General features: G+C 43.9%; 2 protein-coding genes across 3 annotated transcripts; both read left to right on the top strand.

The window, feature by feature from the left end:
- Positions 1–73,218: 73,218 nt before the first annotated feature.
- On the top strand, positions 73,219–117,353 carry LOC128833417 (protein LYRIC-like). Of its 2 annotated transcripts, XM_054021272.1 has the most exons (10): positions 73,219–73,723; positions 92,304–92,363; positions 98,719–98,812; positions 100,816–100,884; positions 102,883–103,122; positions 105,000–105,074; positions 106,971–107,069; positions 111,129–111,235; positions 114,551–114,680; positions 115,194–117,353. In XM_054021272.1, exons 1-10 carry the CDS (start codon positions 73,385–73,387, stop codon positions 115,247–115,249), a joined length of 1,269 nt encoding a protein of 422 aa, XP_053877247.1. In that variant the 5' UTR covers positions 73,219–73,384; the 3' UTR covers positions 115,250–117,353. The 2 variants fall into 2 exon arrangements, with proteins under 2 accessions (XP_053877247.1, XP_053877248.1); XM_054021273.1 differs by lacking the exon at positions 102,883–103,122.
- Positions 117,354–122,199: 4,846 nt separating this feature from the next.
- On the top strand, positions 122,200–143,837 carry LAPTM4A (lysosomal protein transmembrane 4 alpha). Its single transcript, XM_054024544.1, has 7 exons — positions 122,200–122,449; positions 134,178–134,298; positions 136,852–136,928; positions 137,020–137,142; positions 137,940–138,035; positions 140,927–141,025; positions 143,037–143,837. Exons 1-7 carry the CDS (start codon positions 122,345–122,347, stop codon positions 143,109–143,111), a joined length of 696 nt encoding a protein of 231 aa, XP_053880519.1. The 5' UTR covers positions 122,200–122,344; the 3' UTR covers positions 143,112–143,837.
- Positions 143,838–144,179: the final 342 nt, after the last annotated feature.

Genomic DNA, 144,179 nt, shown 5'->3' with positions numbered 1-144,179 from the left:
CCGCGGCTACTCACCATTTTGGGGGTCTTGTGGCTTATGTGTGCTTGCCTGGGGTCAGCCAGTTAGTGACAGGTGTGTGAGTACTGGCTGTGTTTTAAAGCACTGAAACAGTGTTGTCTGTGTTGCAAACAATACTGCTTCTGTAAAATGTTGCATTTAAACTTCACAGAGATGACGTTGGGAGGCCAGCCTCCCTTATTGGCGGCAGAATGGTTGCGCAGAATTAGAAAGCGTTCAAGAAGAACTAAGGAAGACTTTATGCCTGAGGTTATGATGCAGTCCGCCACCGAGAAAATGGAATTGAAGGAGTGGCGGGACAGCAAGAAAAGGGAATGAAAGGAGAACGGAGCACACCAGAAAGAAGCCACAGAGTGGCTCTTAACAGTTATGGAGCACCAAGTGGACATGCTCCAGGCGATACTAGCTCTTCAAACCAAGCAGCTCCGTGCCCGCCCTCCCCTGCAGCCACTGTCGCAAAACTCTTTCCCATGTGCTCACCCTACACCGCCAACACACTCTTATCAACCTCCTGGCTCCACTCTCTACCTACAGCATTCCACTCCTCCCCCCTCACAGTCTAGCAGTGTGGATTCCCAATACTCACTGCACTCAACACTCATCCCTCTGCAGTTTGGCCCTGCTGAAGTATAGCACCCACTGCATCATACTCCAAAGGAGAAGGTTGGGTATGATCCCTGGACATACACAAATCAGTAGCCATCCTGAGACTCCTCCTCTGCTTGAGACCTTCCATTCCCCCATCTCCCTCCCTGCTTATGATCTGGATCTTATGGTCCAGGAAGAAAGTCCCTGCTTACAGCTTCTTGAACTGACCAGTACTGCCAGCGGGGAGGGCTGGGGGGGAGTTCTCCTCTCTGTCCCCAGCTGGGGGAAGCCTATCTGCACCTGAAACTCCTCATCCCGGCCCCACCCCAGAGGCCACACCCCCAACCAGAGCCCTCACCCCCCCCAAACCTCAACCCTCTGCCCCAGCCCTGAGCCCCCTCCTGCACTGTGAACCCCTCATCCCCAGCCCCACCCCAACCCTCTGCCCGAGCCCCTCCCACACCCCAAACCCCTCATTCCCAGCCCCACCCCAGAGCCCTCACATTTTTACATTATTTAAAAAAATATATATCAGCTTACAAGACAGGTATCTGTGGGGGCGGGGGGGGAAGGAAGGGGGACTTGGACCTTTCTGGGCACCACTAAAAATTATACAAACCTGCCACCCCTGCTTTGGGTTTGTTTCCAAGTTTGCAATAGAGTGGTGACCACTTAAGAACAGTGGACAGAAGGAATGCAAAAATCCAGGGGGGCTGTGAGAACGTGCTCACATACTACAGTAATGAGGGCTGTAAAGATCAGAAATCCCTGATGTCTCCCCTTTTCTCATTGTGGTGACCATTCCTCCAGCAAACAGACTGAAAGCAGTTTCTTCGAGTGCCAGGGTTCCCAAATTCTGGTCCACGTACCACTGGTGCTGTGTGAGCTTCATGTTCCATCCATTCACTTCACAACAATTTTTAAGAAGGTGGTATATGAACCAATAAAGTCTGGGAACTGCTGCTCTAGATCTCATAAGAACAGCCAGACTGGGTCAGACCAAAGGTCTATCTAGCCCAGTATCCTGTCTTCCGACAATGGCCAATGCCAGGTGCCGCAGAGGGAATGAACAGAACAGGTAATCATCAAGAGATCCATTCCCTGTTGCTCATTCCCAGCTTCTGGCAAACAGAGGCTAGGGACACCATCCCTGCCGCTCCTGGCTAATAGCCATTGATGGACCTATCCTCCATGAATTTATCTAGTTCTTGTTTGAACCATGTTATAGCCTTGAATCCTGCTATAGTCCATCAATGCCAATTCTTGTATCAGCCATAAAGTGTCACTAGGGGCAGGAGGTCTTCCCAGTCCCATTTTCAGGATGGAATGTGATTGCTCCTAGAACACCATGAATGTCTCCTTCTCTTTAGTTCTGCACTCTCAAACGCAACCAGCAACTGCTGTTTTCACAGATGCATGAATGCTGATTGCCAGAATCACCTCAATTTCCACTTTTCCCCAAAGCAACAGAATCCAGTTCCAATCAGCCACTGATCTCTCACATTTTCAAACTCAGATGTTATCAGTGAAGTTTGGGATCCTTTATGAGGTGCCAGTAATCTCACAATGACTTTTTTCCTGCCCAGCCCTCATTACTGTATGTTCTGTATCATAAAGAAAACATCAGATCATTTGCATCAATCAATCCGTCCTCTCCCCTTTGAAAAAACATGAATTAACAGCCCGCCTGTGACTAAGCAGAGTGTGAGCTAGCAAGCAAATCAGCAGCAGTTTAAATCAGCCCCTGAATCAGAAGGAGCAGGGGAAAAGGGGATCTGAATAAGCCTTAATCACTTACGAGCCACAACATGAACAATTAGGTGTTTTACTGTTGTTCTGACTCACCAGTTAAATGCATGACACTGACTTTCATGGATGGCAGTAAGAGCTTCACACTTGGACTGTGGGAAGGAAGCGGGTGCAGTGGAACCATTTATGCAGCAAGTTAAGTGTTTCCTGTAGCATTCCTGTAGCCCAGGGGTTCTCAAACTGGGGGTTGGGACCCCTCAGGGGGTCACGAGGCTATTACATGGGGGGGTCATGAGCTGTCAACCTCCACCCCAAACCCCGCTTGCCTCCAGCATTTATAATGGTGTTAAATATATAAAAATGGGTGTTTAATTTATTAGGGGGGTCTCACTCAGAACTGGAAGCTTGCTGTGTGAAAGGGGTCACCAGTAAACAAGTTTGAGACCTACTGCTGCAGCCAATGTACCATGAACAGGGCCGGTGCAAGGAAGTTTCGCGCCCTAGGTGAAACTTCCACCTTGCGCCCCCTCCCCTGAGGTGCCCCCCCCGTGGCGGTGCCCCCCTGCCCTGAGGCGCCCCCCGCGACAGCTCCCCACCCCTGGGGAGCCGTGCGGCAGCTCCCCACCCCTGCTCACCTCTGCTCTGCCTCCTCCCCGAGCACGCTGCCCGCGCTCTAATTCTCTTCCCCGCCCAGGCTTGCGGCGCCAAACAGCTGATTGGCGCCACAAGCCTGGGAGGCAGGAGAAGTGGAGCAGCGACCGTACGTCGGGGAGGGGGCGTAGGAATGCTGTAAAAAAAAAATTGGGGGCACCACTTTTTGGCACCCCCAAATCTTGGCACCCTAGGAAACCGCCTAGTTTGCCTAAATAGTAGCACTGGCCCTGACTATGAAATCTGCCCAGAAGATACAAACCTATAAAGAGAAAGAGATCCCAAGAAGGCAGGTGGAAAAAAAAATACCCCAATCACAAACAAACCCACCTTTGCACTTTCTCAAGTGTTTTCCCTCAAAGATTAGGGTACTCCTTTGTGTATACTTGTTTCAGCTGTGTTATTATTACTGATATAATTCCTTCTGGTAAGAAGCTTAAACTATCTGGAGAAAATGTACTTTTTAGTAATCTATTAGTTGATGCGTATGTAAAAAAGCAAATAGCCTATCCTCAATACACACACAGACACCCCTGATATTCTTACTGATGCAAATGAAGGGAAGAGTAATACAGGAGACTAAGGGCTTGTTTACATGGGGGATAGCCAAAAAATTAATGCAAATTAACTAAAGGTGTGAATTTGAAATAGATAAATAGTTAAGACTGCATTCAACCCGGTGAACACCCTCAGTCAGAATTAAAGTGGCCTTAATTAGGTTTCATTTAATTCACTTCCAAAGCAAATTAAACTAAACCAAATTAGGGCCACTTTAATTCTGAATAAGAGTGTCCACAGAGGGATTTAATGCGGTTTAACTAATCCACCTCAAAGTCACAACTTTAGTTAATTCAGATTAATTTGCCTGGATGTCCCCACATAGACAAGCCCAAAATACATAGACAGAAATAGGCCAAATATTAAGTGTTCAGACTTCAGAATTATTATTATTTGCAATATGGTAGTGTGTAGAGACTGCCACTGAGATCTGAGTCCCATGGCTAGGCACTATACCTACACATAATAGGAGATGGTCCCTACCCCTACAGACTTTACAATCTAATATTATACAATCATCTATATACCATAAACCTGATCCTCTGAAGAAGAAGAAGCAGGTTAGATCTGGGATTTTCAAAGGTACCTAAGGAGTTGAAAATTCAATGGGAGTTAGGCACCTAAATCATTTAGGTCCCTTTGACAATCCCAGACTTGATACTCAGAAGACAGCAGAGCAATTAAGAAGAAAAGTGGTATTTTAAAATGTATTTGTGTAGTGCCCTAGTGAGGCCCGAACGCTGACTAGGGCCTCTGGGCACAATCAATAAATCAACATTATAATAATCATCATCAATAATAATAATTAAGAAGCAAAATAATGACAATTTATTGTATGCAGTGTTATTCACATACATAAAGCAAAGTACTTGGTACAGTTACCAAGATAAATGAAAAATTATAATAGCTAATACTATAATATTTTATTTATAAATAATAAATAATAATATGGTATGGATTTAAATGCACCATGCAGTGTTACACCCCAAAAACTGAAAGCAATTTTGAGAATGAAGAGGTTAAAATTTATGGGATCTGGCAATTGTCACAGACTAAATGGTGGAGGCAAACAGGCCAGACATTGTTGTTATAGAAAAGAAGACAAACAAGACCACGGTAATTGATATCCCCATACTAGCCGACAGAAATGTAAAAAAGAAACAAGAAAAGACAAGAACAAAGTCCGAAAAACTCTGCCATGAAGTGGAACCATTATGGAAAACTAGAACAAAGGTCATCCCAGTGGAGCACTTGGAGCCATCCCTTTGAGTAGGGAGCAGCTTAAGAACATGCTAGGAGTGCACAACATCACAATCACTGATCTCCAGGAGACAGTTCTCTTACGTACTGCAAAAATGTTAAGGAAAGTCAAATGAGAACAAGTGCATTTGGGCACCTAAAATGCAGGAATTCTGCGGAGGGGTTAACCAAACTCCTGCCTACCCAAACCTATGGCATCGGTTCCTGGCCAGGATCTATTGGTGCCTCATGGGGATACATTTTAGACAGTAGCTCTCCCCTTTTTATGCTTAAAGATCTTGTATCTTGTGAACCTATTTTTTTTTAGAAAATTCCCATTCATGCAATACTGAGGAATAATAATAATAATTAATAATTTGAATTGTAATGGCTCTTAGGAATCCTAATCACAGACCAGGACCCCACGGTGCTAGGCGCTGAACAAACAGAACAAAAAGACAGCCCTTCACCCAAAGAGTTTACAATCTAAGTGTAAGACAAGAGGTGCTTACAACAGATGGGGGAATACAAGGAAACAGTGAGACAATATTGGTCAGCATAATAAGCAGTGGTCTCAGCACACCCACTGCCTAACCATTGTTAATTGTTTTGTAGGCATCATGGCAAAGGAGAGTTTTAAGGAAGGAGTTGAAGGAGAGTAATGAGATACTACAGTAATGTCTAGAGCAGGGGTGGGGAAACTTTTTGGCCTGAGGGCCACATTGGAGTTCCAAAACTGTATGGAGGGCCGGGTAGGGAAGGCTGTGCCTCCCCAAACATCCGCCCCCTCCCACTTCCTGCCCTCTGACTGCCCCCCTCAGAACCCATGACCCATCCAATCCCCCCTGTTCCTTGTCTCCTGACCGCCCCTCCCGGGACCTCCACCCCCTAACCACCCCCCGGGACCCCACCCCCACCCAACCCCCTCTGCCCTGACCCCTATCCACACCCCCACCCCCTAACAGGCCCTCTGGGACTCCCACGCCTATCCATCCCCCCTGTTCCCTGTCCCCTGACTGCCCCCCGGGACTCCCTGCCCCTTATCCAATCCCCCCACTTACCATGCCACTCAGAGCTCCAGGACTGGCAGCCGTGCCGCCTGGCCAGAGCCAGCCACGCTGCTGCGCAGTCTAGAGCATCGGGGCAGGCCGATGGCTCTCGCAGCCGTGCTGCTTGGCAGGAGCTCGCAGCCCCACTGCCCAGAGCGCTGGCGGCATGGTGAGCTGAGGCTGCAGGGGAGAGGGGACAGCAGGGGAGGGGCAGGGGGCTAGCCTCCCCGGCCGGCAGCTCAAGGGCCAGGCAGGACGGTCCCACAGGCCAGATGTGGCCCGTGGGCCATAGTTTGCCCACCTCTGGTCTAGAGAGACTCCAGTCAAAACTGGGGACCAGTGTGCTAGGCTGTGTATGAACATAAAGCTGAAGGAGTTTATACTGAGGACCTGATGCTGCAAACACTTCCCCAGGGGATTAACTTTAGACATTGTGAGTTGTCCCATTGCATTCTTCAACGCAATTCACAGTGCAACAAAGTTAAGCAAGTATATACATATTTGCAGAACCAGGTCCTAAGGTACAAAGTGGGTAAAACCAAGAGCAAGAAGGAAAGGGGCTGTGAGGATGAGGGAGACAGCAATGAGAACGTGCGTTACCATAAGCCCGCAATGTGCACACCTAGATAGTTACCAATCTGTTTTTTTAGCTGTGAGATAGATGAGATAAATATCAGAATTCCAGCACTGCCAAAAGCTAACCTCCTCCCCCTTACATAGAATACCAGGGTTGGAAGGGACCTCAGGAGGTCATCTAGTCCAACCCCCTGCTCAAAGCAGGCCCAATCCCCAGACAGATTTTTGCCCCAGATCCCTAAATGGCCCCCTCAAGGATTAAACTCACAACCCTGGGTTTAGCAGGCCAAGGCTCAAACCACTGAGGTATCCCTCCCCCCACAAAAAAATATGGAGATATACCTATCTCATAGAACTGGAAGGTCATCAAGTCCAGCCCCCTGCTATCACTAGCAGGCCCAAGTACTGATTTTGCCCCAGATCCTTAAGTGGCCTTCTCAAGGAGTGAACTCACAACCCTGGGTTTAGCAGGCCAATGCTCAAACCACTGAGCTATCCCTCCCCATATACAACCTCTCTTTCTCATGTATGTGTAACCACAGGTTTCACTTTGGTGAATCATGTACTTGAATGCCCCTGAGTGGCAAGGCCCTGCGGGGTGTTTATTGTGTCACATATGAGCAAAAAAGAGGAGCCTGCATCTATTTTGTTGTCCTGTGAGTGGAAATTGCCAAGCGAAGGTCATGCTGCCTGCAACCCTCCTGCTCCCTGCTTGCTGACTACCTGGGATATTTTCCATTAGTTCAGCACATCTTGTGGTGTTTATCTGCTTGCTCTTTCCACAAACAATAGCCTCTTTCTTTTCCAGTGTCAAGAAAACTGGGATGGAAATAATGACACCAGCCAGATACATCACTAGTTCCTACAGTGCCTTTTGGCTGTAAGATACAGTGCGAAATCCCACTCACCTTACTTATGTGAGCAGCGCCGTTGTCTCCAGGGGACTACTTGTGAAGTGTAAGTGTTTGGCCCATATTGTACACCGAGTAATGCAGAGCACCTGTAGATACTGTGGATATGTGCTTAGTCCCTCCCATTAATGGTACTGTGATAATATGGCATGTCCCTGAGTCGGCACTACATCCATGCTTTTCCCTTAAGCAGCACATAACTTATACACATCTAATGTTAATGGCAGGCCTCGTGCTTTTTATTTTTATATCATGTGGATACTTGTTTTTACAGCTCCTTTCTTCCCAGTACACAGGTAAAATGTGCTGACTCTTTGACCTGCTCTGCTCTCAGAACTGGCCCTGGTCTTCCTTCTGTCACTTTGCAGCTGCAAGAACTTTCTCCTCGGCAGCGCCTATGATCTGAAATAACTATTTTCTACCATGCTTATGCCTCTTGTTTTCTCCTTTCCTCAGACAGTATTGAACTTTTTTAAACTGTGGATCAGATTGGGGCTGGTCCCCGCACAAAATGTGTGAAGGGAAAAGTGGGAGGGGCACAAGGAACTTCCTTACCTGTGACTCCCTCAGGAGTCAGCCACAGCTCAGGTCCTTGCTGTCCCCGGAAGCTAGTTGCACAAAAAAGATGGCATGAGGAGAAGGAAGGGCCATGACCTGCCTTCACCCTGCACTGGCTTGCTGATGTATGGGTGTGGTAGGGATACAGGATCAGGGGGTTACGCTGCAATGCTTCCCGGGATACTCTTTGGCTGAAGGAGGCTGCATCAAATCCAGTTGCATGATACTGAACCTCATAAGGCAGCCCATTTGAAAACTGATCTGAGCTCCGAGCTCCTGGTGCCACTGGAATTCTCTGCTACTCCAGCTTCCTGGGAACTTTTTTGAACTTTCTTTTTTTAAAAGAGCAATTAATCACCCAGCGGAGCTTGAAATCAGTCCAACTGCAATAAAAGTGCCTTAGCAGAGTCTGCTCAGCCTAGTGAGTGTTGCTTGCCGCAGCCTGACTTCAGGCATCAGGAAACTTTCAGATGCATTAACTTTGCAGCTCCCAGTTCCTGCAGGAATCTTAACTGTTAACATCTGTACCCAGGGAAAGGCTTAAGGAAAGCGACTCCCTCATTTCGTTTTATTTTTAGTTTACCTTCAGTCAGAGTTTCTACCACACTGGTAGCTGTTACATTTCTACTGGTCCCCTCAATTAATCCCTCCAAAGTAAGGGCCCAGTCCTGCAAGGTGTTGGCCTTCCCCACAACCAGCTCTCGCCAAGGAGAGATGAGGGCTCTCAGCCCTCGGAGGAGCCCCTGAAGATCCTTGCAAGATCAGCCCCCAAAGCCCCCTCCATCTGCTTCTGTTCTGCATGTGGTTTACACCATACTACAGGATGGCTTTTTCCCACCGTATGAAGTTTTCACTAGATGTGAAGCAAGTGCGGAAGTGCAGAGAGGAAGGACTAGTGTGGCACAATAATCCCTTGTCAGTTTGGTTATTAGGGTCTACCGGTGGCAGCAAGCGAAATTATAGTCTCCATAAAACCTGAGTCTGTTGCTCTGCTGAGGGCATGGGCAGTGGTATACACACCATCCTCCACAGGGTCCCATTAAAACGTTTCCTAGGGACATTCCTTATGGCCCTTTTTGGTCATCCATCGGTCCTCTTATTGACACATAAGAAATTTTTAGTTTTATTAATGACCTTGGCACACAAAGTAGAAGTGTCCTGATGAAATTTGCTGATGATACTATATTGAGAGGCATTGTCAATACAGAGGAGTATTGAAATGTTATATAGGAAGATCTGGATGACCCTGAAGATTAGAGTAACAGAAATGGGATGAAATTCAATAATATTAAGTATAAGTCAGGCACTTAGAGTCAAATAATAAGAATTTTTGCTACAAGCTGTGGGGGAGGGCGGGGGGCTCACAATTTGAAATGATGGAGGAAGAGAGAGATCTGGGTGTGTGGGTTAATCACAGGATGACTATGAGCCACCAATGTGAAATGGCCATGAAAAAGGCAAATGTAGTCCTAGGTTGAGACACTTCCCATGGAGAGAGAGAAATATTAATGCCATTGTGTAAGGCACTAATAAGACCTCATTTGGAATACAGTGCATATGTTCATGAAACAGGAACTGTCTGGAGCAGGTGCAGAGAAGAGCTACTAGGATGATCAGCGGAATGGAGGGCCTATCTTATGAGAGGAGACTGGAAGAGCTTGGCTTGTTTAGTCTCTCAAAAAGGAGTCAAAGGGGGGATATAGAACCATAGAAATTTAGGATTGGACAGGACCCTGATAGGTTATTTAATCAAGTCATCTACACTGAGGCAGGACTAAGTATTATCTAGACCATCTCTGACAGGTGTTTGTCTAACCTGCTCTTAAAAACCTCCAATGACGGATTAGTCCACAACCTCCCTAGGCAATTTATTCCAGTGCTTAATTACCCTGACAGTTAGGAAGTTTTTCCTAATGTCCAATCTAAGCCCCCTTTGAGGTAATTTAAGTTCATGGCTTCTTGTCCTGTCCTCAGAGGTTAAGGAGAACAATTTTTCACCATCCTCCTTGTAACAAACTTTTATGTACTTGAAAACTATTATCATGTCCCCGTTCAGTCTTCTCTTCTGCAGACTTAACTGTGCTTGTGGCATTGCTAAGTTGGAGAAGGGGTACTGTGACTCAGCAGTGCTTGAGGCAATGCCATAATTATTGTGTCAGTCATGCTTTCTATCCCCTGATTGTACATGCCTAAGGGCCATGTCTTCTGAGGGTAGGGCCATTCAGATAAACACTATTCTAAAGGAGAGGTAGGGTGTGGAGACAGCTGTCTTGCTTCCCCACCCTGGTATCCGGTGACTGATGTATCAGTGGGCAGACATGTGGACATAAATTGTATACTCAGGGCTGGTCTACACTGGGGGGGATGATGTAAGATACGCAACTTCAGCTATGGGAATAGCGTAGCTGAAGTCGACGTATCTTATTTTGACTTTCCTCGGGTCCTCATGGCGCGGGATCGACGGCCGCGGCTCCCCCCTCGCTCCGCTACCGCCGTTCGCCCTGGTGGAGTTCCGGAGTCGACGGGAGCATGTTCGGGGATCGATATATCGCATCTAGACGATAGATTGATTACTCTGGACGTACCCTCAAGGAAAAGGGACTTTAAACAGGCCCTTCATGATCAGCTGGGACCTCTGTCTTCTGACCCTAGTCAGAATCAAAGATTTTATGTTCAATTTCTGTTCCTTTTTTTATAGAAATTTGTCCAGAACATGAAACAGCAAGGCCAATGTCTCTCAGTTTGGTTTTCCTCACACTCCTGCAGCTATGCCAACCCTCACCATTTTATCATGGATAGAGCTGGTCAGGAAACTGAAGCAAAAACTGACAGTGTTGTCCAGTGATAGGACATTGAACTGGGACTCAGTTCCTGGATCTGCTGCTGACCCGCTGTGAGCCCTTAACAAGTGGCTTCACCTCTCTGTGACAGGACTGGCTGAATATTTTCTTTCACATATGTTTTCTGATGGAATATTTGGCTTTCAAGAAAATGAACATTTCTGTAGAAAGTGTCTGTTTCCCTTGGCATTTTTTAAATATTTCCTCAGAAACTGAAAACTTGAAAACTGAAAGTGTTTCAATTTGGGGCAGTTTTTGGCTGAAAATATTTGTTTTACAGCAGTTTTTAGACCAAAATTTTTGGTTTCCAGTTTGTTTGTTTTTTTAAATGAAAAGTCAACATTTTCTGAGGAAAAATAACAATTTCCCAACCAGCTCTCTTTCTGTTTTCCCTCCCACCTTTTGCTTGTTTTGTCCATTTAGACTGTAAGATCTTTAGGGTAAGGACCATCTCTCACTGTTTTTACAGTGCTTAGCTCAATGGAGCCATAATCTTATTTGAGGACATAGGTGCTACCAGAACAATAATGAAAGAGTTGGTCACATTTTTTTAACAAAATTTTTTTCTTTCCAAAAATGAACTTAAATAAAATCTCAATTTTGGGAATTTTTAAAAAGGAATCAGGGGAGGAATCAGGGTTTGTTTGTTTTTCTTTCTCCCTCACTTTTTCTCGCTTTACAAGTGACAAAAGTGGATAATGAAGAAAATGGAAAAATCAAGAACTGAAAATATGTAGAAAAAATGTCATAACATTTTTTGACAAATATAAATAGGTTCTTTTTAAAAAATTTGAAATGAAAATATTTCTGAAAATGTTCCATTTTTTTATCAACCTGTTCTAACAAATAATATAAAGTCAATATGTAATTTTTTTTTACTGAAATTCTGATCACCGTGTGTGGGGGGAGAACTACCATTTAATTTCAATTTGTTTCTGTAATTTGTGAGAGGAGTGCTTAGATCCTGGATAGTCATATGTGTTTAATATTGTCTAAATCCAAAGAAATAATAAATCAATTACATAAAATTAGCCACCCATTCTTAAAAAAAAATGCCAATAAACAAACATTAAACAGTCAAAGAAAATCATCCTCATTGATTAAATAGATTAAATAGATCTGGAGTTTCTAGATCAAGCTACATTTTAGATATAAAGTTCTAAGGAAAAAACAATGTTCACCCTCTGGTTTTCCAAATTGCCATACTTCATGAACAGCTTGGTCAATTATCCCCAATGCTTGATTTAAAAATTCTCCTGTGCCATAGGTGCACACATGAGAAATTTAAAATGGATTTTGTCCGTCTCCCGTTAATCTGATTGAGGACGGAATGAGATGTGAAATGAACTAAAATAGACAAACATTGTTGCTGATTGTTTTTACAACACCAAAACATGTAGTGGGCACTTTATAAAACAAACAGGTCACTGTGCAACCCCCCGAGGACCTTACAGGCCAAGGCCCTGATCCTACAAAGACAGTGATTATGTACTGTGAGCAATCCAATTGATCTGAATGGGACTACTCATGCTTCTCAAAGTTAAGCATGTGCTTAAGTCTTTGCAGAATTGGGACTTTACTTTTAGATGTGATGCAACAAGAACACCATATACAATAGAGTGTGGAAAACAAACATGAAAGAAGTGATGGGGTGATGTTACAGCAATATGAATTGTAACAATCATATCTCACTTTATCTTTGCCACATTAGTTCTCATTAAGAAATTTACTGGTACACTTAAATGAGTAGGTTGCATGTCCAATCTGTTAATAACTGGTTTTGTTCTCATAATTCAAATCTTAGCTATCACAATGGCATATTCAACAGTGGAAAGGACTGAGATTATAAGAAAATACTGCACTTTCTGTATGTCCCATCGCTGTGCTGTGTCCATCCTGATGCTTTTTATCCCCAGGCACTAGCCAGACCCCAGAAGAAATAGTCTTTTTTTCCAAAGCTCAGGCCATGTCTACCCTACGGGTGTTACAGTGGCATAATTACAGTACTGTAGCTATGTTACTGTAACCCTGTAGCGTAGACTCAGACTACTGTGACGGTTTTTCCATCATTGAAGGAGCTCCACCTCCCCAAGCAATGGTAGCTAGGCTGATGGAAGCATTCATCTGTCAACCAACCTGTGCCTACACTGTGGGTTAGATCAGCATAGCTACATCACTGACAGGGGTGGATTTTTCTGGCCCTTGAACCTGAAACATATGGCCCACCCCATAGCTGTAGCTATGTTGACCTAAGTTTTAACTGTAGATCAGGCTTGAGTCTCAGCTCTAGGAATTTTCTTGCAAGTCAGCATGCTGCAATGTTCATGTAGAGAGATCTAGAACTCCAGGCAAAGACTTGTCCCATCCTGAGAAGTCTTAAACATGAAAAACATTTGACCAGTTGCTTCAGGATTAGGGTATTCTGAAATAGTGATGAGGTGCGTTAGCAGGGCCTGTCTACATAGCCAAAAGAAATAACGTTGATAATGGTTATTGAATTGGGCCTAGAAGAGGAATTTTGCAAAAGTACTTAGGAGCTGAATGTCAGAGGGAGTCACTGGTGTCTCTCTCATGGAGATCTCACATATGTCTTTGTTTGTTGTTCTTCTTAATCCCAAAATAAAAATAATCTAGAACGAAACATACATATTTTGCTTTGTGAAAGGGGAAACATGATAACATATTTGGAAAATGTGAACATATGATGATGATGATAATAATTACGCTCAGTAGTTCCATATAGCACTTTTTCACCCACAAATGTTGAAGTGTATCACAAAGGTTGGCAAGCATTATTACATCCCTTTTACAGCTGGGAAAACTAAGGCACAGAGCAGTTGAGTGACTTGCTCACGTTCACACAGTGATTCAGTGGCAGTGCCAGAATTAGAATCCATGTCTCCGGGTTCCCAGGCCAGTGCCCTAGGCCTGGTACGCACCTTAATTTGTTTAGGAAATTATTATTATTGATAATAGAATATCTAGTTCTTATACTCATGCCAACAATTTTTGAAAATTCATGAAGAACTGTGGAGATACTGGGAGGCTGAGGAAAGCAAGTGTGGTGATTTTTAAAAAAGAATAAAGAGTATTCTGGCTATTACCAGTGGAAAGTCCAACTTCCATCCCTAGCAATAAAATGGAAGAATTATTAGGAGAATCAAAACCAGTAGGGGATGATAGAGGCATGCTGCATTGTATGAGCAGAGAGCATGCAAGAGTTTGGATCTGACAGAGCAGAGAACTCACAATCATAAAGAAATAAAAACAAACCCGGCCATCCTTAAGGTGCGGTTTTCAATCACGCTCAGCACTGGCCTCACTCTGTTCCTATTGCAGGACTTCCCTTGACTGCAATGGGAGCAGAGTTAGGCCAATGCTAAGCACTTTTTCAAATTCCCACGCTGAAGGGCCATAGGTTTCAGGTGGAGCCAAGGGACCTTTTCCAGGGGAAAGAAGTTGGCAGATACAGCGAGTTCCAAAGGGAGTGTTTCTAAGAGAGAGAAGTTTGCAGAAAGAGTTGGGGGAGGAGCAGAGACACCAGCAAGGACTCTTTTTCCAAAGGAGGGAGAGAAAAGCTTTGTGTCTGGAAGATCCGTGGGAAAATTGATATTGAATCTTTATCAAGACTCTACCACTGAGTTGTGCTTGGGATTTCCAACAAGCAACCTTTGCTTCAGCCATACATAGAAATTAGAAATTGAGAAGAACTGTTAGGTCATCTACTCCATTTTCCTGCCAGTGACAATTTATTCCCTATAATTTCCGAGTGCTCCTGACTACAGTGCTTGTTTAATCTCTTGGATCAGAACTTTCATTGGTGGGGTTTAAAATATGACTACGTAATGTAATAAGCAAGAAGCTCATAAAATATGCATAAGGAACATAGACATGCCTTTCAGTACCTGTAGATCCATTCGGGAGATTGCAAAAGATTTATCTTAGCAGCCTTCCTCATTCACCTAAGTAGTGTGTGTAATAAAGGGAATGAAATCCAGCATGATGTCCCCCCGTCCTCCCAGTTGTGGTGCCACCATCATCCCTTGGATGAAATTGGCAGGATCCTGTAAGGAGGGAGTCTGTGTGGGTGACAAGTTGGCTGGGGTTGCGGGGATGGGAATTGGAGAGGGAGTAGAAGAAGAACTGTTGACTTAGAAGAGGGGATTGGTAGTGGGGGGCTGGCAGGATTTGTGTGTGCCCGTCATGATATTTCTTCTGTTCCAGTTGCCTGGCATATAGCCCTTTTGTAACTATTAGTAGTTGATTGTCTGTGGCTCAAGAAGCCTGTTCGATGTTAGCACATTGACAGTTTTGTCCTTTTTCATAGAATCATAGAATCATAGAATATCAGGGTTGGAAGGGACCTCAGGAGGTCATCTAGTCCAACCCCCTGCTCAAAGCAGGACCAATCCCCAACTAAATCATCTCAGCAGGGCTTTGTCAAGCCTGACCTTAAAAACCTCTAAGGAAGGAGATTCCACCACCTCCCTAGGTAACCCATTCCAGTGCTTCACCACCCTCCGAGTGAAATAGTGTTTCCTAATATCCAACCTAACCTTCCCCACTGCAACTTCAGACCATTACTCCTTGTTCTGTCAGTCCTACAAGTCCAGTTGCTAACCCACAATGCTTTGCGGGTGCCTGTAACTGACCCTGTCTGTTTACCCATGTGTCCTCCATGGCTCTGGGGTCAAGTTGAGCAGATGTTCCCAGACAGATTTAAAACTGGCACAGGGCCAGAATGTGCCCATTTGCTCCTGGATTCAAATATACTGGCATTGCTGCAATATGGCTTCAGAAGCTTTGCAACATGCTTCAAGCAGCCACCAGAGCCAGGCTGAGATCCTGGATCTCCTTGCCATCTGGGGAGAAGCATCAGTGCAGCAAGCTCCAGCCACCACAATAAAGCTGTGTTTGCAGACAGTGCTAGTCAGATGTCTGCGAGGGGTCACAACCAGGACACCGACTAGTGTTGGGATAAAGAGCAGACAGTTTAGGAGTATCTACATTAAAACCAGGGAGCCAGGAAACAGTCTGGCTGTGGAAATGTAGCCTGTCCTTTTTTTTTTTTTTTTTTTGAGGAACTGGACAGGATTTTGAGCAACCATTACCGACCCCAAGGAGCTTTTGGAACCTGCTGTCCCCCAGCCTCTTCCCCAGGATGAGCCTCCAGGATCTTTGGAGGAGGAGGAACATGAGGTCAGTGAAGAGCTATCGCTGGAAAGCTAGGCTCTCTTTGGGACTCAGTACCCTGAGGGCAGCCATGTAAGAAGCAAGCCCAATTCCCAGCCAGAGACCCAGGCTAGGACTGAGGAGGCAGATCTTATGGAGGAACCTCGGCATGTAAGTATCTATCTTAACAATGTCTGGTTGTGCTATACTCTGCTAGCTTCTGCTCTGGGTGCCCCATGGCCACAGCCATTTTAGGCAGATGTGAGAAAGGAGCCTTTCTGAGTCTCCAGCCCCTGCCTTCCTCCCTTCCGCCCTTGGTCCACCCTCCCCCCCTTGTTTGTTCAGTACACCCTATACATTTTCAAAATGGCAGCTGAGCTGGTTGACCAGTTGGTTTCTGTCTCATGCTACAGCCCTATTGACTGTTTCCAAGCCCGCACCAAGGAAAGCAGATACCCATCTACCTATTTTTCTTTCTGCTCCCCACATCTGTGTTGCCCAGTGAATCTCTCCCTTCTCCCATCCCACCCCCAGCTCAGTTCATCTGCTCCAAATGATGGCCAGCAGCATGGCACAGCTGCAGCCTTTACTCAGTCTCCCTTCGCCACCCCTCCTGCAGCATATACAAATAATGAAAACATTCAGTTGTGCAAAATTCCACTTTACTGAGACAGTGGTTACAGGAAAAGTTCTCGGTTTACATGAGGTAGACATGGGCATTGCATGCCCATAAAGGTACTAAGACTGGTATAGGTACTAAAGACTGGTATAAATGCTTCGTAACACACATTCATACAGAAAAAAGTTTATCTTAGGGATAGCAAAGGCTACGGCTCTTGATGGCTTTTCAAAGGCATACATAGAGAAAGACGGGAAGCAGTTTAAGGCTTCAAACAATCAGTGCAGAACCCCATCTATTTTTCTCTGCACTTTCAGCAGGTCTGCAGGAGAGAGAAAGCAGAAACTAAGACTGAGAAATTGCCCTATTTGGTCCAAACATTATGCTGGATAGCTGCATGCTCATGGCCCTGAATGGAGCTTGAGTTCCCATCTACTCCTGCTGCACTTCTGGTGAATATCTTGGTGAATAACTTCACAGTGTATCTCACTGGTCTCCCCATTGCTTTTTGAATAAGGCCATTCTCTGCCTCCTAGCCATTTCCCTCAGTGCAATGCCATCAAGAGTCAGGGCAGTCCAAAGGGGATTCAGAGGGGATTATTATCCAGCTCGCCTCCAGATGCCCTCCACTAACCCCTCCAACATCATATGAGCACCTCTAAGGCACAGAAAGACTACCCAGCCAGACGGGGAACATAATTCCCAACACCCCTAAAGCTTCCAAGGCACAATTGGAAATCCAGACAGCATATACTGCATACCCCAAAATCCCAATGCAGCCCTCCTCCATGCACACACCACTTGGCGTCTCTGAGTTCCCGCCAAGACTGGGAAGAATCTCAGGGAGAGGAAATCAGAAATATATGTTAAAAAATGCTAGCTGGAATATGAACAACAACAGGCACATCAATTGTCCCATTACAGTTTGGAAACCTGATATATGCAAAACCATCAGTAGTCTCCTGAACATTACCAAGCTTTATACCCCAGTGCACCAGTACGTTATGCATGCTATTACACACCTGTATGACCATGGCCCCAAGTCGATCTCCCTATAACAAATTGGTCAGCTACGGAGAAATAACATTTGGGGGTGACCAACTTCCAGATTGCAATGGTGACCCCATTCTCAACAGGGCTGGGGCACTGCATGTCAGTACGCTGCCACTCCAGCTTCAGGGATATTTAGCACAGATCTAAAAAAGTGTTGCCTTCACCTTGCTGAAATTCCCTTGCCACTGCTGATCACCCCGGGTCTGCAGAATGACCCTTTTCATTCCTGAGTGCAGAAACGGTGCTGCACTGTGTGAAGCTGGTCCAGGAACAGCTCCTGTAGCAGCATCTGCTCAGTGTCAGCCTCTTCTCCCTCATACTCGTCTTTCTTCCTCTGCGATGGCTGCCGCTGATACTGATGCTGGAGGAGCTGCTGCTGCAGCCACATCATCTGCTCGGGGGGACGAGGGGCAGCAAGCAAAGTCCAAACCAAAGCTACCCGTCTTTGAGAGTTCAAATAAAGCCCAAGGAGCCTCTGAGTATTCATAGCTGAAAGCATAGTAGCACGGAGCATTGTTGGGTCCATGCTGGCCGATAATTCAAAAATGGTGCTAACCCACCAACAAAGATGGAAGCATGGGCAGAGAGAGTGAAATCATAGGATTTTTTTTAATTTGACCCCAACTCCCAGAATTCTGGCTTCCACTATGCATCCCACAATGCACAGTGAGAAAAATCCCCAAATGCAGCAAAGCAAAGGACCATGGGATACCCTCCCAAAATGCCACGTGCTCAGTACACAGCAAGCCCCCACCCAGCATACACGAGGCAAACTGAAAGCGGGCATAGCCATCCAGTGAGCACACTATTAATATGGCTTATATATAATACATCAAATAGAATGCATTAACTCAGTGCAAACTCAACCTCCAGTATAGACAAGGCCTGATATAAACCACATTAAATCATGTGGATTAACATCAGACTAAGAGATCATAGAATCATAGAATATCAGGGTTGGAAGGGACCTCAGGAGGTCATCTAGTCCAACCCCCTGCTCAAAGCAGGACCAATTCCCAACTAAATCATTCCAGCCAGGGCTTTGTCAAGTCTGACCTTAAAAACCTCTAAAGAAGGAGATTCCACCACCTCCCTAGGTAACCCATTCCAGTGCTTAACCACCCTCCAAGTGAAAAAGTTTTTCCTAATATCCAACCTAAACCTCCCCTACTGCAACTTGAGACCATTACTCCTTGTTCTGTCATCTGCTACCACTGAGAACAGTCTAGATCCATCCTCTTTGGAACCCCCCTTCAGGTAGTTGAAAGCAGCTATCAAATCCCCCCTCATTCTTCTCTTCTGCAGACTAAACAATCCCAGTTCCCTCAGCCTCTCCTCATAAGTCATATGCTTCAGCACCCTAATCATTTTCGTTGCCCTCCGCTGGACTCTTTCCATTTTTCCACATCCTTCTTGTAGTGTGGGGCCCAAAACTGGACACAGTACTCCAGATGAGGCTTCACCAATGCCGAATAGAGGGGAATCATCACATCCCTCGATCTGCTGACAATGTTCCTACTTATACAACCCAAAATGCCGTTAGCCTTCTTGGCAGCAAGGGCACACTGTTGACTCATATCCAGCTTCTCGTCCACTGTAACCCCTAGGTTCTTTTCCGCAGAACTGCTGCCTAGCCACTTGGTCCCTAGTCTGTAGCAGTGCATGGGATTCTTCTGTCCTAAGTGCAGGACTCTGCATTTGTCCTTTTTGAACCTCTTCAGATTTCTTTTGGCCCAATCCTCTAATTTGTCTAGGCCCCTCTGTATCCTATCCCTACCCTCCAGCATATCTACCACTCCTCCCAGTTTAGTGTCATCTGCAAACATGCATTGAGGGTGCAATCATTAATGAAGATATCGAACAAAACCAGCCTCAGGACCGACCCTTGGGGCACTCCGCTTGATACCGGCTGCCAACTAGACATGGAGCCATTGATCACTACCCATTGAGCCCGATGATCTAGCCAGTTTTCTATCCACCTTATAGTCCATTCATCCAGCCCATATTTCTTTAACTTGCTGGCAAGAATACTGTGGGAGACCAGGTCAAAAGCTTTGCTAAAGTCAAGGAATAACATGTCCACTGCTTTCCCCTCATCCACAGAGCCAGTTATCTCATCATAGAAGGCAATTAGGTTAGTCCGGCATGACTTGCTCTTGGTGAATCCATGCTGACTGTTCCTGATCACTTTCCTCTCCTCTCAGTGCTTCAAAATTGATTCCTTGAGGACCTGCTCCATGATATTTCCAGGGACTGAGGTGAGGCTGACTGGCCTGTAGTTCCCTGGATCCTCCTTCTTCCCTTTTTTAAAGATGGGCACTACATTAGCCTTTTTCCAGTCATCTGGGACCTCCCTCGATCACCATGAATTTTCAAAGATAATGGCCAATAGCTCTGCAATCACATCCGCCAACTCCTTTAGCACCCTCGGATGCAGCGCATCCGGCCCCACGGACTTGTGCTCGTCCAGCTTTTCTAAATAGTCCTGAACCACTTCTTTCTCCACAGAGGGCTGGTCACCTCCTCCCTATAATGTGCTGCCCAGTGCAGTAGTCTGGGAGCTGATCTTGTTCGTGAAAAGAGAGGCAAAAAAAGCATTGAGTACATTAGCTTTTTCCACATCCTCTGTCACTAGGTTGCCTCCTCCCTTCAGTAAGGGACCCACACTTTCCTTGACCTTCTTCGTGTTGCTAACATACCTGTAGAAACCCTTCTTGTTACTCTTAACATCCCTTGCTAGCTGCAACTCCAAGTGTAATTTGGCCTTCCTGATTTCACTCCTGCATGCCTGAGCAATATTTTTATACTCCTCCGTAGTCATTTGTCCAATCTTCCACTTCTTGTAAGCTTCTTTTTTGCATTTAAGATCAGCAAGGATTTCACTGTTTAGCCAAGCTGGTCGCCTGCCATATTTACTATTCTTTCTACACATCGGGATGGTTTGTTCCTGCAACCTCAATAAGGATTCTTTAAAATACAGCCAGCTCTCCTGGACTCCTTTCCCCCTCATGTTATTCTCCCAGAGATCACAGTGTTTTGAATGCCCTCTAGTGGTCGTTCTATTTATAATACTACTTAGTACAGGAAATGCCTGTGATTCAACACAGTAATAGAGTAATAGAGAGGTAATAGAGGTAATGAAGAGGTAGTGCAACAGCAGCAATGGTAGCTGAAGTGCACCATTTGCAAACTGAAACACTGCTAAAGAATCTACAGTAACCCATGGGGGAAAATATTCATTCTTATTCCCTCACACCGTGACATTCAAATGACAGAGTACCCACAGCCCCACCACCAGTGCCAGAAAACAGTTTTCATCACAGTATTTATTACAATTGTCCTATGGACTCTATACATTTCATTTATGACATTGAGTCTTCAGACCACTTATGCAAATTACTTTTGCCAAATTCAGCTTGCTTAGCAGGTGTGCAGATTGTTTCAGTTTCATTGGATGTGCAGGGCTTGATTCAATCTTTGTTCAGAAAAGTAAATACAAAAAAATCAGGCTTATTGCCGCACGCTAGAAGGGCAGCACAGCTTGCACTGTGCGCTGCTTTGTTTGTCTTGGCAGAGAGGTGTGTGTGAATCTGGCTATGGGTGTGGTTTCCAAATCCATGCTTCAGGCACATATGGTCTGAGTTTAACCCATACCTGTGCTTGTGCATGGTTCTCCAGTATATGCTGGACATGGGGCTGAACCCAAACTATTAATCCAAACACCTTGGAACTTTGGAGAACTTTCGCTCTAGACCCAAACTTCAGAGCTAGTACCTATTTCTGCAATAGGCCAAATACCAGATGTAAACAACTCCAGACTGTGGCATAATTTTGATCTGATTCTCTGTCTGGGGTCAAATATTATGCCATGGGGTTCTCTAGTAAAGAACTCGGAGGAATTGTTTCCACTACCTTTTGTTCTGGATCACCAATCTAGAATGGATTCTCTGGCTATTCATTAATGGGCACATTAGGGACAAGAAGAGTAACTGTGTTTAGTATTTTGTAAGAAATGAACAGTCTTCATTCTGAATTACAGGCACCATGCAGTTTAGCAAAAGCGTGTAACTGGGCATGGCATAATGAAATAAACAAAACTAGGAGTGAGAGGCTCTGGGTTTTGGCTCTAAAATTGACTCCCTCTGAATCACTGGAAAAGTTACTTAACCCAGCTGGTGCAGTTTCCCCATCTATATAATGGGGTTCACAATATTTACCTCACAGAGGTGTGGGGAAGATTAATTAGTTAATGTTGGTAAAGAATTTATAATCTTAAAATAGTAAATAATATTGTGGGTATGACTAGGAAGTTAGTTAATAGTCACACTTGTGCAGTGGACATACACTCGCAGATAGATGTATATCAGATACATCTAGCACCTTCCAGCCAAGATTTTCAGTGCTCTTTATAAATCTTAATGAATTAGCAACCTAGTGAAATAGGTAAGTATTAGCCCCATTATACAGCTGGGGAAACTAAGTCATAGAAAGGTTAAGTGATTTGCCTAAGGTGACAAGAAAGTCAGTGGCATGGCTAGGAATAAAACCCATGGACTAGATCTCTTGATTCCTAGAAGTGTGTCTTGACAACAAAACCAACTTTCTACATATATTTGGCCCAATTTCTCATGTCCTGTTTGGCACTGTTGCAAGGGCAGATCACATGCAGCCCTGTCAGATAGCTGGCCAATATATATTGCAGCACTTTACATTACAGGTTACAACATTTGATAACATGTCATGCCTTTTACAGCAATATGCCCCAGTTAAACATGCACATCTAAAAAGCTCTCTTGTTACTGAGAGAATGCCATAAACTGCTGCAATCTCTTCTCATGTTGGAGCACAGACCAGCAATTTCTGTTCAGTTGTTTTTTCTGAAATAGCTAAACCAAACCAAGGCTATGTCTGACTTTTGACTCTTACCCCTATTCTAGCTGTCAGGAATGAAATACTGCACAGATGGGCGAGAACAATTCCAGTACTGAATTATGGGACAAAATTCCCCAGGATGGCAAAACCACAGGACATCCCTACACTGGATTTTGCATGTGGTTCTCTGTCAGCTGACACACAATCCTTGTAAAATCACATGGACAGCAGGCAGGCAACTCTATATTGACTGAGCATTCAAGGAAGGTCACATGTGTTTGTTTCAGCAAGGACATGGAATATATTGGGTTCATAAAATAGCAGGAATGTGGACTGGAGGTAGGTTAAACCTAACATGTGGTGCCTCACCAGTCACTGTATGTAAAGAGTGGTAACCTGGGGATCATGCCAATGTATATGGAGTAGGAGAGGCCAAGGTAAAGGAACCTCTGGCCTATAAGAGCAGGATAATAGGCAGACTGTTACGGATGGTATTGGAACCTTAATTTCCTGAGACGGTAGCATTTATAGTTGTAAAACTATGACATTCTCCTACCACTGGCTAATGGAGCAGTCCATTCTTAACTAAGCCTGTATTTGAGTTCAGTTTTTTGTCTCAGTTTCCCTAGTTTATTTTTTGTGGGGGAGAAAAGGTTTGGCTGTTGTGCACACACTCCTCAAGAACAGCAATACAGGCCTGTTTCCCTGAGCCTGCAGTTCATCTGTAAGCTAGTGATCTGATGGTGCTCTGTTCTGCCATCTAGTGATAAACTGGGGAAAAAGAAGAACAGGAGTACTTGTGGCACCTTAGAGACTAACAAATTTATTAGAGCATAAGCTTTCGTGGACTACAGCCCACTTCTTCGGATGCATAGTCCACGAAAGCTTATGCTCTAATAAATTTGTTAGTCTCTAAGGTGCCACAAGTACTCCTGTTCTTCTTTTTGCGGATACAGACTAACACGGCTGTTACTCTGAAACTGGGGAAAAGACCTCAGGAGCAGACCATGTTTGCATAGATACACCTACTTTGCCAAGGTGATCAGTGGACATACATGCTTTGCCAAAGTAATCAATTTTGTCTGTTTGGGGTCAGAAGGCACTTAAGGCTTGGATGCAGGGGTAATGACATGTTTTATCTTTACTATATGACTAAAGGTCAGCAGAACTGTACTTAACCTAATTGAGGGGGTCACCCTAATATTTAACCTCGCTCACTGGCATTGTGTAGTGAAGTAAATGCTAGTGAAAATCAGGGTGGGGCGGCAGGTGTAGGTCAGATAGACAGACTCTGCTTAAAAGTTCTAGATGCTATTTGACCTTACCCCTCTGGTATTTAAAGACAGAGCTGATTAGATTCTTTGTTTCTGCTCAGCGATCACTGTAGCTGAAATCACTGACGAGCAGGTCTAGGGGGCAGGTGTGGGAACACAGTGTTCTGGTGGAAGACAATTCAGAGGATGCAGCAGCAGTGAGGTTCTGCACTACCTGGTGAAATTGCTAAAAACTGGGCTAGCTGGGAGATTCTCAAAACTAGGGCAGTTATTGTAAATGTAATTCTAATGACAATGGATCTGACTTTTGTAGCTTGAGAGCATCTTTGTTCTATACTCAGTGTTTAGGGTAAATTAATTAAAAGTCCCTCAGACAGATACTCTATATTTTCCCTGTTCACAAAATACTGGTTGAGTCACATGCTTTAGTGTCTGCTACAGACTTCTAGGAAAGCCAGTAGTGGTGAGCGAAGACCTGAAAAACAGCTGCATGTTTCAAACACAACTAAAACTTTGTTTCCAACCTGCTTTCCATGAAGAGCAGACTTGAACCAAATAAACATGCAGTTTAAATAAACAGAAGAATAACCAGGTGAGGGGGTGAAATGAGAAGAGGAAAAAACAACCAGCATGAAACAAACCACTACAAAATTGTTGTCAGGCTAGAATCTATGGGCCAATCCTCCACTGTGTTATACCAGTTTTACACGGCTCTGACTCCGTTAAAGCCCAGTGTATAAGGGCTGTAACATAGTGGAGAATCGAGGCCTGTAATGGAGTAACACAGACCAAACTACAGTTCTGTCCACTTTGTAGATATGACGTCTCAATCCAGCACTACACATCTTTGCAACCTAGTGTCACCACCCATCGTCCCAACCCAGACACAGAGTGAGGCTGTGTGCTCTGGGTCTTTTATTTATGTTATGCGGTCAGTGCTTTCTCTGCCCGGATTTTAGTGTTCAGAGTTATAAAACAGATTGGGCCAGATCTTTAGCTGGTGTGTAAACCAATGTCGATGGAGTGATGCTGACCTACATCCACTAACGATCTGGCCCATTATATGCAATAAATCAATACTGGAGAATGACCAAAAAGAAAATTTGCATATAAGTATTTTGGTCAGAGGAAAGCAGATTGCACTGCTGTGTATGAAGTTTTACTTTTTAAAAATATTTATACTCATGAAGAATGTTGGATTGGACAGGTGTGTAATGGCCAGACCTCTGTATATTCCCAAGGCTGGTACGGTGCAGTCAATGACAGTATCACCTTCCCCACGCTTGCTCTCTGATTTCCCCAGAATGCTTGCATCAGGTCCTGGAAGGACCACTGTGGAACGAGAGGATAGTTTAAAATAGTCCTCGTCCAGACTAGCAATCTCTTTTTACACCTGCCATACTAGCAATGGCAGGAGTACTACCATAGTCAGACTGCCAGCGCTTTAACCAACAGGACCTGCTCGGAGCAGAGTTAGGCTATGTCGCGGTTAACATGCTGCTGGCCCCTCTACACTACAGCTCCCACTGCTGCTACGGGTAGTGGAGCTGCACCCAGAGGTAATGCAACAGCAGGATATATAAAGAAAAAATGCTAGTTCTGGAAAGGCCTGTGGCCCATTCAGAGGTTGGCCTCTGTGCCGAGATTTCTGGCATTTACTGCCAATTTCGGTGGTAGCTTTATGAAGCTCTCTCTACTAGGAACCGGATTTCCACAAAACTAATTTAATCTACACTATCAAACCCATCTGGTGGTACGAACCTTCAGTCACTGCTGACCTGGGCTGACTCAAACTGACAATCTAGCTCTGTGTATAATTAGCTGTCCCCCAAACCATCCAGCCCCCCAAGACAGTATTTATGCCATTAAAACCTAGAGACAACATACCCAGATATTCCAGTAACTGCGGCCTAAGAGATGTTGATTAGCTAGATCAGTGGCTAGATTAGAGCACCACCATGGAGAAGCTGAAGGATTGTAAAGTGAGGAGCTAAAATAAGTCACGACATGAACCACAAATTATTTTTAGTTTTGTTTTAGTTGATTGTAATTTAGATTAAGATGATCCAAGTGAGGGAGTAGTAGTATAGATGCAAGGCAGGCAGAATGCAGACAGGACCTATGCAGGCTTCCCCCACAAATCTCTGCCCAGGGGATTCAAACAGGCTATTGGTATTATTGGATTTATCACCCACTGATATGAGGTGGCTCAATGCAAATGACAGTGAGAAACTCCAATGGGACGCCAATGAGTCTGTTGTGTAGGAGGAACAGACTGGGAGGAAGAGAGCCTGGAGGACTGGGAGTCAGTATCCGTGAAGATGTGCTAGGGAAGGAAGTTTAAAGGAGTCTGAGCCTAATGTATTCCTGCTGCATGCCCTGACCTGCCAAGAGTGCACCTCTGTCCTAACTTGCAAAAATCCAGGTATTCCAAACCTCTCTTGAACAGGGGTTGCCAGCTATCCTGATTTGTACCAAGTTGCAGGGTACTTTAAGGGTATGGAAACTGGGGTTGAAAAGTGCAGAAATGTCTTCTAGAGGACCATCCCCACTCTCCAGAATAAGACCACCAACTTCAGTGATCTCCTACAGTGAAAGGCAAGGTCATTGACACACTATGGGACAGACAAAAAAAAAAAATCATATTTAGTAAAACTGGCCCCGGGTCAACAAATCCATATCCTGAACTCCAGATCAGAAGACCCTGGAGCCTGGTTCCCAAGTGGGGCATTGGGATGCTACTTAAATAATAATTAATACAACCAAGGGAAGCCCCAATTAATACCTCCGGAGCATATAGTCTAAACCAGACGTGGGCAAACTACGGCACGCGGGCCACATCTGGCCCACAGGACTGTCCTGCCCCGCCCTGCCCCTGAGCTCCCAGCTGGGAAGTCTAGTCCCCTGCCCCTCCCCCGCTGTCCCCCCTCCTCCACAGCCACACTGCCGCGTGGGCAGCACTCTGGCCCACCGCTCCCGCTGGGCAGCGTGGGGAGCACAGCTGGCTCTGGCTGGGTATCACGGCTGCGAGCTCCTGCTGCTGGTAAGGGGGTGGGGAGCGGGGGGGTTGGGTAAGGGAGTGGGAGGTCCTGGGGAGCAGTCAGGGAGGAAGGGGCGGTTGGATGGGGCGGAGGTTCTGGGGGGGCGGTCAGGGGATGGGGGAACAGGGAGGGTTGGGAGTGGGTGTCCCAGGGGGCCTGTCAATGGGCGGGAATGTGGATGGGGTCGGGAGGGCAGTCAGGGGATAGGGAGAAGGGGGGCTTGGATAAGGGGGTGGGATCCCAGGGGGCAGTTAGGGGTGGGGGGTCCCAGGAGGAGGTTGTCGGGGGAAAATCTGAAAGGAGAGTGGGGAGCAAAGTGAGTGGGGAGCAAGATTCATTGGCAGAACGAAGGGGGGGTGAAGGTGGGAGTATCAGCAATTAAGAGCTCAGATGTATGCACAGTTGGAGCTGTGTAGAGTCTTGAAGTGGAAGAGGAAAAGTTTGAACTTGATATGAGAGAGGGGAGCCAATGGAGGACTGCAAAGGAAGGATTGTCATATAGACTGCAGCAGATGAGGAAGATGATAGTCTGGTCTCAGATGAGAATGATCACAGCTTCCATCAACCTACATGTGATAAACGTCTATGCATATACATATAAATCCATATCCATATATGTCCATGCTCCTTTGTGAAACTCCATTTATGAGCGGATTCGTGTATGCTAGATCTTATTTTTCTTCCAATTCAGGGAAACCCCTCAGGGTTGAAACATCAGCTGCTTTCTGGTACACTGCCATTTGTTATGTAAAATAACTCTGATGTTTCTTTTTTTCCTTGCCCTGGTAGTTTCCCTGTTTTTCTGCTGTGTTTATCTTTAGTTGGTTTTGGCTTCTTAGCCTTCTTTTAAGATGCACAATAGCCCTTTTAGTTACTGCATGAGCAATATTAAAAATAGGATAAAATTGGCCCATCTCTATATTTAAAAGGCACAAAAGAGATGTATGTCAGGCCCTTTAGAAGAGCCTACCACGTTACTAACTAATTGCTTGGTTAAGCCACACAATGTAGGTCTGGAGTCCAACCATCCAACAGCATAGGAGGTATTTACATTAGTGGGGTTTGCTTAGTCCACTAAGAAGATAGGGGCTATTTGTAAAATTCAGATCTGGATCCAGGTTCAGATTTTGAACACCCCGTGGTTACATGGTATTTGGATTGGGGTTTGGGCCCATCACTAATGTAAGATCTGACATCCAACTTACTGTACTCAGAACAAAATCTATGTATAGTATACTGTCATGCTACACTATACTTGCTAATATTTTTCAGGCCTTTTTAAAATCTTGTTAGGTTGACATATACTTTGAATTTATGTGCAATACACTGTGTAACAAACTGTATATCCATGTCATCATCACATTGTAATTCTTGTCCTAAACCGTCCTCTTCCCCCATCTTTGTTTATTCTGTTTACTTTTTTGTGTGCATCTAGGTTTCACCTGTAAAGCTTTTTAGGGTAAGGCCATCTCTCTACATAGCCCTATAAAGCACCTAGCACATTTATGGGTGCTCAAAAATAAATATCAGTTAATGCACATATCATTATGGGTATGGGAAACTTCATGTACTTCCGAGCATTGCAGTTTTACACAGAGATAGCTTTCTCCAGGTGCATGGGTAACGTACATAATTTCTGTTTTAAAGATCCCTCCCACACCCTCATTCAGAACAAAACTAGAGATTTTTAAAAAATGGGTTTTTTAATTCAATACAATATATCAAACAAGGATATAATCAAACACACGTTTCATGAGATGCTCATTGTAAATCAGCAAGGTTCCCAAGAGCAAGTAAGTGATATGTTTAAAGGTACTTTTGTGAGATTATTCAGAGCAGAGATGTGTAATTGCCAGTACTTCTGTCCTGCAGTGACTTGATAATGGACTTAATAGACTTGCCTGTTTTAGAAAAAATCACTGTGCAGGATCTCGTTGAGAATTAAGCAACAAATAATGACTTCGAACATCATACCCCAGGGGCTACTATAAGGGGAAAAAATTAAAATGACAGAATTTCTCTTTTATGATTCTTCTGTGAAGGGCTTGTATTCCACAGGTATCATACGTACAGAATGATGTAATGATGCAAAGGGGAGAGTAATATTTTCTTTAGGGCCATTTTCCATTTTCACTTATACCAGTGTAAAGCTGGAGTAATGCCAAAACAGCCTGGCCCCCGCCCCCTATCCGCCTCCTCCCACTTCCCGCCCCCTGACTGCCCCCCTCAGAACCCCCAACCCATCCAACCCCCCCGCTCCTTGTCCCCTGACTGCACCCTCCCGGGACCCTCACCCCCTATCCAACCCCCCTGCTCCCTGTCCCCTGACTGCCCTGACCCCTATCCACCCCCACCCCCTATCCAACCACCCTCTGCTCCTCATCCCCCGACAACCTCCTCCTGGGACCCCCCACCCCTAACTGCCCCCTGGGATCCCACCCCCTTATCCAAGCCCCCCTTCTCCCTATCCTCTGACTGCCCTCCCGACCCCATCCACATTCCCACCCATTGACAGGCCCCCCGGGACACCCACTCCCAACCCTCCCTGTTCCCCCATCCCCTGACCGCCCCCCCAGAACCTCCGCCCCATCCAACCGCCCCTTCCTCCCTGACTGCCCCCCAGGACCTCCCACTCCCTTACCCAACCCCCGCCCTGGGAAAAGTAAAAGTCTGCACCTATGAACTCAGGCCTCTCCTCTTACAGGCCCTAATACAGCAAAGCATTTAAGCATATATATAATTTTAAGCACAAGTAAGTTCCATTGATTTCAATGGGACTGTACAGGAGCTTAAATGCTTTGCTGAATAAAGGCTTTGTGATTATATTTTGTGCTCTTCCCCGCTCTGAGGCCATGCATTAAATCCTTTAATCAACAGCCCCCTCCCTCAATGTGGAGAGAGAGATGCATCAGCTTTCTGCCCCAAGTTATCATTTCTATACACTGGTTTTAGACAAAACAAAAAAAGTTTATTAACTACAAATGATAGATTTCAAGTGATTATAAGTGATAGCAAACAAATCAAAGCAGATTACCTTAGTAAATAAACAAAACCACAAACTGAGTTTAACACACTAGATAGGTAGGATATGAATTAGCAAATTCTCACCCTGAGTTATAAACAGGCTGGCAGATTCTTAAGCCTTAGCTTTCCCAGGTTTTCATACATAGGCTAAAAATCCCTGTAGCCTTGGATCATCACTTCCCACAGTTCAGTCCTTGCCCCTCAGGTGTTTCCGGGTGTGCTGTTGTAGGAAAAGTGTGGTGCCATCATGATATCATTGCCCCCTTTTATATCTTCTTCTCACTTGCTGGAAAGCTCTTTTGCTGTGACCTGGGTCAAACAGTTCCCAGTGTGTAGTGCTATCTCTGAGAGGTTTCTATTGTACACAGTTCCTGGGGTAAACCTTGTGCTTGTGTGCATTTCCTCAATCAGCCATTAACATTGTTCGACCTTTTTACTGTTGTACCTGAAAGGCTGCCTGTGGGTGTTTCCAACCTCACAACATGTTTCAGGAAAACATACATAGCCAAACTTCATAACTTCACATACAACAGTAGCACATACAATCCAACGAGATATTAATGTCTAGCAGATAACGACTTTTAGAATGATACCTCACAAGGCATAATTTGTACAAAACATATCCTAATTACATGACAGTGGTGAATATTGGGATGCCAGGGGGTCACAGTGACGTTATAGATTTTTGGCCCTTTAAAATTCCCCTCTCAAAGGTGTGTAGTATCCAGTGTAAAGAGGTAGTATCCCTAAAGCATCATAACCATTTATTATGGAGTCATAGTCATGGTTCCATGGTTAACACCATTACTAACATTTTATTGTAAGCCATATCCTTTACCCCGCTACAAATTATCAAAATACTCCGGTTAATATTAATATTCTCAGGGACCTTTCCAGACCGGTGGATTTCTTGTAGGCAATTTGCCAAGACATTGGTGTCAGTAGTGAGAATTTACTTGTATTTAAAAAGTTTGCTTCTCCACTTATAACTCAGCTGGTAGGTTTCATGATTTCAAAGTGTACCTGTATGTAGGGCCTGCTCAGTCTATAGGAATCTTCTCATTAGCATCAATGCTAGCTGGACAAAGCCTGTAGTCTCTTCTAAGAACTAGTGCATGGATTGTTTGGTCCAAAAGACAGGGAAGGGAGATGGGGTGGGGGAGATCCATGGTGGTAACTTTAAGTTAACAAAGGATTGTTTGTTATGTTTTATTTTGTTTAAGCATTGTTATGTGGGAGAATGAAAGCAGATAAGCTCTCATGAGCTATAAAGAGGAATTGTTGATACCTTTGGAATTGATTCTTCACTGACTTGCATCTTGTGTATCCGTTGCACTTGTTCAAAGAGGGTATAAAATGCAACTGTTCTGATTTGGGAGCATTTTACATGCACTGAGCACAGGTGTAAGTGAATCCACAAGGGCCAGGGCAGTGGAGAATCAGGGCCTTTACATTTAGGCGTAACAAAATACACCAAATACATTCATTTCTTCTGCGATTACATTGGCCAAGCCACTTCTCTGCACCTAGGGCCTTGCCTACACATAACAGTTGAACCTATTTAAATTGGTTTTTAACCTGATTTAGTTAAATCAGGACACCCCTGTTGTGTGCACCATTTTATTTTGGATAAAGAGTGATTTATAGTGCCTTAGCTTAAATTGATTCCTTAATTATATCTGGCATTCTTAAACTGAAATACCAGTGTCCACACGCAGGGCGGCAACCCTGTAACTAAATCAGTTGCTAAGCTCATTTAGTTAAATCAGCACTGCTGTCTCATGTTGACAAGGCCTTGGTTTCCCCAGTTCTGTTCCCACACCAAGCACAATGTTACCCATTTTAACAAATGGTTGGAAATCTTCAGTTGAAAAGCACTATTTAAGCCTCTGATTCAGAATCCATTGAGGTCAATGGGGTATTTCCTATTGCCATCAATGGGCTTTGGCTCTGCCCCTGAGTGCCGAGGATTATCATTATGTTGTGGTCATACAGCACTTTTAACACCAAAGTACCGCAGTAGAAAGTAAAAGCCTAACTAAGGCTTCGCACAGCTTGACGTCCTGACAGTGCAGTCCCGTACTTCGGGTACCGGGGTAAGAAGGCTGGTCGAGGTCTGGACGTGAGCTCTGCTCCTCTTGTTCCCTTGCAGAAATGCAAGAGGTGGCGTTGAGCCCCAAGGACCGCCAAGCACATTTTAAATGACAGAATTAGATTTTTCTGTCAGCAAGTTAAATTGCATGTTGCTCATACATAAGTGTAGGCATAGGGTACTGCAGTAAGCCTTGGAAAAATACTTAGTTCTGGGTTTAAAATGTTGGTTTAATTAAGCCATCAATGTAAACATTTATAAGGGTGATTTTCAAAACGTCAGCCAAATTCAGCATGTTTGTTTCTAGTCAGGCTCACTGCACCTTATATGTGCAAATGGATTGCCGACAGACCTCGGTCTGTCAGCAGGATTGAACCTGGGACCTCTGGTGCTTAGTGCATGAGCCTCTACCGCATTAACTAAAAGCCAACTGGCTGTTAGATAAGGCTGTAGAGCAAACTCATTTTACCTCTCTCTCTCTCTAAATTGTCTCAGTGCCACTAGATGGGACAAAACACCACACCCAGAAGATGTGCGGGTTACACAAACCTCTCTCCTAGAGAAGACTGGACTGGGATTCAGGAGAACGAGGCTCAATTCTTGCCTTGGCCACTGATCATAGGCAAGTCACTGTACCTCTCCCTCTGTTTCCTCTCGCCTTCTTTGCCTATCTAGTCTATTTAGATTATAAACTCCTCAGAGCAGACACTGTCTCTTACTCTGTGTTTGGACAATGGACTCTCAATCTTAGCTGGGGTAGCTAGGTACTCCTCTAATACAAATAAATAATAAATAATAATAATAAAAGTTTAGACAGGATAATATTAACTTAAAAGATATCTTCATTTCTGAGGGGCAAATTCCTGGCCCTCCCTCCTTTCCAAGAGTTGTGGAAGATCTCATTTATGGCAGAAACAGGGTGACAAAGTCAAATACCAGCAACATCATCTTCCAAGCCACGCTGGTTATAGTTCATACACTTCAGACCATTAGGAAAGTGCCACAATGCGGTTTATAAGAGGTAGCTTACACCGCTCAATAGACTTCACTGTTGGTATAACCATATGAGATAACTAGTACACAATACAAAATGTTAAGCAATTAGAAATCAGCAAATGCCATTCTTAGAATTTTTTGGCTCTGGTTTCCGTGTTCTCTGTATTGTTCAGCTCAAGGCAAGGCCAGGCAAGGCCCTGGCCTCCAAATACCCTCCTCCACCCCCTTCATTCCCTGCTCCTCCCCCACAAAAAAACCAAGTAGCAAATAGCAATTGTATACAGGTGCCATGTGGTTTTTGAAAATGATTGCAGGTGACTATTTCTACAAGGGCCTCACCTGTTCTAGAGGCTAAGATGGAGGAATCTACCCTGCTGTATGTCAGAAATGTTTTCACTTCTGTAGCTGGAGTTACAAGAGACTGATGCCTTTGGATCTAGTAACGCAATACTGATACATGCTGGCCAGAATTTTATAGGAAACAAATTTAAAATCCACAGTGACGCTGATGTGTTAGCAAATGATATTTCTTTATTTCCCTTAGTACAACCCTCAAATGCTGATCCATTTACAGGCACTGTAACTGACGTGATGGCTCAGTAGCCATGTCCTTTGAATACTGCCTTTCTGCGAGGAGGAACTGTTCTAACCTGGCTCAGGCACCCAGTGATCACATTGTACCTGTGGATCCTGACCTGACCAGAAAGTCAATATTGCCTGGTTTCTAACATAACCAGTTTGAAAGGGTAACAGAGTGTATCTCACTCATGGGTGACCTGTATGTGAGCTTTCCATCTCTCTGCAGCATACGCAGCTTACCTGTGTCTTCAGAGTCCAAAATCTACATACGCTGTACCATGTACAGTAAAAAAACAAACCTCAGAGTGGTCTGGTTTTAGCTACTGCACAAGTTGAAAGCCTCTAGAAAAGAAACCTGAGTTGTTTCATTTCTTTCTGTCTAATTTGTTCTGCTTCAGCAAGAAGAGCAACATGCAGCAGCAAGTCTAACTGAATGGTTTTAGGGAGGGTGAATGTGTGGGTGTAATTATGTCATACAGCGCATCCAAGGATCACAAAACAAGCCTGTAAGTAGGAAGCAGTACCCAAAAAAAAAAAAAAAAAATGAGAGAGAGAGAGAGAAACAATTCAGCCTCCTGTTAATAAATGATGATTCTCTCAGTCACCTGATTTGCAGCAATGAGTTATAGTCTGAGATTTAAAATGATGAATTTGCTCCAGAACTCAAGCACTGTACCCATTACAGCTGTGCACAGGAGCAGACATGCTGCAATATACACTAATGGGCCAGGTTGGGCCAGGTTCTCAGAGGGTGTAAATTAGCATAACTGCATTGCAGTCAACACAGCTCTGTGATTTGAACCAGCTGAAGATCTAGACCATCATGTTTAAAGATGGTTTCAAATAAAAATTATGGCTCTAAACATCCCCAGCTCCACATCTGAACTCTGTTGACTGGGCCCATCTACAATCTATTTACAAAAAATATTTATAGAACACCGATTACCATTGTACCTACACATGGCGAGGCTCATAGAAGTCATTTTATAGTCCAGGGGTCGGCAACCTTTCAGAAGTGGTGTGCCGAGTCTTCGTGTATTCACTCTAATTTAAGGTTTCACCTGCCAGTAATACATTTTAACGTTTTTAGAAGGTCTCTTTCTATAAGTCTATAATATATAACTAAACTATTGTTGTATGTAAAGTAAATAAGGTTTTTTAAATGTTTAAGAAATTTCATTTATAATTAAATTAAAATGCAGAGGCCCCCAGACCCAGGCAGTGTGAGTGCCACTGAAAATCAGCTCGCGTGCTGCCTTTGACACATGTGCCATAGGTTGCCTACCCCTGTTATAGTTGGTTGTTTTAGAGCGTTTGCCTTGGTGCAGGAATTACAAAAAGCAGAACAAACCATTGAATCACAATTGGGCCATTTTTCTAAATATTTTCTAAACTGTGCATAAATATCACATTTTGGCCTTTATTATCTAGCTGATTTAGACCACTCGATACATCACCAAATCATCCAACCAATAGACAGTCAGCATGGCCTAGTTTCACTCATAGGCCTGGGAACTATCCAAATCAGGTTTCCCACGAGTAAACACACCTTACTGCCTCCCAGTCACTGCGACAGCTATATCTATGTTGACAGAAAAATCCACACGTCACCCATGGAACGTTTTTGTTAGTTCACACGGCACAAATAATGACCAGAGGATTAATGTAGTTTTTCCTATTTATATTCTTGCTTGGGACTACTTAAATCAGACCCTATTTGTTTTAATTTTTTGAAAAGCACAGAGAGAACCAAGAGAATTTAGTGTTCATAAAAAAATGCTGGATTGACAATCAGAGACTCATGGGGTTGTCTCTTTATCTGAAAAGTAGCAGTAGCACCACAAGTGGCAGGTGCTAGTCATGTATGCGCTCAGATACCACAGTAATGTGTGTGGCATAAGAACCAAAATAGAATAGCACAAGTACACCGCAGTCAAGTACAGGTAACAGCTATACATGTTTGTGCCCTGAAAATATGCCTCAACCCTGACCAAGAGGGATTATTTCTACTGGGGAAGGTCTTAATCTGGCTAAAATCAGCAAGAATGGTGTCAGCTGTGCTGCTGGTTGGCTATGTGGACACCTCTGCACTGGAAACTGAACTACGTTCACCAGTTCATTTCACTTCAAGCTCTGAAAAGGTTAGATGTGGCACTGCTGGTTGTGGATGGGCTTCAGAAACAGCCCAGAGGAAAGACTCCATATCCCATTTTATTACTCCCCTGAATTATCCAGTTCCGTTTTTAGTGGATGAACATCAGCACTTATGCTTTAACACAAAGCATATTGCATGAAATTACTCACCAACTTCATATACAGATAAATATAGGAGCTTTCTCCTTTCAGTGCTTGACTTTAAGCTATAATCCCTGGCCAGACATAACCTACCATGGTCACCTAGACACAAGCGATCAGTTAAAGAAACCATAACGCAGATCTGTGTCAGTGCTGTGACACTGCTGTCCACTTAGAGTTTGCATGGAGAAAATAAACAGCACAAATAGTCAATTGGGGACCATAACCTGGAGTCCTTATTCAGGCAAAACTTCCATTGACATCAGTGGGACTAGAGCAATAGGACTGCTCACCGAAAGGTTTCAGGATTGGGCTTTCATCCCAGATGTTTGTGTGACAGTGGCAGGCCAAGGTCCCCATGTCTCAGCCAGATACTGACAGATACATAGCTGGAAACTGTCTGGCTCCCTTGCAGGTTAACATTGATAAAATAGATATTAAAATGATAAGAAAGTGGTTAGTCTATTGAATGTTTGTGAGTTGCTCCATGCACTAACCTTACTTGTCATATCTGCATTCCAGATATTTAACTGGTTAAAAGATAGGAAACAAAGAGTAGGAATAAATGGTCAGTTTTCAGAATGGAGAGAAGTAAATACTGTAGTGGTGTCTCCTAGGGGTCTATACTGGGACCAGTCCTATTCAACATATTCATAATTGATCTGGGAAAAGGGATAAACAGTGAGGTGGCAAAATTTGCAGATGATACAAAACTACTCAAGATAGTTAAGTCCCAAGCAGACTGTGAAGAGCTTCAAAAGGATCTGGGTGACTGGGCAACAAAATGGCAGATGAAATTCAATGTTGAGAAATGCAAAATAATGCACATTGGAAAACATAATCCCAACAGTACATGTAAAATGATGGGGTTTAAATCAGCCGTTACCACTCAAGTAAGAGATCTTGGAGTCAGTGTGGATAGTTCTCTGAAAAGATCCAGTCAATGTGTAGCAGCAGTCAAAAAAGCTAACAGAATGTTGGGAATCATTAAGAAAGGAATAGATAATAAGACAGAAAATATCACATTGCCTCTATATAAATCCAGGGTACACCCACATCTTGAATACTGTGTGCAGATGTGGTCGCCCAATCTCAAAAAAGATATATTGGAATTGGAAAAGGTTCAGAAAAGGGCAACAAAAATGATTAGGGGTATGGAACAGCTTCCGTATAAGGAGAGATTAATAAGACTGGGACTTTTCAGCTTGGAAAAGAAATGACTAAGGGGGGATATGATAGAAGTCTATAAAATCATGACTGGTGTGGAGAAAGTAAATAAGGATGTGTTATTTACTCCTTCTCATAACACAAGAACTAGGGGGTCACCAAATGAAATTAATAGGCACAGGGCCAGTTCCAGGGTTTTTGCCGCCCCAAGCGGTGGGGGAAAAAAAAAAAAAAAAGCCACGATCGCGATCGGCAGCAGCTCCACCGCGCCGCTTTCTTCTTCGGCGGCAGGTCCTTCCCTCGGAGAGGGACCGAGGGACCCGCCACCGAATTGCCACCAAAGAGCCCGACGTGCTGCCCCAAGCACCTGCTTGCTGGGCTGGTGCCTGGAGCCGGCCCTGAATAGGCAGCAGGTTTAAAACAAACAAAAAGAAGTATTTTTTTCATACAACGCACAGCCAACCTGGGGAATTCCTTGCCAGAGGATGTTGTAAAGGCTAAGACTATAACAGGGTTCAAAAAAAGAACTAGATAAGTTCATGGAGGACAGGTCCATCAATGGCTATTAGCCAGGATGAGTAGGGATGATATCCCTAGCCTCTGTTTGCCAGAAGCCGGGAATGGGCGACAGGGGATGGATCACTTGATGATTACCTGTTCTGTTCATTCCCTCTGGGGCACTTGGCATTGGCCACTATCAGACCACAGGATACTGAGCTAGATGGACTTTTGGTCTGACCCAGTATGGCCATTCTTATGTTCATACTGTCATGTAATATTTGAGCAGTTGTATTGTGAATCTCTGTGACTGTATGAGTCACCAAACAGGAAAGGGACATTAATTAGTATGAAGAGCTGCCCTTCTACAGAAATTGTTATGACCCTTCCAATGGAGACCCATTGATAGGCTATGGGGGGATCTTATAACTGGAAACTCCCTGCATCTGGACTGAGGAATCATGAACACAACCGACTAAGAGGGTATGTCTACAGTGCAGTTGGACACCCACAGCTCGCCCGTGCCAGCTGACTCGCGCTCGCATAGCTCTGGCTAAGGGCTGTTTAATTGCGGTGTAGATGTTGGGCTCAGGTTGCAGCCTGAGCTCTGGGACTCTCCCACCTCACAGGGTCCCAAAGCCTGGGCTCAAGTTGAGCCTGAACATTTACACCGCAATTAAACAGCCCCTTAGCCAGAGCCCCGTGAGCCCGAGTTACCTGGCATGGGCCAGCCATGGGTTTTCAATGACAGGGTAGACATACCCTTATTGTTGTTCTACTCTCCTCCCTGTGAAGATGAGTCATGAAAATGGACTCCTCCCATCAGCTGAGTTAGCAGCTCAGAGCACATGGCTAGAGGGAGATAAAAACCCCAAACCAAAGGAACTAAGATCACTTTGCTGCTTGGACTCTGGGGAAACAATCTGTTTCTAGGCATAAGCAAGAGATCTCTAGCTGTTTAGCCTGGGTTCGCCCTATAGGACAAATAGAGCTTGCTGATTATAGAAGCCTATATTACCTTTTAAACCTAGGACTGTAACTCATTTGTGTGTCTATGTTTGCTTGTTTTAACCTTGTAAATAACTCTCTACTTTCTTTTTTCTATTTAATAAATCGTCATACAATTTGCTATAGGATTGACTACAAACTTTGTCTGTGGGGTCAGACCTTAAGTGCAATTGACCGGGGGTAAGTGACTGGTCCTTTGGGATTAGGAGTAACCTGAATACTATTGTGATTCTTGGTGTAAGGGGCCATCTATCACAGAGATACACTCACCTGGGTGGCAAGACAGACCTGATTACCCACAGGGACTCTCTGTGACTCTGTGTTAAGGCTGTTAATGGACCTGAGGAGTTTGCACATTGTGCAATTGGTTGATGAAATCTAAATTTAGAATTTGCAACTAATTTGGGGCTTGTGCCCTGGTTCTTAACAGTCTGCCCTGAGGTTGGTACTCATGCTTTTGTGTCACCATTCAGTTTGTACTGAACAAAATCTGTAGAAACAGTGCAGGAGCAGTTTGGTCTGCAACTGTGTGTACCACTGTGAAACATACCCCTGTGATTGTGCAGCGACAGCTCCTAATACAGCACAGCTCTGATTAAAATCATCAGAATGCTGAGCTAAACATTCTGTAGATTACATTTGCCTTTGGGATGATAGAGGCATCCTATGTGTATTGGGCTGAAATCCATTCAGTGGCACCCAGATTTTAATGAGAACGAAATGTTTGTTGGAAAGACAGGTTAGACTTGCTTTGTTATTTACAAATTGAGAGAATATGGTCAGTCCCCATGGAGAGATGTTGACATGTGCTGACAGGTTACAACAAGGTTCCTCCCTGGTGAGGTACTGTGTGTGCAGAAAGGAATAGAGCAGTACACATTTCACCCCCCTGTACAACTGGAAAATTCACCCACAGGCTAATATTAATGAATAAATTAGAGGGCCTGGAGCTATTCCCATCAAAGGTAGTGGGAGTGTTGCCATTAGCTTTAATGGGAACAGGGTTTATTTTTTATTCCATGGTTCTCATCAACAATGTCTGAGCATTTCACAGACATAAATGGATTTATAATAGAACCCCAGAGTTACGAACACCTTGGGAATGGAGGCTGTTCCTAACGCTGAACAAAATGTTACGGTTGTGCTTTCAAAAGTTTACAACTGAACACTGACAACACAGCTTTGAGACTTTACTGTGCAGAAGAAAAATGCTACATTTAACCATCTTAATTTAAATGAAACAAGCACAGAAACAGTTTCCTTACCTCGTCAAATCTTTTTTTTTTTTTAACTTTCCCTTTATTTATTTTGTTTAGTAGTTTATGTTTAACACAGTACCGTCATGCATTTGCTTTTTTGTTTTTTGGCTCCGCTGCTGCCTGATTGTGCACTTCCAGTTCCAAAGGAGGTGTGTGGTTGACCTGTCAGTTCGTAACTCTGGTGTTCATAACTCTGAGGTTCTTCTGTAGCTTCTCAACACCCACGTAAGATGTATTGTACTATTGTATTATCATCTGCCTTTGCAGATGGGGAACTGAGACATAGGAATGTTATCCACATAAAGCCTGATTTTAAGAGGTGCTGAACTAATACAAGGCCATAGCTCTAGGAACAAGGAATGCCAGCCATACTGACAGAATGGGGGACTGTGTCCTGGGAAGCAGGGACTAAAGGATTTAGGGGCCACAGTGCAGAAGCAAACTCAACATGAACTCCCAGCGCGATGCTGTGGCAAAAAATGCTACTGTGATCTTTGGACGTACAAACAGGAGAATATCGAGTAGGAGTAGGGAGGGGATTGTACCACTGTATATGGCATTGGTGAGCTCAACATTGGAATATGATGGACAGTTTTGGTGTCCACATTTTAAAAAGGATGTTGAAAAATTAGAGAGCGTGCAGAGGGGAGCCATAAAAATGATCTGAGGGCTGGAGAAAATGCCTTACAGTGAGAGACTTAAAGAGTTGATCTGTTTAGCTTATCAAAGAGCAGACTGAGGCTATGTCCACACTGGCAATTGAACGCAAAACTTTTGTCTTTCAGAGGTGTTAAGCCCCCCCCCCTCCCAAAAGACAAAAGTTTTGCTGACAACGAACGCCGGTGTTAACAGCGCTTTGTTGGCAGGCGCGCTCTCCTGCTGACAAAGCTTACCCCGCTCGTTGGGGGTGGAAGTTTTTTGTCATCAGGAGAGCCAACAAACAGCAGCTACATGGTGTGATTTTTAGCGGCACGGCTGTAGCAACACAGCCATGTCGCTAAAAGCTGTGTAGTGTAGACATAGCCTGAGAGAGACTGGATTACACTGTGTAAATGCGTTCACAGGGAGAAAATACTGTGTGCTAAAGGGCTCTTTCATCAAGCGGAGAAAGCCATCACAAGAACCAATGACTGGACAAATTCAAATTGAAAAAAAAGGCAAAACAACAACAACAAACAACAGTGAGGGTGATTAACCATTGCAACAAATCACCAGGAGAAGTGATGGATTCTCCATCTATTGATGAATTCAGATCAAGACTAGATGCCTTTCTGGAAAGCATGCTATTGGGCTCAGTACAGGCATAACTGGGTGCAGAGCTGTCCTTAGGATTTATGGGGCCCTATGCAGTATTATTAAACTGGTTCCCTATGCCCGACAGCAGCCCAGGCTCATGTGTATTTTAGAGAAGGGTGGTCTTTTGAAGGATTTATTTAAAAAATTACATGTCTGAAGATCCAAACATTTAAGGCTAAAGATGAATACTCAGATTGTGCATCTAAAAATCTATGCAAGGATTTTTTAGAGATGTGATTTTATAATCTTCAGCAACACACTAATGAAATATTTTTAAAGCAAATTTTAAAATAAGGTCCTGTAGACTAACATGTTTGAGTAAATATTACAGTGATCCACAACTGGTTTTGTCAGTAAATTCAGAAACTGACAGTATATACCTGGGGGTTGGCAAATGCCTGTTAAATGGCTTCATTATCACTTGAAAAAAGAACAGGAGTACTTGTGGCACCTTAGAGACTAACAAATTTATAGAGCATAAGCTTTCGTGGACTACAGCCCACTTCTTCGGATGCATACAGAGTGGAATAAATATTGAGGAGATATATATACACACATACAGAGAGCATAAACAGGTGGGAGTTGTCTTACCAACTCTGAGAGGCCAATTAAGTAAAAGAAAAAAAACTTTTGAAGTGATAATCAAGATAGCCCAGTACAGACAGTTTGATAAGAAGTGTGAGAATTATCACTTGAATGGCTCTTTAACAGTTTAACAGGTTTCAGAGTAGCAGCCGTGTTAGTCTGTATCCGCAAAAAGAACAGGAGTACTTGTGGCACAAGTACTTTAGTCTCTAAGGTGCCACAAGTACTCCTGTTCTTTTAACAGTTTAACAGTTTCAGTGTTGTGCTAATAGGTCTGGCAGGCTGGAAGCCTTTTTCACTTTTAAGTACTAGATCCCATCCAGAGGAAGACTCACCAGGCTGCAGCAGCTAGCTGTGGTGGGAACCTGCAGGAAGGGTCAGATTAGAACAGGGATAGGAAGAGGTGGGAGTGTGGACACTGAGGGCAGGTCTACACTACAGCCTTGATCGATGCTCTGAGATTGATCCACCGGCAGTCGATTTAGCGGGTCTAGTAAAGACCCACCAAATCGACTGCAGATCGCTCTCCAGTTGACCCCTGTATTCTACCCCCGACAAAAAGAGTAAGGTAAATTGACGGGAGATTTTCTCCTGTTGACCCCCCGCAGTGTAGACCCTGCGGTAACTCAACCTAAGGTACACTGACTCCAGCTACATTATTCATGTAGCTGGAGTTGTGTAGCGTAGGTCGACTTACCACGGTAGTGTAGACATAGTCTTTGACCCAGGGGTGCCCCAAATTTTCAGGTGGCCTGCTGCATATGCCTAAGCATGGCCCTGACTGGCCTGTGATATATAGAAAAGCAGATTAGATGATCCAGTAGTCTCTTCTGACCTTAAACGCTACAACTAAACTCTAGCTAAAGTTAACGGGAGCTGCAATTGTCCAGCACCTGTGAAAACAAGGCCCTCTAATTCTGTGGGAGAGCTTTTGAATGCACATTTCCTGATTGCTAATCCAGTATCTTCCTCACAAGATCATTCGTCCTGTGCCCAATTAGAATGAACATGTATTTTACATTTTATCCAAAAGTTCCTGTTACATACATGAACTGCAGCTATATCTGTCATTTATTGCATCCATTAAAATCAGACTGAATTTTTAAAATCTTCTAACCACCTACCTGCTATATTTCAAGCCCCATCAGCATGTTTGAGTTCTGTTGCTCTGAACCGAATCCCAGACTGTTGAAAACGCACTGTTGTGCTGTGAAAAGGCCCACTGCCTAACATGAAAAACACACACACGTCAGATATTCCAAGCTGGTTTTGAGTAGATTTACACATTCATGGCTCTCACAAGCCCAAAAAGGAAAGAATGTTTTTGCTCGCTTTGAAATATTCCCAAAGGAGAATTGTTTCCTTCAATAATTGACATTGCAAAGGGACAGCGCATTCCCTTTGGTCTTGTCTGCACTAGGAAAATTACTATCCCGTGCACACCAACAGTGAAAGCTCTAGTGGCTAGACAGCATGAAGATTTAAAATATCAGGATAACTAACTACTTAACTAGCAGAATCAAGTTAATGGACTTCATCACTGTTGGTTGCAGGGGTACAGTGTAGCAGGTGCCTGCTTTCAAGGTTTGCTGTGATAGGGAAAAGGGGAATCCAAACCCATCACCACCATATTTAAAGTCTCCAATGCCAGAAGCCTCTGCTGCTTCCTGTCAAATAGAAACCAACTGTCTTGCCTTTTTGGGTACCGTAAGTTCCTAATATTCCCTATTCAGCTGTCTAAACCCCTAACATTCACTAAATGACAGTGCAATTGTGCATCTGCAATGCAAATATTTCAGCACAGTGAAAATTGAAAATTTGGGGGCAGATCAAATTAATAAACAAGAGATACATCACTGAACTAGTGCATGCTGCACTGGCCAGGAAGGGAATAAGAAACATGGGATTTGAGGGGTAATGGTACATAAATCTGGCATCCCCAAATCATAATTTGGTCTAACGTGCTGCACTGGAAACCCGACCTTCCCTATAGCAAATGTCTCTCCAAGGATCTCCTAATATTTTACAACCATTAGTGAATTAAGGACCACAAAATCTCTGTGAGGTGGATAAATAGCATTACTCCATTTTCCAGATAAGGAAATCAAGATGAGGAAAGCTTAAATGACTTTGCTTTCATCACACAGGAAGTCTGTGGTAGAGAGGGGAATCAAACACAGATGTGCTAACTTCCAGTCCTGGGCCTTAATCCCAAGACCACCCTCCCCAGTGTACGCTAATAAGTTAGCAGGCTCTGATTTATTCGTAATCATGAGGGCCCTCCGTCTCCTCACAAACAGGACTAGTGCTGCATTCAAGAAGCCACTTTTGCAGTCCTTTGCTGAAACAAGGTCACCTACCTCAAATTCAGGTTTATTATCCCAGTGAAACTGTTATAGTTAAGCACCTGGAGGCAATTTCCTAAGCATCTGCATTTTTTCAAAAAGAAGCCAGGGTGAGACAAAAGGGCAGATCCATTTACCACCTCAGAAAAGCTGGCACACTAGGACCTTGCATGTATTGCCCAGGCTGAGTAAAGCTGTCGTTTACTGGGTATCCAGAAAGATCTGCTAGGCAAAGTGAAGCGTACAAAACTACTTTCTGTTAATTTTTTCGATTTTCTCTTAATTAAAGAAAACACCGGTGGTTTTCCAAAAATTCCAGACTCATTTAATCTTCTTTAAAAAACTACACTGGCATAAAAAGTATATTTAACATAATTCATTAAAGAACCTGGAGGTTCCTACTTTGTCAGGGAGTGACGCAGAGTAGGATTAAAGGAAACTCTCACACTGCGCTTCAGTCAACAGGAAGAGAAAGAGACCTAGAAGGCTGCTTTCAGATAAATAGCCATGAGATGTTGTTATTGTTGTTTTTAAAGGGTTGAATTGTTCTAATGTCTTTGTTTCTTTTTTTGGCAGGTGCTGTCCAGGATTTTTAAACTAAGTCTTGTTTAGAAGCCCAAGCAAAGAGTGAGATTTAAAGGGCCCCGAGATGGGGCTGAAGACCCTAGTAAGGGCAGATAGCTTTGTTGAACTTTTGCTACCCCAGAAGAGGTTCATCCATTTTTGATTGTGTGACTTGGCCAGAGGCCTGAGCCACTGAAGACCTGCCTAGCAAGGCTGGCAACTTACAATGGGAGCCAGGGATAGAAACAAAGATTGCAGCACCACACCCTGCTGATAGGAGGTACTCAAGAGCATAGGCACCAACTCCGGGGGTGGTCCAGGACTGGAGCACCCATGGGGAAAAATTGGTGGGTGCTCTGCAAGCCAAGCTCCCTGCCCTGCCCCAGCTCACCTCACCTCCACCTCCTCCCCTGAGCGCACCACATCCCCACTTCTCCTCCCAGTGCTTGCCGCCGCAAAACAGCTGTTTAGCAGCGTAACAAGCTCTGGGAGGGAGGGGGGAGGAACGGGAATGTGGTGCGCTCAGGGGAGGAGGCGGGGCCGGGGCGGGGATTTGGGGAAGGGGTTGGAATGGGGGTGGGAGGGGGCGGGAAAGGGTGGAGTTGGGGCAGGGGGAGTCAAGCACCCACAGGCGCCAGCAGAAGTCAGCGCCTATGCTCAGGAGTTGAGTGCCCCCTCTCACAGTGCCCCTTTAACATTTCCTGCTTTTCTTATTCCTGGCCCAAGGTAGGAGTAAAGGAAACTTGCTGTGCACAAAGTGGCAGCTTCTATAAAGTTAGATCTATTGATCTCCATAGAAATACAGAAATTGCAGTAAGTAAGTAACAATAAGGTTACAAAGCCATTTTTGCTTGAAATTCTACAGAATAGCTGTAATTGGGATAAGTCTGCTGAAAAGTTTTTGTTGTTTCCAGAGGGATAAATGCCTTTTAAGAAGTATATGCAAATGTGCATTATCAATTTGAAAAGGCCACCAGAAAAAAAAAAAAAAAGACATCAGCAAAGCCCTACACATCCACAAAGGAGCCTTCAGTCTAGTTTTCCTGGCGGATGATATGTTGTTTTTAATTAAAATAAAATGATCATGAAGAAAAAACACACGTTCACTCATCCCATTTACAGCTGAGAGGTGAAGATATTGAGGGCTATTAGAGTTGATTTACATGCTTTACAAGCATTGTCCCAATTTTATCAGTGGTTCTAACCTGGGATACCCAATGTTTGTGTAGTCGAGATCCCACTGTGTTTTCAAAGAAGACTGTGTATGAATCTAATGCTAAAAGGTGCTGGCGTCACAACCTTGGCCGCTGCAGTCTAACTGATTTACAGTGAAGGTACAGCACAGGCAGCAGCAGTACAAGTTTCCTCAAAGTGCTCTATCAATGCGTCTGAATCCTGACCAGGATGGTCCACATTGGGTAACAGGACACCAATAGGCCAGAGTGTGGCTGAGCTTTATTGAGGGGATGGAATGCTCCTCTCTGATATAGGTGTTGATTTGTTCCTGGGTGATCTCTGCATGGAGTTGGCTGAACGCCAAGGTAGCCCAGGCAGGGTGGGTGGAGGCACCCAAGATGAGGCTGGTGCCTCCTTGTGGCACGTGCCCAATGCAGGAAATCACTGATTTAGGCTCCAGATTCAAAAAGGTAACATAGTGGGCATCCTGAGGGCATCTCCTTACGAGATGGGGGAAACATGTCTAAACCCGGGGGGCAAATGCGAACCAGTGGCCAGGACACTTCACCATGGGGGGGGGAGCGGGGATTGCCCCTGTCAATGTGCTTTACAGCAGTGCTGGTGGGGAATTGATGTCCCCTCTGACTTCAACCCCTGAAAAGGAGAGGGATGCTATTGGATGGTTGGAGGTGCCCAGAGAACATCCTAGTGTAGGGGGAGCACCCAAAGAACTGGTACATAGGGTAACCAGATATCCCTATTTTATAGGGACAGTCCTGATATTTGGGGCATTTTCTTCTATAGGCGCCTGTAAACCCCCACCCCATCCCGATTTTTCACACTTGCTGTCTGGTCACCCTAAGTATACAGCAGGGTCCAAGAAGAGTGATTTACCCTGCCCCTATGGCTACTCACCATTTTGGGGGTCTTGTGTCGCATGTGTGCTTGCCTGGGGTCAGCCAGTTAGTGACAGGTGTGTGTGTACTGGCTGTGTTTTAAAGCACTGAATCAGTGTTGTCTGTGTGATGCAAACAACACTGCTTCTGTAAAATGTTGCATTTAAACTTCACAGAGATGACCTTGGGAGCCCAGCCTCCCTCTTTGTTATCGCCGGCAGAACAGCTGCGCAGAATTAGAAAGCGGCCAAGAAGAACTAAAGAGGACTTTCTGCGTGATGTCATGATGGACTCCACCGCTGAGAAATAGGAATTGAAGGAGTGGCGGGACAGCGAGAAGAGGGACTGAAAAGGAGAACATGGCACGCCAGAATGAAGCCACGGAGCGGCTCTTAAAGGTTATGGAGCCCCAAGCAGACATGTTCCAGGCGATACTAGCTCTGCAAACCAAGCAGCTCCGCAACCGCCCTCCCCTGCAGCCTCTGTCACAAAACTTTCCCATGCGCCCTCCAGACACCGCCAACACACTGTTAGCAATCTCCTGGCTCCAGTCTGTAACCGCGGCATTCCATTCCTCCCCCCACACAGTCCAGCACTGCAGACTCCCACTACCCACTGCACTCAACACCCATCCCTCTGCAGTGTCTCCCTGTTGATGTACAGTACCCACTGCATTGTATTCCAAAGGAGAAGGTTGGATATGATCCCTGGACATACACAAATCTTTAGCTGACCTGGGACCCTACCTGGGACCTTCCCTTCCCCCATTCTCCTTACTGCTGTTTTTTTTCTTTTGTTTAACTCTCTCGCCTGGTTGTTATTTTTAATAAAATAATTTTGTTTGTTTGAAAGCAATCTTTATTCTATTAATTGAAAGCAAACAGAACCCTGCAAAACAACAGACAATTATGTTAAACCTTCATAGTGCATCATCTGCACCAATCACAATCATCTCCTAGCATTACAAGCACTGCACTTCCGAGCATAGCAACAAATATTAGTGGCTTTCAGCTTCAAATTGCTGCCTCAAGGCATCCCTGATCCTTGTGGCCCCGCGCTGCGCCCCTCTAATAGCCCTGGTCTCTGGCTGTTCAAACTCAGCCTCCAGGTGCTGAGCCTCTGCGGTCCAGCCCTGAGTGAAGCTTTCACTCTTCCCTTCACAAATAGTATAGACGTACAGCACGCGGCTATAAGCACAGGAATATTGTCATCGGCCAGGTCCAGCTTCCCATACAGGCATCCCCAACGGGCCTTTAAACAGCCAAAAGCACACTGAACAGTCATTCTGCACTTGCTCAGCCTGTTGTTGAGCCGTTCCTTGCTGCTGTCAAGTTGCCCCATGTATGGCTTCATAAGCCACATCATTAAGGGGTAGGCGGGGTCTCACAGGATCACAATGGGCATTTCAACTTCCCCTACGGTGATCTTCTGGTCCGGGAAGAAAGTCCCTGCTTGCACCTTCCTGAACAGGCCAGTGTTCCAAAAGATGCATGCGTCATGCATCTTTCCGGACCAGTCTGTGTTAATGTCTGTGAAACACCCATAGTGATCCACAAGCGCCTGGAGAACCATTGAGAAATACCTCTTCCGATTAATATACTCGGTAGCTAGATGGTCTGGTGCCAGAATTGGAATGTGTGCGCCATCTATCGCCCCTCCGCAGTTAGGGAAGCCCATTTGGGCAAAGCCACCCATAATGTTACGCACGTTGCCCAGAGTCACGGTCTTTCGGATCAGGATGTGATTAATGGCCCTGCAAACTTCCATCAACACGAGTCCAACAGTCAACTTTCCCATTCTGAACTGGTTATTGACCGATCGGTAGCAGTCTGGAGTAGCCAGCTTCCACAGTGCAATCACCACGCGCTTTTCCAGCTTTCATTCTCGTGTCCTTGCACTGCAGGGCTGGGGCGAGCTCATTACACAGTCCCATGAATGTGGCTTTCCTCATTTGAAAGTTCTGCAGCCACTGCTTGTCATCCCAGACTTGCATTACGATATGATCCCACCACTCAGTGCTTGTTTCCCGAGCCCAAAAGCAGCGTTCCACTGTGATCAGCACCTCCATGAATGCCACAAGCAATCTCGTATCGTAGCTAGTACGTGTGGCAAGATCAATGTCGCACTCCTCTTGCCTTTGTAGTTTAATGAATAACTCCACTGCCACTTGTGATGTGTTGGTCAGGGTGAGCAGCATACTGGTCAACAGTGTGGGATCCATTCCTGCAGCCCAAAGAGGCAGAGCGCGTAGTACACAAACCATTGAAAGATGGCGCCAAATGCTGATGGAAGCACAGGGATTGCTGGGATGCGAAGCAATGCCTCACGGGGCATTGGGACAGGACCCAGGATGCCCCGCGACCCTCTCCGTCTTCCTACAACTCTTAGCGGTAGAAGAGGAAATAATGCTCTGTGGGATGGTTCCCCAGCATGCAACGCTCCGAATACCGCTGCAAGTGCCGCAAGTGTGAACACGCTATTGCGCAGGCAGCTGACAGTGTGAACACACGACAGCGGTTTCCCTTCAGTGCTCTCTGAGTGGCACTGTAACTTTGCCAGTGTAGACATACCCTTAGCTTCTAAACTGGAGGGTGGCCAGTAAATCCACAGGCCAACTTCTTCTCAATCCTTTTTGGCAATTCACCAGACTACTGAAGGAGGAGGCGGTAATAGGGCAATTATTTAAAATATGTATCTTTTATTGACTGATTCTGCTAAAAGGGAAAAAACTAAAGCTTTATGAGGCTGTTATAGTTCTAGAGACTGTAGGGAAAAAAGTTTCATGGATAAAATATCAGGGAATGCACATATAAGTAACAAATGCCTTGAGCTGATACTGATTTCAATTATACTATTGTAAATCTAGAGTAACTCTTCTGAAATCAATTGAGTTAATTCAGATTATCCCAGTGTAACTACAAGCAGAATCAGTCCAGTGGGACATGCTGGCCTATGCTTCCCGCAGCTCCCATTGGCCAGGAATGGCAAACCGCGGCCACTAGGAGGGGGGGGGCATGCCTGCGGACGGTCAACATCAGCAAAATGTCTCGCAGCCCTCAATCAGATTACCCTGATGGGCCACAGGTTGCCCACCGCTGGTGTAGAGGATATATTAAGTTGACCAAATTAGTGGTGTCTGCCACTCAGCTATTTATGCAGACCAGTGATCTGATCTGGTATGGCAAGTCCTACATTCTGTGCTCTACTGGATGTTATAAGCTTAGTCCTGCTAGATAACCCCACAGTACTAGCCAACACCACCACTCTGACAATCACCAAATATAGACTACAGCAGCAAATATACAGTGTCAGCTAAACACGCCTTGATTTATGTTTCACAGGACCTTCTGCATCAGACATTTCTATTTCTAATTGCAGAGCAATGTAACTGATACACATGGCTCTGTTCAAGTTCCGTGCTCCAGCCCAGATTTCCTATGATACCTTGGGCAAGTCACTTAGCCTGTCTGTAGCCGCACTTCTCCATCTGGAAAATGGGAATAACAACAGTTCCCTATCTCACAGGGGTGTTGTGAGGATAAATACATAACAGATTGTGACTAGCTCAGATACTACAGTAATAGGGGCCATATATATGTACTAAAATAGATGAATGACCTTTTCCTATGGTAACTTGATGCTTTCCTGTTCAGTACTGAGTGGCACCCCCAGATTCATGGCATGTAAAAATTGGGGGACGGGAGGGAAAGGAAGCTCAGTTACACTTTCTTTGTCCTTAAAGATTTGGTTTGAGGGCTCATCAAAGGTTTCATCTGGCTCTTATTTTATCCAAGCCTTTTCTCCCATCCAATCTTTTCTATCTGATCTCAGTAACCAGACTAATCATTCTGGTGTGAATGTAATGCTGGTGAAAGGTGACAGACTGACATATCTGGAGATGGAAGTCTCCTGCTTCACCACAAAACAGGTGGACTCAGGCAGCAATAGAGTAGTGTGAGCTGCTCTACACTGCCATATCAATTTGCCTCACCCACCTCTGACCAGGAGGGACCACTTTCTGGTATGCAGAGGACAATTCAATATCCATGACACAGTCTGTTAGACCCAACGGTGAGGCCAAAAACTAACGTGCCACTTAATGCAGAGACGGAGGTGGTTTTTAGCAAAGTGGACACCTTTGGAAAGGCAAAGTGACTGAACCACAGCAGAGAATTGCATTAATACGTGTACAGAAATGCTAGATTGCTGCCAAACAAGAGATTACAATACTCGATTTTATACCAGTTCCATTATGGGGGTAACATCAGCATGATCCCAAACTTGGTTCTAAGAAAAAGAAAATAAAAAACTAGAACTGGCCATTTGGTACAAGGGAATACAGAGCCCTATTTAAAGCATCTGAATTCTGATGTCCTAAAGACACCTTACTCCTGATCATTATTTACTGCAGAAGACTGTCATGCTCTGCAATGTATCTTGGGAAAATAGCTACTGAGCTCTCACAGCTGTTGATTCTTCAAGGTGTGCAATGACACATAGTACATAAGAGAGGGCAGGACTGAGCCTTATATCATTATTTAACGCAGTATTTTATTCAAATAAGACTTACAAAGACATTATGCAATTTTGCTGTATATGGTGATCAGGTATATGTGGTGCATGTATAATTCACAAACTGTGATACAATTGGATGTGTATCATCTCATGACCATGGTCAGGAAAGCACGTAGTTGCCTGAGCACAAATGAGCATGGAGCTATATATGCCTGAGGTCTATGACTAAGAGTTGTTATCTTATATAAAGGAGATTGTTAGAGAATTGAGAAACCATGTGAATTATGCACGAAAAGCTTTTTAACTACATTTGTTGAGTGTTTGTTTATATTGCAAATAACTCCTCTAACTTTACCATATATTAATTTCTTTAAATACAGAAATATGTTCTACCTGGTAAATATTTTTTGCAAAAAATAAAGTAATATTGCTTGTATTTACATTGATTATCTTGCCACAGTGATACCTTTAATGCACATACCATGACATACATATCAGGTAAAACAACCACTTTTTATTCACTCGTTTATTTCTGAAAAAAATTGTCAAAAAGACGGACTAAACATATTTGGCAATAACTTACTAGAATGATTTACTTGTGCTGGCATGAATCTACCTTCTCATAAGTCACTATGACTATTTGTAGTATCACGTTTCAAGCCAGAAAGTTAGGACAAAAATTATGCAGCCCATGCTTCTACCATTCAGAAGATTGGCATTATTTCTTGCACTGATGCATAAAAGTTTGGTCCTGGATGAAACACAATTTATACTTTATTTTCCTATTGATAAAATACATCTAGTTATGAAAACCCAAGGCACATTACAAAATCTGAAAGAAAAAGTAGTTTTTCTACCACTATTTAAAAGAAAGAAAGAAAGAGGCCTCAGTGTAGCAAAACACTTAAGCTTGTGCTTAACTTTCAAGATATGTTTAAGTGCTTTGCTGAATAGTGGCCCACAGCATCTAGCATCCATTGCAGATTGATTAGTAGAAGGATGTATCTATCTGGCAGGCTTTGATGCTGTAAACTGGACAGAAGTAGTTGGATTTTTTTATTTTACTTTATTTTAATTTTTTGAGGGGGAGGAGAGAAGTCGTCCTAATAATCCACTGATCAGAGACTTTAAGGCCAGGAGGAATCAGTATGATTCATCTGGTCTTATGTATTGCATAACACAGGCGGTAGGATTTCTCCCAGAGAACACTTCCGTGAGATATTCTGTATGACACAGATATTTTTAGGAGGAGGAATCCAACATAGTTAAGTTGGCCTAGTCATCACTGGTTCTCCTCTTATAAGGTAACTCCCTTCTCTTCATGTGCCAGTATATTTATGACCGTATCTGTAATTTTCACTCCATGCATCTGAAGAAGTGGTTTTTTTTACCCACAAAAGCTAATGCCCAAATAAATCTGTTAGTGTTTAAGGTGCCAGCAGACTCCTCGTTGTTTTTGTGGATATAGACTAACATGGCTACCCCCTGATACTTAACATAGTTAAGTGTTAGTTAATTATATTCTACAGTTTTATCACCAGAACTCTTATTTCCTGGTCCTGAATCGTAAAGATTGTCTGTCCTTTTGGGTAGAGAATTGGGGAAAAAAAATTACTGAAAGTACTGTAAATAATGGAATGCTCACAGCCTCAGTGTAAACACCCATCAAACCTTTACTCCTTGGTAGCTCAGCAGTATCAGTATTTTTGTTGTTTGCTGAGCAATGGGGCAGGATGATATACAAGAATGGGATAGAGGAGCATTACAGTGGGTCTCAGGTTGACAACCAAAGACATCACTGTACTTCCGGAGCAGCTGGCTACTGGACAAGTGATGCTGGACAGAACAGCACCAACAGCATTTGCAAATGCTGGGGTAGGAACTGCAATGACAAAGGGGTAGTGGAAACAGTATTAACAGCAACTGCAGTAGTGAACGCATGACACAACAGCAGAAGTACTGTAACTTTAGCGCCCTCGTGGCCAAGATGGAGTCTGCTCTGCTCTGCAGGCAGCTCTGGCCAAGAGAAAGCGTGCGCAGGAATGCAGCAGGAGAAATCCCCTCCACCCCAGGGGCACCTGTTCCAAACCCCCCAGAGTGAACACACACCCCCACAGGAAAAGTACAGTGGATATAACAAGGGAAATATTTATTTACAGAGGGATGAGAGGAGAAAAACAACAAGGGGAAATATAGGGGGAGCAATAGAACAGGGCTGCATCCAAGCTAAGGCCCCACAGGACCAGTGGTAGCACAGGCTGGAAGGGCAGACACCGAGCAATGTGTCTGCACATAGAGTTCAGGAGTCCTGAGCAAAGTTCCAGTCCAGGGGTGAGTCTTGGGTGCTCCTGGTCGTCTTCGGCGCCAGTGAACTTTCCCCCAACAAACCCCTCTGGTGCCCTCTTCTGCCGCTCTCTGCAAAGCCACACAGAGCGACCACCTCCCCACTTAACTATGTAGCAACCTCCCTCCCTGTTCCCAATGCAGAGTCACAAGCCCCAGTACTCCCACGCAGCTCTGGGCAGCAGCGATACTGGGTCCAGCTCCGGCCTGTCCTTCTTGGGTGAGTCCTCCCTGGCACAGTGCTCCTCCTGGCTCCTGTCCTGGGGTGTCCCCGATCGGCCCTGTCCGTCCCAGGCCTTGGGTTGGTTCTCTGCTGCTTCACTTTTCCAGGGCCTGCAGGCTGCCTCTCCCCCTCCCTGGAGCTCCAGCCTGCCCCCTGGAGTTTCCCTCCTTTTTTCTTACTATCCTCCTTCCCCTTAGGAAAAAGATTTAAAGGGGCCATGCTCTCTAAACCCCAAAGGGGTTACAGTACATTTATAGTGCCTGAAGAGGCAGTGTGGTTGGATAGGCACAAGAGAGGAAATCAGGAGACATGGCTGTTCCTGTTCCTGGCTCTAACACTGTACTGCTTGGATAAAATACCATACTTTCTCTGCGTCTGTCTTGTCTATTGAGATCATAAGCTCTTCAGAGCAGGGAAAGTCTCTTAGGCCTTGGCTACACTGGTGCTGTACAGCCCTGCAACTTGCTGCGCTCAGAGGTGTGAAAACGCGCCCCCTGAGCGCAGCGAGTGCAGCGCTGTACAGCACCAGTGTAATCAGCGCCTGCAGCGCTGCACGCTTGCGCGCAGCACCGCAAGCTATTCCCCTCAGAGAGGTGGAGTACTTGCAGTGCTGCCAGAGAGCTCTCGCAGCGCTGGCGGCGCGACCACACTTGCACTTCACAGGGCTGCCGCGGCAGCGCTGTGAATCCCCAAGTGTAGCCAAGGCCTTAGTTACTATATGTTTACAGCACCTAGCACAATGGGGTCCCAGTTTCAGGTAGAGCCTCTAGGTAGTATTACAACTTAAATAATAATAGGGCTACAGACTCTACAGAGCTTGTCAAAGTAAAACCCATACAAGAGAGTGTAGCATATTATTTTTTATTATGACATTGTAAACTTTCAGCTTTTAAACCACTTTAAAGCTCTCATCTAGGGAGCAGCATGGGCGTGAATTCAGTAAGATTTTTAATTTAGTTAGGGCCAGACACTGTCTAGCCATTATGTGGGCACATGGTGGGGCTTCTAGGGAGGGAAGTGATTCAGTGGCAAAATGGGGAATGAGTCTTGACTCTTGGTTTCCTTCTCTAACCACTAGACAATGACCTCAGCCCATTGCTTAACATGTCAAATGGCTAGCGTCCTTTTACATGCACCATACCTCATATGGGCATCCCTGATTTTAAAACCAAATTAACTCTATCCCATAACTCCTGCTACCTCCGTTTTATTATTGTAAATACCCAGAGTGCTAAAATAAGAAAGTGCAATAAAAGAGCATGTTAACTGTGCCCAAGCAACTAGAATGGTAAGCTTCTAGCATTGTTAGTCTTCTCGAGCATATGGTTTCCTTCCGCATTCGAAAAATCACATTTTTATTCAGCAAAAGAGGAAGTGTGTTTCAGGCGAAATCCTACAAGATGCAGAATGCTAGCTATGCAATACTAGCAGGGATGGGCTCACACGGCAGCACAACTGCAATTAAACTTTGTTGTGCACTGAACTGATTCTGGATTTTCTTCCCCCTTCATTTCAATACAGTTCCACTGTGTCTAAGTTTACTATAAAGTATGTCTGCAATCTACTGTAATAGTTAAAACATTGTTTTCTGAAGCACAACGGCCAAACAACTTTTAATTACCTGCGGAATGTCCTCAATATTCAGTGCTCTAAAAACCCCACCTGCCGTGTTGCTTCTCTTAAATACACTGCTAAGTTTCTCATCTAAAGGTACATTTCAGCAAAGAGAAGACACATTATTTAACAAGCCATTTTTTTTTTGTATTGCCAAGTGACCACATGGACAGACAGACTCAGTGCGATGCTCTCAGGAGCCCTCCAGTAGAAATATGCTCACACATCTGATTTTAGTTTTCAGACTATGCCATCTGCTGTTGAAATTGGGAATGAGTCCACGTACTGTAACTGCTCAGCAAAACCAGATAAAACAGTCTGGCGGTGCAAGCACTGAAATCTGCTCCCCTATCTCAGATTGAAGTTTGGGGGTGAATGACTGATTTCCTGTGGGGCTCAAGCATCCCCAGAAGAGTTGAGTCTATAATTTTAAAGCATCCCACGTCAGAACAAACCTCCTAAGACCCAATCCTGTGCTTCTTGCTGAGGATCATTATGTCAAGCAGAATTTTACCCAAGAAAAATGTGGGATCACATCCTAAAAGGCAGGAGGTGAAAAAGCTGCAACCCCATGTTGGCGTTCCATTCTGCCCTCCACTTCCATGAGCACAAGCAATCCAAACCCAGCAGCACTAGTGAGATGCAGGTGCATGAGGGGTAGTGTCAGTCCCGTGACACATTCCCCTGCCCCTCATCCAGTTGTAGTCCTCTGCAGAAACCCTATAGCATCTGGGCTCCATATTAATTCAGAGGGAAGGAAGAAGCCACTCTTCATGGCATAGAATTTCCTACTCTAGACTGAGTGGGTCCAGGCTGAGGTTGCTACTTCACAACCACAGAGGAAGCAACAAATAGTAGCAAAACTCCTTCCCAGGGCAGCTGTGTGGAAGCACTGGGACTCCAAGAAAGCCCTAAAATCAACCGTGAATCTTGGGACACCCAGTGGATTAGGGAGCCAACCCCCTTACCCATCCCATGTAGAGGGCAACTTTGACCTTTGATGGAATGTGGAAGAAACTCATGGAATTAGCTGCCTCGTGAGATTTTTCCTTACATAAGGAACTTTGATGGCCTTTGGATCAGGCCCTAAATCAGTGACAGGGCTACAAATGAAACGAGAGAGCTGAAAACAGGAAATAAAATCAGCAATGACTTTTTGACCATGAGATCTTCATCAGGAATATGCTCTGATGGGAAATGAATTCTTTCTGGAGATGACCTTGAGATTAAACTGTCAATGCTGACTTCATTTCAACTGTTCTTCTAGTGTATTTAAGTTCATACTTACAGACACATGAGAACATATTAGAAGCTGAGCTACAAACATGGAAATTCATAGTGAGGAGGGAATTGTGCCATATTTTCTCTAATGCCCACTTTCCACCTCTAAGTACATTTAAGTCTTTTATTAACTGAGGATCTGAGAGAGTAAATGACTCACTTTGGGCTATGTAAGCCTTCTGCCAGGTGGAGACAGCAGTGAAAAGGGCCTGGTTCAATATCTAGGGATTCCTTTTTAGCAATACAACGCAGAACTGGCTTGAGTCCCCACCCAGTTATCTGGGGAAATTACACACCACCCCTGGCTGTCTCTAACTGGCAATACTTCCCCTCTCGCAAGCACGGAATCTGTGTGTAGAAAATAAATTGTTAATAAAAAGGGGAACGTAAACCAGCATTAATGTGGGAAAACACCGCAAGCATGATTCAGAAGCATCTGACCATGAGCTGAACACCCACCCCACAGTATGTTGGGCAGTGTCCTTTGCCTCAGGTTCTCATCTTGTGGTGAGAAAGTCCAACAAATGAAAGTTCCAGGGAATGTTGCTACCTATTTCAGTCTTGGGTTACTCAGTAAGCTACTTTTATTCCTCAGGCAGCACACCAAGTATATTAGAAATCTTTTATTTCTAATAAAAATTTCAGTGGAAACTTTCACTACAGAAAGTGGAATTTCGAACGATTTAGAGAATCTTTTAGTCAAATGGACACACAAGCTATGTATCTAGAACATGGGAGCGAGAGACAAATGGATCAGGTTTTTCCCACTGATGTTGTCATATTGACCAATGCTGCTAATGGTAATAGACTCCCTTAAGTATCGTAAGAAGATCCACTCAAGGTGGCTTGTTCTTGGAGTCACCAAGACACTCTGGGTCCTTTCCTAATAAGTTGAAAAGATTAGTCTAAGTAGACAGGACAGAGAGAAGGTGGGGAAAACGAGGTTCAGAGAAGAGTGACATTCCCAAGATCATGCAGCAAGTCCTGTGCAGTATTTTGTATAAGTGATTTACACTAATAAAGTTGCTAAAATATGTTAAGGCACATGAAACAAGTCAGCAGGCTTGGAAGCTGAAGAAAGTGGACAAACAACTCCATGAGCGCCCAGTGTGATGCTGTGGCAAACAGGGCTATTGTGATCCTTGAATGAATTAACAGGGAGGAGTGAGTTGGAGGCAGAAAGTGATTTTACATCTCTATATGGCCTTGGTGAGACTGATACTAGAATAGCGTTCAGCTATGGTGTCCACATTTTAAGAAGGATGTGGAAAAATTGGAGAGGGGCAGAAAAGATCCGCAAAGTAATTAGAGGGCTAAGAAAAGGCCTTACCGTGAGAGAGATAAAGAGCTGGTTGTTTAGCTTCTATAAAGAAGACTGAAAGTGACTCATTCACAGTGTTTGAGTAACTTCATGGGGGGGGGGGGGAATACCAGGTACTAAAGGGCTCTCTCATCTAGTGGAAAAAGTTATAATAAGGACCAACTGCTGGAAGCTGAAGCCAAATTCAAACCGGAAATGAGGCTGCTGCTGCTGCTGCTTTTTTTCTTTTTTTCCCCCCGCCCACAGTGAGGGTGATTAACTATTGGAAAAAACTACCCAGGGAAGTGGTGGATTCCCCAGCTCTTAACATTTTCAAATTAAGATGGGATGCTTTTTTGGAAGATATGCTTTAGCCAAGAACAAGCTATTGGGCCCAGTACAGGGAGAGATTAATGGCCTGTGACATGCAGGTCAGACTACCCTAGCAAAAGCAGCAGCAGTAACAGCTTGTCTACTGCTTGCTTCTTTCATTTGAAGCAGTTTGCTGTGACGGATCTTCCTAGTTAACATATAAGGGATGCGAATTAGTCACCCCCAGGAGCAACATAACTTATGCCGACTTAAGTGCTAATGCGGACAGCACTATGTTTGCAGGAGAGCTTCTCCCATCAACACAGCTACCGCCACTCGCAGGGCTGGCGTAATGAAGCCAAAGGGAGACTCGTTAAGCTGTTGGCTTAGAGCGGCTGCATTAGAGAGCTTACAGCAGCATAGCTGCATTGGTGCAGCTGTGCCACTGTAAGCTCTCTAGTGTAGCTGTAGTCTTAGGCCTTTGGGGAATCCCACCTGTGTGTTTAAGATGTTTATCAGCTGATCATCCTGTTGAAAGGACACAACTTACAAGAAAGAATCCAGTAATCAATCACTGAAAGGGGCACTGTTCCATGGTGTGTTACATAATGTATTTTCATATAATGCCTTTTGTCCTCAAGGATCCTAGAGTACTTCAAAAACTATTACCACAGTGACCCTCAGAGGTGAACGCTGTCAACCATGCAGTGCCACGCACACTAGTGGGAAAGGAGAAACTTTAGCCAAGGACTCTGAGGTAAATATTTACTCCTACAACAAGTGCCATGGAACCCCTTCCTGGAAAACCACAAAGAGCTATGAATAAGGCTTTGGAAAGGTCCATGGGTGCTGCACCAGGAGACATAGGCGATGGATGGACCCCCCTTCAGGGAGGCTAGCCCCCCTGGCCCCGCCCTTTCTGCTAAAGGCCCTTCCCCCCCGTGGCCAGAGGAGCCCCGGGCCTACCAGAGCTCTGAGCCCCTGACCACTCTCCCACAGCTGGAGAAGCCCAGCCGCTGAATGGAAAACATGCCGCGCCTCCCCTCCCAAGATCCCGAGCTGCCCAGAGGAAAAGCAAAATCTCTTCCTGAAGAACCTGAGCTTTTTATATACGCCGTGCAGGTTCTGGGGCAGCTGAGGAGTATCTGCTACTCAGTTTCCCGGGTTCAACATCTCTGGAGTCCAGGGAGATGACTGACAAACCCAGGAAGCTGAGTAGCCGTCGCAGATACCACCTCCTCAGCCAGCCCAGAACCTGCATGGCACATGATAATAAGCAAAAACTTCCTCTGGCAGCTTATATGGATATGGACCAAGGGCAGCTATCTGGGCTAGCTACTGTTGCATTTCCAACTTTCGGAATTACATTTATCTTTGGCCTGTCTTGTACAAAGCCAGGGCCCAGAAACAACTGATATGCACCCATATGCTGTACAGGCACTGCTCTGAAGCTATTATCTTCCTCTCCTTCTCAGATTTTTTCCCTCTCTGAAGTCTCTAGTTGTTATGGTTGTAAGGAAAAAACTAAACAGTGTGAACTATGTGTAACCAGTGCAGAGAGTCTGGAACAACAGGTCTGAGAGGTGCTAAAAGCAGAGACTTCATACTGTGTCGATGAGATAAAATGAAAAGCAAAAACATTAGTTTCTGCAGGAAAACTATGGAATCCTCAAATCAGCTAAAGCTGACAACAGTCTTTTTGATACTGCCTTTAACTTGATGGGACAGAATAAGGCAAGATCTCTGGGATACAGGCCCACTCTGTCAAATGAAGCCTGGACTGGGCTGGAATGAGCCTGCAGACAGGATAGAAGGAGCTGATAGTTGCTATCAGTTGGCTCCCTGACTTGGTAGGATAATCAAGGATACAGGTGTGGGGGGAGGGCAAAATTTCACCTGTGCATAGGATGCGATATGTAGAATGTATGTTTTAGGTGTTGGAACATGTGAAAAGATGCCTGCTTGTCTGGTCAGGGAGGGAGAACAGCCAGGTGAAAAGCTGAGCCAGCAACCTGATCAGGTAAACAGCTTGGTCAGCAGTCCAATCTAGTAAACTACTTATTAGCAAACTAACTTAGTGTTAGGCAGGAAAATGTTTATACAATTGTCAAGGCTGATTCCCCACTCTGGCACTTTGAGTGCAGAAGGTGGGGGCCCGCAAGGATTCTAAAAATTAATACTGCCCCTCCAGGCTTGTATTAAATTCCCAAGGTCATAGCTTCTCTCTGACCTTGGATGGGTAGATGCTGCCACCACTCAAGTGCAAAAAGCCCCTTGAGAACCCAGGAAGGCGCACTTGGGAATTCCTTCCTGTGGGGTACACTCAAGCTATTTCACCCCCCATCCGGGGAAGAGCTGAGAAAGAAAACAGAGGAAATCAGCTGTTGCCACCAGCTAATTAAACAACACATGCACAAACCTCTTAGGACACAAAAATCCAATCCTGTTCTTAAAACAGGTAAATGTTATTAAAAACAAAAAGAAACAAAATACATCTGGAAATTCAGGCTATTGCTAGCTTTAAGAAAAAAACACTTACAAGGATTAAGCAGCAAGACTAACATTCTTGAGGTCCAGCTTAAAGGTTACAAGCAAAACAAAAGCATTTGGGGTGAGCACAGAGGAGTCCACAGGCCATAAAGAAATGAAAAGAAAGGTTTAATAGGTTTAGCTCTACAGGATAAAAATGCTTATTTGGCATTTGGAAATCATCCAAAAAGTAAAGGGTGAGAACATGTTTTTCCATTCACCAATAATGCCATCGGGGACAGAACTATTAACTTGTGATGAGATGACATCCCTTATAGCGATATGCAACAAGTGAATGAGCCCAAAAGTATCCTGCTCTGTATACATGTGAAACGTCTCCTTCCTTCATGTGTATAATGTCTGAGTGTAATCATTTGAATAATACCTTTGCCTTAGCAGCAATAGCCAGATTTGCAACACAGCAGTGTGCAAGCTAAAAATGAACAGCCATAGATTCATCACAAAACTGAATGATTCAAGGGGAGCAAATGTAACCTTTTGGTGAGCTAGAGTTTACTTCGTTGCCCTTCTCCAGTGCCCCAAAAGCTTAGGTTGAGTTCACCTAAGTCTTAGGCTCTAGCTACACTACAGAGTTAAGTCAACTTAAGTTCTGTCAATGATCATAAATGGCTGTAATTACATTGCTTGTGCATGTTCACATAACACTCCTTGTGTCGGTGGAGTGTGTCCACAATTGGTGCGCTAACATCGACAGAGAGAGCCATGCACTGTGGGTAGCTATCCCATTGTGCAAATTACCACCTTCTGCCACTAGGAGTTCTGCGAATGGATCACAGTGCATCATGGGGGCAGGCTCACCATCCCATGATGCAGTTTTTTCCCCTCCCATCATTCCATCGGCTTCCGACTACGTTTCATGCCGTTTTTCAACTGCCACTGTAAATGATGCACCCATCTCTGTCTGAAAGCATGGATTCAGCACTGCTCTCCAGTCCCGTGATGAGCGTTATGAACACAATGTGGCTGATCCTGCACTATTTCATGCACTGCAAATCTGAAAATGAATCTGTGGTGCCTGCCCTCCTGAGTGCCATAGAAATAAATAATTCAAGATTCTTCTGGCATTTACGGAGCAGTTGCACATAGTGGACCATTGCTATTGTGCTCAGGAAACAAGTACTGAGTGGTGGGATTGCATTGTGATGCAGGTATGGGGTGACGAGCAGTGGCTGCAGAACTTTCAGATGCACAAAGCCACCTTCCTGGAAGGTGTGTGCGGAGCTCATCCCGGCACTGCGGTGCAAGGACACTAAAATGAGAGTTGCCCTATTGATGGAAAAGCGAGTGGTGATCGCTGTGTGGAAGCTGGCAACTCCAGACTGTTACCAGTCGGTCACGAAACAGTTTGCTGTGACTTTCTCTACATCATCACATTGGGATACGTGCTGCAGTGCATCTGTTTAACCCAGGAACATTTAGCGCTAGGGGCAGAATTGGTGGACAAAGTGACAGAGGCCGAGCGTTTCAGATGAAATCATCAAACCGACAGATAAATGTTTAATGCGAAATGTTGAACGTCTTCTTCGTTCAGCAAATTACAAAATCTTGCTAAGAAAAAACACTAAAAGTTAGAGCGTGCTCTGGGAACAAAATAGGGTGTGTTGTAAAATAAAATAATAGTTGAAAATAACTGTGTGAAGTGTGTTTTTATGTAGTTCAAGGGGTGTGGGGTTTGTCAAAAGGGCAGTAGATTGCCCCCATAGTATACGTACAGTTAGGTTACAGTTTGTCAACAACAAGAGGTATATGAGCGGCCTCTTCCTCTACCAAAGGCCCACCCACCCCACCCAGTCCTGGCGCTTGTGCATGAGATATATTGGCTGTCGGGGCATCTGGACCATCGCAAAGCAGCCCCAGAACCCCTCTTAAATCATACCGTCTTCCGCTTCAGCTGTAACTTTTTCATTTTCCACCCCAGGCCCTCTGCATTAGGACTTAATCATGACCCCTCTGATTTCAAAAATGTCTCAGGTCTAACATCTACTGTTTCATATTATTTAATGCTGTACGTCATCTATTGTTACAGTTTGCATAAAAGTGTTTTATAAAAACAAACCAAAAAAATATTCTCTAGAGGCTTAGACAAGATAAACAAAATTGTAATTGTTGCTTTGCAGGTTCTGCTACAAAGTATTTGTACGTATGTTTTTGTTAATATTTCTGATAGGCCATAGCATGGGGTAGATAATACCTCATAAAGTGGGAAAATGGTTCCGAATGACAAATACTTGCCCATGCTAAAGCATAACAATGAACACAGAATGGCTGCCTATAGAAAAACTGTTTCACTAAAAGAGTTATCAATATTCCCCCTAAAACTTAGGACAGTTTTCTTATCCTCATGGCCTGATCTCTGTGGCTGTGGCTTTTTTTAAAATTTGTTTGTCCTTGGTTTAGATTTTAAAGAACATTAGAAAAGAAGAAGGGGGGGGCGGGGAGGAAGGAAGGTATGTGTGTGTGTGTGGGGGGCAGAATCCTTATCTCTGGTAAAAAAAACTGCTAACTTTTTTTACATAAGCTAATTTTTTCTTGTGTTTTTTGTATACATCCAAACTTTAAAAAGCAATCTTTTTTATTTTTTGTTAATTTTTTTTTTTTTTTATTAAAACACATATGTAAACTCCTCTCAATTGCCAGTTTTCCTATTCTTACCCAGTTGGTGTTTTGGTACTTTAAAAACACTATTTTTAAAAGGATAGGCTAGTATCTTAAGTCTTTTTAGTTCACTAAACTTCTACAAAATATCTCTGAGAGCGGCCTTGTTTTGTTACAGCTCAGTCAATACTGCTTTTTCATGTTAAACTTTAAAAAAAACCAAACATAATGCTTCAAATAGGACTCACTGCATACAAAATATCCTTAAAAAAGGTCACGTTATGTTACATCTCAGTCAGTGCTCTATTTACATGTTAAATGTTAAAAAAACCTTTATATAATGAAACACTGCATGTTTAGCAAGTGTTAAAAGTACGAGGAAAAAGTCGAGGGGTGGGGTGTTCTTCAGCTCTGACCTTCATGCAGTCACAAAGCGATAGTGTTTGTCTTTTACAATCACTAAATGGAATAAAATACTTGTTATAACTTTCACAAAGTATCTTTCAATGCAATCTCACCATTTGTTAAAACTTGAACAGCATTTAAAAAGTTAGGAAAGAAGTCTGTGTAAAAAAATCAAGCAAACTGAAGGGGTGACCCCTACACCTAGAGCCAGTGGCATAGCCAGGTCCTAAGTGCAGGGGGAGCAAACCTAAAAAAGGCGCCCCCCCTTGGCTCCTCCTCTGGCCACGCCCCCTTGGCTCCTTCTCCGGCCGCTCAGCTCCCCCTCCACTGGCTCCTCCGGCCGTGCCGCGCCCCCACCTCGGAGGGGCTCGGTCCGGGGGGAGAGGGCCAGGGGTGGGCTGGCGGCAAGAGCTAGCTGGGGCTGCCAGCTCTCCCCGGCGGAGCAGCAGGCACAGCCTTCAGGGAGGCCGGAGAGCTCCTCATGGCAGAGGTGGGGGGAAAGCCACATGGCTCCACCCACATTCTGGGGGCCGGGAACAGGCCGACGCGCTCGGCCAGAGCCGCCAGGGCCGGGAGCGGGCAGGGGCCGCTGGGGCCGGCCGGAGCCGCTTGGCCGGCCTGCCCCTGCTTGTTTTCAGACTTCCTGCGAACATGTGATTCGTGGGAAGCAGGGGAGGGGGAGGAGCAGGGGGCGGAGCAGTCAGGGGAGGGGAGGAGGGGGAAGTGAGCTGGGGAGAGGTGGACAGCTGCGGGGCCCTTTTAGGCGCCGCTTTTGAAAAATGTGATGAGGGGAAGCGGCTGCTTCCCGTGCACCCCACTATTTACGCTAGTGCCTAGAGCATTGCTAAGGCAGACTATAGTGCATAGATCACTGGCTAGCCTAATTAGTCTTATATGTTTTTAAAATGTAGAGATAGCCACATCTCCAGCCTGTGATCTATTATTTTAATAAAATCTATGGACACAAAACAAACACAGGAGCTTGTACCTGTGTCTCAGAACACGGGTTGCAAACATTTAAAAACAAAGACATTCTGATAATGCAACAGAAAAATTCATATTTAAATCTAAAAGTCCTAAGAAAATGAAAGCTTAATATAACTTTCACTTGTATTTGTTAAAAAGTGGGGGAAGAAGTAGCCTTCTTATCTCTGATCCACTGACTCACAGATGCTGTTTTTGCTAACAGTGGCTTTGCTGCAGCTTCAAATTATTCTCACTAAAAATGACCAATGTTAGTCTAAAACATTGGGGGAGGGGAGACTTTTAAAAACTATTTGTTACTAAGGGCTTATGGTTTTAATCGTTATTAAAGCACCTATGTAAAAGTACCACATGGCGGGAAAAATGCTTGGGGTCTGTTTTTTTAGATAAGAATGGGGGGGGGGGTGTGGAATAGTGAGTGGAGGGGAGAGAGCATCTGATTGGTCGGATCCAAAGGTGGAGATAACTAGCATGAGAGGCTATGAGCCTTGGAAGCTCTCTCTTTCCCCAGGAACAGCCGCAAGAGTAAAATCTCTCTCTCTCTGACTCATCCATGTGCTGTCTATCTTTGCCCTTTGCAAAGGGGCTTTCTTTTCCCTTTTTTTGCCTTGTTCTCACTTTTAACCTATCTTTACATGTTTCTCTTTTATTTAACTCTTTTTAAATGCTCTTTTCTTAACCTACCCTTATATTTAATATTTTAAATGCTTCTTTATTAACCAACATTTATATTTTTAACATGTGCTTACTAAACAGTCTCTGCTTTATAAAATTCCCTTTTTTGCCATGCGTTCTTTTTTAACCTACTCTTATATTTAATACACCTTTTAAATTTATCTTTATTAATTTTTTTATTCTTTAATAACATGCCAAACTAGTCCTTTAAAACACCTCTCCTTACTAAACCTAACCAAAAATCTCTTTTCTTTAATAACTTGCCTCTATTCTTTCAAACTAACCCTTTAAAAACAAAAATCTTTATTTTTCTTTAAGTTCTCACTCTATTCTTTCAGCCTTTTTCTCTCAACAATCAACCAAATGTATCAAAGCACAAGCACACAACATTCCCCTTATTCAAACATAAAGATTAATAAAAGCATAATTTTCAAAATGTCCGACAGCACCAAACCTCCACACCAATGGAAACGGGAATGGAGGGTGGGACATAAGCCCTAGAGGCAGCGTGAAAACATGTCAAAAATACATGGTGATGAATACTATCGAGGTATATACTACTTCCAGGAAAGTTTCCTAGAGATCTCTATGGAGGATTCCCAGGAGATCCAAGTGTGCATTCACAAACTTTTCCACAGGGCCCCCACTGTGTAGTTCCCACTTTTACCATGTAACAAAATAAAGGACACCTCTACTTTATGTCACCATGCAGTATCAAATTTCCACTCTCCTGCTTCTGGTGCACTAGAGCCAGAGTACTGGGACTGGCTAAACTCCTCCAGAATCAAAAAGAGGTGCTGGCTCTCTATACCACTGGATGACACTGTCACCTGTGCCACATCCTCCTCCAGCTCCACTTTCTTGTCCACCATTTTGTCCTCGCAGTTGATTCCACGGCTGCTGCCTCCAGTTCCCTGAAGTATCCACAAGGCTTTTGGCCGTGGAGGTGGAGTTGCTGCCAAGAATGGTATGCAGCTTCTTGTAAAAGTGGCATGTCTTCAGTGCTGCACCAGGGCAATGGTTAGCCTCCCTTGCCTTCTGGTACACCTGCCTCCTTGATCTCAGCACAGCACTGCTGCATGTCTCTTTTGTCCCCCTTCTCCTCCATACCACAAGCAATCTGCTGGTAGGTATCAAAGTTCCTACAGGTGGATTGGAGCTGCAACTGCACAGCCTGCTCTCCCCACAGCCCCAGCAGATCCAACAGCTTCAGTGTACTCCAGGTGGGAGCACATTTGCTGCAGAAAGCTGGCATAGTCAGCTGGGAAGAGTCTATATGAACTCTCAATGCCAACAAACAGGAAGTGGAATTTCAAAATGGAATTTCAGAGCTTTAGAGGGGGAGGGACACATATCTGTGTACCTGGCTGTAGGGCAACAGAGTTGAAACTGCTGTCCAGACCAGTCATGATGGGCATTGTGGGACACCAACTGGAGGCCACTTAGGGCAACATAAGCAAGCACAGTGTCTACACTGATACTGCATTGCTCTAACTTCATAACAAAAAGCTCTCTGCCTCACGTCAAGGTGATTTTATTATGTTGGTGTCGCAGGAGAGTTATATTGGTGGGAGGAGCATTGCAGTGTGTATACCTCCACTTTAAAGCTGACTTTTGTCGACAAAACTGCGTAGTGGAGACAAGGCCTTTAGAGTCTTTGATCACCAAAACGATACAGTCTGCTGAGCCAAAAGCAACATCTTACCTCCGCTTGCTTGTAGAAATCTTCAGTTGGAATCCATGCAGACTCTTCCTCTTCCTCTGCTGAAATCACTGTTAGCCAGTCAGCTAACTGATTAACCAACCACCTAGTTAAGTATATCGATTTTTTTAAACCACAAAACAGAGAATAGTAAAATATATGACTTTTTCCCCATTATCACATTTAAAGAAAAGTTGGTGAATCATACTTCTTCTTAGCATATGCACAACAAGATTGGGGCTGTACTTGTTAGTTATTTAACAGTGGAGGTTTCAGTTTCAAGAACTGGTCTATTAAATACACACAAATTATCATTGATCTTATATGTGACATTTGAAACCTTTTGACAAATTTGGAGGAAATGACCTTTTGAATTATGGCATAAACCTTCCAACTCCTAAGAGTCTAGGAGGAGCTTATAGCTGGCCAGTAAAGTTTGTAGATGAAATTCAAGAATCCATAAGTAGTAGCTCAGGCTTCATGCAAATCTAATATCATTATCTTTCCAGTAAAATATGGGGCAACCTTCCATACCTAATAATCAAGAAGTGTTTGAACATGACTGCGTATATATTCAGAATTAGTTACTACAGCTTTCTGAATTTTTTTTGCTAAATTGTTTTTAATGCAACTTCAGTGAAATTGAAATGTTTCATACAACTGTTTGATTTTTGACAACATTTTTGGTTTTTTTTTAATACAAATATTCAAAATGAAATTTGAGTGCTGCTTGATTTTAGCCAAACTGTTTTAGTTAGATTGTCCCTGTCAGTACCCGGACTGGGCCGGGGAAGCTAATGATCCAACCAGTGAACTAAATTTGGTGATGAATCTGGGTCACGTGCATATGATGAATACTATCCAGCAATGCATGTAAACAGGTGCTTATCTTTGTCAATGAGATTATTCACATGCTTAAAATGTAACATGTGATTAAGTGCTGTGGTGGATTGGGGCCTAGTTTAGTAAAGTTATAAACTGATGAGAGCTTAATTCTTCAGAATCAGAGCACCAGGGCTCTCTATGGTGAACAGGCTCACAGGCTTCCTGTTGGGGAAAAAAAATCAGAGAATTCAGCAGAACAGCAACTTCTCAGACCAATAAGGACTCAGCAATAGTGGTCCCTAAAATGACCTTTTCAGCCTGTGTATTACTAGCAAAAGCAGCCAAGTCTGGAGAGGCTGAAACAAATTATATTTATAATTTAAGGCATTGACTGTATGTCACTCATGGGGAAGGAGAAAAGAAACATATCTCCATTTTACAACTAGAGAAATTAAAATGAACATAAGCGCCCAAAAGTTAGGCACCTAACTTTATCGATTTACTTCAATGGGAACACAACACCTCTGACAATCAGGTTGTTTTTATTTAGGTGCCTACTCATGGATTTAGGTGTCTAACTGACCTACGTTCCCTCAGGAAGTCACAGGTTGGTATAAAACCAGACACTGGCAGGAGTCAATGGATATTGATCCCGGCCAAGCACAGACTGGCGCCAGGAAATAAAGATCATTCTCCTACTGCACTCCTGTTTGTCCGACCTTTATTACAACCTTGTCTTTTCATACCACTCTTTATATAAATCATCTTATGTAATACTTATTTCGCAGTAGTGCGTCAGTTACTGTACAAACACATAGGGAGCCATGGTTGCTGCCACAAAGAGCTTACAATATTGTTCATTTCCTCCCTTGCTCGTTTCCAGAAAGATGCTGTGCCATTCAGAATAGTCCAGTTAAGGAAAGACATTTATTTTCTTTTTAGGCTGCCCTTCATCCATAGAGCAACTCCATTGGAATCAAAAAGAGTTTTGCCAGAGCCATTTGGGCCCTAAGTTTGCAAAGAGTGATGCACGTGCTTAACTTCACTCACTGTGAGTAGTACCACTGGAACCAATGGAAGAATTAGCACTATGTAAAGTTATGCAACGCGTAATTCTTGGCAGGACAGGATCCTTGGGTTGCATTGTGACGGGTTGTATCACAGAAACCCTCTTGGAAGCTGTCACCTGATGTGCCAAGACTACTTCTACCCCTGCTTTCCCTGCCAGCTCAGGACTCCAGCACCCTGTCTTGCTGAGCCAGACACACCCGTCTGCTCCAACAAAGACCCAGGGTCTGAATTACTTACCCCAAAGCTGCAGGTTTACCTGAAAGCAGCTAACAAAAGTGTTCCTGTTTTTAACACTCAGATGCCCAACTCCCAATGGGGTCTAAACCCAAATAAATCAGTTTTACCCTGTATAAAGTTTATACAGGGTAAACTCATAAATTGTTCGCCCTCTATAACACTGATAGAGAGGTATGCACAGTTGTTTGCTCCCCCAGGTATTAATACATACTCTGAGTTAACTAATAAGTAAAAAGTGATTTTATTAAATACAGAAAGTAGGATTTAAGTGATTCCAACTAGTAACAGATAGAACAAAGTAAGTCACCAAGCAAAATAAAATAAAATGTGCAAATCTATGTCTAATCAAACTGCATACAGATAAGATCCTCACCAGTTCCAGAATGCTCCCTTTTACAGACTAATCTCCTTTTAACCTGGGTCCAGCAATCACTCACACCCCTGGCAGTCACTGCCCTTTGTTCCAGTTTCTTCCAAGTCTCCTGGGGGGTGGAGATGCTCTCTCTTTTGAGTGATTGCTGGACCCAGGCTAAGACCAAATGGAGGGATCTCCCAGGGGTTTAAATAGATTTTCTTTTGTGGGTGAAGACCCCCTCCTCACTCCTATGCAAAGTCCAGCTCCAAGATGGAGTTCTGGAGTCACCTGGGCAAGTCACATGTCCATGCATGACTCACAGTCTTTACAGGCAGAAGCCATTGTCCACATGGTATCTTGTATATCTCCAGGAAGACTTCTTATGTGGATCGGAGCATTCCAAGATGCATTGTTCTCCAAGTGCTTTCTGATCGGGTACTTAACCTTGCGAATTCCTTCCTAAAGAAGCTGACCAAATGCCTCACAAAGCTTACTTAGAAATCAAGCAAGTATACAGCCAATATTCTTAACCTCAAGTACAAAATGATATGTGTGTACAAATAGGATGAACAGATATAGTAGACCATAACCTTTACAGAGATATGTTACATGGCACAGGCAGCACAAAACATATTCCAGTTATGGCATATTCCCATAAAGCATTATGGGGTACAGCGTCACATGCATTTCTCAAGTAGTTGGCTATATTAGGTTTCCTGGGAACCTTTGTGTTGATTCACATTAAAAATAACCCAGCATGGAGAGCTTCAGAGGATGGAGCTTTGTTTCTTACTAGTTGAAAGGCTGGATTGGCTTTTGGTAGAAGCAGGGCTTTTTGTTTTTCCCTTTATGTAAAAACCTTTTATTCAGCTTTGCATCAGCTATAATTTAGCCCCCCTAACACCTGTGAATAAAGACTTTAGGAAGGGGCACTACTGGTGCAAGTCTTTTCGTTGCTGTCTGACGAGGCTGGCTCTTACTGCTAACATACTGAGTTGTGTTGTAGGGATGTGTGACATACATTATTTCACCCTGTTTTGTGTGGCTAAGGCCTCTGATCCACGCTGCAGAAGCCTGCAAGCTGCCTGTGAGTGTTTCTCTGCATTTACTGCCCACTTGTTCCTGTCCTGGTGAGTACAGCACGTTTCTGCTTGGCTGTGGGACTTGTTACTTCCTTCTCTCCAGGCCATAACACAGCAGGGATGGTGTGGGAGAGGCCTGGGGAAGGTACTCTTCTGTGGCCATATTGGTATTTTTCTGTTAGCATATTATTCTATTATTCTATAAGAAGAATATTTGAAAATAGGTCTTTATTTCTGAGGTGAATATTAATTCCATCTCTAAGCTTTGTAAAGACTCCAAGAAGCTTGGTGTAAGCACTTTGTTAACTGAGAGAACACCTATGTTAGAAGCAACACAAAATAAGGGGGACAATGTGGAATGAAACACAGCAATATGAAGCAAGTGAGAAAATCTGTTTGCATTCTATAAACCAGTGTTTCTCAACCAGGGGTCCAGGACCCCAAGCAGGTTTCAGGGGTGCCTCCAAGTGGGACCAGAGTTAGACTTGTTGGGGCCCAGGGCAGAAAGCCAAAGCCCCACCGCATGGGGTTGACGCCCAAGGCCCTGAGCCCCCCCACCTGGGACTGAAGCCAAAGCCTGAGCAATTTAGCTTTGCTGGGGCCCTCGGGCCCCAGCAATTGCCCTGCTTGCTACCCCCTAACGCCAGCCCCGGCTTTTATCTGCAGAAAACCAGTTGTGGCACAGGTGGGCTGTGGAGTTTTTATATTATGTTGAGGGGGGCCTCTGAAAGAAAAAGGTTGAGAACCCCTGCTATAGACATCAGTGGAGTTAAACCTGGGATCATTGTGATTCAGTGTTTTGAGGTGGGAGGTGATTTAGTAAGAATCACACAAATAATTCCTTGGCGTGGCTATTGTATTCTGACATTATCAGGAAGGCTGCGGTGGGAGTAGCACAGAGCTTCTTCCTTGCTGCTAAGGCTAAGCTTTACCCCTGCAGCATTTTGTTGTAGACACTACAGGACCGAAGCGGGTCTCCCGTCGTAGTAAATCCACCTCCTCGAGAAGTGGCAGCTACGTCGAAGGAAGAATTCTTCCATCGAGTGAGGACTGTCTACATTGGGACTTAGGGCGATTTAACTATGACGCTCAGGGGTGTGGATTTTGCACACCCCTGAGTGATGTAGCTGACTTGATCTAATTTTCTAGTGTAGACCAGCTCTCAGACTAGAGTTTCTCAAGCTATGGGCAGTGGATCATGAAGAGGTAGCTGGTCCCATGATGCTAATCCACTTTATCTCCACCTGGGAAGGCACATGAAAAGCAGCTAAAAATACATAAGATACTTTCAGGACATTACTTCTCTTTGTAAACGTAACAACCCACCATGGGTTATCAACAGGGTTCAAACCTAAGACCTTCATCACCAGCGCAGAGACCTGCACTGCTTGAGCTAAAGGAGTAATGCCATTAGCTATTAGCAGTAATAGGCTGTTAACTTCTCTGCCCTGGAGAGGAACGCAACACACATTTTACATGGATATGCAATTGTTGTAACTGCCACAGAGATGTTATTCAGTTGTGAATTATAGCAAAAGTGGTCTCTATACAGCTGTGTTTGGGAGGGGAGATACGTGCAGGAGACATTCTATATTATGATGTGGTCTGCACTAACGAAAAATTTGAGAAGTACTGTTCTAGACAAAACTGTATAATTATTTTTAAAAAACATATCACAGTGCATTTAATTCTAGAATACACATTGTAGATTAAATTAATCCCTGCTGCATATAACTCCACTGATCTGAATTAAATTACATCAGGGACTGAGTTGATCACTTGATTCTTTCTGTGATTCCTATCCCTAGTCATAAAATATGCCCTGTACAGTGCAGAGCCTATAAATCTGACATTTTGACTTTCAGTGGGGTCATTTAATCAGTGCTCTTCCTCCACATGAATCCACATTTTGAAACACATTAGTCACAATTACCCCATTATATCTTGCTCTCTCACCATACGGGCTTCTACATACAGACCTGACACACAATACACAGGGTGTGCCCTGCAGAACATCCCTCTCCGCGTTGGACCCATTTGCAGCAACATAAACCAGCATGTCTAACCTAAACTGGCTGCACAAACATTTCTGGTCTGTCATGGCCACCGTAAAGCGTCTGCCATCAGATTCTTGTAATCAGATACGTAACCCCCCCAGATCAGTTCCCCCCCAGCCTGATCCCTTCCCCATCGCGATTGGCCCGCCTGAATCTGTTTATTGCCGCTCCTGGGGCTCTGCCACCAACTATCCACGCAGTGCGCTCTAGGGCAGGGGGAGACCGGGCAGCTGGGCGCCTGCGATCTCGGCTGCATTTGCAGCGCCACATGCCGCTCTAGAACCCCGCTGGCGCTCGCGGGGGGTTCTGGAACCCTGCCCAGTGCGTTCTAAGCGCGGGGGGACAGGGAGGGTTTCCACTGCTCCCGCTCCATGTGCACTGCTGGAAATCGGCCGACCCGGAGCCTAGTGGCGCCCCTCAGCCCAGCGCTGGGGGAGCATTGCTAGAACCCGGCGCAGTGCGATCTAGAAGGCAGACTCCACTCCCGTTTCTAGGACCCGGTACGTTCTAGAAGCCTACGTTTTAGAGCCTGGGCTATTCTGGAAGACGCGCCTCCGCGGCAGGTGGGGCAGCTCTGGAGCCCGAGGGGCCGCGTTGTAGCGATCGGCGCTGAGCCGCTTTAGAACCCGCCGGGACCCGATCTCTGCAGGGGAAGGGGGCGGCTATAGAACCCAGCCAGCGGGGTCCAGAGGGGCCCGCCCGGTGCAGCCATGCTGGAGTCGGCGGTGCGGCTGGCCCTGGGAGCCGGCGAGCTGGTGGCTCCGGGACCGCAGCTCTCGGAGCGGCTGGCCCTGCTGCAGGCGCAGGTGCTCGCTTCCCTCTGGCCCATGCTGCTGCTAGGAGGGGCCGTGGCGCTGCTTGTCCTGTTGGGGATGCTCCGGCGCTGGGACCGGGCGCGGCCGGGCCCCCAGCACAGCGCGGCGGGGGAGGAGGGTGGCGCTGGGTCTGCCAGCTACGAGGAAGGACGGCTGCCAGCGCCGGCCCCGCGGACGCAGAACGGGATAGCTGGGCAGCAGGAGCAAAGGGCGAGGCAGAGCCACGAGGCAAAGGTAAGGACCAGCCCGTCCCCTCCCTTCCCCCATCCCAATCCTCTGCACGGGGGTCTGCTCTCTTCCACACAACCCCTAACACAGGGTCCCTCCATCCCAATCCCCACTGCAGGTGGCCCAGCCTACTCTCAGCACAGGATTCCTCTCTCCCACTCCCCTCTGCAGGGGACCCCCTCCTATCCCACTCCTCTCCACAAGGGGATCCCAGTAGTGAATCTCCCATCCCCTCTACTGGGGGCTCATACAGTCATTTGATCTCTCAACCTGGTACCCTGCACAGGGGGCCCTATCCATCTCAAATACAAGGTTCTCTCTTAGCATAGTTCCCTGCATATGAGTGCAGGATCCTTCTCTGTCTTCCATTCCATTTCCAGTCCTGGGACCCATCCCATCCTTTCCCCACTTCCAATCCCATCTTCCAGCATAGGGTATCACCCTTACTGGCAGGCCAGCTGTCAGATCGCACCCCTCAAAGTGTGTGTTTAGAAAGAACTGTTCTACTCTCTTCTCAATAAAGATACATAGTCCAACATCAGAGCTAGACTCTGCACCCTAATTCATAGGGTAACCTCTATTTACAAACATAAGAGTTAGTGGAACTGCTCAATTAGGTATTATTAGCAGGACTGAGGCACAGTTCTCAAAGGTATATAGGTGCCTATCTCCGATGGAAATCAATAGGAGTTAAGCACCTACATACTTTAGAGGATCAGGGCCTGAGCTTTTATCTTGCACACTAACTATATTCTCCAAACAATTTAGGGGTTGCCACCTTTCCCATAGTTTCTGGGATTGTCCTCCTTTTCTTACTGTTCATATACCTATTATTTATTGCTAAATAAGGGCTAAGTCCTTTGCATTGAAGTATTTAGTAAAAGTTCTGTTGGCTTCAGTGGTAGTAGGATGGCTGACCTAAGCACTAAATGTTTCTATTCATGTTCCATCAAAACTTCATTCTGTAGCGTGTCCATGTGCTCTTGGTTGCAATGTGATGAGGTTTTGCAGCCATACTGATCATCATGGTCGGGTTTTGATACAACGGGATGGATTTTTGATGCAGCATTGCCACAGTTTGCTCCATTAGGCACTGTGTGCAGCAGAAACCCTCAGCATGACTTACAGAAAACAGCTGGGTAAAGACACTAGTATGTTAACAAAATGTAAACCATCACAACAGCACATTGTATATAAAATAAACGAATAGATGCAACATAGATTTGAACAGTCTGGTCTATTAGTATTATCTGTTAGCTGCTTCATTCTGGGAGATAGGAGGAAAAAAAGAGCATATGTGCTGAATTTTTCTTTTAGTATGGTACTTCTATGGTATCTTTTGCTCTTGTCGATATATATAAATGTGTCAATATTTTCATCATAATCCCTATTTCCAGGACTTTATTTACTTGGCCATAAAAGTTACTTTCAGGCTGAATCTTGGCTGTATTATATTTTAATTGGTTAGTTCATTTTTCAAGCGTTTTTTTTCTTTTGCAAATAAAAACAGCACGCTGGCCTGGTATAATGGACTAATAGATATGTGTGCATTTGTAGTGATCACATCACTGAAGTAATCTTAAAGTAATTGTCTTTGTAAACAGAACAAGAAGAAATTTCAGTAAATATGTTACTTCAACATTGGTAACTGTTTTTCAGATCAGCAGAGTGTAGCTCTAAACCGGTGGACTTTATGCTTCTATGAGTCATCCCAGCATGCACTCTGCTGGTGATGTTACTGTGAGCGTAGGCCTTTTTTATACAAAGTAGTATCATTGTTTTATTATCATCAGTGCTGAAGAATTTGATCTGGCTGTAAATAATATGAAAATACACTTTTGGCAGAAACACTGACAGTTGGGGCTGGAGGGGGCTGGTACTGGAAATATACATTATTCCTGGGGTAGGCATGTTATTTGAGCAGGCACTTCATAAGTCTGAATAACAAGGGGGAAAAGGTAAATTAAAATGTTACATTTGCTCACCTGCTGTTACTAAGCTAAGGTTTTCATCATTAAATCTTTTTTTTGGTGCAATTGGTTCTTGCTTTCACACTGGCTCCTTAAGGGTCAGATTCTACTAACCTTACTGATGTTGACTGGCACCTTACTCTGTGGGGAGCCCATCAAAATTGATCTGAGAGTACATGTGGCAAATTATGGACCTAAAGGGGATGGGGGTAGGGAAGAAAGGGAGAACAGGAAAAATAACCTAAGAAGAAAAAAAACCTCTCATGCTTGATTAAATGAAAAATAGTGCTCATACCAAAACTGTATGCTGCCCTTTCTGCTTGTCTCATTCCTTTTCTCTTGCCCCACTCCACACTGTCGTTTGTCATTTTTTATTGTCTTACCTGTATAATCTGGAATGTAATATCTTTGAAGCAGGGACCTTATCTTCTAATATGTATGTAAAGTGCAGTGTGCACCTAGAGAACCACATATTAACTAGGCTTGGCAGAATTTGATTTTTTGATTTTATAATTTTGATGTTTATTTTCAAGCATTTTTTTATTTTTATCAATTTAAATGTTCAAATGTGCAAAATTATGGGTTTGAAATATTTTTTTCTGATTTTTATTGATTTTAAATTTTCACAGTGGCAGGAAGTTATGGGGGGGGTCAGACAATGAGTGACGTGGTTAGACATTAATTACTTAAGTACAGTAGATGTTGAGATTCAAAAAGTTAAGTTAAAGCCTTATGACCATTAAAACACACATAGTCAACAGCATCTGTCAAAATATACAAAGTAAAGAGCCTTAAATAAAACTAATAAATTCTCAAGCAGCATCTTTCTTACTTTGTCTTTCTGTAAATTTAGATTATTATTGATGGAAATATTTTTTGTTGGTTTGTGTGTGTACGGTGAAATTGACATTTACCAATAAAAATCTAATCCTTCCAAGCCTATATATAACTGAATGATGGTAATCATTTAGAATTCAGTAGTTAATGCTGAAGTTGCAGAACACCTTTAATATACTGAAATTAGCATATCAAGAACTATATTAAAACAGTGCCAGAGATTATAAAAAGCAAAGAATTTCACAATTAATAATGAAACATCAAGATGTATGGAATAGCATAAGCCAGAGTGTGCAGATATTACATGATAGTATCCCATCTTTGGTGCATGCTGAGGTATGAGGCCAAAGACAAAATGCCTCCAGCACTCAGGTGTGTTGATATATCACAGCAGCCAAACATCTGCATATCCTGGAGTGTGTAATTCTGCTGATAAAGTTGAGATTTTTAATTAACCCCCCCGCAAGGTGGTTAATTATCTTTTCCAGTTTTGGAATGTGTGCATGCCAGTGTTTTCCAGGCCATGGTCTCCCGTCCAGGGAGTCTGCATTGTTACATTTGCCCAGTTAGCTGATGCCCTGCTAGCTAGACGTCTAGTTACCTGCTTCCATATTAATACACTGGTAACTCAGCTATTGCGTGCTTGCTGTGCATGACATGCGCCTCAGACTGCCACTGCACTCCACACAGAGCGTGCAACAATGCCCTCTGCTGACCTCTCTTGTTCCCTGCTGGCATGCTGCTCCCAGCCGCAACCCTGAGTGCCACCAGTTCACTGCCCACTCCTCCCCTAAAATCCTGCCCTGGCTGCTAAGGGTACGTCTACACTGTGATTTTAAAAAAACCTGCTGCACCAAGACTCAGAGCTTGGGTCAGCTGAGTTGCGGGGCTATAAAATTGCAGTGTAGACATTTGGGCTTGGGCTGGAGCCCTTGACTCTGAAACCCGCCGAGCCCGAACATCTTCACTGCAATTTTATAGCCACACAGCCTGAGTCAGCTGACCTGGGCCAGTCGCTTCCATGCCACTGGTCTTTTATTGCTGTGTAGACATACCCTGAAGACAGCTACATGGCCTCATCCATCCTAGCATCAGTGGCAGTGCTGTGATGCTCCTGTGGTTGTGCTCTGTAACCTAGGTGAACATGCTCAAGAGCAGTCACATTATGATCCTAAAAATGTCAGTGCCTCTAGTTATCTGGCCATCTGTCTGTCTTTCATACTGCAGAATAATATGGTGGCAAGAGCACCAGGTTCAAGAGAAATATTGTGCATCAAGAAAAGAACCAAATTAGAATTTCTCCTTCAGCACATCTGACGTGTGGACATGTAAGAGCGCAGGGCCATCTCTTCCTGTCAATCTCAAAGGAAGTCCATGCCCCCTCACTGTTTCATTCTGCAAAAGGCAGTCTGGAGCAAGGGGAAATTAGCGGTGTTTGGTGCTCAAGCCCTCTGAGCAGGGCTGGGCAGTAATCACGCTGGGGGACTCAAGCCTTCTGACAAGGGGGAGCCCCAAACGGTTTCAGGCTCTGGCCCTCAGACAGAGTAGAGCAGTCAATAGTCCGGGAGCCAAGCCCTCAGGCAGGGCAGAGCAATGAATAGTCTAGCATCCTAGTTCTGGTGGACGATAGGCTAACACAGGCCTCCTGCCCTAAGGAAAGGAGGCTGCCACCCCAGAGCTGGGGTGGAAACGGGATCTGGGCTCACCAGACTCCACCAGGTCCCATCCCAGGGCCCTAAGAGTGGCAGAGCGTTCCACCACTGGGTCAGCGGGGAATCCAGCTGCAACACGCTGACCTGTCTTCAGGCAGCAACACAGCCAGACTACAGTCAGCTGTCCCTGGGCTACTTCTTCCCCTCCCCTCAGGGCGTACATGCATCCATGGGTCATCCTCCATCTCCCTGGGATATACCGCCAATGGTAGTCCCAGCAGCTCCTTGGAGTCTGGAGTGGTGGGACGCTCTGGAAGCTCAGGCAAGTCCTGGGCAGCAGACTTCCTCTCAGCATCCTGCTCTGGCACCAGGGGAGAAGCATCTGTCTCCCTCAGCAGCTCTAGCACAACTGAGCTGCAGGGCCCACCTTTTATACTTCCTGTTCCTGTCTTGCCCTTCTGCTTCCAGTGGGGCGGGCATGGCCTTCTTGGTCCTGCCCACCAGGGGGCAGGCAGTGGTTCCTCCCTGTCAATCTCAGAGAGAGGCTACACCCCCTCACTACAGTACATTATACACATTTTGTACAAATGTAATTCCAGCCAGATTAGAAAATGCTGGATTCATGTTTCTTAAATCCATCAGCATAATTATATGAACAAAAATTAAGTGTGGTCACATTGTGAATACACGTCACAAGTTGCACTGTGACTTTGTTGTTGTCACAATTTATAACTTATCCATGAATGGTGATGGAGAGATCAATCTCTTTCCCCACGGCCTCTCCCTTTCCCTAATAAAGAGTCTTTTAGGAAATAGTAACAAGAAGTGCCAAGAGTCATCAGGGCGGAACTAGGTTGTGGTTGTTTTTTTTAATTTAAAATTCTCTGGATCAGTCTTCAAAACGGTCAGTTCAAAGAGGCGCTTTTGCTGAGAAGTCTAGTGTTATCCTCCCTTGGGGTATTTTTTTAAATATGTGCAATCTGGTGCATTCCATAAAGCAAATATTTGCTTTTCAGAAGTATCTTTATAAGCTAGTGGTTTAGCAGTACCAGAAGCGGGGATCATAGAATCATAGAATATCAGGGTTGGAAGGGACCTCAGGAGGTCATCTAGTCCAACCCCCTGCTCAAAGCAGGACCAATTCCCAACTAAATCATCCCAGCCAGGGCTTTGTCAAGCCGGACCTTAAAAACCTCCAAGGAAGGAGACTCCACCACCTCCTTAGGTAACGCATTCCAGTGCTTCACCACCCTCCTAGTGAAATAGTGTTTCCTAATATCTAACCTAAACCTCCCCCACTGCAACTTGAGACCATTGCTCCTTGTTCTGTCATCTGCCACCACTGAGAACAGCCGAGTTCCATCCTCTTTGGAACCCCGCTTCAGGTAGTTGAAGGCTGCTATCAAATCCCCCCTCATTCTTCTCTTCTGGAGACTAAACAATCCAAGTTCCCTCAGCCTCTTCTCATAAGTCATGTGCTCCAGACCCCTAATCATTTTTGTTGCCCTCCGCTGGACTTTTTCCAATTTTTCCACATCCTTCTTGTAGTGTGTGGCCCAAAACTGGACACAGTACTCCAGATGAGGCCTCACCAATGTCAAATAAAGGGGAACGATCACGTTCCTCGATCTACTGGCAATGCCCCTACTTATACAGCCCAAAATGCCGTTAGCCTTCTTGGCAACAAGAGCACACTGTTGACTCATATCCAGCTTCTCGTCCACTGTGACCCCTAGGTCCTTTTCTGCAGAACTGCTACCTAGCCATTCGGTCCCTAGTCTGTAGCAGTGCATGGGATTCTTCTGTCCTAAGTGCAGGACTCTACACTTGTCCTTGTTGAACCTCATCAGGTTTTTTTCTGCCCAATCCTCTAATTTGTCTAGGTCCCTCTGTATCCTATCCCTACCCTCTAGTGTATCTACCACGCCTCCTAGTTTAGTGGGGATGACCTGCTTCTACTCCAGAGGCATGGAAACAGGCCCGCCGACAGCAGTTCCAGGTCCCAGGACAGAACAGTCAATGGGCCCCCCCTGCTCACACTAGCCGCACCCGCACAGACACGGTCTACCTGACATTTGGGCGGTGCTATGTCTGTGCTGGCTACGCTGCTGGGCGCGCTCTTCTGGCATGGCCAGGGCTTTTACATGCCTGCCCAGTAGCGTTGCCAACTGTCTAATTGGGCAAACCCAAAGACCCTTGCCCTGCCCCCTGCCCTGCTCCATACCTGAGAACACACCCCTGTCCCGCCCCTTCTCTGAGGCCCTGCTCCATCCCCCCTCCCTCCATTGCTCGCTCTCCCCCACCCTCATTCACTTTCACCAGGCTGGGGCAGGGGGTTGGGTGTGGGAGGGGGTTAGGGGTGCAGACTCTGGGAGGGAGTTTGGGTGTGGGAGGGGGTGTGGGCTCTGGGAGTGAATTTGGGTGCGAGGTGCAAGCTCTAGGCTGGGGCAGGGGGTTGGGGTGCAGGAGGAGGCCAGGGGGTTGGTGCTTACCTCGGGCGGCTCCCGAAAGCGACTGGCACACCCCTCTGGCAGTGGCTCCTAGGCGGGGGCCCAAGGGGTCTCCATGCGCTGCTGCCTGCAGGCACTGCCCCTGCAGCTCCCATTGACTGCAGTTCTCAGCCAATGGGAGCTGCGGAATCAGTGCTCAGGGCTGGGGCAGCATGCGGAGACCCCCTCCCCAGGGGCTGCAAGGACGTGCCGGCCGTGTCCAGCAGTGATGCGGAGCGAGGGCGGGCAGGAAGCCTGCCTTAGCCCCGCTGCACTGCTGGTGGCCCCCAGGCCCTTTTAAATCGCCCGGGGCCCCTGGGCAATTGCTCCCTTTGCATATACACCCCCGGTCGGCAGACCTGCATGGAAATAGCCCCATTTCCCCACCCTTTCAGTTTAAACTCTGGTCTAGGTGCAGATTAAATTTGATTGCTAAGTGTTATTGTATCATCTACATTAGGTGGCAATTGCTTGAATCAGTGTCATGGGAAGTGGTCTAGTTTATCAGTTGCCCCTGTAAAATTACATCTTTATCCTTTGCTGAAATGTTTTTAATTCGTTACAGTAACACTTCCCAGTAAATAACAATACATTTCTTTATCCCTGGGGCTAGGGCTGGGGGGAGCACTTTTGCCTCTTTACCTGACATCAAATCAGACCATAATATCCAGAAGGGCCAAAGAGGAATCACCCCTCTTCCCTGAGTCAGTGGGTCCTGCTCTGCATGATTTTCGGGGAGATGGTCCAGTAGGAGAGGGCTAGAGCTGGGGGACACGTTCTGTATGGGTTATCATCTCCTGGCAAACCCATAGGATTTCCCTTGGGATTCCCTTCAACATTCAATGCAGACAATTGCAGCACTAATTCCCACTGCTTGTCTTGTGTCCTCACTCATTGCCTTATAAAACTCATGGCTCCTCCCTGGGAAGTGCAGGGGAACAGACTTTCCATGTGGATGCCCCCAGATCTGTGGAGTTTTCCTGTGGCTCTTGGGACATCCGAGTAATTGGAAGGCCAGGTCCCCTTCTTCCTCTGCTAGCCTTCCCAGGAGGAGGAGAAAGAATCTCCATGTCCGCTCTGCAGTTTCTGAAGTAATTTTCCCTTCCTACAGAGGGCGGATGATATAGCTCAAAATGATTTTGGGGGTGGGGGCAACATTGTAGTTTATGTATATAGTGATCATGCATAGGCCTTTACATTCCTCTGTCTTGGATGGGGAGTCCGTCTCCTTTCTTTGCTAGTTAACACAGCATCTCTCTGTTGCTTCCTATTTACACCTTAGTGGAAACTGCCATCGTATTATCTTTTCTCTGGGTACTAGGAGTAATTTCCCTTGAAGCCAATGCCCAGGCTGCCTCCCTCATTGACTCTCACTGCCAAGAAAACATCCCCTTTCCTTTCAAAATTTCAGACGTGTTGTTTCTCATTCACCTGGTTCCCATCAGTTCACGGAACCAATAGTCTCTCATGCTTGGGTCTGTCATTATGGCAGTACAATGTGATCACAGCCCAACTGGCCAGAATGTCAGCTTTCACCTATGAAAATTTGATTAGCAAAGAATTAAACTCACGCTGTTTTATTTCCCAAAAGACTGCTTGTCATGCAGATTGTTCAGTGTCTGTTGATGTAGCACTATGCAATTGTGCTGTGGCAGTGCTCTAGAATAGTTATACCATGATTAAGGCTGTATTTTTTTAAACAGGAGAGGAAAGTGGGCTATTTGTAATAGAGCAGAATGGTAGATTGCAGGAGGGCAATGTGAAAAATATCATAAGCTCAATTTTAATGGCTGATATCACCCTAATGAGGCTAGGAATCTTCAAGTGGATGCCTGAAGAAATTAAGAATTCCCACTCGCTTTCTAGCTTGTTGGATTTTTACTTTGGAAAAACTGAAAAATGAAAGGATTTCTTGTTCAGAAACAAAACAGATTTCAATAAAGTTGACTTAAATGTTCTAGAACTTCTACTGGTAGACTCTTGAGGTGAGAGACCTGTAACAGAGTGTGAATTTTAAAAAGGAATTTAGTCTGCGTGGGAGAGGGACTACAGGTGAAGTTCTCTCTATGCATCATATAAATCCCACTTAAACCCTTGTGCTGGCCTTCTGCACAGGAGTAAATTTTACCCTAATGGAATTAAAACTTATAGGAAATAATTAGTAGGAATAAATAGCTCATTACTAGAGTGGAAAGAGGATAATATTTGTGGTGCCCCAGGGATCAGGACTAAAAATCTGTGGTGTTCAGTATATGTATTAACCTGGAAGAAGAGGTGAAGTGGTAAAACTTGGTCACTGCAGAAACCTAGTTAACATTAAAGTGGACTGTGAAGAATTACTTTAAGTGAGTAATACAGTAGAAGCTTACATCCAGTATAGAAAAGTGTAGATTAAAGCACATTGGAACGAACAAATGGGTTTGGAATTAGTTGTAACTTTTTACTCAGAAGACCTAATCCTCTAAGAATTGCACAAATAATTTAAGATCAGAGGGGTAGCCGTATTAGTCTGGATCTGTAAAAAGCAACAAAGTCCTGTGGGTGAAAGCATAAGCTTTCGTGGGTGAATGCCCACTTCGTCAGACGCATGGGCATTCACCCACAAAAACTTATGCTCCAATACATCTGTTAGTCATTAAGGTGCCACAGGACTCTTTGTTATAATTTAAGATGTTTGCTTAATATGCATCATCAATTAAAAATTTAATCAGCTCATAGACCATAGTAAGAAGATGATAAAGAAAAATGATATTAAAATACTATAATATCATTACATATAAATTGATGGTATATTATCTAGAATACCTAGAATACCACATTATTGCTAGAAAAAGACCTAACAGAAATAGGAATGATCTAGAGCAGGGGTTCTCAACCTTTTTCTTTCTGAGACATGGGCGGTGGGTGAACCTCCGCTTTGGAGAGGCTAGCCCGCTGGCCCTGCCCCTTTTGCCCAAAGCCCCACCCCCCCGCACGCCAGAGCCCTGAAACACCCCTCTCCTGTAAAAGGAGGTGCTGGGTCAAGCCGCCGGCCCCCAGGCAGCAGCTGCTCCCGCCCCTGAGCCGCCAGCCCCAGCACCAGGCCGAGCCTCCTCACTCGGCCAGCCGCTATCTCTCAGTCTCCGCATCCCTCCTCACTCCCATGTCTCCAAGGAGGAGGGACACGGTGAGCAGCGAGGAACTCGGGGGGGGAAGGGGGGAGTGGAGGAGACATGATGGCAGGCAGGCACAGGAAGCACAGCAGCAGGCGGTGGGGGTCTTGGGGAAGGGGCAGGGCCACTGTGGCCCAGGAGTTTGGCGTCGGGTCGGCGCCAGCGCCAGAGAAGGCTAAGCCTTCCTTGGTCTATTATACACACCGCCCATGTTCTGAGGTCCCCCCAACACACTATAAAAAACTCCACAGTCCAGGGCTCCAGGGCTCCTGTTAGAAGGTAGCAAGTAGCGCAATTGCCTGGGGTCCCACACCACAGGAGGCCGTGGAAGCTAAGTTGCTCAGTCTTTGGCTTCAGCCCTGGGTGGCAGGGCTTGGAGCCCCAGCAAGTTTAATGCTGGCCCTGCTTGGTGGACCCCCTGAAAACTGCTTGCGGCCCTCCAGTGGGCCCCAGACCTGTGGGAACCACTGGTCTAGAGTGGACCGAAAATTATTGAGACAAAGAGACTGTGCAGAAGAGAGAAGTACACAGCTGCTCTGATGACGGCTTTCCTTCCTGTTCTGCTATGATTGAGCTATATAAAATAGTGAAAGATGGAAAGAGGAGGCCAGCAGGGGGAGAGGAGGTACTGAACATTTTAATGCAAAAAGAGAAAGACAACCAATTTAAAACAAATATAGGGACATTTTTAAAAAGCATGCAATTAACCTGTTGGACTCCCTGCCGAAAAATGTGAGAGCGACAAGTGTCTTAGATTTAAAACAGCATCTATCTGGGATTATTACTCCTGAATTCTCCGCCAAAAATTCTGTGCACAAAATTCTGCAAAATTCCGCATATTTTATTTGTCAAAATAACACAATATAATCATGCCAGTTTCAAATATTTTGGTAATTTATTTAAAAATACCTGTCAGCAAGTATGTCTCTAATAATACAGACAACAAAAATGATTCAGGAAATGTTTTTTTTTTTTTGACAAATAGATTCCTTACTGGACATATTAATACAGAACTTTGAGTAATAATTAATTTAAACTACAATACAGAAACATATTTCCTGCACCCCTCAGAAGCAGTGCAAAGGTTTGGGGGAGTCAGAGGTAACAAAGGAGCTGAGGGAGAGGGAAGTAATTGCTGGGAAGGAGCCTGAGTGTGAACTTGGAGGGTTGTTGGGTGTGGGGGTGGGAGAATTATGGAAAAGTTTTTTTGGGGAGGGAGAGGAATTGTTAGGGAGCCTCCCCTATGCAGACCCTGGCTGACCCCTGGCCTCTCTCATCTGCCTCTGTTCCTGTATGTACCTGTACTCCAGCATCACCATGTGTCCCTGCACCCCAACTCAGCCACCCCCGCCCCCACATCCCCAGGTGTCCCTGCACCCCCAGTCCCATTCAGTCTGTGCCCCAGTCTGTCCCCTACAGCTACCCCTTCTGAATCCCAGTTTGTGACACCCCCCAGCAGCCCTATGTGCTCCACGCTGTCTGACCCGCTATATCTGGTTCCTCCTATTTGGCCCCACAGGCAGGGTGCTGTGCAGAACGCAGCCTCTTCTCTTTCCTATACACAGCTGGAGCCCATCTCACCTCAGAGGAGCTGCTCTCTATTCTGATGCCACATCGACCTCTGGTGGGTGAAAGGTGTAACTGCAGCCGCTCAATGTATTTTCTGCTGAAAAAAAAAAATTCTGCACGGAACATGAATTCTGCATGTGCAAAGTGGCACAGAATTCATAACAACATAAACATAAGAACGGCCATACTGGGTCAGACCAAAGATCCATCTAGCCCAGTATCCTGTCTTCTGACAGTGGCCAATGCCAGGTGCTTCAGAGGGAATGAACAGAACAGGTAATCATCAAGTGATCCATTCCCTGTCACTCATTCCCAGCTTCTGGCAAACAAAGGCTCGGAACACCATCCCTGCCCATCCTGGCTAATAGCCATTGATGGACCTATCCTCCAGGAACCCTGTTATAGTCTTGGCCTTTACAATATCCTCTGGCAAAGAGTACCACAGGTTGCCTGTGCGTTGTGTGAAAAAAAATACTTCCTTTTGTTTGTTTTAAACCTGCTGTCTATTAATTTCATTTGGTAACCCCTAGTTCTTATGAGAAGGAGTAAACAACACTTCCTTATTTACTTTCTCCACACCAGTCATGGTTTTATAGACGTCAGTCATATCCCCCCTTAGTTGTCTCTCTGAACAGCCCTAATTTTTGAAATCTCTCTCACATGGAAGATGTTCCATATTCCTAATCATTTTTGTTGCACTTTTCTGAACCTTTTCCAATTCCGATATATCTTTTTTGAGATGGGGCGAACACGCCTGCATACAGTATTCAAGATGTGGGCATACCATGGGTTTATAAAGAGGCAATATGATATTTTCTGTCTTATGATCTATCCCTTTCTTAATGATTCCCAACATTCTGTTAGCTTTTTTGACTGCCGCTGCACAATGAGTGGATGTTTTCAGAGAACTATCCACACTGACTCAAAGATCTCTTTCCTGAGTGGTAACAGCTAATTTAGACCCCATCATTGTATATGTATAGTTGGAATTACGTTTTTCAATGTGCATTATTTTGCATTTATCAACATGGAATTTAATCTGCCATTTTGTTGCCCAGTTACCCAGTTTTGTGAGGTCCCTTTGTAACTCTTCGCAATCTGCTTTGGACTTAACTATCTTGAGTAGTTTTATATCATCTGCAAATTTTGCCACCTCGCTGTTTACCCCTTTTTCCAGATCATTTATGAATATGTTGAACAATACTAGTCCCAGTACAGACACAGGGGGACTATTTACCTCTCTCCACTCTGAAAACTGACCATTTATTCCTACCCTTTGTTTCCTATCTTTTAACCAGTTACTGATCCATGAGAGGACCTTCCCTCTTATCCCATGATAGCTTACTTTGCTAGAGCCTTTGGTGATGGACCTTGCCAAAGGCTTTCTGAAAATCTAAGTACATTATATCCACTGGATCCCTCTTGTCCACATGCTTGTTGACCCCCTCAAAGAATTCTAGTAGACTGGTGAGCATAGTTTCCCTATACAAAAAACATGTTGATTCTTCCCCAACAAATTGTGTTTATCTATGTGTCTGATAATTCTGTTCTTTACTACAGTTTCAACCAATTTGCCCTTTACTGAAGTTAGGCTTACCTGCCTGTAATTGCCAGGATTGCCTCTGGAGCCCCTTTTAAAAAATTGGCATCACATTAGCTATCCTCCAGTCATCTGGTACAGAAGCTGATTTAAATGATAGGCTACATACCACGGTTAGTAGTTCTGCAATTTCACATTCGAGTTCCTTCAGAACTCTTGGGAGAATACCATTTGGCCCTGTTTAATTTATCAGTTTGTTCCAAAACCTCCTCTAATGACACCTCAATCTGGGACAGTTCTTCAGATTTGTCACCTAAAAAGAATGGCTCAGGTTGGGGAGTCTCCATCACATCCTCAGCTGTAAAGACCAATGCAAATAATTCATTTAGTTTCTCTGCAATGGCCTTATCCTCTTTGAGTGCATCTCGAACGTCCAGTGGCCCCACTGGTTGTTCAGCATGCTTCCTGCTGCTGATATACTTACAATTTTTTTACCCCAGGAGTAGATAATAAAGATAAGGGCATTCCGTCCTTTTGTTTCAGAGCACAGGTTAGTCGCATGCTGGGGTTAGGCAATTATTTCCTCTGTGGATAACATAGCATACTTAGCTGTATTATATAGGGGAAGTGTGTTTTCCTTGAAAACACAGGCATTGGCCATCATTGAAGACATTAATAATTATTTGTTAAGCGCTGATAGTGTGCTCAGTATACAAGACCCAGAAGAAAATATGGGGCCAAATTTTTTACTTTGATCTGACCCCTGGTGGGCAAAGGGGGTGGAAAACTAGTGGCTCTCCCCACCATAGTGCAGTCCCCAACTGGCGGAAGAGCTGGCATAGCCAGCTCCTGTATCACCTCACCATGCAGATTCCAGCATAGTGTATCAAGGATGGGACAGGACATGACCAGAATACTGTGGTGGAGTCACAATGCTTGTCTGGGGTAACATCCCACTGTAGTTTACAGCAGGCCTAAACTACACTGGAGCTAGGCTTGGCATAGAACTGGTCCAGAAAGATGGAGCTGCAACCATCTCCTTACTCTTCCCTTTCCCCCCCTTAGTTGTGAGCAGTGGATACTGGGCACAGCTGGGAATCTGGGCCTATGGTTCATGCCCTGAGTAGCTAACATACTAAATTAACCTCGATGAGGATGCCAGACTAGGTGGCATATTGGATGGTTCCTGATTGGCAATCCTGTGGTTGTTGGAGACCAACTCTAAGCCATCACATGTCTGATATCTTAGGTTATAGCTGAAAAATCCAGTTTAGGTGTCTGGTCACAAATAGATACCAGCTACTGATGAAACAGACCTAGTTCTAGAGGTGCTCTTTTACTGTGCCCACCTACATTCATTGTATTTTCTATTTAAAAAGCCTCCCCTGTAGAAGATGGTATCTGCTGCATTATCTGGTATATTTTTAAACTATATTTGATATTCTTAAAGATGGAACAGACTGTTGGGGGAAGGAGGAGGGCCCAGAAAAGCAGCATCAATGTGTTTGTATTCCATGATTGTATTCTGGTCAGCAGCAACCTGGCACACATGCCCTCTCCCCACCATGCATAGAACTATAAGCTACATGAGTGTGCATGGGAGTGTGTTTAGAGGTCCTGGTCCTAGTGGAGGGGTGAACATTCAGAAACACGTTGTGTGGCATGTCTTGTAAAAATGTCCCCTGGGCCTCTCTCTGGGGCTACATAATAAAGTCGAATCAATAATTGCAAAAAAGCCACAAAGGATTAGTGATAGAGAGAGAAAGCATCACCTTTATATAAAGGAGAAAAGGCAGAGAAAAGGCAGCTCACCACCCTGTGCATCACAAACTCAATGGCCATAGAGTCAGAAAAGCCTTCTGATTGGCTCAGGAAAAGAAGAATGCAATTTAATATGCTACAGTGTATAATTCCATAAAAGGCCATGAGGATGCTTTTTTGCACGTGTTTGAATTTATTTAGAATTGTACTAGTTGATACCAGACACCTCTGTGTTCTTGAGGAACCAGGGGGCAGTATCCAGCCTGACTCATGAAAGACACTCCCCTCACCCCCCCAAGCCTCTGCTTAAACCAAAACCCATCAGAGGGAAAAAAAACTTGCAGAGAGCAGTGAAGGGCGTTGGGAGACACACCTAGACCCCTCCTGACAAGGGTGACAATATTAAGACATCTCCATTAGCATACAGAATGGAGAGCAGAGCCTCATCTGCATGAAAGATGGGACAGGAAGACATCTCAATTTACATACAGAATGGAGAACAGAGAACCACACTGAATTCTGGGACCAGAAAAAGCAGGGAAGCACTGCATCATAGGAATCTCTGCTCCAGATGCTAATGAACCTATGTCTGTTCACACCCAGCTCAGCAATTATCAGACCAATTCTAGTAATAAATCCTTAATTGATATCCAAATACTGAAGCAGCCTAGTTGCATTGTGAGCTCCCTGGAAGAAAACCGCACCCATAGCCAAGAGTGATCGGCTCTTACTGTCTAGTCTAAAGAAAACCCTTGTCATCAGCTTACCTATAAACAAATCTATTGTTCTCCCTTGAACAATTGTATTTTCTCTACAAAAATCCCTACTCACCCTCTAGTCAGGGTTCTGATGCTTAGATCCAAACTATGCATCAGTTCCACTGGAACTCCATCTTCTCCTGACTGATCCTGCTGGGGACTCTGACTGTCTCCAGCGCTCAGGACCCTCCGCTATCACCATCACCTGGGAACCCCGACCAGTTCAAGCCTCATGGAGTGGGTGAGATTCCCCCTCTTTCTCTCTCTCTTTTTTCCTTTCTACCTTAGGTGTTAACTTTTAATAATGTATGTTATTTTGGTTTAGCCCTCCTTGTGTAGTTATCACTATTATTATAAATAACTTTTATGGTTAAGTTGGTTACTTCTCTCTCTCTTGCTGAAGTTTACTCTTCTGTGTTTTTAGCTTCCCCCATTCACTCTACTGCAGCGCCCAAAATACTGTGGGGTTTGCTCATCAAGTAGATTACTGCCAGTACAATTGTGATGTGAGAGTGGGGATAGGGACGTGCTGAATCTGGGACGTATAAGGGTAACAGCTTGAAAGTGCTGCTTGACCCAGTCCATGGAGCCCAGAGGTATATAAGGAGAGGCAGCTTGAAAGTGCTTCATCCAGCCCAGTGAGTCCAGAGACATATAAGGAGTCAGCTTGACAGTGCTGATGGACCCGGTCCACTCAGACTTGCTCTCTTAATGTATGTGTGGATGTGGCTGTGTTCATCCGGTTTTGGGGCTGAAGAACCCCAGCCCTAGGGAACCTAGATCCTGCAGGGTAGCTCCATTGGGAGGGGACTTGCAGCAGGGAGAAGTAGAGCTCCATATGAACACACAAGTGACACAAACAGTACATTGAGAACAGAATCCCCTTTCCCAGAAGAGTAACCCGAATAAATGAGCATACCCCAAAGTAATGTGCAAATCTGGTAACATAGTGGATTTATACAATTATTTAATTCAGTTTATCTCTGACTGCATAAAAAACAATATTTTCCTCTAAGAATGAGGAAAGGCATCAATCTACATTTATTTGCAATGATTCCAGTAACGATAAATTACATCAAATAATTATATTTTTTCTCAAAACGACCAAACAGTGCCATAAATTAACATGTGGCCAAAAATGAAACCTAGGGGCCCTGACAAGGAAGGAAAGGGTTGGAGGGACTTCCAGAGCTGTAGGGCCAGCTCGCTGACCAAAATGGGGGCAGGATAAAATGAGAGACATAGACTATTACATGGGGGGTCTAACTGGCATAATATCATGGTGAGGGCAAGAAAACAGCCATACTGAGTCGACCAGCGGTTCATCTAGAGATCATTAGTGTGTGTGATGGAGTGTACAAACCCCACACTGGAGAGGAACGGGTCATGGAGCTGTTCTGGGCCCACACACCTGCAAAGTCTGCACAAACTGGAGAAGGAGCTTAAAAATGGGAGCAGAGTAGCTCAGTGGTGGGCAGGCAGTGGAGGTGAGCTGACGGGAAGGAGCACCACAGGAATGCTTGCTTCCTCAGGTCAAGTCTGCAAAGGAGGGACTGGTGACTCTTTGAAGGTCAGAAACTTTATTGTTGTGTTCAGTGCTTTGCTTTACCCTGTGGGAAGAGAGGGGTCTGGTAGGAAGTGGTCCAGGAGGCAGCAGCATAGTTTGATCTGCCTAATCACCATAGTATTGAGGGGCTGAGAATTAACTCTGGAAAATGTAGGAACAAATTATGGCACCAGTTCTGCATAATGAGCTATGTGGGGCAGAGCCCCCCTGATTTCAGTGGCGTTATATGCAGGGTGCTACCTAGACAATTCTCTTTGCAAGGTCAGGGCCCTAAGCTGTGCTAGTCCAGAGTTAGTAGTATAGGAATGACTATCAGAGCAATTGGCCCAGCAATGAATAAATGTCTCTGTTGATAAAACTATAAGGGAATCGCAATTTCTTTTTGGTGATAATGAATTATCACAACCTTCGGTGGAGATAATTTCTTATTCACCCGGTACATTTGGAGTCTAAAAAATCAGCACCAGTTCAGTTCTCAGAGGAAGGGGGAGAGCAGATGGTAGAATGTGGTAGCAACTTCCCCTTTACCAGAAGGATTGCAGGGAGCCAGCACATCCCTTAACCTGGGTAGCTCTGGGAAGTGGTATGGTCAGAGCAGCTAAGGGAGATGCCAATACAGTGCATTCTTTTGGCAGCCTCCATTGGTGGGGGTTCTGCCGTGTCCCAAGCAGAAACTACAGGTTCCCTTCTGTGATGGAACCCTAGGGAAGAGTAGTGTGCATTGTCCTTCCCAAAGAACTGTGAGCCTTGCTATTTCAAGTTATGTCCGGCTAAAGTTTGCAGTCTTCTTGTAACTCAGATTAATTGATTGCCAATGAGTTTGAGTTAGCCAATATATGCTCATCTAGACGTTCCACAAACACTTGTGGTTTACCCTAGTGGTATGTCTAGACACAACCTAGAGTCCATCTCAACCAGCTAATACACATTAAAATACACAATAAAATCACCCTGTCTGTTTTAAAATGTGTTGACTGACACTTTTTATCCTGGTCTAGATATACTCTAGGATAAACCACAAATGTTTCTGTCTTGGGACAAAAGTTTGTGGATTTTCTAGACCGTCTTTAATGAAGGTTTTTAGCTCATTCAAATCAATTGGCAATCAATTAACTTAAGTTGCAACAAGGCCACAAACTCCTAGCCTGGGGTTATTGTTAATTCTGTGTATTCTTTCAGACCGATCACATGTGACTGACTCCCATGGAGGTGTATTACAAGAATTGCAACATTGAGCTTATAGGAATGTATTTTCCCCATAGTATAACATTTTTGAATATCCATGTTCCAGGTTCCAGTGAATTGTCAGCTTCTAACCTCTGTTGGCATGAGAGAAAAAAAGCTACTGAAGGTACCACTATTAGTTCCAGAATTTACACGGTATTTCTAAAATGATATTTGTTTTAAGAATGTTCTTATTTTCTATTATGGCTTTTGTAAGGATAACACGTTCCTGTTATTTGAAAGGCTTAAAGAATTGCAGTTAGGAACACAGAAGTTGCCAGACTGGATCAGACCCAAGTTCTATCTAGGCTAGTATTCTGTGTCCAGGAATGGCCAGCAGCAGATGCTTCAGAGGAAGGTGTGTGACCTCCTCAGGCAGTGATGGGATAATCTGCCCGCCCCCCCCAAGTGTGTTATACTTAGAGATTGGTTTAAGATCAGAAGCACAAGTTTTAATATCCCTTACCAAACTGTTGTCATTAATTATGATAACTAAAGAGCCTAATCCAAATACAAGACTTTCCATTGATTTCACTGGGCTTTGGATCAGGCCTGAACTGAACAAATCTGTGGTACAGTCATATTGTTATAGACAGGACTGTAGGCACTGCCTATAGTTAAGGTTGCTTGACCCTTCCTGGTCACAGATAAAACTGTGTCTGGGAAGTGGAGCATGCTCAGTTCGGACCAAATATTTGTTGAACTTAGTTGCCTAACTCTAACAAATCTGTAAGCATGAACAAACTGAGATTTTCAGAGGTTTATAACTTGGCAAAATTTGGGCAGATTTTCATAGGAATAGCAAAAGGCAACTCCTTTTAACCAAATAGAATCCCCTGCCAAATTTCAAGTCCCTGCTCTAAAGCATGGAGGCACTACAGCTTCTCAATCATAGAATCATAGAATATCAGGGTTGGAAGGGACCTCAGGAGGTCGTCTAGTCCAACCCCCTGCTCAAAGCAGGACCAATCCCTAACTAAATCATCCCAGCCAGGGCTTTGTCAAGCCTGACCTTAAAAACCTCTAAGGAAGGAGATTCCATCACCTCCCTAGGTAACCCATTCCAGTGCTTCACCACCCTCCTAGTGAAAAAGTTTTTCCTAATATCCAACCTAAACCTCCCCCACTGCAACTTGAGACCATTACTCCTTGTTCTGTCATCTGCTACCACTGAGAACAGTCTAGATCCATCCTCTTTGGAACCCCCTTTCAGGTAGTTGAAAGTAGCTATCAAATCCCTCCTCATTCTTCTCTTCTGCAGACTAAACAATCCCAGTTCCTTCAGCCTCTCCTCATAAGTCATGTGCTCCAGCCCCCAAATCATTTTTGTTGCCCTCCGCTGGACTCTTTCCAATTTTTCCACATCCTTCTTGTAGTGTGGGGCTCAAAACTGGACACAGTGCTCCAGATGAGGCCTCACCAATGTCGAATAGAGGGGAATGATCACGTCCCTCAATCTGCTGGCAATACCCCTACTTATACAACCCAAGATTTTTTTTTTTAGGAATGGGAAAATTCTCTCCTGTGGGGACACCGCTGAGAGAGACACTGAACCAAAGGCCACATGTTCGGAAACCACTAACACATGAGAACTGGTTTGGGAGAGAACAAAGAACCAGCCACTGAAGTGCTTTATGAAAAAACGCTAGAGTAGAAATAAAGAAAACAGTCACTGAACTGGAGAAACCCACATTAGAAACACAAAACAGACAAACTGACAGAAAACACAGGTTAATGTTATCAACAAAACACCCACACAACACACGTTTGTTTTGTTTGAACGAGCATGTTCTCCCCAGGGGAAGACATACTATACCCAGCAGCTCTGCAATATGACATTCATACACACAGTGGGTGAAACAAGCTCCTATCCCATCACTCTGCTCCAAAAACCAATTTCATATAAAGTGGCCAAACAGACAAACCTACCATTACACTGCTCAGAAAAGACCCTGCACTTGGTTTTAACCATAAGACCAATGAAGTAGTTGTAAAAAAAAAAATTATAATTAGCAAAATAATGTCTGAAACATTTAAGATGAAACTGAAAAACACCAAAACTAAAAAACAAACCCAACCAAAAATCAACCGGAGGCAGATATCCAGCATGGGAAATTTCACCCTAAATGGTTAAAGTTTGGCAAAGTTACAAGCAACAGAAAACAAGGTCTTGTAATGGGAAGTGTCAAGCAACCTGAACTTTGGGGAGAGGGGCACTGGGACCAGCTGGGGCATAGGAGCAAAAGGGTCTATAACCGTTCCTCTACAAAACCTATGTAATCCTCCTGCCAGGTGGAGCCAGCAGCAACAAAGGCTGGGTTCAGTATCTAGGGGTTCCTTTTCAACAATATAACACAAAACCGGCTCGAGCCCCCACCTAGTGACCTGGGACAATTACACACCACCCCCTGGGCACCTCTAGGAGGCAATACTTCCCCTCTCTCAAGCACAGAGTCTGAGTGTAGCAAAAACTTTTAATAAAAGGAGGAAAGTAACTCAGCATTAATTTGGGAAAACACTGCAACTAGGGTTCATGAACCAAGAGCAAAGGACCCACCCCCAAGCAAGTTGGGCAGTGTCCTTTTCCCCTCAGGGTCTTAAGTCCAGCAACCCAAAAGTCCCTTTAACGTGCCCATCCCTTCTCTGTACCCCACTCACAGTTGCTATCCTTGGCCAGTGCAGAGTTCAGAGGTTCATCTGCATAGTTCACCTCCCACCCTGTGTGGAAGGCAGGGAGGTAAGGAGGTACCTTACACACTGCACTGCTCAGGCACTCGCTCATCGCCCCAATGGCCGATTGCCATGCCTCTGTGGGGCTCTGCTCTGGCCCTCTCCACCAGCTTCTCTATTGGCCGCTTGCCATGTCCCTCTGCCAGCCACCCTGCTGGTCACAACTCTCCACTAGCCACCCTGCTAGCTGCTTGCTATGCCTCTCCACCAGCTCACCAAGATGTCTTCAGGCCCCTCTACCCATTTACCACAGTTCTCAGTGATTTCAGCTGTTAGTGGGGGAGCCTTACTGCTGGTGCACACTGGGCAGTCTTTTGTAATAGAGACACTGTCCCAGAGTAGGTCTAAGACTTATACTTAGACCTAGGTATTAAGTGATTTCAGTTCTACAGCATGTAAGAAAACTCTCAATTAGCTCTTTTATTATACAATAGAGAGAAAAAGGGTCAAATGGTGTGTAGGACCCTTAAATAGGACCCACCCAGTCAGGTCTACCCCCTACCCCCACTTCTCTCAACTCATTGGACTTTGGAACCCATGTCCCCTGCCTAGTGAGTGCTGTTCAGTTGAGGGTGAGTCCCTCCATTGGGGTATGCCAGGTACAGTTTTGCTGCCCTCAGTTCACACAACAAGGATAACAGCCCTTTATTACTCCTGTCCCCATAACAAGGAGACTGGGGATCCAACATCAGCCACTAGTGATCATTTGGGCAAGCAATCCCATCATGCTGAGCACCTAGGTGGGGTGGTTGTGTCCATGCAAACGAGATCAGCTTCTGAAGTCTTTTTCCACAGCTCACCACTAGATGTCAGGGGAGAGCTCATCCAGACTCTGCTTACACCTAGAATTAAAACCAGGAGTCCAGATTCTCTCTATTCCTCTGCTGACAGCAAATAGCTGTGAAACCCACTGGCAGAGTGTGTGTTGCTTTCCCTCTCTAACAACTGGTCCATGTAGAGCAGAACAGCCTACTACAGCTACCAGTTACCCCATTAGTTCAAGTGGTAGAGGTCTGTGCTATGTATCTAAAGGTACGAATCCTGCTGACTAATCAAGGTGGGCGTCAGAATGGTTCCACATGTTAGAATTTCTGGGGAAGAGGTGTCATGATTTTTTTTTTTTAATTAGAAGATTCATTTTTAAAAAGCCTACATTACAAGAATGTTAAGGTTGCAAAGTCAAGCATTGAAAAGCTAGGAAATGCCAGAATTAATGTTGCCTGGACATCCTTAAATCGGCCATGTTGTGTCTGCATTAGGATGCGATCTTTAATTACGTGATCACATACAGGTTTTTTTCCATTCAGTGCACTCATTTAGTGCACAAGATGAGCTAAATTCTGTCAGTTAATGCGGGTTGTGTAGTGAATGAGGCTGTTATCTGTAGGACCCCTGCTTCATTTGTAGCAGAAGTTGCACCGTGTATAGTGAATGAGCCAGACATGGCAGGAAGAGAAAGGATGGTCTCATGGTCAAGGCTATTGAATGCTGCTTTGAAGAATCAGATTCTATCCCTTTCTCTACCTCAGCTCCTATGTGAATTGGGCAAGTCACTTAAACCAAAATGTTCACAGCTGGCCATTAATTGTGTGTTGCTCATATTCTGGATGCCTGACTTGAGACCCTGGTGTCTGATTTGCAGAAGTGCTGAGCACTCAGAGCTGCAATTATGGTCAATGGGAGCTGTTCTTTGACATTATAAAGTGCTATAAAATACTAAGTACTCTGAAAAATGGGTGTATGTGTTTCAAGTTGGTCACCCAAAATTAGTGGAAACTGCTGACAATTTTAGCCTCTGTGCCTCAGTTCCCAAGCTAATAATGGGGATAATAATGACTTAATCTCAGAAATTCATTAATGTTTGTGAAGAGCTCAGATGAGCACCATAGAAAAGCCCATGAGGAAATTAATAACTTTGTATTCAGCTCAGTATTTGGGTGACTTGAATGAGGCAGGAGTCCCATGGAATAAGTAGTATGTGAGCATGTAGATGAAGACTGTACCAGTGTGTACACACAAGGGGGCTTGAATTAAACCTTAATTCTGGCAATTTCTAACTTTAGAGTGTTTGATTTTGCCTTCTTTTATTGTAGTTTGTTTGGATAATAGCACATTTCCCATGTATGTTAAGCCAAAGAATGTTCCCAATCTTCAGGAATTGCTATGGAATGCTTATTTTTACATGAATTTTTCAGCAATACATTTAACTTGGAAAAACTTGTCATTAACCCTCCCAATATAGTAGTCCTGACTTCACTTCAAAACTGTCTTAAATAAAGTCACCTTGGACATCTTCCCAATCTTCTTTACAAGCAACAACACACAACAGGATAGGATGCACACGTGAGGTAACTGTAGTGAGAAAAGGCTTGGGTTGAAGCTGCTCTGAACAACTAAGGAGACAAACCCATAGTTCATAAAACACAAAATTGTTGTCCTTCCAGATTAGTAAGTATAAAAGCCAACTGGAAGCAGAATAGAAATTTCTTTATTTTCGTTTTTATTTTAAACTGCCAGTTTGTCTCCCCAGTTGTTGAAAGTGTCTTCACTCTGAGCTGTAACTGCTTGAAAAGCTTCTCACTGTAACAGATGGCAGAGTTCAATAAACACAAGCTCCTGTTTCTTTATTTATTTGCAGTTGATTCAAATGAATATTTCGAGCATGTTGTTCTTCTGCTCTTATTTTATCATGGGTGTATGGATTTGTGTGAGTTATGAGTTAGAGATTCCATCCTACTTGGTGGTTATCCCATTATTGCATGTGTAGGAATCTTATTTAGCTAATCAGATTGCTGCCTTTGTTTCACTAGTGTTACCACAGTGAATGCATTCTTTTACTCTGTTATAGTATAAGAAGGAGGACACAGTTCAGTGGTCTGAACACAGAACTGGGAGCTAGGAATACCTGGATTCAAATCCTAGCTCTGACACTGGAGACTTCTGGACAAATCACTTAGCCCGGGTTTCTCGTCCTTGGGGTTGTGAACAGATGTTGGGGGCCATGACAATCTGCCCTTCCCATATTTCTCAATGAGAGCAGGACCCTGGCTAGATAGGAAGCATGTTTGAGGAGATGGGTGTTCTAGCTTGGAAAAGTTGAGAGTTACTAAGGGAAACTGAAATGTTTAAACTTTGCGGCCTAAAGTTAGTGACACAAATTCATATTTAGGTTCCTACATGAAATTGGCCTGCTTTCCAGAGATTCTGAGCACCTACAACACCCATTATAGTCAGTGGAAACTATGGGTGCTTGATACCTTTGAAAATCAGACTACTTATTGTAGTGCCAAACTCTAAGCATCTGGTGGCCTGGTCTTCTCTGCTTTAGTTTTCCCGATGTAAATAGGGTAGATAGTGTGTATTTCTTACTTTATCCTTCTGAGGAATAATTACTGTTTATAAAGTGCTTTGAAGACAAAATGGGCAAAATATCAATATGCAGCAGGTGTCTGAATTTGAATGCGCAGTTTCTAACTTTGTAGATAAATGTCATTTTGTAGTACAGAGGGTATAATATTCAGCTCTCTGGAGTTCATAATAGGGTCATTTCTTCGATCCCACAATAAGCTGTACCTGGGCAAACCTCTGCACCCATGTGGAGTCTCATTGACTTCAGCAGAACTCTGTGAGCTCATTGCAGGACGAGGACCTTAGTACTCACTCAGTCTCATCCTCTCTTCTCTCTAATAAGCCTCTAGCTGAGAAAATTTTGTATATATATATGTGTGTGTGTGTATGTGTATTTTTTGTAGTCTAAGAAAAAGAAGAAGACCCAGTGCTCAGAAAAGGGAACATCAAAAGACCACGTCTCTGCTGAAAAAGACAAATTGCTAGAAGAAGAGGAAGGTAATAAATGTGTGGATCGCTCAGTTAGCAGATTTGTATTGCCAGAGAGAAGTAAGAATTATGGTGATTAAACACCTTCATAGCAGTGGACAGAACAGGCGCTGTTTGGTAGTTGGTATTTAAAATAATTACATTACAAAAGAATTGCAAGTTTGACAGATGTCTTTGGACTAACCCCTTCCTTCCCACCAGTGACCACAGAGAAGGGGATTGCAGCTCTGCTAACCACATCTCTTTCAGGCCGCAGCTTCCCTAAGGGTATGTGTACACTGCAAGTTGACACCCACGGCCTGTGTGTGCCAATTGACTCATGCGCGCGGGGCTCGGGCTGAGGGGCTGTTTCATTGCAGTGTAGACTTCTGGGCTTGGGCTGCAGCCCAAGTTCTGGGACCCTCCCAACTTACAGGGTCCTAAAGCCTGGGCTCCAGCCCAAGCTTGGAAGTCTACACTGCAGTGAAATAGCCCCACAGTCCAAGCCCAAATCAGCTGGCATGGGCCAGCCTGTGGGATTTTCATTGCAGTGTAAACATACCCTCAGTAGCTTGTTCTTGGAAGTGGGGCTGGCAGCACGGCAAAACAGCCAGGGAGGGGGTGTGCTTATTCTTGCCAGAGGCACAGTTCCAGGGGAATAACAGGATCCTGCCTTTGGATCTTGTCAGGTTCGCATTTCCCTCTGGCCTCTACAGCAGTAACACAATATGGCTTTTATCTCCCACATTGTCTCTTGCTGGGCTTGTGCTTGAGGCCCTCAGAGCAGCATCCCAGTATGGCCAGAGTGATACAAGCATAGTAGAAACCTGTGGGTACAGACCGATCTGCACAGAAGGCATACAGGAACTGTGGGAGCTCCCAGAGGATTCAGCAGAGGCCACCAAGGGTCTGTTAGCTACAACTTCACTGGAAAATACCTTGTATTCTTTTCCCCAGATCATTTTGAAAATTACAAAGCCTGAGCTTTTCTGGGTTTAAAAGATTATAATGTGATTACTGTGGTCGTCACTGGTTGGCGTCCTTTGCACGGCCATGTGTGTTAATATCAAACAGTGGTTCCTTGGAGTGTAGAAGAAAAATAGGAAATGTCAAGGACTTAATTCAAACAGACTTCTGTTGTTTTCGTCAGACTGAGCAGATAATGAGCTATTCCATCCACAGTACAGAGACGTCCTGGAAGAGGTGGGAGGCTCAGCAAAATCAAAGGGTCAGATTCTGCCTTGACTGACAGCTTGTGCCAGGCCCATTCACTTAACAGGGATTGCACAGGATATAAGTCAGGACAGAATTTGGCCCAATATGTACAAGGGTGATTGCATGTTTACAGACAACCCTGTGAGGGAGCCATATCCCCGAGTAGATCTAATGAGCTAGTCGGGGACTAGGTTAGAAAACTCAGTAAGAATTAGTGTTATATACAAATATTAAGTAAATAGTTTTTTTTTTTTCACAGAGCTTTTGAAAGATGGCTCCAAGCTATGAGTCAGATTAATTGACAACTGAGACAGCGATAGAACAGTGCCCTTTTTGTTAGTTAATGTTTTCATTGACATTGTCATCCAAAGCAATTATCAAGCATACAGGGCACTTGGCTCTCTGCTGTGACATCTTCCCTGAGGAAAGAGGTGTCATGTGGTTTGACTTACATAAAGGGCGGTAAATTATGTGGCGATACATCAGTCAGCCCATATAATAGACAGTATTGCATTGCAGAGTAGTTATATATTGTAGCGTGAGTTTCTGGGAGTCCAAAGTGCCACAGGGATGGGCACACTCTAATGCTTACAGTACCTAGGATTGTACAAGATACTAACCGCAGTGATTGTGTTTAGTATGTTTGGCCATTACCAAGATTGTTGCAACATCGATTTTATAATCATCACTGGATAGCATGTGCATGAGAGTATTTCCTTTTCTTTGCCTTGTAAACAAATATGGGTCATACAGGAAATTTCTTATTCACTCATAGTAACTAGTGGCATGGAGATGGCGAAATTTGTTCTGTGTTGCAGGTGTTTGGCAGACCAAGATCAGTAGCCGAGAAAAAAGACATTTAAGGAAAGAACGTCTGAAACAAAAAGGTAAACCTCCAATATATATTTACATGCATGTACAATATATGTTCTGGCTGGGTCTCTCAATTCTTTTTCTCGCCTAGAGCCTATTTACCCCTCAATTGCCTGCCAGTTTTCTTGATAATTTGCTATTCCACAGTAAACATTTCCCATCACAAACCATTTGCTAAGGAAAAGAGCTTCAGCTTTTACCCCACGCTTTCATGAAAGCCCACAAAGATATTCTCAGGACTTCGAAGACAAATGAGATTTACATATGAGGTGAATAAGAGATCTGCAGCAGTTAGGTCATCATGCAGACCTGTTGCATTTGTATAACTTTGTATATTGTAATTCAAAAAAATTGTATGTAACAGTTGATTTATAGAACCTACATAATTGCCTACTTCAAAAAGGTTTCTGAAATTAAGAGCTATTTATAGTAAGCTGTTGTTTCTTTTGCAGCTATAAAAAGGGAGACACAACATTACCAATGCTAATTAAATAATACTTCGCACTCACAGCACCTTTTCTCTGGTGTTCTCACAGTGCTTTTCATTGACTTATATAGGAAGGACCTATGTACTTATGCTAATTATGTTCTTATAACTCTGGTATGTGAAAGCAGGTCATGACATTTATGCTTTTAAAAAAAAACCTAGCAATTTAATTCTCTTCAGAAATTTATTAACACAACAAAGAAATCCTCAAAGATAAATACAGCAGAACATCTTAGAGGCTGGGATGTGAAGTTAGAATTGTGACCCCACGTGACACAAACATGGACATTTGTGGGGAAGGAGAGAATTGTTTACAAAGGGGCACCACCTTAAAGAGCACTTGGGTATTTCTCTAAAAGTGAAGATCAGGACAAAAATGACCTGTACAAATATTTAAATATTTTTGGGACCACCCTCTCCATCGCTTGGTCTTTAAATCAAGACTGGATGTCCTTATGAAAGGTATGCTCCAGAGGCTCCATCTTGGGAGGTGCTGAGCACTCTGGCTGCAGTCCAGCAAAGCATGTAGGCCACATGCTTAACTTTACTCACATGAGTAGCTCTGTTTACGTCACTGCGACTTGCATGCTTAAAGTTAAGCATGTGCTTAAGTGCTTTGCTGGGTTGGGGCCAGAGTGCTAAGCGGGGACCAGTCCTAATTGAATCACATGTTATTGGGCTATCGGAAATCACTGGGAGATATTCAGTAGCTTTAGTTATGCAGGAGATTAGATTAGATGATCATAATGGTCCCTTTTTGACATTACAATATATGAAGCTATGAAATAAGTCCTAATCCTGCTGAGTGCTGTTTGCTGTTCCATAGCAGGGAGGCAGCAGTAGCAGCATAAGCTGTGTGGAGATGGGGTTAGGATCATTTGTGGCCCCTTCTCCCCCACAAAAAACTAGGGAGATGCTGTGTTTACCCTTAGGTTAAGTCTGTGAATTGCTTTGGAAATCCTTTGGAGGAACGGCACTATGAAATCATCATCATCATTATTATCGTAATAAATGTCCTTCCAAGTGCTCATTTCTCTGGCAATCTTGAAAATGCCAACGTTCAACAAATTGTGTTTATTTTTCTTCTTCCATGAACAGTGCTCCGTATGCAGGAAGGAAACCTGAAGTTCCCTTTCTTTCTCTTCCTTTAACACTCTGTGCCCCCATCTGTACCTTTATGACCTTGAGTTATCCTTCCAGCCAAGGAAGAATGGACAAGACTCCTCTGATGTTGTTTCTTAATCCTCCGAAGGGGTCACTGACGAGCCGTGTGATGCCCTCCTTTCCCACATGGGCTGAATGTGCTACCTTCCAAGTGCTCTCAGCTTCTGCCAACCTCAGACCATGGGGCTCTGTCTTTTTGCTACTGTATGTGTAAATATATTCAATGGGCTTTGAATCTGGTCCTTAGTGAAGTCAAAGGGCGTCTTTCCATTGACTTTGGATCAGGCCTTACATTTTTGTTTATACTGTACAAGGTCCCAACCCTATTTAAAAAAATCCATTTTAAATGTTTGTTTTCAAGAAAACCATAGCAGAGAGTCACTCGGTACCATGGTGGTTGAAGCAGTCTTTGATGGGGATGGGAAAGGAACCGTTTGGCCACACACTGTGAGTGGGACAGAGGACAACAGCAGTAGTGGACAGGGAGCTCTCTGTGAGTCAGGGACAAAGAAAGACGGTGGTTCTGCTCTTAGGAACTCAGAAGCCACAGGAGAAGAATCTGAGCCCACATGGTCTGAAGAGGATGTTTTTTCCAATGTAGGTGAGTTTCCCCAGTAAACCAGCCCACTGCAGGAGTGCAGAGTTTGGGCAAGGAAACATTCAGCCAGTTCTATTAACCTGCCTTTATGGCATTTTCATCCAGCCTGTTCATTGAACAGTGTTCATACTAGACTTTTTCTCTAGCATTAAGACAAAGGACCAAAAACAGCTGGGAAGGAAAAAAACTCTGTAGTGGGAGTTTGTTTGCGTCAAAGCTTGGGGACAGATTTCTAGATGTTGCCTTCCATTTTAGTAGATGCAAATTGCAGATGCATTGGTGGTGCAGTTTTGTGCTCACAGTAGAACTCACTTAGAGTACAAAGTCCATAACTGCACCTGCAAATCAGAGTTAGACTCCTACCTGACCTATACCAAAGGTGCTAAACTGAGCCCATAAAAGTCAAGGCCCAGTCAAGAGGCAGCATGATTTAGTGAGTAGGGCACTGGACTGAAACTCAGGAGAGCTGTTTCAGAGGTGTAGCCATATATGTTAATCTGTATCAGTAAAAACAACGAGGAGACCTCCTCATTGTTTTTTCAAGAGAGCTGGTTTCTATTCCCTGCTCTTCCACTGACCTGCTGTGTGACGTTAGGCAAGTCACTTCTTCTCTCTGTACATCTGTTTTGGCTCTCAGTATTGGTCTGGCTTCAGGACAGGGACTGTCTCTCACCACGTTATATTGGTTGTGGCTTGCAGGCACTACTGTGATACAAATAATAGTAAGGCAAGGCTGAAAGTTTGGCCTTTAGTATCTTCCATTTCTCTTCCTAGTTTTGACAGTGTGTGATAAGAAAGTTGAAAAATAAAACAAAATAGATTTGTTGTAGGTAACACCTCTTTTTAATGGTTATTTTTTAAAAGTCAACTTAATTCAAATCAGTATCTGATTTTCATTAAGGTCCATCCTGTTGGATTGAATTATACACAAGTCAGTAAGGTGATCTGTCTGCAGTAACCCAACAGGCCAGAGATATAAGATGGTGTAACTTAAGACTCCTTTAAACTCAGAATCCATTAACCTTATAAGATGTACTGATATGAAAGGGATGTTGATGTAACCTACACATCCAGGAGCCACAAAGTGGTGATCCTACTTTAATTTTCACTTTCTTACAGTGTCAGTTGCTTTCCTTGCTACACTCCTTTCTTTGGCCCCATCAGGAGGGGTGTGTGTATTAACACCATTTCATACTCCCTTAGATTCAGTGGGCCAAATTCCCAGCTGATATGTAAGGAGGGTTGCATGCAAATTTATGTGTAAGTGGGTGAGAGTTCAAATCGGAGTAAGTCCATAATGAGTCTAAGTTGATGCACTTTGAGAGGGCAGAAGAAGATATAAACTTCCTCCAGACTAATGGTCCTGCTTTGAGCAGGGGGTTGGACTAGATGACCTCTTGAGGTCCCTTCCAACTCTGATATTCTATGATTAATGGTATTTCTACACTGCAATCTGAGATGTGACTGCAGCATAGGTAGACATACCCACACTAGCTTTACCCATGCTAGCATGGCTAAAAATAGCAGGGTAGATGTGGTGGCACTGGCTTCAGTGTGGGCGAGTCCATACATACCTAGAATCCCCAGAGTGCTTGCACAGCCCACGCTGAAGCCCACGCTGTCATGTCTACACTGCTATTTTTAGCTAGGCTGGCACAGATAAAGCTAGTATGGGTATGTCTACCTGTGCTGCAGTCACAGGTTAGGTTGCAGTGTAGACATATCCTAAGAGGCTAACTTTTTCAAACTTGATTGTCCTCCCAGCTGCAGGAGCATTGTCCACAGGTTGGGGAGGAGAGACTGAAACATTCTGAATGTGTCTGTTTGAAGCCACATGGACGAATTCTGAATGCTGTGCTTGGGTTTGTTTTTTAATCCAGGTACATGGGATATTGCAGAAGCAAAATCTTATCCTGTGACCTTTGGGACCTTACCAGAGCTGTCCATGGAGTTAAGTGAGTGGTCTTTCTGTGGACACTTTTGATTCACTTCCTTGTGAGTTTTCCATCACCCATATCCCCAGATATTCAGACCCTTAAAAATTCTCCCCACCATTAGCCATATTCAGTGTTTTCTCTGACACCTTGTTCATATTTGAAATCCGATGAGCCAACCTTTTAGTGACTGACTTCAGTGTATTTCCTTGAAACCAGTCCTAACTTTTGTGTCATCCTGGTATGACTTTAAAACTTGAGATGTGTCCTTACCAGTTATTTTAAAAACACAACTAAACATAGAGATTAGCAAATTCCACCATTTGAGCAGTAAGTCATTAATGCTTCCGATCAGATAACGAGAAAGCACCCTACCCTCCTCAAATATTGCCCCGCCAGCAAACTCTCTCCCCATAATCCCCCATAAAAAGTTGGGCTTTGCAGTGTGTTCTAAAGGCTAGCAAATTCAGGCTATTTCAGGCCAAGGGAGAAGGGCCAGGAGCCGAAGTCGAGGGGCCCTTGTGGAGAACACCTTGCCAGTGGCATGCTCCTTCTTTACATTTAGGGAATTCCAGTTCGAGAGCCTCTGCTGATTGCAACTGTGGGGAGAGAGGCAGTCTTTCTTGGTCTCTCCCATTCCACTTCAGTTTCATCTGTGCGTTCTCTAATCTCACCTAAAATTGTCTATGCTGCTTCTTTTGGCTATGTAGGCCCTGAGTGGTGCTGGGTTGAAGCAGTGTCACAGTAGACAGCATAACACTGACTTATCAATGCGTAATACCGATGAGCGAAAAGGTGGATGTGGGGTTTAGGTTCCTGAATTCTTATTAGAATATTTTGAAAAGACTTGCTCTTGCATTGGTTTGCACACCAGAAAGTCCCATTGACTTCAACAGGAGTTTTGACTGTACAAGGAATGCAGAATCTGGTCCTAAACATTTAGGATATGTTAAGTGAAAGCATACATACGTGCATCGTGTATGTTGAGCTGTGCAAGCCAAAATAATGTAATTCTACTCCATAGCAAGACATTGCAGATGATACAATGTATAACTTATTCGGTCATATATTTTCCAATCTTGCATTAAACAGTGGTCTGAGGTATCTCATAATAGACAACACAAGACAGACAAAAATCATTGCTTTCATCTGCATTAGTGAGTGCATCAAAAAGGTAAGCTGCTACAGGGCAGAACTGCACAAACAGAACAAATATTTAGGGGAAGAGTGAAAAAAAGGCCATAATAACCTACAAAATCATATTCTTGGACATGACGAAGAATAAACAAGAAAAAATATGAGAAGAGCTAATCCATAATACAAGTAGCTTAAAAGATTGATGTGCTGTAAGGAGTTATTCAGCACTTGTATGAGTGAACTCTGCTGTTTCAATTACTTGCAAATAATCATCAAGAAAAGCTTTGGCTTCCTTCTTTCTATGAGCTTTTTCTCTCTGCCCTACTTTTCATTACATGTAAAAAGGGATAACTATGGGCCTGATTCAGCTCTCTTTCAAGTCAGTAGGAGTCTTACCATTAACTTAAATAGGGAGTTGGATCTGGCTTTTTACCAGGTGTAGAATGGATGAGCTCTTTGTTCTGTAGGAACTAAAACTTCATTTTGATGTCTCTGAAAGTCATTTGCCAGCCAGCAGATTACGACTTTGGACAATACATGTTCAATCACTGTTCAGAGGGATATTCTGATAGTAATTTAATCATGTACTGTCCTTGTCCAGCCTTTTAAAATAAGTTCAGTGTTATGAGCAACATAAATTAATTTTTGCAGCTTAAATTCCATAATGCCACGGCTGTGCTGATCAGGAAAGGATTAATTGGCCTTAACAGGGTGAATATACCTAAGTGATTTGTTTTTGGTTTTGTTTTTTATTAAAAAGGTATACTTGTTTCTATTCAGGTAATCTGAAGAGTAAATCATCTCAGGACAACCCCTCCAAATATAATTGGAATGCCAACTTACCCTTCCTCACAGTGGATGATGCATGGCTCGGGCAGCGTATGTTCAATTTTCTGATTGATTGATTTATTTGTTTGTTTATTTGTTTGTCTGTGGAGAGATGAGTGCAGGTTGCTTTTTGCCTTTGTCATTTGAGCATAAAAAATAAGAGACTATCTACCACAGGGGTTCTCAGACTTTTGTACTGGTGACCGCTTTCACATAGCAAGCCTTTGAGTACGACCCCTCCTTATACATTAAAAACACTTTTTAATATATTTAACACCATTATAAATGGTGGCGGCAAAGTGGGGTTTGGGGTGAAGGCCGACAGCTCGCGACCCCCTATGTAATAACCTTGCGACCCCCTGAGGGGTCCCAACCCCCAGTTTGAGAACCCCTGATCTACCAAGTATCTATTGGCCAGTGGGACTGCTTGCTTCAGGAAGGTGAGCAGGATTCAGTGCACACTCAGGGTAAAATTCAGATGGGGCCTGATTTTCCGAAGTGCTGAGCACCCCCAACTCCAGCTGAAATCAATGAGAAGCACAAGTGCTTTACACGTCTAAAAATCTGGTTGATGGTTAATAATATGGTTAATTGTCATTTAAAACTCCTTCTTGTTTGTTTTATAAATAACACCTTAGTTTATTAAAACTGAATGAAGTTTACAAATCAGATTTTCTTTTTAGCATTTATCCTGGTTGTTTACTTTGTGCACTTCTATCACCTTGAACAAGACTATTGATTTTTACTTTAGTTACAATAAATTTCTAATCAGTTTCTTTTCCAGGTTCTTATGCTCTAGCATAGTGCTGCAGTATTTGGGTTGCAGACAATTCAGGGAATTGTTCATCTCTTTGTTTTTAAGTTTCTGTTGAATTTTTTTTTTTAATTCACAGAAACATTTTATTTCATAAAAACTTGGGTTTTGTGAAATCTAAATTTGGGAGTAAATTTGACTTGACAGTATCTCTTTAAAGATTTTTTTTAATAGAATTTCAACATGAATTTTGAGTTTTGTTTGTTTAAACCACAGGGTTAAAGGAACACTATGGGTATTATTTCTGTATTTTAAAAATGTGCTACTAGTCAGCATAGGTTATTAAAGTTAAAAACAAGTTAAAGTTAGATTTGCTTTTTACTATTTCATAGATTCCAAGGCCAGAAGGAATCATTGTGATCAATGTACTTCATGTATTTTGCAACAGAGGGTCCTGTGGCACCTTTGAGACTAACAGAAGTATTGGGAGCATAAGCTTTTGTGGGTAAGAACCTCACTTCTTCAGACCCACGAAAGCTTATGCTCCCAATACTTCTGTTAGTCTCAAAGGTGCCACAGGACCCTCTGTTGCTTTTTACAGATTCAGACTAACACGACTACCCCTCTGATAATGTATTTTGTTTACTTTTCTCACTTCGTTCAACTTAGATGGTGAAACTAAAGTGGACAGCTTTTAGTTGATTTCACATCTTGGTTCCCACACACTAGCACGATGCTGGAATGTTTGGGGGAAAATGGCTTCAATTATATTTTTACGAAAAACAATTAAAATATATATTTGTATTAACGTCTGTCAAGAAACTTATTTTAAAAACCAGAACCTAAATTTGGGATCCTGTTAGTATCCCTTAAAACGTAAGGGGAGAAATCCTGGACCTATTGAAGTCAGTAGGAAAACTCCCATTGATTTCATTAGAGCCAGGATTTCAGTGTTTGAATTTTAGAATCTGTGGGAAAGACCTATATAGATCTTGGAAGGTGATGCTGTCACAAGTGGTATGGGTATCTGGTAGCTTCTTCTCTGCACCTTTTGGCTAAGATCCAGTGAAGTATCTAATTATACTTCTGCTGGTGGGGTACTCTATCCTGCATGATCTCTTCCATCTATGGTCATCCTAACTAAAGAGGAATCTGGAATGATTGACTGAATAGAGGAAGCAGATATTAATCTGCTGGCATCTTTCCATTTCAGCCCAGCATTAATTAAGATTCTGGAACAGACGCAACAGCTTGCCTGTCACGGGATTTTATAAATAATATCTTTTATAAAAGAAAAACAAGTGTTCCCAGCCCATTGCACTCTGTTTATTTATCTTGATGGAGCTGTTTAGATGTTCCAGACTCTTGGCATTATAACTTCTGAACATAGTCCTGGCTACACATGAGTAAGGAGGATGGCAGCATAGGTGGCTCATCCATTGGTACTTCCTTGTATTTTATTTGGTATATGCTACTGTTTGAGCATTTTGTGTTTGATTCCCAGTTGGATAGGGAAACAGAGCTCTTCTGCTTCCATGGAATAGCATCATGTTTAACTGACAGCTTGAATATATAGCTGTGAACTCCGCAGCTGTTGCTATTCACTGTACATTTTAATTGAAAGAGGAAATGGAAGGTTTTCTGCACACAGCAGTTTTTTTGTAATTATTATTATTATTTTTTACTATTTTTGATTTGCATAGAGCAGCTTTGATTAGATAGCAGAATGAAGGGGAATGTTACTAACATGTATTCCTTCGATTTAGCTGAGATAATGCCTGGCATTAGGGTTTGTGCTGGTATGTGACTTAGTTCTTTAAACAAGGCCTGTTAACTGTTTCAGATACGGGGACTAAAAATGTCACTTATAACATGAAGACCACTGGATGTTACTCTGACACATCCAGATGAATACAGTCAATCAATTTCTTTTCATTTCCCTAGCAATTTTTTGGTAGGACTGCATAGTGGTTAGAGCAAGGCACTAGGCGTCATGAGCCTGGGGCTCTATTCTTAGCTCTGCCACTGGCTCATGGGCAAGTCACCCTCTCTGCTCCAGTTTATCCATGATAATAATAATGACTTATTTCACGGGGTGCGGGGAGGGTTGAGACTTGCGTCCAAATTGCAATCAGTGTAACAGTTCATCTGGCTGGATGACTTTGGAGAATGTAAAACATTCTACTAAGTAAATAGAACTAAGGGTATGTCTACACTTCCCACCGGATCGGCGATCGATCCAGCGGGGATCGATTTATCGCGTCTAGTCTAGACGCGATAAATCGACCCCCGAGCGCTCTCCCATTGACTCCTGTACTCCACTGCCATGAGAGGCGCAGGCAGAGTCGACAGGGGAGCGGCAGCAGTCGACTCACCATGGTGAAGACACCAAGGTAAGTCAATCTAAGTTATTCACGTAGCTGAAGCTGCATAATTTAGATCGATCCCCTCAGTGTAGACCAGGCCTTAGTTTCTCCCGTTGATCCAGCGCAGCGCAGACACCGCAGTAAGTCGACCTAAGGTACGTCGACTCCAGCTATGTTATTCACATAGCTGGAGTTGCGTAACTTAGGTCGGCTTAACTCCGTAGTGTAGACCTACCCTCCCACTCCAACTCTCATTCTTCTGCCTGCCAGCCTGAAGGGTAGCTAACTGCCCTCTTGCAGTGGTAAACTAACAGGAAAGTATGGAGCTTTTGATGCTCGAGTTTGGAACAGCTTCCTACTCACGAGAGTCAGTAACCTCTGCTTTCATTTGCATAGTGTGACAAAGTTCCTCCTCTACCTTGGTGGGTCCTGCGCTTATTGGCGGATTTTCTCGCCTCACAGATTCACCATGTGGGTCGGGAAACAGCCCAGAGACCTATTCTATGCCATTGTGAAGGGAAGAGGAGATAGTCCAGGAAACAATCTCTCTGTTAAGATGTGAACCACATCGCAGTGCCAGCCCCTGCACTAACATCATGCTGCAGTCTCTGCAAACAGTTCAGGGAATCCCCTAAAAATAAAATGTTCTCAATAAAATAAAATAAAAATAATAATTGAAAACATTTCTGTTAATATCAGATTTTGTAAAGCCTGTTTCCCAAAGGGGATGGTGAAAGAGACTTTTATAGACTGTCTGAGTGTTTTTGTGTTTTCCTTTAATTGTGTTTCTGGCCTGAATAATTTAATCCCTTGTTGTGCATCTAACGTTCAATTGATACACACATTTTTAATACGATACAAATACACAAATTCCCTTGTGCAGAAAGTGAGATATTAGATGTTTTAAGTAATGTTTGCTTTGCTAGTACAGGCCGAGGAAGTAATATTTATAGATTTGAATGTAATTCATTCATGTCCTTATATTAACAGATGATCCCTTAGCAATTGACCTCAATTCCGATTGGAATGCTCCCACAGAGGAATGGGGAAACTGGCTGGGAGTGGAGGAGACATGCACAGGACCAGAGAGAGAGAAGGTGAGGAAATGCCGGAAGTGAATGTGTGAGCATTACCATGTTCAATGAAAAGCAATCAAGGGCGATCCTGAGCTGGATGCTGTGTGAAGGAGCTGCACTGCAATAGAAGATCTTTCACCCTAGGAGAGGATTCACTGTGAGATCACCCCTCCAGGGCCGGCTTTAGGCCAATTCGCGCCTAAGAGCGCCCCGCGCACTCACCCCGACGGTGGTCATCTTCGGGAGTCCCGCTCCCCTGGCCAGAGCGCCGGCCAGAGTGCGGCAAGCCCCGCGGCCCCGCTCTCCTGGCTGGAGCTCCGGACGGAGCGCAGCAAGCCCCACGGCCCCGCAACCCTTGCCGGAGGTCAGCAAGCCCCGCGGCCCCGCTCTCCGGGCCAGAGCGCCGGCCGGAGCGCGGCAAGCCCCGCGGTCCCCCCACCTCCAGCCGGCAATCCGAAGTGCCACCCCAGGAATCGGGCCCTGCACTTGCTAAAGCCGGCCCTGCACCCCTCCCCGACTCTTTTGGGGCATCAGGTGCTGCAGTGTGCACAGGCACTGCATTCCCATGTCATGCAAGGACTGGCCCAAGGGCACAGTGGGAGGAAAAGGTTCCTTGTGCCAATTCCTCCTCCTTTCACTGCCATGTGCTTACTTTTTGGGGCTAGCTGCAATTCAGCCTCATAAATCTGAAGTCAGCTGATTTCTGCGAGTTTATCATCGGTGTGGCAGTGCTTTCACATGCAATCAGTGTTCAGTCTGTGCGTGGTACGTTTGCCATGCTGCAGACAAGCACTCCTTCTACTGAGGCTGACATTCCAGAATGTCTGAGCCCTAACTGATCAAAGTCCACAGCAAACACAAGTAACCTATTTTCTCACACCTTCCCATTTAGTTCACAGGTACATATTCAAATGAGAGAATTGAGTTAAACGGACATGTTCACAACTTGGGCAGACAACACAAGGCACAAGGCTTGTTGATTAAACTCCTTCTTCTACTAGAAACCCAGGCAAAAGCTGCCAAGTTTATTGACTAGTCCAGGCAGGATTCTGAGAGTGGATGGAGAAGAGCTTTCTGAGCTCTTTGCAGGCAGCTCTCTCAGACCAGTCTATGAGACCCCACTTGGGCTGCTTGTACATTAGTCAGAGGCTCTAAAGAGAGTTTCCATAGAAAAAGGACCTGCAGATCCATTACATCAGCATATGGTCCTAGGGAAAGCTGTCCCCAGCCTCCTCTAACAAAGGATACTGGGTCTTCAGTGCTGCTTAGGAATTGCCAAAAGGCAGAGAGGAAATTTGTTCCTGTCTCTCTGAGCGTGACAAGAAAGAAAGTAGAACCCCAGGAAAACTTGGGTGGAGCTGAAGTGACACCTTTGAGCTTTAATTGCTAAAAATGGATGCAGAAGGCCTTCTCTGCTGTGAGGATCTGAGCTCCCCCTCTCCCCCCCCAAAAAGTTGTACGTATAGTGTCAAGGGGACCCTGTCACAACATGGTATTCCCCTAACATGGTTATAAAATAGTTGGGAATTGCAGTGTAGATAGGAACAGGCTGTGTTAACCATGGAAAATCCAGTGCTGTGACATGTTTCTGGGACATGTTTAAAACGCACTTCAGCCCTGTCTGCACTGCAATCCTGAGCTGGGTTTTAACTGAATTGGGGGGCTGCAGTGTTGTAACCAGGTCACCTGACAGAATTTTCCATAGTATAGATGAGACCTTGGGCACCAGTTAAGGTTAAACAGGAACAGCTTTATACCATTTACAAGTTTACACAGAGAAAGTTCCCATAGAGAGCCCTGCAGGGTAAGGAAAATGTCATCTCAGCACAATTAGTGTGGTAGATGTTACAAGTCGCAACTATGAAGTGAGAGTACCGGTTGGCCCATCTGTCTGAAAAGTACTTGCTACTCTGCGGAAAGGGATGTGGAGAAAACCAACCAAAATATGTTGAGTTTTTAATTGACTTTAACAACAGACATCTGGACTTAGTAAATTAACTCTGAACATGTACAGCAGTACAATATTTTTGGCCTTCCACACACCCTATAAGAGTCTATCTGTGGGATCGTGTACTGAGAACCTAACCTTCGGGACTTTTTTGGTCCCTCAACTGCTTGGACTGCAATGTCTGGTATTGGCCCCAGCTTACGTTAGAGCGACCTTCAGAGTGCTCCAATTTATGTCATCTGGTATTGGCCCCCAAAGGGTTATTGTAACTGCCAGGAATCTCTGGAGTACAGCCATGCCCCTTTCCCCTCAACATGTCCCCTACATTGGCGGTTGCAAGGTGAGGAGGTGACTTAAGGTATGTTTACACTGGAGCTGGAAGGTGTAATTTCCAGCCCAAGTGGACATACCCATGCTAGCTGTGATTGAGCTAGACTGCTAAAAATACAAATGTAACTGCAGCAGGCTAGCTACCCAGAGCATTAACCTGTTTGAGACCCTACACACCCCTAGATCCAGTAATGATAACTCGACACCACTTGAGGCTTCCCTACGCAAGGGGAATCCTCAGCTGTCCACTTACACCAGCTTTAAGTCATCTCTGTGTTGCTGCAAAGATAGCTTTGGAAACATAAACCACTGTGACATGATTCCTAGACTTGGAAGGAACAAGCAGCTAGACTCCACTTTTGCAGCAGGAGGCTTTGAGGTTGGAGAACTAAAAGATCTCTCAGACACACAAACATTGGTGTCAATTTAGTCACTTAAGTTTGGCATGTATCTCCAAGAACTACCTTCACAAATCACTCCAGAATCCTTAGGCCTGCTCTGTGTATAGTGGTGTGATCATGGGGGACAGGAGTTGGTTACACTTGGGGGAGAAAGTGGCAAAAACTGTTTTTCAAGCTAACCCCAAATGTTGATGCTGGCTGCTGTGCAAGTTATTCATACAGAAATAGATATAAATAATGTAAACTTACAAGTCAGAGATCCAGATATAGCTACTCATCACAATCTCTGTGCCTCATCAGTGAGTTTTGTGGACTGTTGCCAGTTATCAACCTGCAGGATTGTGGACTAAAATTGGACTGCTCTACACCTCTCCCTGAAAGCATTTTGCTCCTCTTCCATGCCCTGGGAATAATAAGGGCAAAGGTAGTAAAGAGAAAAGGTTATAACATTTGACTCCTGTCTACAACAAACATGTAGTAGTTGGGTAGATGACAGGCTGTTAAGTCTAATCCTTTTAAAATTAGATTTGTCCTATGTTTCTTTTAAATACTCCAATTGCTTATTATATTTTCATTTTTTTCATATTTTATACTTGCATATACTTCATTTAACGTATATGCTTAGTTAAGCATATTATTTCATATTTATTCTTAAAGCCTCAGCAAGGTTTGGAAATGAGAACAGAGGAAGGTCAAAGGGAGTTGATATCTATGAAACACAGTAGTCATGCTACCTGTACCTCTTTCAAAATACCCCAGGACCCTGCTAACAATTTACCCCATAATGGTAAGTGATTAGTTTTGCACTTTAGAGAACTGTGATTTCAGAATTTTTGGTAATCCAAGGAATGTTCATCCATTTATTTATTCATTCGTTCGTTTATTATTTTAACTAAAATGTTAATGGCCTTTTTCTTTAGATGTATATGTTCACTTTTACAGAGAAGCACAATAACGTTGTTTAATCAGATGTTCTTTGACAAGGCCTGCATCTGCACCTATTGAAGTTAATGACAAAATTCCCATTGATTTCAATGGGAGTAGGATCAGGACCTATGCAGGATTTTTTTAACATGGAACAGGGTGACAGTGAGAGATATGTACCCGAAAAGCGCACTGACATTATTGAAAGTCCTTTCATTGGTTTTAGTGTGCATTGGATCGGGCCTGGTAAGCAGGTGTCCACTGAGAAATACATATGCACAACATGAAGGATCATGCTCTGGAAATTGTGTTTTGTCCAGCAACATGATTTTGGTGTGGAAGCTTTTTATAATTTGTGCTGCTGTTTGCATGGCAGATGTACCTGGTAAAAAGGAGAGGCGGAAGAGGAAGAAAATGAGGAAAGAGACTTGATGGGGCTGTGTAGCTGACAGTGTGAAAACCAAATAGCACGTGTGCTGATTAGCTGCAAGAGTTCTGCTTTCTGTGGTGATGCACTGAGCCCAAAGCAAAGAGAGGATCTAGAAGAATCCCAATAAATGGGAGAAGAGGAGAACAGGAACAGTGAGCTGGAGAGGAAGAGGGAGTGTGTGTGTGTGTGAGTGTGTGTGAGAGAGAGAGAGAGAATGAACCATGGTAATCTGTGCAAGAGTTGGTGTTGAAACAGAATTGCTGTTTAAAAACAACCCACTGCCCTTGATCACTTAAAGAAAACTATTGAGTAGATTTTAGCCCATTTACATTAAACCCTTCACTGTCCTGTTACTTATCAAGTTGTCATGTTGTATGACATTATAGAATTAGTCAAAATCCATAAATGACCACGATTGTATTTAGATTCTATAGAGGATCCACCCTTTATTCCAGCCTCCATTTGCAATTTAAAATGTGCTGTGTGCAGATGTGCTCATTGACAGGTTAATAATGTACAGAAGGTGGGTGGTACATGCTAAAGCGGCTATAAATCATAAGAAAGCAGTTGTTAGACCTACAAAGAACAGCACCACTCACCCGCAAATCTTTGAATCTTTTTAACCCTCTGCAGTTGTTGAAGTTGGATTTTTACCTAACACAGTGACATTTTAATGTATTTCAGCTCATACGCAGATCAGTTGGCTCCAAAGGTGAAAATTTCTAAAGGAGATTTTAATTTACTTAGAAAAGTTGTGTAACTTTTCCATTTTTGTGGTGGGCTACAGTTTAGTAGCCTGTATGTTAAAAGCATGATCCTTTTGCTATAACTGTATTTTAGCCTGAGAGATCTTGTTGAAGACATTTTTCCAATCTGCAGTTTGGCAGTTTTTACCATTTTATTACTTAATTTCTAATATTGTAAGCCAAGTATCTAGATTAAAGTTAAAAAAAAATCTGTTTTTTATGGTGAAGGGCATATACTTCTCATCTTCAAAGGGCTATTTAAAACAGAAAATATCCACTAATGAAAAGCAAATTGTTCTACCTTAAATGCCAAGAGTCTGTGAAAGATGTGAGATTGACACCACTAGTGGCTCTTTATCCACAGAACATCTAGAGCACAGCAGTAACTATAAATGCTTCCCTGTACTGCTCAGAAAATATGCCTCAACCCTGATCCATCTTGGCAAGGCCACCTCGATGGGTGAGATGATAGTTATTCAGCCTCTGTGCCTATTCAACTCTGTGCCTCTGATGAAACTGCTAAAAAGGGTTCCAGTTACTATTAGGTGTAAAATGGACGTTTGTTCCCAGTTGGTCTGACATCACAAAAGTCATTTCACATAGGCCACCGCCAGATGTTAACAGCTTGGAGTCATTACCAGCTACACTCACACGGGAACCACTGAGCTAGAGGTAAAAAGCTCCATACTTCAGTAACTTGAACCACACAGTCCCTGTTGCCAATGTATTTGTGTAAGTGTAATCTTATCTAAAACCCTGAGTGCTTACATGTTGGCTTTCACCCATGCTGTAGGATTTAAAGCATTAGTATCCCTTAAAGAAGCTACTGCACAGAAATACTGTATTTATCGATATATGTAAAAGCAATTATCCTATGGTCTAAGCACCTTTGACACAAATTAAAGATACAGTTAATCAAAGTAATACCAGCAGCTAACCTACTACCATAAAACATCCCCCTCCCCAGACAAGTGTCCCATCTAGCCCCTTCCTCACACAGAACCAGAGATAATAAATGAGCCTTGCAATATGCCCTGAAGATGAACAAAACAAAGTTAGTTCAGAGTCAGATACATAGTTGTGGGCTTTTTTCCCGTCACAGAGGATATTTTTAAGTGAGGCCATTCAATAATACACTTTAGAATTTGCATATCTTAATGCTTACATATCAGTTAAGAGAAAATATAGGCAATTTATGAATGAGGCTAATAAAGCAAACAATGTCTTCCCTGAAAAGCAGCTTGTTAATACCATATGCATAAAACTAACTAGAAAATACTTGACCTTATTGGGAAAACAAATCTAGTAAGGATTAGGACTTAGGGGATGGATTAATTAAATACACCTCTACCCCGATATAACACGAATTCGGATATATCATGGTAAAGCAGCGCACTCCAGTGGCTCAAAGCAAGTTCGATATAACGCGGTTTCACCTATAACGCGGTAAGATTTTTTGGCTCCCGAGGACAGCGTTATATCGAGGTAGAGGTGTATGTAAATAAGAGGTGAAATTCTAGCCCCATTGAAATCAATGGCAAAGCTCCCATTAATTCCACTGTGGCCAGGATTTTACCTGAAATCTTTATTTAGCAGCAGAAGATAATTTCCATTGCTGAATAAAAAGAGAAAATATCTTAATGAAAGATGTAAGAGAAGTTAAGGTTGGTAGACTCAGAATTTCACCTACCTTTTCTTATATATCTGTCTGCAAACTTTGCAATGTTCATGTAATGTTGTTTTATTTCCAAAATGAAATGTTTTATTTTTTTTCTAATAAAAAATATTAAAATCACTGGCAACAGCCGAGTAACTTCTGAGCAACCCTCCAGTAACAAGCGTGTGTTAGAGAGAAAGAGAGCTGGAGGAAAAAGCTTTTTGGCAAGGAAACATTTCATTTTCAGGCTTCCACAGGGATATTGTGAAACAGTTTTTCAAGAATGGGAAAATCTTTCAACAGTGTTTTTTTAAGGAAAACTTATTGAAGTTTTTATTTTGTTAGAATAAAAGAACACATGCAGTGGGCAAATGACATTCCCATGTACAGCTGAGAGTCTAACAGCAACAAGAAACAGATTATATATGGCCCAGTTCTGTCGTGTTTATTAATACAACTCCCACTGAAGTCAGCTGGACCGTGGCCACATTAGCAAACCTTGTAACCAGATTTCCCCACTAGTGCAGCTTCCCCAGTGGTAGTAAGTGGTCACTGTAATGTAGACAGGGCTCATTGTATCATCTAACCTTATGTCGTATTAATGTGGAAATGAATAGTTATACAAAATGCCATAGGAAGGAGAATATATCCCCAAGACTACAATATTAATCGAGCATGCCCTCCTACATGCATGCACAATTCCAAGGCTGCTTGTGCACTAGCATACTTTGGCTGTAATTCACCACCAAAGGTGTCAGTGTTGCTGGTATGAGCGGTGGAAGGGCTAGTCTAGGTAAAGGGTCAGGTACATAGTGGTAAAACTGCCTGAGCCCTGTCTTAATTACATCTTCCATTATTGCTACCATGTGTGGAGCTGCACAACCTGACCAAGATTTTCAAAACTGTGTGCGGAGTATGCCTGAGGTTAAGCTACTAAATAAATGGCCTGATTTTTTACTGTGTAGCTCCCATAAAGTTCTATGTGTATTCTTTTACTTTCTCAGTCTTTAAGGGCTGAACATCCATAACTCACTGAAATCAATAGGGTGTGCAGGTGGCCATCTCCTTTGTGAAATTGCCTCTTTCATCTCTGGAACCTCATGCCATTTTCTAGCTCATTCCTTATATGCTTTTAAAATGCCACATTTCTTTCTCAGCACCAATGCTTCTGAGGAAGGAGTAATAAGAACCCATGCAGCAGGCAGATATTGGACAATTCGCTTCCCCTCCCATCCCAGGAGGTCTGCTCCTGATCAATAATAGACTGGCTTAAGCCCTGAAGCATGTGGTTTAACATTCCTTCCAAAACTGTTGTTTTTATGATAACTCTAGATATTTTTGTTGTCTATCAAACTTGTTATTTCACAGTGCATGGTAGCTTCTGATATGCTGCATCCACTACCTAGATCAGTCTCTCTCTGTTTAACTTAAGATTTCAAATTTCATCTCAAAACCAATCTTTCTGATATATGACTCCCAGCTCTCTAATAAGATTACTGAATTGTTATTCTTCCTCATAGGAAGTCTTCTGGGAGCAGAAAGGAAAGGAGCCATGTAATTATGAATAGGGTAGGAGATGAATCCATGAGGCGATCCCTCTATTAACATGTGGTCCTCACTATGAAATTGATTGGGAAACTGACCTACATAGCTTATCTGTATTGATTATAGAGAGATTATGTATATGCAGGATTTGAAGCTTTGACTTACATCCTGCACTCTTAATTGGGCTCAGTGGGCCAAGTTGATTGAAGCTAATGGAGCAACACCATAGATGAATTTGGCCCAGTGCTTTGTACTTATCTGTTTATATAATCACAAGTATCCACCCAAATTATAAACAAGTATTACAGCTGACAAGCAAGTATGAGCTGAATGTTGGACAGTGTTTTTACTGCTCAACTAAAGCTACTTTATTTACTATATCTTCTGATCCTACTCCATAATAATGTAAGGAGAGGGTTTTTGTTAACTATGGTCTGAAAGGGTCAAGAATTCATCCTGTAATTCTTTCATGAATCCAAGTGGATCAGCCCCTGGGACCTTTTCAAGGCAAATTGAAGTTTTCAATATCTAAAAGCACAGATATTTTACCTAATAGCTATTCATATCTGCAAGGGAGTGCAGATATGCAAGATTCCTCATGCCCAGAACTGATCTTCACTGTGATAGATCAGGCAAAAGCTACCATGCTTAGGGCAGTAATGAAATTGAGTCTTTTGTCTAGTTCTGTCCATCCAAAGATTCCCAAAGACTTTGTAAACAATTTTTCTATCATACTTTGATGTATAATAAATGTCATTTATTTTTTCTCATAGTAACCACATTTATGGATAAAAAGAACAGGAGTACTTGTGGCACCTTAGAGACTAACAGATTTATTAGAGCATAAGCTTTCGTGGACTACAGCCCACTTCTTCAGATGCATAAATCTGTTAGTCTCTAAGGTGCCACAAGTACTCCTGTTCTTTTTGCGGATACAGACTAACACGGCTGCTACTCTGAAACCTGTCACATTTATGGATGTGATACTAGTGTAATAATTACAGAGCTATGTGTATTTATCATGCTCTTTTGACTGCATCACCTGTCCTCTGCCACTAATCCATCTCCACCATGATTATTTTCAATATTCCAAACCACAAGTCAGAGAAAATCAAAATTAAAAAAAATCAAATTGTCACAGAAATGATTTTTCCTACTACTCCTAAATGCAGAATTCTGACCCTCACAGCCAGCTATATTACCATGGTCTGACACCCAGGACAGACTAGAGTCAGCCTTGCACCAGTGCCTGTTTTCTATAAATAAAAATGTCATGACTGTAAAATCTGTTATCTCATGGCCCCACAGGCCTAGAAAAAGTAATCTTACCATTAAGAAGGAGTAATTCTCAGTTTCCAAGGGGAGTCAGTGCTCACTTCTAGCCATGCAGGAGATAAGATATCAGAGTTATATTTCTGACATTTTATTTTTTAATTTTTAGAGGATTTTATGGTTCCTCCTCAACCTTATATAGTTTGACACATGGTAACTAAAGCTTTATAGGCAAGGCATTATGAAAAATGGTCCAAATAACATTTTTAGAAATTATAAGACAATTGCAAGAGAATTTATCTGTGATATGTCACATCCAAAAATTCTGAAGATATGAATAAAACAGGTATCCAACCTCATGCTAATAAAAGCTTTACATGACACTCTGTCACATGTTCCCTATAACTCCCATATTTCACCTGCCTACTAACCCTCACCATCAGATCCAGCTGTTATAAGGAGTTTGGAGATGAGTTAAATTGCTTCTCACCAGTAAAAGGGACGGTACTATAATCTAACTACATAAAGTATATGGGATTGGAGTATCACATTAAAGGGCTCAAAAGTAGTGACAGTGTTAGATCAGTAAACAAAGAATAATAATAAAAACCCCCACAAAGTTCAAAGTGATTCATTTTATTTGGACAAACTTTTAAAAAAAGGCAAGTTTTCCAGAGTCAGTCTCTTTATTTGATGTAATTGATTTTTATGAGGGAATTTGAAGCAAGAGATACTTAGAACAACGTAATTTCCCCCCCTCTCTTTCCAAAAGAGTCTATCTCAGTGAAAAGGTTAGTTTCCTAATAAACTATAGGTAAAATCCTGGTCACATTAAATTTAGTGGGAGTTTTGCTATTGACTTCAAGGGAGCTAGGATTTTATCTTGCAAGTCACTTACAGAAACATTTTCCCTGTGGGTAATTTATTTAAAGGGTTTCCTTTCTGTGATATACAGTATTATCACTGTGCTTTTACTCTAATAGTTTGTGTCCATTTTAAGAAAAGTCCAGTCCACACTCAAACCCTGCTTTTTCCACTATCTTTCTGTAAGGTTAATTATTTAGACATTTCATCAAATTAATGTGATTGACTCTGATAAACGTTTAAATTAGCAGTTAATTGTTTATTTAATAAAATAAGGATCTTAGTTTTTGAAGGAACCACCTTCGGCCTCTTTGGGAGACGGGAATTGGTGCTGCCGAGGCTCAGGCTGGTATTCCTCTCACGGAGTGGATGCCTGTGTGCACAGAAGCGGGCACAGCTGTGTACATGCACCCCCTTTGCTGGATCCAGGTGCTGGAGTTAAAGTCACTCCCCCACGCCCCCGTTCTATGCACAGGCGGCTCCAGACGCCCTGCACCAGCCACCTGCATCCCAGCTGCACTCGCCCCGCCCCCTACTCAGCTGAGCCCCCTCCCCCGGCCACAGAGCCCCGCCCCCTGGCCGGATGAGCCCATTCCCCTGGCGCAGAGCCCCGCCCCCTGCCATCACCCCCTCCTATTCATGAGCCCCTCCCCTTGCCTAGGTGAGTTCACCGTATGCCGGGTTCCCCTTCCTGCCCGGTTGGGCCCCGCCCCCTGCTAGGCAAGGCCCGCCCACTCCCTCAACTTTTCCGGAGGCAGCTGATCCACATTATAGCGATGCTGTGCGACGATTGGCGGAGTCGACTGCCAATCGCGTGTTGCCGTGGTAACGCCCCCGCCCTTTTCGGCCTCGTGCCCGCGCCCTCGCCCCAGTTGTTCGCCGTTGATTGGCCAGAGCGGCGGTGATACGGCGGCGGGGCTGCGCTCCTCTCCTCCGCTGGAGAGGGGGAAGGGGCCTGTCGATTGAGACATCGAGCGAGCGGCCGGTGTGAGGAAAAGACTGTTGCTGCCGCTATGACGTTCAAGGGGAGCCGGGCCCGGGATCGTTTTTACAGCACTCGCTGCTGCGGCTGCTGCCATGTCCGTACCGGGACCATCATCCTGGGGACGTGGTACATGGTAAGAGGCTTCGCACCCCGCGAGGAAAGAAGGGGGCTCCCTCCGCCTTATTGCGCTTGTGTGGTGGCAAGGGGGCGCCCTCTCGCACTGCGCATGCGTATGGAATTCGGCCGTTGCTGGGCCGGCAGGCTACCCGAGGTATAGGCAGTACAGCGCATGCGTGTTTGGGGCAGAGACGTGGGTCGCCCATGTTGTGGCGCATGTGCGGTGCCTGTGTGCTACGGTTAGTCGTTCTGTGAAGCTGCGTGAAATCTTCCGGGGAGAGGGGGCCGCTCCCTCCCCGCCTGCCTTCTTCCGTAACGCCCCTCCCCCCCTTGGAAGGGGCCTGTGTCCTCGCCCCTGCCCTGGCCAATCGCCGCCCAGCCCTTCCTGCGCGTCTCCCCAGGCTCCGTGCTGGGCGGCGCTCTCTGCACGGCGGGACCGGAATCGCTGCGTGCCAGCGGCGCCCTGTTCGCGTTCAGCTCCCCCCTGGGGACTCGCTGCTGGTGCTCTCCACAGCCTGCGGGGACCCTCCGCCCCCACACCGCTTCTCCTCAATGGAGGAGAAACAAGTAGCACCGAACTTGTTCTCTCGCCTGGGCACCTCAGAGCCGCTTCTGCTGCTCTCTGACCTGTTTTTTAGGGCTTATCTACACTACCAAGTTTTGTTGACTAGTCGACAAAACAAAAATCGCCAAAGGGTGTTCACACTTGCTCCCTCTGTCGACCGAGGTGTTCACACTTGCTCCCTCTGTCGACCGATCATGTCCACATTGGGGACACCATCATCGGCGGGGTGAGCAATGCACAGTCGGTATGTATCCCACAGTGCAGTGTTGGGAGGAAGAGCTGAATCTTGGGATTCTCTCCAAGTTCTCCCACAGTCCCCTCAGCTGCCAAGAGCAGTATCATGAGTAGCTCTGTTAGCTCTCCATGTTGAGGAATGGCAAAGCAGCACAGCAGTCTGCCTGTTGCTGTTTCCTAGAGCAGAACAGGCGCATTCCAATGATTTGCTCTTTGTTCCCCAAAGGGAGCAGCACACAGATACTTCCTGGAGCTTTGAAAAGGGAGGAGTGCATACCTGCAGGGAAGCAGAGATCAAAACACTGAGCAGAGCAATCAGGGCAGGCATTGTGAGATACTGGCATAAGCCTGTTTTGTCGACAAAACAATTGGCAGTATCTACACTGGCTCTTCGTCGACAATAAAGGGAGGGGAAAAGACAAAAGTATCGCTTGGGGTGGAAGCTTTTTGTTGCCAAAATGGCGCTTTTTTTGGTGACACAACTTGCCAGTGTGTAGATGAGCTCTTAGAGTGTAGGTTTCCCAGGGCAGGGACCGTTCTCCTCTGTGTCCTGAACAATGCTTGAAATAGTTTCAGAGTAGCATCCGAAGAAGTGGGCTGTAGTCCACGAAAGCTTATGCTCTAATAAATTTGTTAGTCTCTAAGGTGCCACAAGTACTCCTGTTCTTCTTAATGCTTGAAATGTTGTCATACTGAATAACAGCCCCTCCCACCCCCCAGGTGGGGTCATGTCTTGCTGAGTAGGTAGAGGGTAGCAACAATAAGCTTGTGTGGTTGCTTGAATGAGGAGGATGTAACCTCTGAAAGCACAATAAGATTTTTAAAATAAATGTGTCGCATATAAACAACCTTGAAGAATTAGGGTTTGAGAACGGCCCTGGAGGAGGGAGTGGATGCTTGGTGGACAGGGTCTGAATGGGAGTTCCAAAAAAGCCAGCATGAAAGAATACACATAAGTGGGTGAAAGGAAAAGGACATGTAGGGGCACTCCATGAGCAAACTATGGTGAGTGAAGCAAGCATTGGAGACCAGGGAAGAAAACAAAAGGAAAAGAGCAAACACGTAAGAGACAGCTAAATTGTGAAGAGTTATGAAAGTTGTGCAAGAGGTTAAATTTATTCAGGAGGTGATGTGGAGCTAGCAGTAAGATGTATAGATTTTTTTTTAAGAGTGGCTAAAAGATCATAATACTGGACAAGTTAAATGCATTTTGTCATCTTTTGCTATCAAAATGTAAATTTCCCCTGCTCCACCTAGCTAATGATATCATCACCCTTTGCCCACTTATTAAATTTTCCAGAAAGCACCTTTGTGGTTACTCCCATATTGCACCTCATGCTTGGGAGGGGTTTCCAATAAAAAATGCAAAACTAATGCATTATTCTCCTTTGCTGTGATGCTTACAAAAACTTGACAATGGCTTGGCTGTTGGTGTGTTGATATCACTGACTCTCATACTGATCAATATTGCCTCCTTGTTTTCTTCTACTCCTGTCTCTATCTATTCTCAGTTTCTTTTATGTAGATTGTAAGGGACTTGGGGCACGAACTGTCTTTTTTTTTTTTTTTTTCTCCCCCTCCCTTCTCCCCCCCCCCCCATTTGTTTCAACAAAGCTTAACACAGTGGGGTAATGGTCCATGACTGGTGCTCCTTACTATTAGGGTAACACTGCTAAAGCTCTGAAAATGGGTGCAGATTTCAAGAGAAAATGAGACAAAAAAGGCCACAGACAGATTTCTGGGGAACACTGATGAAATCTAGGAGGGGAGGAGGAGTAGGAATAGATGCCAATATATTCAATCTGCCATTTGTTTGCCCTTCCAAACAGTCTCTGATGCTTTTGGTCAGACAGGTAGGACCTCTGCTCTGGATGTAGGTGGGGTGGGGAAGGTGAGGCAGTCTTCTGAATAAGACAGAGGTCTAAAAACACTACTAACAGTTAAGGCTAAGGCTTGAAAAACTAGTGTGAAGTGAGCTAAGTAGGGTTGTGAAGTAACTACAGCCTTGGCTACACTTGGGACTTCCCAGCGCTGCCATGAAGCGCAAGTGTAGTCGCGCCGCGAGAGAGCTCTCACAGCGCTATATGTACTCCACCTCTCCGAGGGGAATAGCTTGCAGTGCTGCAAGCAAGCGTGCAGTGCTGCAGGCTCTGATTACACTGGCGCTTTACAGCGCTGTACTTGCTGCGCTTGGGGAGGGGGGGGTGTTTTCACACCCTTGAGTGCAGCAAGTTGCAGCGCTGTACAGCACCAGTGTAGCCAAGTCCTCTGAGTCTCCTGCGAGGTGCAGCCTGAGTCATTCCCCCAGCTTCTGGGCTGGGGGAGGAAATGGAAAGCAGAGTAGCCCAGAACTGTTGCTCAGTCTTCTGTATCATTGAGGCAGGGATGCACTGGTCTCATTGCAGGTCAGGTGGGAAGAGCAGATAGTGGGTGGAAGTGAGAGTTTGGGGGGGTGGGATGACTATAAAGAGAAGTTTGGGGTACTATGAAAAATGTTGTGTGCAGAGAGAATGAGGAACTGAAAATGCAGGTGGGAGAACACAATATACAGACAGAAGGGCTCAAATCGCAGTTGCTGTCAAAATTGTTTCTTGATGTACCTGTTTATAGATTTCCTAATTTCTTAGAATTTCTGGGTTATTTTTTCAGGGTTTCTTTATCATTTTGGGGGGTGGGGCACGGGGGAAGGTGTCAGTTTGGTTCCACAACTTGGGTCATCAGTCTGGACCTTTAGGTCCACATCACCTCTGGCACCTTAGCTAATGGAATAATTGACTGCAATAGTAGATTGACATCCTCAGTGTGGACCAGCCACTAGTGTGGGGACAATCAGCATTTTGCTGGTGGGCTTAATAGCGGTTTGCTGACAGCAAAGGAATGTAGAGACCCAAGACTGCTTGGTTCCATTCCAGGTTGTGGAGAGAAGTGTATTGTAGTGCAGTGGTTCTCAAACTTATTTGATTACGTCCCCCTTCTTTGTGTCTATTGTAGTTTATGCTCTGGGCGCCCAGTCAGCAGCCATGTCTCTCTGGCCGCCCAGCTCTGAATGTGCCCAGTAAGTTGGTTTTTTTTTTTTTCCCCTAAAGCTTCTCACGCCCACTCCTCTGAATACTTTCTGTGCCCCCCCCCAGTGTGAGATCCCCTGCTCTAGTGGTTATAATGCCTTCTGTCTCAATTCCCTTAGGACAGGCCTGCACAACATGCAGCCCGGGGGCCGCATGCGGCCTGCGTGGGCCCACTCTGCGGCCTGTGGGGGGTGAGTAGGTGGGCTCACTGTATGGCCTGTGGGGAGGAGGGGGGGAGTAGGCAAGCGGCGGGTGAGAGAGGGGGGCTGAGGAGGTGAGTTGGCAGTGGAAGGGGGGTGAGTAGGTGAGCTGGGGGTGTGGGGGCTGAGGAGGCGGGCAGTGGCGGGGGGCAGGTGAGCCGGCAGCAGAGGGGTGGGGGGCTGAGAAGGCGGGCAGGCAGTGGTGGGGGTGCAGGTGATCCAGTGGTGGGGAGGCGGGGCTGAGGAGGCAAGCGGTGACTTGATGGCTGACCTGGTCTACTGATCTGGTCTGGCTCCCATCCCCTCTCCAAGGGTTGCAGCTGTCTGTAGGTGCTGCCTTCCATGCCTTCCTCATTCACACCTCATTCATTCAACAGGGCAATTGATTACAAAGTGTGGGGGGGGGAGATCTTATTCTACTTCTAGCAAAAAGACATTTTTCTTTTACCTTAATTATACTACCTTAGGAGCCCACTATAACATATTACAAAGGTTCAATACCGCTGTTTTTTAAATTAATGGAGATATCCTATCTCCTAGAACTGGAAGGGACCTTGAAAGGTCATTGAGTCCAGCCCCCTGCCTTCACTAGCAGGACCAAGGACTGATTTTTGCCCCAGATCCCTAAGTGGCCCCCTCAAGGATTGAACTCAACCCTGGGTTTAGCAGGCCAATGCTCAAACCACTGAGCTATCCCTCCCCCCTTCTGGGGAAGGAGGGTTTGTTTCTGCAGGGCGGGTGGCACTGGGGGAGGGGGGCGGGGAGTTCGGTGGGGCCAGGGGGGTTCGGCCCTCAGCTGTTTTCTTTGGAGTAATATGGCCCTTGTCGCTCTACGAGTTGTGCAGGCCTGCATCTGTGTGCACCCCTCCCCCACTCCTGGTCTTGCCTCTTCTCCCTCTACTCCCATCACACCTCAAATTTCCTTGAGGCTCGCAAAAAGTGCATCCATGCCAGTAATGCAACATCCCTGCTTCGAAGGTTCTCAGTGAAATGACGGTAAATTATTTTTAACATTAGGCAAAACATTAGGTTTTCCTTATTTTGTTCTCTGAAATTGCTGAACCATTTTATCTGAAACAACCCCAAAATTTCAGTTGAAGGCAGATACCTGGCATGGAAAACTGTAAGTCCAAGCAATTGGTTTGTCAAATTTAAAGGCAATTGAGGGTCTTGTAATGAAAAGTGTCAGGCAATCTTCATTATAGGTGATGCTGTCAGATTGAACTATAATAGTTGAGTTGAAATATAAACTGTTAGAAATTAACCTTCTTTGTTTTTTCAGCGTTAAACTTTTGTTTCAGATTTTATACTTCCTCAACGGCTGTAATGAGGAAACTCTCTATACTGGTAATCTGTCTAGATTACACACACAATCACTTTTTGAGTTTAAGGGCATCCCAGGATCTACCCTTCCCTGAGGCCCTGCCCCACTCACTCCATCTCCCCCACCCCTCCATTGCTTGCTCTCACTCACTTTCACTGGGCTGGGGCAGGGGGTTGGGGTCGGGAGGGAGTGTGGGCTCTGGGGTTGAGGGGTTTGCTGTGTGTGTGTGGGGGCTCTAAGCTGAGCCAGGGGGTGTGGGGTGCAGGCTCTGGGAGGGAGTTTAGGTTACTGGCTCTGGGAGGGGGTTCAGGACTTGGGGTGTGGGCTCCCACTGGTCAGTAGTAGGGCTAAGGCAGGCTGCCTGCCTGCCCCAGCCCCACGCTGCTCCTGGAAGGGGCCAACGTGCCCCTGCGGCCCCTGGCGGGGGGTGGGGGACAACGTGGCTCTGTGCACTGCTCCTCTCTGCAGGCACTGCCTCTGTAGATCCCCTTGGCCACAGTTCCCTGTTCCTGGCCAATGGGAGCTTGCAGGCAGGAGCAGTGTGCGGAGACCCCTCCCCCTCCTTCCCCAGGGCCGCAGGGGTGTGCTGGATGCTTCTGGGAGCAGCATGGGGCAGGCGGGCAGCCCTCCTTAGCCCTGCTGTGCTGCCAACTGGTGGGAGCCTGAACCCCTCCTGCACCCCAACATGCTACCTTCGCAGCAGCCCCACTGCACCACCGGACTTTTAGCAGCCGGAGACCATGATTGACTGGGAGAGTCTCTGCAATCAACCAGTCGATTGTGATCAACCGGTTGGTGACCACTGTTTTAGATAGTCTGGGACCTAACCAGTATGGATCTGTGTCAAACAAAGGTGATGCCTAAAAGCCGAATAAGTGAATGTTAAACAAATACTCAAAACATTTGCTCTCGGAAGTCAAGTTCTAAAATTTATTATTTTCTTCACTAGGAACTGGGGCCCAGATCCTCAAAGCTATTTAGGTTCCCAACTTCCATTGAAATCTGTGTAAATTAGAAGCCTAAATCCCTTTGGAAGATCTGGGCCTAAATTCTCCTACTCACCACCTAGATATTTAACCATGTCCAGGGACTTTCTTGGGAGATTTGTGATAATTTGAGTTTCAGGATCATTATAGTTCCTTTATAAATAGTTAACCGTTTTGACAGCTAGGAGGCTTTCCTTCCCTTCCCCCAAATGATCATAAGATGTAGCTTTAAAGCTCCTTCTTCCCACAGGCTTTCTCACTGTGCATGCAGCTTCCAGAGACAGGAAACATATGTATTGTGTTGGCGGGATCAAGTCTCAGAGTTCAATAAACAAACTAAAAATAATGGCAGCTCCCACTGAAACAATGCTATCTCCTTCTGGCAACAAGCTGTGGTGATTCAGTCACCCTCTAGTGAAGTCCAACATCCAATTGTTTAGTTGAACCTTCAGAAGTGGAGATGTTTAATTGCATTCAGTAATGAGCAAATCTTTACAAAAATATATATATTTTTAAATTATTTAAAACATGAGGTTTTTTGTCTGAGATGTAGGGAAATAATTACCTTTTTAAGAGGAAGAAAGTTTTTTTTTTTTTTTTAATTAAGGGGAAGCAGAGGGGGAGTGCAGCTATTTTTCCTCTCTCCTGTCCTTCTCCCCCCTCCCCCCCACCCCAGAAAATAAGAATCCTTGCTTTTCAACTTAATTACTTATGTTATCATGGGGTAAATCTGATGCTTGGCAGAACCTAAAATTTAGGACTTTTGCGCCATGAAAGTGAAGTACTTGTCTGCTTAGGCACTGGAAACACACCCAAGAGTGAGACAGTAGTATCCATTAATAAGTCAGCATTTGTCAAGGTACCACATCGTCCTTCCTCTTTTAAGTATAAGGAGAAACTGATACCTCAGATATCAGTTTGTGCTGCACTTTTAATAGCTTCTGTTATCCACTGGATTCAGAGTAAAAAAAAAAAAAAAAATATAGGTAATCTAATCTTTTTCTTGAGCTATGTATGTGTGCAGACTCAATACATGTAGAGTGGAATACCACTTTTTAAAAACAAAACGTCTTTGTTAAAGTATTAGGTATCATGAAATTAATTTGATTAAATCTTAACATAACATAGCTCTGAACACAAGTGAGCCTCTCTTTTACTCCTTAGCAAGAATAGGGTAGGGAGGCTGCTGTGCATGCCAAAGTGTTTCCCTCAGCACCCACAAACTGGAGCGAGGGGGGGGGGAGCAAGAATAGAATTGATGAGGTGGTTCTTCAGTTCTATAGATTCCATACGCATGCTGCCTGCAGTGGTCTTCTGGCTCCTTTCCCACCTAGATGTAAAAATGTTCAGTTTAATAACCAGGCCCGAAGTGTGTAGACTCCATGGTTAAACATGTTTGTAGTACAGAACATACAGTGACTCTAAAAACAATTTTGACCCTGCTATTCTCATAGCTATTACAACTTCATCTTAACAGAAGCTACCATCCTTTCAGATGAGGAGGGTAAGACTGGACTCTTCATTTGGAGTCATTAGTGTTTCTTAATTGAAAAGCTTCTGTTGAGCACTGTGTCATTCCCTTATCCTAGTAAATGTAGTTCACCCTCAGTCTGACATTTTAGGTAACAAGAAAATAGGGCTTGAAATCTAGCCTGGCTGTCTCAACTGGCAGTACAAATAGAATCACCAGGCCAGACTTTTTTATATTTTGTGAGATGGGTGGGTTATGACTTTTTATCAGAGTCCAAATTACAAATGTCAGTCTTGATCAGAGATAAAATCCCTAAGACTTCATATTCCCATCTTTCTCCCCCTTCGTGCATCATTTTGGGTGGACAAAATAAAATATAGCTACAGTACTTACAATGCAGTTAATGAAACCAAAGGCAATTTTCACTGAAATGTTAGGATTTATCTGACCACTTGTCCCAGTTGAGTGTTGTTCAGACACTGGAATCATGACTCTACAAACATATTTTGACCCTGCTTTTGTCATAGCTTTTGAATTCTAATGCACTAGAAATGAGCATCTTGCATGAGTGCAAATCTACTGAAGATTTACTTTAGGTGTTACAACATGAAGTGTTGATAAATCTTTGGCTTAAAATAGCAGATCATGGAAGCTGAGCTTTAATGCATTATAGTGAAGCTTTTTTGTATTGTTAACCTAAGTGGGGTGCGTTTTTTTTTTTAATTGAATCTTAAACATTGGCAATGATTACATGCAGCTGTATCATGTACTTGGCTAGAGTTACATGAACCTTTTTGTGTTTTGTGAAGGTGGGGTTAAGGAGTTTCCAGTATATAGATATTCAGAGTGCAGACACACTGATTATAAATCTTATAATCTCCTCTGTGACGGGTTGGATCACCAAACTCCCCTAGGGAACTGCCAATTAATATGCCAAGACTACATCTGCCTCTGCTTTCCCTGCCAGCCTGGGACTCCAGCACTGTCTTGTTGAGCCAGACACGCCAGTCTGCTCTAACACAGATCCAGGGTCTGAACCACATGCCCCAAAGCTGCAGACTTAACTGAAAGCAACTTACAGACATGTTCCTGTCTTTAACGTTCATATGCCCAACTCCCAATGGGGTCTAAACCCCAAATAAATCCATTATACCCTCTATAAGCATTATACATAAATTGTTCGCCCTATCTAACTCTGATAGAGATGCACAGCTGTTTGCCCCCCCACGTATTAATGCATACTCTAGGTTAATTAAGTAAAAAGTGATTTTATTAAGTACAGAAAGTAGGATTTAAGTGGTTCCAAGTAGTAGCAGACAGAACAAAGTGAATTACCGAGCAAAATAAAATAAAACATGCAAATCTAAGTCTAATACAGTAATAAAACTGAATACAGATAAAATCTCACCCTCAGATGTTTCAATAAGTTTTCAGACTGGACACCTTCCTAGTCTGGGCACAATCCTTTCCCCTGATACAGCCCTTGTTCCAGCTCAGGTGGTAACTAGGGGATTTCTCATGATGGCTCCCACTTTTGTTCTGTTCCACCCACTTACATATTTTTTGCATAAGGTGGGACTCCTTTGTCACTCTGGGTTCCCACCTCCCCTTTCTCAATGGAAAAGCAACAGGTTAAAGATGGATTCCAGTTCAGGTGACATGATCACATGTGACTGCAAGACTTCATTACCCTCTTGCCAGCACACAGTTATACAGGAAGACTTGCAAGTAAAACAGAGCCATCTACAAACAGTTCTCCTGGTTAATGGGAGACATCAAGATTCCAAACCACCATTAATGGCCCACACTTTGCATAATTATAATAGGCCCTGTTATATTTCCTATTTCTAGTTTCAGATACAAGAATGATATAATCATACAAATAAGATGACCACACTCAGATTATAAGCTTTGTAATGATACCTTACAAGAGACCTTTTGCATGAAGCATATTCCAGTTACATTATATTTACACTCATTAGCATATTTTCATAAAATCATCTCCATATGAAGGAGTTAGATTGAGTGAGATTGGCAGCAGTGAGGAGATAAATTAGTGCAGAGATGCTTATGATGGGAGAGTAGAAAAGTGGGAAAACATGAGACAGAGCAGTGAGAACACAGATGAGCAAAGGTACAGAAAGATGTAAAATAGCAGACTCATAAGAGGCAAATGGGCAAACTATCCAGCACGTGTATTGCATGCTAAGACTGAGGTGTCTTGGTAAGGTGCTTTTAGGTGGGGAACATGCTTGTATCAAGCCTTGTGCCACAATTGTGATTGATAAGCACCAAGTTAATCTCCTCTCCCTGCCCGCCCCCCCATAAAAGACCAACCAGTAGAATCAGAAAAAAGTGGATCTGAGAATATACTTGAATAAAAATATTTGGCACTTGTAGTAAATGGTCTGTTTGTGGTAGCTTGCTGTGTATGTGAAATCAAGGTTTCAATTGACCACCTCCTCCCCTCCCCCTCCCCCCCCCCCCCCCGAAAACTTAAGCAAATGCATTTTTAACTTTCAAAATGTGAGAAACGGAAGACTAACATTTAACAATCACCTTCAGTTTCATAATGAGCTGTTCTGGTTACAAAAGACTTCAGTAATTGTGTATTAATCTGCTGCCACTGCATCAGACTCCTGGAGCTTGACCAGCAAACAAGGGAAAATTTGGTTTAAGTATTTAGTATATAGAAACTGCAAACCCACACTTTCCTGGATCTCCCTTCTAAAATACATTCCAGTGGAGACAAGTCTTTCTGAATAAGAAATGGGAAATATCTTCACCCTGCAGACACTGTTGTAAATTTGTCATCCAAGAACTAGATTTCAGACTAACTTTTTCTAGTTTACATTAGAGATGAATATCAGAAACTATAATAACTAATTACTAGCATCTAATGCTGTTGGGTGCTCTTGCAAAATATCTTACTCTAGGCTAATCACAGTTAACATGGCTAATTTTTTTTTTCTTGTAGTTAAACAGTCTTTTGAAACACTGAGACCTAGTAATTCTAAACCACAATAATGACTTTAAATGAGATACTCAGCAGGTTGCAGTAATAATATAACGAAAGCAAATGTTATCAAGCATTCAGGCATACAACCATAAGGGTTTAACTCTGAAGTATATCTAAACAAATCCTACTGAATCTTGTGGGGCAAGACTTCAGGTTTTGTTAGATTTTTGCTATTTATCCCCCCTTGACCTCCTTTATATAGGGTCTGATCTGGTTCCCATGGAAATGACTTTCTGTTGAGTCACATGGGAAGTGGGTTGGGCCAATAGTATCTAATTTCCCCTCCCCAAAGCCTCCCTTCACTAAGGCTACTGGCTAGGGTGGAAAAATACTTGTGCTGCTATACCACCTGCAATTTAAATGAATAGTAGGATGGTTGTAAACTACTCTTGTGCTATATCTAATTGTAACATTGTCTGTTAGGTGCATTAAGTAGAAACACCTTTTAAAAAGGTATCTTATGGTGTCATGTTTATACCTTCTTTCCTTTCCTGATTTTACTCTTTCCGATCAGATCATGAGATGGATTTCTTCTTCCTTGCATTGTTTCCAAGTTTGATTCTCCCTCCCCCTCCCTCCTTATTTCATTTGAAGTGGGAGGGTGTAGGGAGTCAAAGGCCTCTTCTAAACAAAGTTGCATTGGCTGAAGTTAAGGGGTGACTCTTAAACCAAGACAAGAGTGTCTAACACAGCTTTTTGTACCAATTTAAACTGGCTTAAAATTACACCTTCAGTTAACTGTGTGCAGCTTTCCTGTATAGACTAGGCCAAAGTTTGCTGTATTCTCATCTGGAAAATGATTTCTGAAGCACATGTTAAATCTTTATCTTCCATATTGTAACTATAAATAACTTTTAAGTAACTGCAATCTCTTTCTCAGGTGGTGAACTTGTTGATGGGCATCTTGCTGACTGTGGAAGTGACCCACCCTAATTCAGTGCCAAATGTTGACATACAGTATGAAGTCATTGGTAATTACTATGGTTCTGAGAGAATGGCTGGTAGGTGTCTAACTTCAATGTGCCCAGATTACTACTTTGCACACTTGCACTAGTTTCTGCTTTCTCCTAGTACAAAAATGAGGAGTCCTTGTGGCACCTTAGAGACTAACACATTTATTTGGGCATAAGCTTTCATGGGCTAGAACCCACTTCATCAGATGCCTGAAGTGAGAAATACAGGAGCAGGTATAAATACATGAAAGGATGGGGGTTGGCTTATGCCCAAATAAATGTTAGTCTCTAAGGTGCCACAAGGACTCCTCATTGTTTTTGCTGATACAGACTACCACTCTGAAACCGGTCTCGTAGTACAGTGGTTCTCAAACTTTTGTAGTGGTGACCCCTTTCACACAGCAGGCCTCTGTGTGACCCCCCCCATATTTAAAAAAAAGTGTTTAATTTATATTTAACACTACTGTAAATGCTGGGGGTGAAACAGGGTTTGGGATGGAGGCTGCCTGTTCGTGACACCCCCCATGTAATAACCTCATGACCCCCTGAGGTGTCCTGACCCCCAGTTTGAGAACCCCTGTAACCTAGTACAACTTGTATTGCTGCTGTGTAATTTATTTACATCTCATCTGCCAAATGTGTGCTCATGTTTATCGTAAGTCAGTGGTTACACTCTCTGCTGTGGCTTTTTAAAAAAATCAGTATTATGAAAGCCTCTTAAGTAAAACTTTCATACTGTTTCAACTTCATATCTCTCTAAATATACATCTCTACCCCAATATAACGTGACCCGATATAACATGAATTCTGATATAACGCAGTAAAGCAGTGCTCCGGGGGGGGCAAGGCTGCGCACTTCGGCGGATCAAAGCAAGTTTGATATGACGTGGTTTCACCTATAACGCAGTAAGATTATTATTTTTTTTTTTTTTGCTCCCGAGGACAGCCTTGTATGGAGGTAGAGGTGTGTTAAACACTTGAAAGCAAATCTGTAGGTTAGATACTACCGTTTTTTCTACCACTTTGTAGGTTGGCAGATACCCGTAGTCTCTCGAATTAAACATTTGCTATCCTTGTCTTGATTATTTTTACCTATTAGTAACTTTAATTTGATTAAATTACATTGGAAACCAAATTAGCTGTCTCTTGCTGAACTTTGATTTACCTTATTCCAGAAAGATCTGGATTGTCAAGGACTTTGTTGCTCTTTTTCAGAAGCCAGCTATAGCAATTGTGCAGGAGTCTGAATAACTTTATATAAGAACAAAATGTACTGAAAATAGAAAATTTGAGTAGCTTAAAATGCTAGGAACACTTAGTGAGTCTGTACTGCATCTTCTTTAAAGTCATCTTGACACAGTCAAAGAAGTAGTAAGAATGGAATGGTACACAGGGGAAACTATTAAAAGAAAATTCATAGAAATAGTTCGATACTATTTTTTTAAATTTTTGAACATCAGACAAGGAAATCTATTCTAAAAATGCAGTCATTGAGCCAATATCAAGGCTTATGGCTCAATGATTGCACCTTTGTAGGTATTTATGACTTTGTAATTTGCTTAACTGTAATATTATATAATCCAGTATTGGGTATATAGAGAGTTGTGAGGTGGTTTTTAATGTACCAGGTGTCTTAAGCAAATCAGTCCTTGTCCCAAAGAGTTTACAGTCTGAATTCAAGATGATATAAAAAGTGGAGGCTCAAAAACAGATGGAAGGGATTGTGGGATGGAAGAATAAAGATAAGGGTGACTATAAGACCACATGGTTACTCAGTAACACAGCCTGATGGTTCTATAACTTGTATTCTTCCTTGCACACCCCCCCCCCCCTAAAAATTTTGCTGTAAAGATGGCAATGTTCTTTGAATTGGAACAAGGTGAGGATGAGGTAGTGGATGAGGTAGTATCAGAAGTATAAACCTGGGATACTTCAGAAAAATAAGGCTAATCTTTCTGTTGCAGTCTCCTTAAAATGGGTCAAATCAGTTTCTATCTCTGATCAAAATAAGAGATTATTTGTGACCAATAAAAGGATGAACATAACGTAGTTTGCAGATGGCAATTATATTTGTCATCAATCTACATGACACAAAAGGAGAATCTTCATTATTCAGACCTCCATTAATATCCTGAATACTACTGCCATATGGCTTTCATTTGAATTTTAAGTCTCTTCTGCTACTTACTCTGTAGAAAGTACTGCAGTTTATAGCATTATGCTCTGTTAAAGAGCAATTTGCTTTCTATGGCCCCCGATTGAATTGTGGGATCAAGCAACTTCAAAAGCTATAGATATGGTGGAAGTTATACTATTTTCATATGAACTATTTTGCTGTTGTGGATTGGCTTAATAAAACAATCAAATTAACTGTTTGGGTGAATGGTATGGAAGGTACTATAATACAGACTGCTGTTGCTTATTTGTAATGCGTAGTTATGGGTACAAAAACAAAATGAAAACAGTTGGATAAACTGATTATCCACAGTAGACAGGTAGATCTTGTGTGCTCAAATTGGAAATACTGAAATAAGCCTGATAGAAGCTACCAAAACTGTAAGGTGGTATTAATATAACTTTTGTTTCCCATTTTTAATTCAGAAAACGCTTGTGTTCTCTTTGCCATCTCGCTCCTCCTGTTCACAATAAGTGCAATGATGGTGTATGGAGCAATTGCTGTAAGTATAGAACTGAATGCCATGAATAAACTTAGCTAATGTGACTTTCAGATTAACAAACTCCATTCTTATTACTATTTTTTTTTTCCAGCATCGAGTGGGCTGGCTCATTCCATTCTTCTGTTACCAGCTCTTTAACTTTGTCCTCAGTTGCCTGGTTGCCATCAGTTCTCTTACTTACATGCCAAGAATCAAAGAGTATCTGGATGAGTTAGTAAGTGTCTGGTAAATTAGGTTAATATTTTTACAGATGACCGCCTCAGTTTTGATAACTGGGATTGTAACTAAGCTTTTTATACACTAGAGGGTTTACAACTTTCCAGTCCAAGAGAAGATCAGTCCCTTTCAGGCATTAAATAAAGCACTAAGCTAATGATAAGCTAGATTTGGTAGGTAGCATAGACTCAAATGACTTAAATCAGTATTCACTCAGGTCAGTTTTTAGATCTATACAAGTGTATACTTAACTTAATATAATGAGTTCCACTCAGATACAGGTCTGGCCTGGGGACTGGAGTTCTGGATCCAAAGAATTTGGCTTCTGTTATTTGTAGGAGATTGGGGGATACGCTTTCCACCCTCAACTTGCAGGCCAGCCTGGCACAAGCTCATTCTGGCCTAGTCGGCATAAATTTGCATAAGTTCTCCTTCCATACTGCAAAAGATGTACTCTTCCTGAGTGGGATTGTGGGGTCAGCAGCTGCTTTTGAAGGTGGTCCATGGTGAATTGTGTTGCCATGGGATTGAGGGAAGGATTTGGTGGCAATTTGAAAGCACAAGACCTCTCTGCGGCTGATCCATTCTCTGGTGGTTCCCCTGCAGTCTGTCACCTCAGGGTTGCGGTGGGACAAATATCCTCCCTGGAGGAAGAGAGTGAGAACTTGACATTTCCTAGCTCTTTCATGTAAATACTCCATAAAGGGGAGATTTGGGCCCCTCTGTTTGAGCTAATCACCAGTGTGAATGTAGATTTTGACTGTGATATCTGTGGATTTTTTTTTTTTAAACTAGCCGGATTTCCCTTACAAAGATGACCTCCTTGCACTTGACTCAAGCTGTATTTTGTTTGTTGTCCTGGTGTTTTTTGCCTTATTTATCATCTTAAAGGTAAGCTATATACTTCGTATTTTAGTTGCTTAAATTACAAATGTTAAGTTTCAGAAGTTTGTGTATTGCAATATCACTAATACGTGGTTGAAAACATATTCATAATTTGGATTAAGCACCTTGAACAATATTTTGAGGGTTTTTAAATTGGAGGGTGACTTCAGTTTCATATTTGGCATAGTGAAATGATACCAAACTTCTTTAATTGCTGTGCTTATTGGGAATAGTGCTGTAGAAAGAACGGGTTTTTGTGTAGTGTGGGGTAGAAATAAACCTTCAAGCATGGCCTTGAAATTTTGCATCTTTCTGCAGTAAAGCTCACAAGGAAGTGGCATAATTAAACAAAGCACTTTGTCCACTAGCTTTGTTTTTAAACTTTACACAAATGGGAAAAAATTGCTAGTTAATATTGTAGATCACGTTCTGGAAAAAATAATTTATTTTTGTAGTGTTAAACAAAAGGTTTCTGAATTCGATGAATTGGACCTTTTCTGTTCCCTCCCAACCCCAGTGCCCATATATAAAGGTGTGATTATGTAAGTGGGGGAGATGCAGGTAGTTTAAAAAAAAAAAAAAAATGTTGAAATGACCCAGTGTGTTTAAGAAACTGAATTAAGACTTCATGCTATAAAGGAACACTACTGTGGCTGGTACGCCTAAAATTAGAGATGCCAGTTCATAGTCCTATGCTCTTCATGCCTGCTTTTTGTGAGTAGACAATGTCGATCTCTAAACTTACATATTTATGGCAATGTACGCTCTATGACCCTGCCTATCTATAAGAACTGTCTAGAGTAAAAGAACAGCAGGCCATGCATGTGCTCACACCAGCTGATCAAACCCAGTCACCAGCTGTGTGGAGAGTCTGCAAGCTATGACTTTCTTGCTTTGGAACAAGGGTGCAACCACGTTTTAAAATCATTGAGTGGCGTGGGAAGGGGTGGAACCAGAATGAACAAAATTAGTCTCTTGATGTCTTCTGGAAAAAAGTTGAAATAGCAAATGCAATTTTTTCTTAATTTTGTTAATGCCTTCTGTGAAATCCTATACAGGAGAACTTCAGTTACTAACACCTTGGAAATGGAGGTTGTTCATAACTCTGAACAAAATGTTATGGTTCTTTCAAAAGCTTACAACTGAACAATTGCTTAATACTGCTTTGAAACTTTACTATGCAGAAGGAAAAACACTGCTTTTAACCATCTTAATTTAACTGAAACAAGAACAGAAACAGTTTCCTTACCTTGTCAAATCTTTTTTAGGCTTTCCCCTATATTTTTTAGTAGTTTACAGTTAAAAAATACAGTACAGTACTATGTTTTTTTTTCGCTGCTGCTGCCTGATTGCATATTTCCAAAGGTATGGTGGCTGACCAGTCAATTTGTAACTCTGGTGTTTGTAACTGAGGTTCTGCTATATTAGAATAACTTGCAAGTGAAGCTTTTTTGAACAGAACAAAACAGATGTACATACCAACAGCAGGGCCCCAAACACTTGTCATGTGTACATGCATGTAAATCTCAGTAAGCTTCAACATGGTATGTGTTGGTACACTATTGGGCCATAATTCGCTGAACTATTTGTCATTTTGCCTTCAGTTACCTGAACAGTGCACAAATAGCTACATAATGCAAACTTGGAGTAGGTTCTTTCTATTAGAATATAACTCATTAATTTCAAATGTTACTATTTCTACTATGGTAGCACTTTGGAGCCCCAAGCATAGATCACTTTATCAGGCACTGTACTAACACCAAACAAAATGACAGTCCCTGCTCTGAGATGCTTACAATCCAAGTTTGAATAAAATCAAGTTAAGCTTTTATTTATATTAAAGTGGTGATTGAGCCCAACACTTAGTACTAAAAGGGCATCAGGCTTCCTGGAGGTAAGAGAAGACTGGCTATTGAAGCTGCTGTGTGTAGTGTGTGCTCTTTTTTGTTTTCCCCTCTCCCCCTCTTCGGGGGGGGGGCGGGGGAGGGGGGGATGGGGATGAGAACAATAATAAACCCACCAAAACTATTAAATGTTAATATTCAGGCTTTGGATATTCTCCCAGAGGGGTCAGGAACGAGTGTTCCCTCTAATTTTTCCCACCCATGTGCAGAATGAATTTTGTGATGTGCATCAACATGGGTGGGGCCAAGGGATTTGGAGAGGGGGGGGCTCAGGGCTGGGACAGAGGGTTGGGGTTCAGCGGGTGAGGGCTCTGGCTGGGAATGCAAGCTCTGGGGTAGGGCTGGGGAGTGAGGAGTTTGGTGTGCAGTGGGCTCCCCAGGGCTGCAGTGGGGAGAGGACTAGCCACCAGCTCTCTCCCTGCAGCAGCACTTGGGCTGCGGGGGGGGAGGTGCCTCTCCTCCAGCTGCGACAGGGTCAGGGCCAAGGGAGGGGTGCCTGTCAACTGGCCGCAGCAGATCCGGGTCTTGGAGTGGCATCTCTCACTGACGCAGCCCTGAGCGCCTGCATGGAGCTTAATAGGCAGCTGCCACACTGCTTAGAGGGAGCTTAGTCAGGGACCCAATGAAGGAATTATCTGTGAAGTACTTTTTACTACTGTGTGTTGCTCTTCCATGCAGTTCAGTCCCCTGAGTTGGTGTGCTAGCAACCAGGTGAAGGGGATTAAAATTGTTCTCTGATGTGCTGGAGATGTTTGTTCTCTAGATGTACATGTAGGTGTATACTGAAATAGTAACTTTTTGGTAGTTTTATTGATTAAGACCATGATTTGGGTGGGGACATTTAATATACAAGGCCAACTGGTTAAATACCTTGGGCCATATTCACTGCTGAGGGTAAAAAATTCCAATGATCTCAATAGCCTTGCACTGCTTCTGTCTGCTTTTTTTTAAGCAAATTGATTTATTTATTAAAATGTAACTCTCATCTCTCAGGCCTATCTAATTAACTGTGTATGGAACTGCTATAAATACATCAGCAACAGAAACTTGCCTGAGATAGCCGTGTACCCTGCATTTGAAGCTCCTCCACAGGTAAAGTATCTTCCTTAGACAAAGGAACAGAAATTGCCAGTTATTTTAAAAATTGACTTAATGTCTGTGTGTACTTCTAAACTTAAACACTGTTACCCCTCAAGAGAACCAGTCTGAGTTAGTTGCTTTGGCTTCTATCTCCGCCCCCAGGGACTGTACATGAAAGAAATGAGTCAAATAAAGGGGAATGGAGTAAAAGGTGATTAAATGTATTTAAATCAGATTCTGTTTAATACCTGTACAAGGTGGTGGATATAAAGTAACACATGGAAGACCTTTTGAGTGCAGTATTTAAATTTGACAAGACTATATTGATGTTGAGGCAGGCAATAAACTGTGTGAATGCTGCAGTGCTGGCTTGGAGAGCAACTTCTGAATATTCCTCAGAGGAAAGATGCTTTTGGAACCCTAATTTTACGTTTTTGTGAGGCTGCTGGAGAATGCATCATGCGTTTAATTTTCTGATCATAGGTCAGAAGATGTCAATCTGGAGGGATCAGATTTTATTTAAAATTCTGTAGAATTTGTGCAACTCTGCCTCAACTGCTCGGGTAAAACAAAGGACCACTATTGAATGGCAGCTGCTTCAGGACTTCCAGAAGGCCTGCAGCACCTTATCTTTTTGGAAAATGTGTCAATAGTACAACAGAGCTTCCTCTGCTTATTCATGTCCATACAAGGGTAGCATTAGTTTCTAGGTGGTCAGGCTTTTACCCCCTGTCCATTAACTGGACTCCATTTTTGGTCCTAATTCTTTCGGTTAGTAGATATGGGACTGCAGACCACTATGTTCGAGGTGCACTAGCTGTCTGTTCACAGATCCTTGTCTCTTCAGTACTGGCCAGAAGGTCTGTGTCTCAGTTCCAGTCTCCATTAGAAGCAAATGGAGTAATAGGCCCTAACTAGGGGGAAACTGAACAGCTCCTCCCTGTAATCTGAAGATGCTGGAGTTGGGAGGAGAAACACTCATCTGGTTACATATCAGTTGTTTCCATGTCAAGGTGTTCTCTGTACTTGCATGAACCCCACCACTATAGTACCTGAACATCTCAATGAAGCTCCTGTGGAAGTGTTGTGATCATTAGATCTAGTAGAGAAATAATTTAGGATTATTGGGAGCAGCAAATAAAAATTAGTTAACATAGCTCTAATTACAATGGGTACTGTATGACTCAGCTGCAGTACCAGTGGCTTTCCAGATTAAATAGTTCATGGAACTACAAATAAAAGAAACAGAACCCAAATCTCAGTCCCTCCTATTTGGTTATCGGAACACTTTTTTGTTCTGTGGGCCACCTATGACAGCTCTGGGGCACACTGTTCCTATAGTTCAGGAACCACTATCCCATACACACAGTAGCAGCATTCCATTAGCTTTGCAAGACTGGATGCTGCTAGTGACAACTGGAAGATAGTGGCATGAAATTTGGGCATAGAGGGTGATGTGAATCAGTTCACAAAAGTGAACATACTTTCAGAGTCTAGCATGCAGCAGTTTCAGACACATGAATTAGTGTTTCAGAGCCAAGAATGCAGATCAGCAACATCAAGCTGTTCGTTTGTTTTCTTTATTTTGTGCTTCTGATAATCCTTCACACACAAACAACCCAGGAACCCCTCCCCCAAAGTGGCTCTAGCCTACTCTGTTTATCTGTTTTCTAGCAGAAACACAATTATCAAACACTCATGTCCATTTGTTTTGACAGAAAATGTCTTTTCAACAAAACTTTAAAAGTAAAATTCCAGTTTCTTAACCTTGTTTCTTAGAAGTATGGAAGGCAAAATTGTTTCCCTACTAGCTCCTTTGCTGCTTACTAGAAAAGGATAAAAATGGAATAGAGGTAATGACTGAGATTTAGATTCAGCAGAAGAATAAGCTGCTTTTGCGGCTTCTGGCATTACATTTGCTGCGAGTTTCACTCTAAAATCTGCCTGCAATAGAGAATCAAGTTGATATGGCCTCTCCTAAATGACTGCAATCTCAGTTAACCTCACTGTTTTGTTTTCCTAGTATGTCCTACCGACTTATGAAATGGCAGTGAAGATGCCTGAGAAGGAACCCCCACCTCCTTACATACCTGCCTGAACCAACTGTATTTACGTTAGTTAACATCTGTACCAACTTCTTGGATTTTGTCCTTTTTAATCTTGCAAAATTGCTTAAATATTCCAGGCTTTAGGAGCAAACCTTTCTGTTGAAAGATGTTTGATATAACTCTACTAAGCAAAACACATCTGGCAGTAATTTTTTTCCTGTTGGCTTTAGTTTTTGTTCTCTTTAATGGTCTTAAACATGGTTATTGCCTTGGGGTCTTGTACTGCAAACATTAGAACTACATGAGTGAACTAGTTCATGTGACATCAACTGAACAACTCATATGAGTAAAGTTAGCCGCAGGCATACATGTCTGCTGGGTCGGGCTCTTAATTTGTAGAGTAATTTTTGTAAAGTAGTTCATAAAGACAATCTGATCTACCAGCAAAATGAGTGTTTGCCTTTCTTTAATCATTTTTTTTGGGGGGAAAGAGGTTGGGAGAGAAGCTTGAGTGTGTGTGTGTACATATTTTTTACTCTGCACTTTTCTCACACTATCTTACCTTACTGTTTTTTGTTATCTATTGCCTTGAAACATTTTCAGGAAGAGTGAAGCTGGCACTAACATTTGACGTTTGACAACATGCTGTGAATGCAAGGAAAAAAATGCATACAGAAATTACTTAAATGTGGGAGATGATGGTTGCATGCTTCTAATCTGTTTATTTCTCTATTTGTGATAAATGATACTTTAATAAATCTTTTAAGAAACGTTTACTAGTAGTCCTGACTCTGTGTTTGGGGGGGCATGGAGAGGAATTCCCAAACAAATCGCTTACTGATTTGGTGGTAATCTAAGGAAACTTTGTATTATGTGCTCATTTGTAGGAGGGAAAACTTCCCCTACAAGAAAGGGGATATTAGTCAAAAGAACAAAATGACCATGTAATAGAATTTACATTCTCCACAATCTCAACCTTCTGTATCTAGGAAAATGTGTGTAGCTTTCCAGTAAGCTGAAATGTAGAATAAGGGGATATTCTTCCTGTGCTGCCCTCACTTAAATTCCTCATGTCTGCTTTGAGTTCATGGTCTCGCTCCCCTACCCTCTCCTTCTCT

This window comes from Malaclemys terrapin, chromosome 3 (assembly GCF_027887155.1).
Source record: "Malaclemys terrapin pileata isolate rMalTer1 chromosome 3, rMalTer1.hap1, whole genome shotgun sequence".
NCBI lineage: Eukaryota > Metazoa > Chordata > Testudines > Emydidae > Malaclemys > Malaclemys terrapin.
The sequence above is the reverse complement of the archived record's forward strand: the minus strand, read 5'-3'. Positions and strand labels throughout refer to the sequence as shown.

Bases quoted from the DNA above. Each gene is read 5' to 3' on its own strand.
- LOC128833417 (XM_054021272.1), top strand. From the start codon at position 73,385: ATGCTGGAGTCGGCGGTGCGGCTGGCCCTGGGAGCCGGCGAGCTGGTG. The intron at 73,724-92,303 runs GTAAGGACCAGC...TCCATGTTCCAG, and splicing joins GGCAGAGCCACGAGGCAAAG to GTTCCAGTGAATTGTCAGCT. The intron at 107,070-111,128 runs GTATGTTCAATT...TTATATTAACAG, and splicing joins TGATGCATGGCTCGGGCAGC to ATGATCCCTTAGCAATTGAC.
- LAPTM4A (XM_054024544.1), top strand. From the start codon at position 122,345: ATGACGTTCAAGGGGAGCCGGGCCCGGGATCGTTTTTACAGCACTCGC. The intron at 122,450-134,177 runs GTAAGAGGCTTC...TCTCTTTCTCAG, and splicing joins TCCTGGGGACGTGGTACATG to GTGGTGAACTTGTTGATGGG. The intron at 138,036-140,926 runs GTAAGCTATATA...CTCATCTCTCAG, and splicing joins CCTTATTTATCATCTTAAAG to GCCTATCTAATTAACTGTGT.